The 102,865-nt window shown below is 37.4% G+C and overlaps 3 protein-coding genes and 1 long non-coding RNA gene across 7 annotated transcripts; 2 read left to right on the top strand and 2 right to left on the bottom strand.

Moving 5' to 3' along the window:
• Positions 1-36,675: 36,675 nt before the first annotated feature.
• On the top strand, positions 36,676-60,892 carry tmem63a (transmembrane protein 63A). 3 transcript variants are annotated; one of them, XM_026923140.3, is made up of 23 exons: positions 36,676-37,346; positions 42,031-42,197; positions 43,656-43,735; positions 45,450-45,525; positions 45,628-45,665; positions 45,872-46,014; positions 46,481-46,532; positions 48,556-48,664; positions 48,768-48,838; positions 49,222-49,302; positions 49,739-49,865; positions 50,180-50,313; positions 51,755-51,928; positions 52,025-52,178; positions 52,348-52,454; positions 52,538-52,624; positions 55,159-55,218; positions 55,366-55,528; positions 55,887-55,992; positions 58,297-58,464; positions 58,572-58,687; positions 59,391-59,444; positions 59,749-60,892. In XM_026923140.3, the coding sequence occupies exons 2-23, from the start codon at positions 42,039-42,041 to the stop codon at positions 59,872-59,874; spliced, it is 2,385 nt and encodes a 794-aa protein (XP_026778941.2). In that variant the 5' UTR covers positions 36,676-37,346; positions 42,031-42,038; the 3' UTR covers positions 59,875-60,892. The 3 variants fall into 3 exon arrangements, with proteins under 3 accessions (XP_026778941.2, XP_026778939.2, XP_026778940.2); XM_026923138.3 differs by having other exon boundaries at positions 48,553-48,664; XM_026923139.3 differs by having other exon boundaries at positions 36,676-37,351; positions 48,553-48,664.
• An 11,237-nt stretch (positions 60,893-72,129) lies between these two features.
• On the top strand, positions 72,130-88,018 carry rsph9 (radial spoke head component 9). Of its 2 annotated transcripts, none has more exons than XM_034313377.2 (5): positions 72,130-72,601; positions 74,034-74,202; positions 74,586-74,715; positions 75,018-75,164; positions 87,591-88,018. In XM_034313377.2, the coding sequence occupies exons 1-5, from the start codon at positions 72,375-72,377 to the stop codon at positions 87,599-87,601; spliced, it is 684 nt and encodes a 227-aa protein (XP_034169268.1). In that variant the 5' UTR covers positions 72,130-72,374; the 3' UTR covers positions 87,602-88,018. The 2 variants fall into 2 exon arrangements, with proteins under 2 accessions (XP_034169268.1, XP_026779592.3); XM_026923791.3 differs by lacking the exon at positions 87,591-88,018 and adding an exon at positions 80,577-80,847 and having other exon boundaries at positions 72,138-72,601.
• Positions 80,973-86,714, bottom strand: mrps18a (mitochondrial ribosomal protein S18A). The gene is made up of 6 exons (XM_026923794.3): positions 86,527-86,714; positions 85,988-86,019; positions 85,782-85,886; positions 84,289-84,412; positions 82,775-82,850; positions 80,973-81,470 (listed from the first exon to the last, which is right to left on the bottom strand). The coding sequence occupies exons 1-6, from the start codon at positions 86,669-86,671 to the stop codon at positions 81,326-81,328; spliced, it is 627 nt and encodes a 208-aa protein (XP_026779595.2). The 5' UTR covers positions 86,672-86,714; the 3' UTR covers positions 80,973-81,325.
• On the bottom strand, positions 87,846-88,355 carry LOC128321240 (uncharacterized). Its single transcript, XR_008304839.1, has 3 exons — positions 88,241-88,355; positions 88,063-88,149; positions 87,846-87,923 (listed from the first exon to the last, which is right to left on the bottom strand). It is a non-coding gene; the product is annotated as an uncharacterized LOC128321240 (long non-coding RNA).
• Positions 88,356-102,865: the final 14,510 nt, after the last annotated feature.

Raw genomic sequence — 102,865 nt, 5'->3', positions numbered from 1 at the left:
CTCACAAAAGCCTTGTTAAATGTGTAATCCCGGGACTCCTTTTCCCTTTGATAGTGTTGGCCAGCTGTAGGGGAATGGGCATTATTCTCATTATAAAAGATCTTTAGCTTAGTTCAGTGCAAACGGTTCCCACTGAGTACATCAACACTGGGGTCACACACACACACACACACACACACACACCTCCTCACAATGCTGTCTCCACCCCCCCACCCCCCCACACACAAGCAGGCCACCAACACAAATGTTCTGTACCATTTTGCCTTACAGCTCATCAGATCCAGTGCTCCAAACTCAATAGCTTTAAGTAGACAACTCTGTCCATTCTACAAATTATAACTTTACAGATCTGTGAATTCTTAGCTAACTGATGATTCCCTTACATTTCAAGCAGACCAAGGTGTTCTTCTCCTCTCACCCATGGAATAACGAATTTTTATTTTTAAATGTCCCATTCACTCTTACTCAGGCACTGGCACACCAACGAACACAGCAGCTATTAATCAGCCTGCTGGCAAAAATGATGTTTAATGAACATTACAGCTGTCTTTCCACATTTCTCTACTTGTATTATTATACTATAATGACTGCACCTCATAAAATCCATTGGTCTATTTTTTTTTCCTCCATATAGTAACACCAACACTTTTGAATTTGTCATAATTTGTGTGACCTGCGTTGTATAATAAGTTAAAAACTAAAAGGGTTGGGGTTGAGGCTAATGTTTTTGATTTGAAATCAAATGAAATCCAACCATGTCTTGCTTATTAGTCTGAAACATATACATACAGAGACATGGCCGCTTTTAAATGTACTGTATATTATGTGCTATGTAGATTTTTTCTTTGACTATAAACATCTTATGTATGCGCTGTATCCTGGTCTGGGTCGCAGAGAATGCAGATCCTATCCCGGGAACACTGGTCTTGGGGCGGGAATACACCCTGGATCGGACATCGGTCAATTGCAGGGCATCATGCATACACACATTCACATCTAGGGGCCACCTACTGACATGTTTTTAGGATGTAGGAGGAAACCGGAGAACCCGGAGGAAACCGCGGAGCTATGAGACAGCAATGCTACCTGCTGCACCACCAAACAAACTCCGTAAACTAAACAGGAATTAGACGTATTTTAAATGGGAATGTTGATATTTGTAGACATGCAGATGTTGTTCAGCTGGATACAGCATTTGTAAATAAATACCAAACTCCACTGCTCTGATGTGGTTTCAGTACAAATGGTTTAGCTACTGATCATCTGCTGTCTGTTTCAAAAAATCTGCAAACGCACATTTGATCAACATCTTTCTCTGCAGCTCCCGTTTAGTGCAGAATCAGAGCTGTTTGTACCACATGTAGGATTATATTGCTATCACAATAAAAAAATTTATACCACACTATGGTTGAATTCTCAAATCAGAAGGTGTAGATTAATTTCCTATAACAGCATTGCTTCGACAATAGTTCCAGTTAATATTAATGTGCTCATTCTAATATGTTATGATTTCTATAGTAACAACTTATACACAGGGATTGTATGACTCTATATAATCTAAAGCTAATCGTAAACAGATTTAAAAACAATGATTTTATTTATAAAAGAAAAACCTGTAATTGTTTACATGGTGAAGGAATCTCCAGTGTCAGCACTTTGAAACAGTGAGTGAGTTTTTCACCACTGGAAAGTCTTCAGGATAGAGGAGTTTGTGGTTTCCTGTTTCTCAATAACATGACAAGCTATGTGTGTGTGTGTGTGTGTGTGTGTGTGTGTGTTTTAATTATTATATTGAATAAAGTGAAAAAAAGAGATGTTGGTGCTGGATCAACTTTTTATAACTGTTAGGTGATAACAGAAACTAATTTGTTTTGTGGACGTTCCATAACATTAAATGTAACCATAAACAGTTAAAAAGCATGATGTGCTGTTCATTAATAAAAGAAATTGTAATCATTGGCAAATTGCTGTAGTATAAAAGGAACGACACACTTCTTGCTGTGCTATTATATGACACTAATTCACTTCGCTTTGCATCGGGTCATATCACAACACCATGGCATGGATTATTTTCCTATAACAGCATGCCCTATTGTGTGTTATTCCTTACATACAGAGGGGTCCAAAGGTCTGAGAGCACTAGTGAAAATGCTTCTGTTCCACATTCTTTTTTAATTTAACACAAGGTTTTTCACTACTAATGACATTATCTGCACCAACTTGAGTGAAATGTAGAATCTTCAGAGTTTGGTACATCCCCTTTTTGCTTTAATAACAGTGTGCACTCGAGCTGGTAAGGACGTCACAAGTTTGTGTAAAACCTTATGATCCATTTTAGATCAAATCCATCAGAGTGTCGTCTGAACACATGCTTCAATAGAAGAGATTAGACATGAGGAAAATCATGAGGTAAACATGCTCAATATCACACATTTGCTTACATTTAAATAAGGACTAGAAATAGTGCAGAATCTTGTATATTGAATAAAGTTTAAAAAACAATTGAAAAATTAAAAAAATTCTAAAACTTTCTGTTTATTTCCATTTTTGTGAAATGAAAAAAAAAAAAAACAACTGTATAGTTGCACTGAAAAGGAAAACACATCTCTACATCAACAGGGTAATCCCAGGGCTCTACTGCCTGCACAGGATGTCATAATTAGCAGCCTAATAAGGGTATTATTTACATAACTGGAGCTTAAGCAACTAGTTATTATGAAACTTGGAACTTGTCAAGGATTCAATTATAGCTAGTTGTTTCTCCCAAGCTAGGTGTTACAACACTGCTAAAATCATTTAATGACTGAGTGCATTTACAGCCTGGAAAATGAAGCTGTAGAAGACCCAATATAACCGAAAGGAATCAGCTTGAACTTTAGATTCTATTTGGAGTCTGTCAAAGATTAACACAATCATAAATATGGCAATTAGCATTGTTACTGGATGGACTGAATGAACTAACACTTTGCTATAACATTTAATCCAACATTTATGCTGTCAAATACCTTTTATAAGAGAGAATATTGCTCATAAACTAGTCAGGCCCAGCCTTACGAGCTGCTAATCAAAACAATTAGTGTCTCATCCTGGAAAGTTTTGCTTAATGAGTTGAAGACAGGTTTTGTTGTGTGAAAATAACAGCTAGTTGTGATTTCACATGAACAGTTTAGACATTTCCTCTCTTGATTCAATAACAGCTTCATTCATGGCATGGAAAAAAAAGAATTTACAGTATATCAAGAATGCTTGTAAATGCAAAATGTGTCACTAAGCACCTTGCATCTCTACCACTGGCTTAATGATTAAAAATTTAGCCATTTTTCAATGTCAATCCCTCCTGTTGGAGCATCTTACTATATAGGATCATGTTAAATGTTGACTGGTAAATGCATAGTCCCTCTTTCTACTCTTCAAGCTTGTCAGGTTGTCACCATTGCCAAGAAACTTTTTAGGGCAAACACTAAAATATGTCAGCATTTAGCCTTGCTAGTGTCACTTCTACTTACGCAGTGATATTGGAGGCCTTTTAGCTCTTTTATAGGCTCCTGGAATATTCAGAGCAGCGCAGAAGGTTAGTGCCATGAAAGTCTTAGCTGATCAATTTAGATGGGCCCCACCCATGATTAGACCTGGAGTAAATCTGGACAAATCGATGTGGATGGTTACACTATAGGTTAAAGCTGGAGTATATCAGTCCAAATCAATATAAATGGCTGAACTTCAGTTTAAAACGGCAGTATATCTGCCTAGTTCAGTGCTAATGGGCATGGTACAGGAGATAAAAGCTGGAGTAAATTGGTTTGTAGCACCGGCACTATGTTGGTTAACATAGTGAATCTAACTCAGGTCGGTGCAGAGAGCTATGGTATAAGAGAAGCGACTGCACACGAAACTGAGAGTTCAAGTCATAATGAAAGTGGAAGGAAATATGGAAAGATGAGGATTTATATATTTGGTAGTTTGGGTCATGAATGCATTTGTTTGTTTGTGTGTGTGTGTGTGAGAGAGAGAGAGAGAGAGAGAGAGAGAGAGTTCGAATGCTTTAAATGATCATGGGATATTTTTCCACTAACCAGAGAGAACAAGGATTATTAACTAAATAGTCATTTTTATTGCCCCCCATTGCCTCAATATCACAACCAATTAGTCAGAAATAAACATGCAGAGTAAAACCAGTTTAATAACACCAATAAACCAATATACTAATTATCTTATTTTCCTCCTTCTCTCCCTGTTCTTTTCTCTTTTCTTTTTCTCCTTGCACCATCTTTGTCTCAGTCTTTCACCTCCACCCTCTTTGTTGGACCAACAAACCCACTGAGTCCCCCATCTTTCTCTCTCTTAAGATCCACTCAAGCCTCACTAAAGCTTTCACCTCGTTTAGGTCACTTTCCCAAGAGCCCCTCTCCCCTGTCCGGAGGAGAAAAAAAAAAAGACAAGAAGTGGTTTAAGACAGGACACCATCTGTCCTCTAATCATAAAGGACCACGGGCATGGAGTGAATATGTATGCATGTGTGCAAGTGTTTCTGGGAATGTAAGAGAGAAAGAAAGAAAGAAAGCGAAGAGAGATGGAGAGGCTGTAGATGCCTGAAAAAATTTAGAGTAAGCCCGAAGCACTACATCATATGTTCGGTGTCCAGTTTATGTGTGTCCAGTCTTATCTATGTCTTCGTTTGTTTGTGAGAGAATGAGAATGTGTGTTTGTGTGTGAGAGATTAGCAAGACCCCCTTTGGTTCGCAATTCCTTACAAAGCTGCACCTTGCAGCTGCGACCTGCATGACCCCTTGGTTCCATGGCAACCGTGTGGGCCCCCAACCTGCCCTCAGTGCTGGTGTGTGTGTGTGTGTGTGTGTGTGTGTGTGTGTGCCTGAGAAAAGACCAACCAAAACTTAAAGAGCCATTCAGTCTTCACCATGCGAGCCCAAAGGAGAAGAGAGGAGAGTGCAGGGTTATCAGATTTACTGCAATTACACTGTTTCAACAAGTGCAAGACTCCATATAGATATAAAGCCTCTGAATTTTCACAATCATCAGGATAATATAAAAAGTAAACATTTTACCAAAACTAGGAAAACACAACCATATTAAGTGAAACGTCATTAAATGATATAATCATTTGATCTAAACTCTCTTTTGGCTATATCTAGATGGTGCATCTATGTTTCAATACTTTGTATTTCATTTTTAAATGAAAATTGACAAACAAGCTTTTTATTATTTTAATTTGCCACACACTTAAGGCAAGGTGCTTAACTAAATTAACGAGTTTTATGCTGGAACACTAAATTGTTTCTGCGATATGACCTCATATCCTGTTTGGCGTCTTCGCTGTCAAGTTTATTAGTGTATTATGGCCAAACTGTCCTACCGAAATTCTTTATAAATTTTTTGGCAGGATGGTCTGTAGATGCTACTTGCCAAATGTTGTAATCAAATGAATGGCCTAGGAGGACACTGAAGGTCTGTGTACATTGTGTTCATCTGTTTTTTGAAAAATGGGGAAAATGAGGAAACAAGGAAACTGCTTTTAATTTTATTTTTGCTTTTCTTGGCACACACTGAAATGGGGAATCAATTCATATTTACCTAAAAATATTTTTTAAAAATAAAATATTTACTCGTCTTTTACTCCTTTCCAATTGTTTTACTACATAAATTCTAGAAAATAAATTCTAGAAAACAAATATGAATCCAAATATGAAAAAACACCAAATGCAGAACAGTTCAGCATGAACAGCGTTGACCTGGACTAATCTACAGGTGATACTCTGGTTAAGATATGTTCTCTGAAAACTTATTCTGTTTTCATAAAAGATATGATTAAAAATTAAACCAACATATATCGAAATACATTTTTGGTAATTAAAATATTCCTGGAAAATTCTGCTGATTTTTTTTCAGCCGCCATATCGTCCTCCTTTACCATCTTGCTTTTTTTTTTTTTTTTTTTTTTTTTTCTTTTTTTAAAAGCTTAGCTCGTAGTGATCTATATTAGCAGTACATCAGGAATAATCTTCAATCTTCCCTTCTTGCTACAAGCGATGCAGTAATTACTGATACACATCTGGGTCATTCAAGATTCATTTTAACCCTAATGTGAACCTGAAATGATAAAAAACAGTAAAGGTCAAAAACTGCCTTGAACATCTTGTTTGCATATAATTTTTTAATGAAAAAGGAATAAATGCAGACTTTTCTAAGTTAGACAGTAAGTAATAAACTGAGATTTCTCAGAGCAGCAATGTCTTACTTTTCCTACAATTCAGTACAATCAGCGATCAGTGCAATCAGTGATTGAGACGTGGTTAGGGCAGTGAACAAGATACAGTATAATGGTAGAAGCAAATGATGTAATCATGTATTTCCTGAACTCTAGTATCAAGCAGAAGCATTTCATGATTGTAAATGTGTAGGAATTTGGTTGGGGGTCATATGCTTCATTTGCATGAAATTCAACAAAAATCATCACAATTCCTGTTAATTCTTGGGGTGAGATATCGGCATATGATACCGATTACAGCTGGTGTTGGAGTAAAAGGAAACTACACCAATCAAACCATAAATTCAGCAGAAGAGATAAACTTGATAATGACAGTCTTAAATAAGTCCATGTGTCTTACCACGTCACTGCTACGACTGCTTTCTCTGAGGAGTACAAAAGACACACACTGTCCTCACTGGGAATGTTTTATTCCGTGCCTGATCTTAAAACACATCATACAAGCAGGTGTGGAAAGTAACAAACTACATGTACTCACATTACAGTACTTGAGTAGCTACATAGTTCACTGTAACAGTACTTTTTTGAGTATAATTAAATCATAGTACTTCTACTTTTACTTGATTTTTTTAAAATAAAATATTTAACTCTGCGACATTTCTTTTTGATCGTCACTACAGAGAACAAATATATTAATTCATTGAACTCCAAAATACTGTAAGCCAATTAATAGACAGAATGTGCACATTTTATATAATTCAATTTCAAGACCCGATCAAAACAAAGCCTGTCGAAAGTCAGCACTTTAGGTGCAAAATGCTTAGCCAGCAGCAATGTCTGAGACTGTGGAGACAGATGAGATTTCCTGACCCAATTTATCAGATTTTTTCAGTTTTAAATATCTCAAAGTAAATAATGTGAAGTAAGGAAGTAAGCAAGTAACTCTGTAGAAACATGTACAGGTGAGCCATTAGCTAGTTAAGTGAGCTAGACTAGTTAGTGAGATTTTTTTTATCTCATTGTTTAGTTCATGAAAGTTCTGTATTAAACTTAAGATGTCACCTCGATGATTGATCCGATTGTGTTAAATATGATTGCCTGCTGTGTTAAATATATCTAAACAGCCTGTAGGTCACAGCCTATAACACTTAGGATAATGTGTAGGGGGCATCTATTGCTAGATAGCAAACTATGCAGATAGAAAAATGTCCAGTCCGCTAATGTGATTGCTCGAATGGCATTCCAAGAGTGCTTATATTTCCTATAACCACATGAGACATTTCACTGTGTACACCACGTATAATTCCACTTCCTAGTGCAAAACGGTTACTACAGTAGTGTTATCAACATCCTCAGAAGATGATACTTTTTTCATGAATATAATTTTTTGACTTAAAATATGAAAGCTCATCAGATGAAGCCAATTTCACCGGAAGCACCTTTAACGGGAATGTACAAATCAGTGTGAGCTAGCTAGCCAGCTAGCCGATGTGCTATAAAGTGAGGGTAGATTCTTTTGGATCAATTTCCACTATTTCCACCTTTGGGGTTGTGGGTTTGATTCCTGCCTCCATCCTGTGTGTGTGGAGTTTGCATGTTCTTCCTATGCATTGGGGGTTTCCCCTGGGTACTCTGGTTTGTTCCCCGAATCCAAAGACATGCGTTGTAGGCTGACTGGCATTTCCAAATTGTCTGTGGTGTGTGTGTGATTTTGCCTGTGATGGGGTGGCACCCTGTTCAGGGTGTCCCCTACCTTGTTCCCTGGGATAGGCTCTAGGCTCCCTGTGACCCTGTGTAGGATAAGTGGTATGGAAAATGGATGGATGAAATAATTATTACTACAGTAATAATTATTATTTAGTACTAAGAAGGGAAGCCAATTTCACTGGAACTTAGCACTTTTACTCAGGCCAGTGTGTTACAAACACTTGAGTGATATCAGATTGCCATGAGCTAGACTCAAAGACATCAAGCATAATGATCAGATGTACAACAAAACGGACAATATGAAAAATAATATATTAATAGTCTGACCAAGAGCTGGAGTAGGTCAGGTTTCCTCTGGTTCTGAGCTTCCTGCTGGATCTGGTGGATGAAAGTGGGATGATGTTTGAAGAACTGGTCCACAACCATAAGTCATAACAGCAGGCTAGCGTGATCCGCAACTCCTTGTATGACCAGCTCTGGAGCACAGTGATAAGAGCACATAGACTACAAGGGTGTGAAAAGAGACTATAGAACTATATAAATATCTGCTGCCCTCTCTGACATACATCAGTTATCGTCCTGTTTTGCTGTGCTTTGTGCATCTTGCTTCTGTGTCTTGAACTGAACTGAACACTGGTTAATGCTGAATAAATTTGAGCTTTCTGTGAGATCAAGTCTATTTCATGGTGTATACAACTGCACAATTATTATTTATTAAGCAAAACACAGAATCTGAAATACATGAGCTGATAAACAGAAGGAAATATGGACGTGTAAGGTTCAACGTTGCACACGACGTAACAAAGATCAACTGGAAGCATTTCCACTAGACATGATAATCAGCCTAATAGGTAACATACTAATAATCAACTTATACCACAGCACTGCTGAATTCTCAATTCTGATTGGTCAAAAGGTGCTGATTAATTGTCTATAACAATATATATATATATATATATATAATTTTAAAAAATTGTTGTTATTTAAAAAATAACATTTTCTATAGTGAATATATAGTTATCAAATTTATCAGTATCAATTATATAGTTTTTTGCAAATAGATGTTTCTTTAACACTTAAGGAAGGATGAGCTGTAACTGGAAAATTAATCAACTTTGGAGCATTACCACCCTGTCGTGGATTATTTTCCTATAACAACACGTCCTGTCATGTTTTCTTCCTTGATATTTAAAAATTCATTACTTAGTAATGTTGTATGTTACAATGTGCTTTTTTGCCTCACATAAATTTGGAAAAAAGGCTCAAAAAAAAAAAAAAAAAAAGGTAAGCTTGCATGTTGTACAATAAATAGCAGTAGCAGTGCTCACTTACTGTTTTTCATGTTCGGATACACCAAAGTCATTGTGAGGAACCTTGTGCTTTTGCGAGGAAATTGTGCTGTAGAAAATACAACTACTGCAGGATACAGTTCACTTTGGTAATTTGCAAGAATGCAGGAAAATGTAGTCCAGTCAAATTTCCTTTTTGTGCACATTACTCCGTTTTAGAATGATATATAAGATTTGTCTTGCTGGTGTCACTTTGTACCATCAAACTGTATAATATGACTCTTTTAACCAAAACATTTAATGTGTGTTGAAATGTGCATGCAGAGTGTGTAATGAAAACTTAATCACTATGCATTAACAGATGGGTTGCGTTTGTCACGCCACAGCGCAAATGGACTGATTACTGTTTCCTGTGTGCATGCACATGGGAAGCAGAGAGAGAGAGAGAGAGAGAGAGAGAGAGAGAGAGAGAGATACCATGATGTTAAAACAACCATAATATTTGGATTAAATATAGCTGCAGAAATAGTGTGATGTAGTTTCATGAAATATTACTCCACTGCAAAAAAATGACATCTTAGCAAGTGAAAATATCTTGAATATATTCAAATTTAGCCTGTATTTCCTATCATAAGATTACAATAAACCAAATATAAGAATATTAAACCTATTTCTAGTCATTTTTACTCATTTCAAGCTTGAAATATTTTGAGAATTTTAAGCATTTATTTCTTAAAAAAGAAGCAAATTGATCTTACAATAGAATAATAAAATGTAAAGCCTGAAATTAGGAAAAAGAAATAGAAATATACATTTTTTGAAGTGTAGCAAAAATTATGACTTCAATAATTGCTCTTCAAACTTTAGTGTGAACAAAAAAAAAATCTATGCCACAGTTATCAGTCCCAGCACTCTGGATAAAACAAACCCTATTAAATTTGGTTTGAAAACCTCTCTCAGTCTGTCTCTCTCTCCTTTATTCACTCGTTCTCACTGGGATAAATTACTCCAAAGCAGCAGCCACACACAAACACACACACAAAGACTCATACAATCCTAACAAGAGTGAAAAGAAAGTTAGCACTTATGGCTGCAAGGGGCTTCTCTTGCATCCTGACAAGAGATTTCGATTTCTGTGTTTGTGTGTGTGTGCGTGTGTGTGTGTGTGTGTGTGTGTGTGTGTGTGCAGCATCTTGAATGTGTCACAGTTGGTGACTTCTGGAACTGAGCACTCTGTAGCTTACTGAATGATATGTATGTTAGTGTGTGTATTATGATATGTGTCTGTGTTTTGCATGCCTATGAAGCAAGAGACCGGTTTCTGCTTTTTGGGGGTGGAACAGTTGTCAAGTGTGACCTCCTTAGAGGGACAAGCAGACACATGACCGTTGATTTGCTTAAATTTATGCTTGTAGGGGTGTGTGTGTGTGTGTGTGTGTTGGTTTGAATTTTTGTGCTGTGGTCCTTAAGAGAGGGAAAAAAGCCACTCTGCTGTTCTTATTGAACTTGACCTGCAGGCCAGATCAATGTGGCACAGCATGCGACGGAATGAGGGTGCTCACTTATTACCCTGGAGGGAGGAGGAGACAGAGAGCGAGAGAGAGAGAGAGAGAGAGAGAGAGAGAGAGTCATGATCACACAAGGCGAGAAATATACATTAAAGGAAAATATTTCATTCCTCCTCAGTTAATGGTTCCCGCAGTCAAAAAGACAAAATGCAAGCCTTTTCATTACATGGAAGCCAATTATTTGGCAAGTTTCATATATTATCAGCCTTCATGTTGTTAAAAATTAGTAAATACTTGTTACCAACATTGCAAGATTATTTAAAAATATTGTCCATAGCTCAGTCAAAATGGTTTCCTACTCCTAATCCTAATGTGCCTTGACATAATGGGATTTTTACATTTTACAGATATTTCTGTATAAAAATATCGAAAATTCTTAAAATTTAAAATAAATCTTAAAGCTAGAAACATGCCAGATCACTGAGTTTATATCTTCCAGTCTGTTGGCTAAAGCTGCATTTACAGGAGTCTATCTAGTCAATATACCAGGTAAGTGGGTACTTTAACCAAGGAGTACAGCATGTGACAGTTAATTTACTGACAAGTTACACAATGAAAAGGGTCCTGTTTCATTAAAATCCTCACTAACACAACAATCTTATTGAACATGTTTTATTAGAGAGTGTAAATTTCGGAGCTGTAGATTTCAACAACAAAAGACAAATGGGCCATCAGGATAAGCAGGTGATAAACAGGCTAGTGTTGCATTCGACTACAGGTCATAACCTGTAATTCCAGACTTCTGACCAGAAAAAAACAAAGAAAACACCCCTCAGCTCAGAATTCCTACTCGGGAAGTCTACTCCTCAACCCCTGAGATCAGCAAGTGATGAAAAATCAACATGGCTGCTCACAGCATGAACAGTAAACACAGTAGCACTTCTTACTTTAAATGAGTTATACCGTCCTGTGTATTTAAGTATTAAGTTTAGATCAATTAACATACAGACATATTTAATCTGTAACACTGACTATATAGTTGGCTGTTTTTGAGGAGGAAAATATACATCAGACATCACAGTTAGCTGGCTAGTTTGTTGCTAACAAAATGCAAACACGGATACGTCCAAGGTTTTTTCCCTACATTGTAGTGCGAATGCACAGAGGTTGAAAAATGACGTCATTCTGAGCACCAACTTCCCAGTTCTGAGGTACGTTGAATGCAGCGTAGACAAGATCATTTTGCCAGACCAGGCACACATTTCCTTCTAAAACACCCAGTAGATCAGCAATAGCCCTCTGTCTAAAATTCAATTTCATCAGTCTGAAGCAAAGACACTCCATATGAAAGAGTGTCTACCCAGTCTCTTAGCATTTCATAATCTTCTCTTTTGTATTCATTTCTTGTCTTCAACTTGTTTCTTTTTCTTCAAATGATTTTTGCACTGCCTTTGTGATGATCACTGTAGAATATTTTCAGGTAGAGACGGCACAATACCACATTTTCTTTTCTGATATTGATACTGATAGTGAAATGTTAAATATCAGCTGATACTGATACCTATCTGATATTTCTTTAAAAACTACTAAGATTTAAAATGTATTCTTGTTTTTACTGAAGCACTTCAGAGTTAAACTATTTCACACAAAAAAAAAATCACTTACCTGTGAATATAATAAAGTATAAAGTACAAATATAATAATCAATCTAACAAAAGAAAAAAAAGTCAAGTCTCTTTATGTGTTTTCCATTTCCAATTCCAAAAATATATTTCTTTTCCAAATGAAATTCCAATTCAGTATCCAATATCTGATATGTTTTCTCCGATATTTGATCCACCATTTTTTTGCTGGTATCGGCCTGATACTGATATTGGGTATCAGATCTAGTAGGACTATTGTTACACGCACCTCAGTGATTCATTCATTCATTCATTCATTCATTCAGTACTTTATCCTGGTCAGGGTTGTTGTGGATCTGGAAGCCTATTCTGGGAACAGTGGAGGTGAGGAGGAAATATACTCTGGGTGGGATGCAAGTTCATTCACACCTAGGGGCAATTTAGAGTAGTGAGTGATGCAATATGTGGTGAGATAGGTTCTGTTTTTTTTTTTGTTTTGTTTTTTGTTATTTTCCTTGTCTCTCATTCTTTAGAGTTGATATGATTATTAAGCCTGGAATATGCCACTCATCCTGTTACTCCAGGCAAATCTTTTATTGTGGATTAAATGAAAGTGCAAAAGATATCCTGACACTCCGTTTAGGTATTATTTTTTCCTTTATTTAACATATCCTTAATAAATGTGCTTACAGTCCATTACATACGGCTCATACTGTAATACTGTTCTCAGATTCACAACTCATGAATGCAGACTTTTTTAATATGCTGTTTGGTATTTTTATAGCTAACTATGACATGTAATGAGATGATGGAAAGCTGGCTACTAACACACAAGCAATCAGAGTAATGAAATTATTCCAATATTTTTATAGTTCACCTTGTTACTACTGGAGCCAACATTCCACCTAATTCACTGTTAAAGGAAGAGTAAATAAAAATATTCACTTATGCCAAAAATGTCGAAAGAGTGGAGACATAATGGTGTTCAACATCTGATTATTAAGGCAAATCTTTCATTGTGGATTAAACTATTTTTTCCTTTATTTAACATATCCTTAATAAATTGATAATGTGTTAATTAATAATGTGTTTACAGTACATTACAGCTCATACTGTAATACTGTTCTCAGATTCACAACTCAAGAATGCAGACTTATTTTAAAAAAATTATTAAACGGACTGTCTTTATCCCATATGGTAATTAAACCACATGGTCGCTTCAGAGATAAATAAGATAAATACAATAGTATCATGTTTTCTCTAGCAATGACACACTGTAACTTCTATGTGAACTCGTCGATTTCTAAGGACTTGTTTTTGAGTCGACGCATAAATTCTGCAGAGACAAGATTACAGGCTCATGCTAAGTAAAAAAAAACATAGAGCGGAGGATCAGAGAGGCCAAGCTGAGCAGGTATGTGAGATGGCTGAGAGGGAGAGGGTTTAGATTAGATGTGCATCAATATGCATGACCAGCCTCTGTGTCCCACTGGATCTTGTCAAGAATCTGTTTGTGTGTGTATGTGAAAAAAAAGATAGGAGAGAGTAAGAGAGAGACGAGGAGAGAGGAAAAAGATTCAGAGAGTGCAGCATGCACACACACGTTTGTCTTACCATCCTTGTGAGGACTTTTCGATAATAGAGCTAATTAATGCTATGCTACACCTAAATCTATCCAAAAGGAAAACCATTCACTCATTCAGAATCTTTTTTTTTTTTTTTAAAAAAGATACAGTTTTTGGTTTGATAGTGGAGACCAAGCAAATATCCCCAAACTGTCAGATTTTCCTATCCCTGTGAGGACGTTTGGTCCCTACCAAGTTACTAAAAACATGCCCACACACACACACTCTTATAGCTAAAGGTAGAGGTAAGTTTCTCTGGACCCTAGTGTAGATTTAGGTTATGGCCCCTATCAGAGGTTGCTGTTCAGAGTCATGTGACACGACCTCTATGTTACCTTCGATACAGTCTCAGCAGTCTTGGTTAGAGAGTGTGATTAATGAGGCTGGGGTATTTGACTGACAGCATCATGTGATACGGTGATTTCCCAGGTGAACTCTTGTTTCAGGACTGTGATAATCATCACACGATATCTAGCAACTATTTAACTATTTAAATGTATTTTTTCAAATACATATTATCCAGTAATAATTTGAACAGCAGTATGCGGCGTATTTTAGGTGGTTGTATTTCCAAATTCTCAACCATAGGGGCAATCAAATATCAATCAATCAAGAAAAATCTCATGGCCCACATGGTGCATTGATCAATATTTTTTATTGTTCATATCGTTGCAGCCTCGGGCACAGTAGTTCTTTCTCGCTCTTTGACCATGGCTGCTTTACAGGTTAGCTGCTGGGTTAGGATCAAAGTAACACTGTCACATTAGTCAGCTAACTAAAAAAAAATTTTTATCTTGCTGCTCTGAATTAACCAAATCTTATGCTTCAGGTCTTGTGCAAATCTTGTGAGCCAAAAACTTGTCTTGTTCCTAAACGTACTGAACTACTCTTATATCAACAAATCAATGAATTCCTTGCTGTGTGTTTTAATATGTTTTTGGCACTTTTACTAGTAACTATGACATGCAATGAGATGATGCTAAGCTGGCTACCAACACACAACCAATCAGAGTAATCAAATTATTCCAATATTGTAGTTCACCTTGTTACTACTGGAGCCAACATTCCACCTAATTCACCATTAAAGGAAGAGTAAATAAAAATATGCAAAAATGCCAAATGAGTGGAGACATAATGGTGTTCAACATCTTTTTTTTTTTTCTTGTAGCACAGCAGAATGGGACTTTATCTCCCAAAATCATTTTCATAAAAATTACAGACTCAATATCAGCCTCAACTAGATGCAGTTCTTAGGAAGTCACACAGAATTGTCAGTGTGGTTTGGGGTTCAGTATGATTGTATTGTAATCTGAAAATTGATCAAAAATCATTATGTAGCTGAGCACTGTAATGTTATTGTTCTTGGAGAACAGGAAATACTTTTTACCTGAATGAACTGTTTTTTCCACTTGGTATTTCCTACTGGAACTTGTAAATATGGACTGTCAGCACTATTTTGCAACGTTTTTCATTAAAAAATGAGATCATGTTGTTTAACATTGTCCTTTGAAGCACGTATAACGTGAGAGTGAGACAAACTTCCATTACTTGTGAGTTACATTAGCCTAATAGTGTCGGTACAGAACTAAAGAAGCAAACACTGGACACCAAACATGTCCATTTGGTACCAATTGGGAAATTGTACATTTGATTGTTCACCTCTTACTTTAATATCAGAGAAGAGGAAGATTAAAGAAGTAAACATAACCCAAGTTTATTAAAATATAACTATCTCAAATCACTTATTAAAGTATATGAATAGATTAAAAATGTAGCCGAGATAATGAAAGAGAGAGAGAGAGAGAGAGAGAGAGAGAAAGAAAGAAAGAAAGAAAGAAAGAAAAAGAGAGGAAAATTGACATCACTAAAAATGTCATGCTGGACCGTGATGCCTGCTGGGTAATTTCTGAATTGATTGCTCTCTGGCCAATAGCAATCAAAGTAGCTTTGAGGGTCAGGAGGATTTGACTCACCAAATCCCTCATATTCAATTTCCAATAAGGGAGCAGAAGAGAGGTGAGACACTCGATTTCTCATTCATTTTAGCCACGAGTACATGCGCACACACACACACACACACACACACACACACACGCACACACAAGAAGAGATGCCCAATGTCCCTTCAATTTCAAGGGCAGACCTCATTAAAGACCACTAGCCAACTGAATCCTAGGTGTCCTCTTTGTCCCACATAGTGTGTGTGTGTTCATGTAAGAAGTGTGTGGAAAATCAGTATTTGCTCTTAGACAGACCCCGTGGTAGTTTTGTCTATAACACAGAGCAAGAGTTTATAATTCTATGAAACTACAAACCTATAAAGGCTATAAAGTTTTTCACCAGAAAAACCACTGGCCATTATACAGTCTTAAAACTCCTACTCACCATTATGATATAGTATGACCTGACTCCAGGTCTGAGTCCACAGTGTTTTGGGGTGGGGAAACCTTTACTTGTCTCAATATGATGTGTCAAATAATGAAAATGAAATATCCATAACTCATACTATACCAACAAGTGATACAATTATGAGAGTACTTTTTAAGAATTATCTTTGGCATCTGCTTAGTATTCTCTGGTCTAACCTCTCTTCAGCTCCTTCTCTTTTCTTCAGCCATCTCATTCTCTTTTTCTTCTTTCACATCTCTGATCTCCTCCATAGTGTCAGGATAACAGAGTGGTCTTTTCATTTCACAGCCACTAGGACATGATATTCCATGAGCTGTGTAGTAGCTCAAAGAATGTACTATCTTCCAAAAAAACAAATACACTCAATTCAGTACATACTGTTCATTATACAACAGTTAGTTCCGGTCTACTGATTTGATTGGACAAGCAGCACTCCAGGAGTGCTAATATTTAGTAATAAAGGTAGAGCCAAAGAAAAGAGAGGAAGGTGGAGGGCCTAAGGAGAGGACAGAAAAGAAAGGTAGAAATGGCGGAAGAAAAGAGAGAGTACTCTTACACTTGCATTAGTTGTTGGTATATTAAGAGTTAAAAAAAGTTCTCTTGCTTGTGTGATATTGATTAATTACATTGGGATTATTTCACACAAGGGACACCAAACATAGAGTGTTAGGCTACATTAACTATACTAGGCTGAGTTTCCCAAAAGCATTGCATAAGGAAGATCATCTTAACAGGGAGAGAGAGTGTTCAATGTGATACTCGCTCTACCATTTAACGATGATCTTTTGTGCTGTGATGCTTTTGGGAAACTCAACCCTGATCAGTTCATTGCAACACCATATATAACACTTAAGCACCCAGTAGAAAAGTCCGGATTAGTATAAACAGTATAAATAATTAGACATATAGCATGTGGTTTCAGCATGTCTGTCTAAAATTGCATAAATGAAACCAGAAAAGAAAATCTCAAGTTAGACTAAATCGTTCCTAATTTTTGAGGTAATGCTGGGCAGGCAAAGTTAGCTAACTAGTTGTAACCTAGCTTTAGCCCCCAGTGATCTCTAGAAACTGTCTAATCTGCTCCCTCAATGTTAAATTTGATATGAAACGAAGTCTTTGAGAAAGTTAGCTGCCAAAAATGCCAAAAAAAAAAAAAAAACCATGCCCAGGGCAGGTGATGTCCCTGGCCAGCATAACTATATCTTCTAGAATCTAGGCATTAGTTCTTAGGACTGTCTTCCTTTTACATGCTATTGACATCCGACTGGGAAAAAACTAAAGAAAACACCCCCGCAAATCTGGATTCCTACTCGGGAACTTGGGATGGTCTCCTCAACCCTGAGTTCAGCAAGTGACGTCAAATCAACATGGCTGCTCACAGCATCAAGAGTAAACGAAGTACCTTTAAATGAGTTATACTGTATACAGGTATTTGCTTTAGATCAATCAATATGCAGATATACTAGCACTGACTATACAGTTTTGAGAAGGCAAATATACATCACTTCTCATAGTTAGCTGGCTAGCTTGTTGCTAACAAAAGATAAACATAGGGGCATCCATTTTTTCCCACTCAAACTCAAAAGTGAAGTTATTCCGAGCTCCGACTTCTGACTTCCTTCTTCCAAGGTACCTCAAATGCAGCATATGTTTACCTAAGCATGTCAGTTTTGTAGTCACATGCTGCTAATTATGAATCTCTGTACTGAAAGAAAAATAAAACATCTGTTTCCTTACAGCGTTGTTGGATTTGTCGCTTTAAGCTTGTAGAATCCAACAATATTCAGAAACCTCTCATTATAAAGCTATAACGATTAACCCTATGTTATTATTCAATTCTTTATCAGCATATTATTCAGTAAAATAAAATGAATTTTTATTGTAATGTGCTGCATATATTCATTCGTCACATTTGTCAGTTTATTTACACTTTATGATTGTCCCACTGCGTCTGTGTATATGGACGAGATGACAGAGAAATTAACTTGATTAATTTGTAGTGCTTGATCAGAATTAGAGCAGCTGGCTTCGACTCTAAAGGTTTAATATTACCTAAAGATTACTGTCACCATGTATAGCATCTGCCAGTACTCTCCATTAAAAGAGGCCTTCTACTACATATCATGACTTTATTTTTTTCATAGTCAAAATTGCATAATTTTTAGAATGTCAGAAAACTCCCATGGGTTAATTTGCAAAGAGTCCTGTTTGAAAACGAGCAACTTTTTCACTTGATGGCATGATTTGTTGCTCTCTACTTCATAAATAGGCTTCTTTTTAAGACATGAATATTTGAATGCCTTTTGTGTGAACAAAGAAAGAAATGCTTGTGTCCATAACACACACAAAACTTTATGCAGAATGTTGGAGATTAGCTGCTTTTCAAATGATTATAACTGTTATATACAGTATCATATGTATGTAATATGTGATGTCAAATACTGTGATAAGAGAATGTTAATTCTACTCAAAAACAATGTTGTGGTGCATCAAGTAAGACAGAGGCTACAATTGCCCCCAAATGAAATGTCTTCATTAAGAGAATTCATATCTCAATACGCTTTTCATATAACTGACATTGTCAAAAGTTCTAGAAGACAAACTGCCTGCATGTTTCATATAAAGATCGAGGCTGTTAACAATGAAAAATACTCTCTTACTGCACAGCAAGTAGCTGATTTGATGGTCAGGCGTTCTGTAAGGGAAATCTCACGTTTGTATTAATGTGCTTGTTCTACTACAGTATCATTCCTATAGTAACTACTAACGCATCAGGTGGATGCTCCTAATAGCTTATGCTACTAAACAGATCAAAATGTGTTGTTATTTGAACAAATAAAAATGTCTAGTTGTTGATTTGGTGAGGCATTCTGTGGAGAGACATTTATTTGACATTTATGGTAGTCTGCGGTGTCCATGCTGGGTTAACACTCAGTACGTTTTCCGCCATGGGAAAGTCTTCTGGACAGAGAACTTTGCACTTTCCAGTTAATCTTAATGTAATTTATTTAAGTGAGAGAGAAAAAAGAGAGACTGGTGAAAGACTGTTTATAGCTGCTATAATATAAGTGATAACAGGAACTAATTTGTCTCTTAATTTTAAAAGGGGAATGAAATTTTGGGATGTGTTGATATTAGAACGATAATCAACTTTTTCTTTAATTATTTTCCTATAAGAACACAACATATTGTGTTTTATTTCTCACATTACACCATCCTTTTCTTGAGTTCTGTTCATTGCTCATGCTTATCTGTATAAAATATTGCTAGTATATATATATATATATATTTCAAATATTACACTGTTAATATTGTCCATTCCATAACTTTGTCTACTTGTTGTCTAAACTCAGACCACATTCCAGCGCATTCTGGAATGTTTCCCCATAGCTAGGACCTCAGTGTACTCAGCTGATAAATAAATAATAAGGTTGAATAGAGAGAATAGAGAATTTTTTTTGAGAATCTTTCCATGCTGGAAAAAACACCCAAAATGCCTAAACAGGTTTCACCAGAAAACATTTTTTTTTTCTACAGAAAAAATAAAGAATCTCGAACGAATGCTGTCCAAATGCACATACTGTAAAAGACTCCTTACTCTTACAATCTGTTTCATTTTCAGGTCTACAGTTTGTGCACCTGTTTGTACAGTCAGACTGGCACGAGCTGTAGGTCATTTATCATGCCATCACATCCTTTTGCATGTAGATGCTTTTGTTCTTACCACCTCGGTAGTTCCACACACAGCCTGGCCATTCATCACTGAAACAAACAGTGTTCAGTGAATGATCAGCCCTGCATGCATTTCTCCACTGCACAGAGCCCAGTGTGCGTTTAGGAGCCTGAAGATGCAGGCAGGTGGGTGGATGGAGGGATGGGGGGAGTATAGGATGGTGGAATAAGAGAGGGTGAGGAGGGGAATGCTCAAATGCTCAGAGTCGCGTTGCCCCCGAACTCTAACCCGTGATGGATTGGCTGCTTTCACACCGTGACAGACGAGCGATTGATGGAAGGAGCGGAGGAGAGATGAAGGGAGAAAGTGTGTGTGCACAAGAGCAACAGAGGGGTGAAAGAGAGGCAGAAAGTAGGGAAAGGATAGAGGCGTGTTGCAGCAGGTGCTGGATTTGATAATGATGCAGAACACCTCAGTGCGCTTTCTTAACCCAGCTTCAGTATCAATGCAGAAACCTTTACTTTTCTCTGCCTGACGTCATGTCCACTTTGATGGTCCAACTTATTTTTGCATTATTTACTGAGAAAAAAACCCACATCTGTACACTTTGCTTGTAACCTTATTATCCTTCAGTCAACAAGAGCTGAACTTGAGTTCAAGCCAACGCACTTGTAAAACAGAATTGATTTTTTTTCTTTGCACTGAGGCTAAACATGGCTTATAAGTTCTATGGGCTGGATGGATGACACAAATGTCATTTGTTCACTGGCTGGCCAGCTTCCAAGATGTGCATCTGTAAAGAGTGGCAATCAGATAGCAATTGCAGCATCAGCCCAAGGCTTTTTCTCATCATGTGTATACGAAGTGCAGCTCTTTGAATAAAAGGTTGAAAATGCAACCGGAATAACTTAAGAATGTGATGCTGTGTGTTTGGCGATAATTGAAACTGGAAGTCATACAAAGCAGTAACTACATGTGTACAGAATTGTGTACATATGTACACATTCAGTGTTTTACTTAAAATTGTGCATCAGGATGTTGTTAATGGGTGAATTGATGTCCTCTGTGTGTGATGTATTTTCAGTATTTGCTGTTGAAGCTGGAGCTACAGATGGGTGACAAATTATAGGAAAAACCAATACAAGATGGCTGCCAGAACGGCTTCACTGTGCCTTGGCATCATTCCTACAAGTCTCAGGAACTTTACTGGAAGGATGAACACCATTCTTCCAAAAGATATTCCCTCAATTGGTGTTTTGTTGATGGTGAATCTCCCAAAATCTCTCAAGCCTGAAGATCCCAAGCCTGAAGGTGAATCTCCCAAAATCTCACAAAGATGTTCAACTAGTCTGACATCTGATGACTGTGAAGGCCATAGCATATGATCTTACATCCTTTTCAAACCAGTCAGTGAGCCCTTGTACCCTGTGGATGGGGTGGAGTCATCCTGGAAGAGACCACTCCCATCAGGATAGAACTGTTTCATCAGAGGATAACGTATCATCAGAGGTGATCAGTCAGAAGAACTTTGCATTGATTTGCAGTGACCTCTTCCTCAAAGTGGCACCCATGGTTTTTCCTTTAATTTGTCACCAACATGTATTTCTCAGTTTGATTTATAAAGGAAGGGTGAAAAGAAAGGATTAATAATAGAATGAACATCTGAGAATTTACGTATTTATGCTGCAAACCAGAAATTATACAAGATGTAGAGCAAATATATGGCGCATATTTGTGTTCACTTAAAATTGTGTGCACAGTTGTGTGTTTGCAGTATTTTCCGCTTCTCAGCTGCAGGCTCTGGCTTATTGAGAATCCAGTCACATCCCATGCCGGCAGTGCACGAGCTTCCCCCCTCCCATTTCCCCCGTCCAAGGTTTGCTGCAGCTGCTCTGTTCTACTGCCTAACCTCCTCTCCTTCACTCACCTCCTCCCCTCATCATTTTTTCCCCCTCGCTCCCTTCTTCTCTATCATTCCTCCCTCCTCCCCCCATGCCCGCTTTAAGCGCTGCTGATAAACCCTCTTACTGTTCTTCCAGGTCTGTCACCCTCAGCCCGCCTGCTCGCCTTAGCCAGACACTGATCTCTGGCAGCTTGTCAGTCAAACCCACTGACACAGAGAGGGAGAGAGGGGGGAGGGTGAGGAGAGGTGGATGGATAGAGCGCAGTGTAGTCAGGTTCACTTTGCTTGATTTCTCATCACGCCTCCTCTCGCTGTTTGTTTTGGCCTCCGTCTCATTTCTGCCTCGTGTGCTACAGTACACCTGTCCCAACTGAACAGTTTTGACACCATGGTGATTGACAAGCACCCTGAGAAGAAGAGTGCTATCAGAGGGAGCGTGTGTGTGTGTGTGTGTGTGTGTGTGTGTGTGTGTGAAAGAGTAAGAGAGAGCGAGAGCGAGAGAGTGAGAGAGAGAGAACAAGAGACAGAGAGAGAGAGATCGAAATGCCTTTTTTCATATCTTTTCACTTCAGAGTGTGTGCTCAGCTCATATCACTCCACAACAGCTATGGCACACACACACACACACATACACACACTTGCAGAGAGAGAGAGAGAGAGAGAGAGAGAGAGGGAGAGTGAAAGAGAGAGAGAGAGAGGGAGAGAGAGAGAAGGGCAACGTGAAGCTACTTATTGTGTGTTCCTTTGTATTACATTTGATTTGTGTGACACACAGAAAATGAAAAATCTGGCACATATGATGTGATAAGAAAAGGAACAAAAGAGAGATTTACGAAAAGCCATCCATAATCTTATTTTATACACACACTCACTCAGTGCAGCAAAAATAAAATGGCCCAAGACACAGCAGCATAAAAAATTTCAGAGCATACCAAGATAGACAGACAGACAGACAGACAGACAGACAGATAGATCGATAAATAGATAGATAGATCCACAAGTATCATGCTCTTCAAACCAATACCAAAGAAATATAATACGGTCATTTACACCAGAACACAAGAGTATCTGAGAGAGACGGAGAGACGAAGAGCAAAAGAACGAGATTTGACTGACAGTAAAGTGATTTAGTGAAGAATTTCTTTTTCCCTTTCCTCCACCGGCCTTCTGTTTCCCTCTATCCGTTCCTCAATCACTTTTCCTTCACCCCCACTCTGTCGCTCTCGCTAACCCCCCTCCCCTCTTCCATTCACCATCAACCTCTTCCTATCCCCACCTCTTCATCCTCTCATTTTCTCTCCCTCCCCCTCCTCTTCTTTTCCCTCTTCTTCTTCTTTTTCTTCTTCTTCTCCTCTTGATGAGATCTTCACTTGTCTCGATCAGTGTGAGTATGCCAAGAAGGAACATTCTCTGAACCCCAACGTGTTCAAATTTTTTTCCACTAATGTCTTTCTCATTATGCAAACCAAGAATGTCTTTCCACTGGATCTAGTCAAGAATCTGTTTAGTGTATGTGTGTGTGTGTGTATGTGTGTGTGAGAAAAAGAAAGAGAAAAAAAGATAGTACAGAGATTAACAGAGAGACAGGAAGACAGGAGAAAGATCTAGCATTGTCTATCTTTTTTACACACACATACACACACCCATGCATACACGTACCTAAGAGTGGTGATTACATACAGATCATATAACAGTATGATGTATGAAAAGCTACCCACCCATCATTTACCAACACACACACACACACACACACACAAACTTGTTCAAAATAATAATCTAATTGCTGTAAAGTAATTAAGGGCATGCGCCGCTGTCTCCACTGATTAGATTCTGTTGCAGATTTGTGCACGAGGCCCTGCTACGTGTGAGGCGTTAGCGTGTTAGCACATTACACATTCCGTCAAAACGGGTCGGTCCCATCATCAGCTCGTTAATGAGCAGGAACACTAATCATGTTTCACACTGAGGCAAACACAATTAAGGCATCTACGTTGTCCGTGACCTGCTCTTCTATACGTCTCTTTTGTTTACTCAACAGGCTAGCTAAGGGCAGCGCCATGTTGTGTGCCGTCCTATCGAATCCTGCCGAAAAAAGCACTTCATTTTCTTACAAAGCTGTGAAAAGGTCTTGCCTTCTGCTTCCTTACAGACAAAGCATTAAACATTTGGTTAGCAGTATTTACATTTAAGAAGATTAATAACTGTAGCCTGCAGTGGAAAATTGGGAAATGGCTCTGGTCCATTCTGTACCACCAGGGAAGGAGAGAGATGCTAATTGAAAGATGCAAATTAAAATCCACATTAATATTATGATACTCCACAGCATACTGCCATACTACTCCCAAATGACAAGAAATCCTCTCTCTCTCTCTCTCTCTCTCTCCTCTCTCTCTCTCTCTCTCTCTCTGTCTTCCTCATCCTAGCCATTGGGACTTACTGCTGTCCCTGTGATGGATTGGAGCACTTTAGGGAAAATTGCTGTTCACGACCACTCTCGAGCCTACGCTTAAATAAAACTCTCTTCAGTATTGAAATGGAGGAGAAAGAGAGAGAGAGAGAGAGACAGAGAAAGAGAGAGAGAGCGCGCACGAGAGAGAGAGAATAGCTGCAGTCAGTGTTCAGTGTTGATATTGAAATATACATATATATATATATATAGGACGTATACATGTAAACAAATGCTGAAAAAATAATGAAAATAAATGTTACTACATTAAAATAAAAATAGCAATAAACAGTAATAAACTAAACAAAGTCAATATCTGGCATGACAACACCTTTGCCTTTAAAATCCACACTTTGTGCAGCTTTATTCACATGCTTTTGCAGGTAAAACCTGACAGCCTTCATTATTATTCTGAAAAGTGGTCTGGTATGTAATGTTACTTTCTTTACTGACATAAAAAAAGTTTTTCTGTAATATTTAATTTTTTGTTGGAAAAGTAATTTTTGGAAATCTAAAATGTTTTCTACTGACTCAATAGCACAAAAGTTATAAGACAAACTCTGCATTTAAAAATTTAGGGTGTCTATGACATTTGCACGGTACTGTATACATAAATCTATAAATGCCAAGAGACATATAGAGTATATCAACATATACACTCACTGACCACTCTATTAGGAACACCTGTACGCCTGGGCATTCATACAATTATCCAGTCAGCCAATCATGTGGCAGCAGAAGCTTCACATCAAACGTCAGAATGGGGAAAAAATGTGACTTTAACTGGAGGGGTGGATTTGAGTATTTCAGAAACAGTCCCTAGGGTTTACACAGAACGATGTGAAAAACAAAAAACATGCAGTGAGCGGCAGTTCTGCAGGAGGAAACGCCTTGCTGATGTGAGAGGATGTGTAAAGGATATTGGCCAGAGTGGTTCAGAAAAGCTCACTGAAACTGGACATTTAAAGGTTGGAAAAATATTTCCTGGGGTCAGATTTTTTTCCCCATTCTGATGTTTGATGTGAACATTAACTAAAGCTCTTGACCTGTATCTGTATGATTTTACATATTTTGCTGCTGCCACATGATTGGCTGATTCGATATTTTTATGAATGAGCAGGTGTACAGGTGTTACTAATACAGTGGTCTTTGAGTGTATATAAACATATATATAAATCTTACTAAATACTGTTATTACCACAGAGCAAACAAAATGATATAGAATATCAATTCGGTGAGAAAACCTTCCGAAACCTTTATAGAAATAAGTGCTTTATTAAAAATAAGTGCACTTGGAGGTTATATCTATGAAACTAATAGAAAAGACATCCTGTATAGACAATAATAGTATTAAGTGTAAAACATAAATATGTGGTGTGTTACAAGTGCCTAATTAGAGTTCTAAACATTTTGGTCTTTTTTCCTGTTAGATTAAATCTAGAAGGTTTCAAATAAATTAAAATCACTTCTCAATTCACTAAACACACACACACACACACACACACACACACAGAATATAAAAAGCTTAGATCAGTTTCAAAAGCTTATTTTTAGAGGTTTCTTCAATTTTAGCCCAATATGTGACTTGCTTGGTGCTGGTTTTATCCATAAAGTATGGCGTATTCTATGTTCCCATGGAACCTTGGGATTTTTATAAGATTAGTAATTAAATAAACCCAAATACTACTACTATTACTACTACTACTACTACTACTACTACTACTACTAATAATAATAATGTATCAGTATGCAAATTAGCTTATACTTTACACCTGTGCAGTGACATTTTTAATACCATTAATAATTATTAAATTTGTACAATGTATATATACCTTCTCCATTGTTTTTAGACAAATTATATTGATCACTGATTGTCATTAATCCTACTGAACACAGTGATACCATGCTTTATGAAATGCATAATTTGACGACTTGTATAAACATCACGTCCAGTGTCGAGAAAAGAAGAAAAAAGACAGCAAGGGTGGAAAAAGGAGAATAAAAGCAGGACTTAATCTGACACTGCATCAGTAGAGATCATCAGCAGGCATGGTGTGGTAATGAGATGGTAATGATATGGTAATCTCATGGTAATCTGGTGGAGTTATTCTACACCAGAGAGCGAGGGAGGAGGGGAGGAGGTATCCGACAGAGGAACTGTCAAAGCGACACACGCTCTAAACAAAAACGCACACACACAAACGTAAACACCCACACCTACAGGAAGCAAACAAACAGACAGAAATACACCAAGCTGCAACAAAACACAAGCATGGTGCAGGCATGGGAGTGTTACTGATGGCAAGAATCTGTCCATGAAGAGACTCTCTCTCTATATAGGATCAACAGCTAATTAGTCTTGATTCACAATGAGACACCTCACACATACAACAATTCAGGAATATTGTAAATATTGATGATGTTATATCTATGAGGAAGAAATGACAAAGGTCAAAGACTGACAAAACTTTCCCCAACTGCTACAACAGCACTGATCTGGTCAAGATACTCACACCTCATCCAGGGTGGGTTCTCACCTTCCACCCAGTGTTCCTGGGATCCAGAGTAACCCTGACCAGGGTACAATTAAACTGAATGAACAGATATTCATGTCATTTCTACTTCCTTAGAAGTACATGTATGTTTTGAAAGCAACCACAAATAACCCAGCATCTGAGAGCTAAATAATTATCAGTCATATTTGCCATATATCATAAATAAACAGTATTATTAATATGTGCACATATGGGAGTTAAGATTCAATCCCACATTCCTGTTGCTGTTGTTGATGATGCCAAATGCTGTACTGCCCTCTAGCGGTCATAGTTTATAACAGAGACCACAAAATCTCTCACCTACTGTATGTACTGTATGTGTGCAGGCAAAATTAACATCAAATGAAATGATTATTTTTAACTTACATCATTAGTACTTATTAAATGTTTCTGAACTACTGCATAAAGACAGAGAGAAGTCACTGACAGCTCAAATGGTCCTTAAAGTCAAGTCAGCTTTACTGTTTTTTCCAGAATACAGAGTATATGAAAACAATGAAATGATTGTGCTACAACAACAACCTCCTACAGATAACATAAAATGCATACAACATAACTATAATTTTGGGAAAGCTCTTGCATGTATTATGAATAATTCGAGTTTTGCAGTACGATAAAGAACATACAATGTAGTGCAAGTAATAATGAGCATATACAACCATCAAAGTGTGCAAAAACATGCATTAAGTAGTATGTATAGTGTGCTGTAATGCTGTAACACTTTACTAGAGGGCCCACAATTAAGAAATACTGCATACTAAAACTTAACTAATGGTTTCATAATAATGAATTAATACATGCACTAATCCTTGGTGCATCAGGAAATAAGGAAGCATATACATTAACAGCCAATGAGTCATAATAACCATTGATAATGGTAATATTTAAGTATTAACATCCTGTCAACTCATTCTGTTAATTAATATAATGACTTACACAGTATTTATAAAGATCATTTACACTGGAAATAATGTAATGGAAATAATGGAAATAATGTACACAGTAGAGTATTTAAGTAACTTTCACAATGTAAAGATCACATGATCCAAATCAAATGACTTTACTGGAGAGATGTTATAAAAATGGGTATGATGATCTTGCAGGTGAATGAGCCATTCAAACATACAGTAAAGACTGTGGCATATATTAATAAAAGTAGTTGTTAAGGCCTTAGAGTCATGATTTTAGAAAGCTGTATTTTAAGCTGTATGCTTTTACCTTACACTTGAAAATTTTGTGGAAAAAAGGTGAACATTTTAACCATATGTTAGAGTTTGGGTTAGAATCGAGTATTCTGGAAGACAAATATTCAAAACAGTCTCAAATGAACTCAGATTGTTTCCAAACAGACTTTTGATACTGTAAATTATCTTTATTAATTGCATTAAAATTATTAATACTGCAAGTCATGGTTATTTAACAGAATGAGTTAACAAGATGTTAATACTTAATTTCTACCATTTTTACTGGCTATTCATATGTGACTCAGAGGCTGTTAATGTAGGCTATGCACTTCACTATTTCCTGATCTGCTAAGGATTAGTGCATGTATTATCATTTTATCACTAAATAAACCATGAGTTAAGTATTAATATATTGCAAAACATACAGGTATAGAAATAAAGAAGATGCTGTATGTACTGTAAACGAGTAGTGTAATGGCTCAGTGTAGTGAAGTAGGGAAAGCCAACATCAGTTAATGTCCGCTGTTAAGGATCCGTATGGCCTGAGGAAAGAAGCTGCCCTTGAGTCGGGGGTGCATGCAGTGAGTTATCATAGATGTTATAATAGAGGTAACTACTTTAACACACTAAAGTCAGCAGCTAGCATTTAAAAATAGTATCTAAAGTAGCATCAGCTAGAATGTTACTACTGCAGCCTGTATGCAATAGCCCATCTTCCAAGAACCTTACTCACATTGCTGAGTTGAAAATGAGTTATTAGGAACAGTAAAGTTCTTGTGTAATGTATTGGTCGAGTTTTACTTGAACGTAAACACAGAAAGAACGTAATGTAATGATATATCACCTGACTCTGAATGAACCTTATGTAAGAAATGTCATATGAAAGAATCTTCCCCAAACACCCTCTTAGACTGCTAAAGCCATACACAACTCACACATCTACATTATCTACCCTGGACTGGATTTTACTTAGCAGTATCACCTCTAGAACATCTGGGCTTTTTGATGACCCACCACATGGCACTCTCAATAAATTAGATATATACAGGCTTAACCATAAAGCCCCAATGATTCTGAGAATGTATTCTATAGGCTTCATTATCCCTGTACTGGTTTATTTTGTTCACAGAGAAACCACAAAACTGGTCTCCTTGGCATTTCAGTTAATCCATTTTATTGTATAAAATAAACATCAAAAACAAATATACAACTGAGAAAAATATGTTTTCAACAGAAAAGTCCCCATTTTCTCCCCAATTTGGTTTTGCCACTTTCCAAGCACTAGTTAACTCTCCGTTCACATCACACGAGAACTGCCAATCAGGGAGGGTGGGGCAAACATGTACTTCCTCTGAGACAAGTGAAGCCAACCTCTGTAAGATTTCAAACCACTGCTCATAAAAAAAGCCATTTTCATGTAACTTTTTAAAATAATATTTTCTCTCCTAATACAGTATATGTGGAATAACTACACTCTTAAGGAATAATACAAATAAACTCAAAAAATATCATCTATAATCTTTAATCAAAATTCTATTAAAAAGGGTATAAATATAAGGTTGCACACATGTAAAATCAGTCTGTCATCTATCACCATGGGAAAAGCAAAGTGCATTTAACATGAAAGAAACAGAGACAGAATGATTAACATAAAATATATAGGCAGTTTAAAATATCATTTTAAACTGAATATCATAACACAATCAGGACCCCTAACTCTAACCCAAACATACATTAAAGCAAACAGAAATTGTTAAAGAAACACAAAAATCAATGTTTTACAAATGTTTTACAATGTTAAAATGAATGAATTTTACTTCAGATTTGAATCTCAGGTCTGTAAATTCCATATGTGCAAACCTAACAATACTGTATAAAAGAGTTAGAAATGTTCTTCAGGGAGGAGTTCAAGATCCTACAAGTATCTCCATCCTTGCTAGACATAATCAGTGCTGTTATTCTCACCAGGAAAGGACTGAGTATCATATATAAATACTGGAATTCTTGGCTTGCGTCAGATTTATGAATTATCTAACTGATAACTGTCTGCATCATGTTGAGTGAAAATGTTCCCCAAGCAGCTGGGGAAAAATGTTGCAATAACATGCATGGAATAAAATGTGTATATAAAAGTAAATTGAAGTTGGTGCTACAACAACATAAATTACAAAATTCTCCTACAGCCCCTGGGAATGGGACATGTGGGAACGGGAAATGCAAAACCCCATCTGGTAGGTGTTGGTACTGAGTAGATTTACATTGTGGACTGTGGAGATTGTGGAGATGATATCTCACAATTCGTCTTATATTGCAATGCCCTTATTCCAGTAAGAACCAGTATAACTGCAATGTACCAGTGCACGATGTACATGGAGCTGCAATGTATTAAATATGGAAATATATGGCTAATTACTGTACAATATGTGTATTTCCAAAATTGGAAATATTTATGCTCTCCAAGTATTCCCTTCAGAAATGTTTGATCTTGACATTAATTAGGCTTGAATGCATGTTGGTAAGTAGGCTACTGTTAAAAGCCTGTTATAGACAATATCAGGTGATGACAAGTAAATACAAGATTATGGCAAGTGGGAAATATATGTTAATACATAAGCTCTAACCTTAAGTGTAAGTTTCATTTTGTAATCCTATGTGATTTCCTATTATTTTAGGTTTCTGAGTCCTATGGAATCAGCTCTGGTATTGATTTGTGAAAATGTATTTAAATACATTGTATAATTACATACATACACATAACTACATACTGTAATTAGTCATGTTTCCATATATAATACATGGTAGTAGCTACATGTAAAGTGGTGCTCATACTGGTTCTTACACTAGAAGGCCACTGTAATGTAAAATGTAACCAAATTTATTTTTCATGCTATCATGCTGTTTCTGCATGGATTAGTTGGTCTAACATAAATCCTGGCTGAAAGTAACAGTATTCAGATAAATGCGTGTGAAATAGAGAACCATCATTTGTCCAAATTAGCGTAGGCTTCAATTAGCTGCCTCACAAACTAAAAAGGAAATAGAGGCAGCTCCGTGTATAACAGTTTACAGAAGCAATTGAGGGTCTGGATGTGAATACAGAATATGTGTGTATGTTTATGCTCTAAAGCACATTGAGACTGTTCATTTGCCACTCATGGCTGCATTGATTAGAAGTGTGCTGTGCTGGTATTCCTTGGCTGCCACTTGAGCTGCGGGCTGATTGAAAAAGAAAAAAAATCCACACACACAAAGCAGAGCTGTGAAAGCCCAATCACTAGCAGCACCCTTGGCCTGTGCATCTCCCAGAGCATTGCGGCTGTAATCAGGCACTGATTAGCCGACTCGGGGCCTTTCTCCAGCCTGCTGCCGGGGTTAATTTGTTCGTCAGACAGTGTCGCACAAGGCTACCGAAAGACGAATCAGAACGTGCATGGGGCGATATTGCACAGATAAAGCAGACCTGTCAATCAGTCAAGATTCATTGGGAAGGGGCATCGTCACAGAGCACAGGTCTCCTTCTCTCTCTCTCTCTCTCTCTCTCTCTCTTTTGTCTCTCTATATTCAATCTGCCTGACATTCAATCTAAATATGGCAACTGGTTGCCAAAGGAAACCATATCTGAGCTGAATGGACCTAACTCTTACATTTTAATGTACTGAAATACTGAAAAGTACTTCACCTACATTTTGTCTTCTTTCCTTTATCTTTTGTCTAAAATGTTGTCTTTCTAATAAGTGGTCAACGTGTTAAAATACTCCACAAAAATGTCCCACTCAATTAATGAAGTAACAGCACATTTTACTTTCAATGTAAAAAAGTTAACACATTTTTATATCTGAAGAACAAAATAACAAATTAAAATAAATTAAAATATCAGAAATAATGGAGATTTTTCCATAATAAGTTCTTTTCATATAAATTTAATGAAGGTGAATAAAAGTCAGGTTTTATGTCACATGCATATGATGGAAATTGTCTTCATCCTTCAGTTTTCAAGTTACATATATTTATCACTTAAACCTCCAGGAATTCCTCTGGAGTGAATATTTGGTCTTCTGAATTGGTTAGATGATTTTTTTTTAAAGGTTTTGGTACAGTAATCTTTAAACCATCTTTGAATCAGTTTAAGAGGTTAAAGTATCCCTGAACATGTCATTTTAAACCATTTAAAATACTTCTAATGTAATCTAATATAATGTAGTTCTAATATTTCTAATGTCCCCGATACTGTTAAAAAACCAATCTTTGCAAATATTCTTTTTCATTACCAAAAAAACTTATTATTTAATTACTTAAAGATTTAGTATTTTCATTCAAATATTAATATAGATATAATTTTATAGCCATAGAGCAGACAATAGCGGTGTCTGTTTTAACATGGCATGAACCACAGAGGGTGAAAATTGTACCCTTTTTGATGAAGTAAATTCCTCAAACCCCTTATAAAAATAATTAATCTTTTCAAATTTTAGGCCCATTGCTAACATGTATATAATAATATTCTGGATATATACTAGACCCACAGAGCTTTTTCTTCCTAAACTATCCACAGACAGAACACACTGGCGTACTTATTTCTGAATAATTGAGGTTTGGATTAAACAAGTGACCAGGCTTATGTCTAAAAGAACTCTTTAATAAATATAATATATTTGATAATGGTGGGTTGTGATGTCCATCACTGTAACAAAATTTAACAAATCACAGACCCCCTGGCTATGTTTTATGGACCCCTAGGAGGCCTCAGACACCACTCTGAGGACCACTGCTTTACAGTATCAAAAATTCATAGCACTGCATATTACTGGCTAAATTAAAATGACTTGATCACAAAAAAAAAAAAAAAACTTCAGATTACAAGGTTAGCATTGTTAGAATATTTTAAAAGAAATGAATGTGCTGTTCATTGATTGTGCATGAAGAAGGTGACATTGGCATTAGAAGTCAGGAAGAAAAAAATACATGATCCACAAACTTTCAAACATGATTTTGTAATAATAATAATAATATGGCTCAAAAATGGTCAAAATGGTCTTATACTGTATATCTTAGATGCAGTTAGAAAACATATGCACCTGGTTTTCTAATTAGGAAAAACCTGGCAACCTCAGAGGTGTGACCTGCACACAGATAATTCCATTAATCTCTATGGACCTTCCAGAAAATGAAGTTAAACAACTCCAGAGCACAATCTAAATCTGGATCATTGTCCTCACATAACTACTGTATGTTTTGAACTTTAGTCAGCAACTCTGAATATGACCCTTACTTTATAAGACATTAACTTTATAAAGTCCCTCCTATAAAAAACTATCATATGGCTGGGTATCACTGGTGGCAAAGGGTTTTTTTCTGATTGGGAATAAGACACACACATATATATATATATATATATATATATATATATATATATATATATATATATATATATATATATACATATATGTCAGAAGACATCCCAAGAGCCCACTGATGGCTCATTAAGTATATTTAGCAGCATGTGATCATACAGCCTCTTAATAAACAGTTGTCTTGGTATCTTTTTCTCATGGTGCTACTGCAGGCACAGGCCTATACCAAGCATTTCTTAGACATAACATTAATCCTCTGAGACACCAAATCTGTTACAACACAGAAAAGGATTTGTATTTGTTCAGTTCTTACAAACCTGCTGCATTTTACTTTTTTAAGCACACTCCTTGTAATAAGCCAACCAAAATAGTTCTACATTATTCACTTATTCTGTGAAGTATGAATGAGCATTTTTAATGAGTATTTTAATGTGCTCTAAATGTTTTGGGGGAAAAAAAATCATTATTCATTTATAGGAAATGTGGACTTGGTGTCAGGCTGCACTGTGAGGAATACAATTACTGTGGCAAAAATGGTGCCCTAGTTACTATTGCCCACAAACATCAAACTGCACTATGCACCGATAGCACAGTTTTATGTTTTTTTTTTTTATTAAATTTTTTTTATGAAAATATGCACCCATAGCACAGTTTGATGGTTTTTTTTTATTTTATTTTATCTTTTTTATGAAACTATGTACCCATAGTGCAGTTCGATGTTTTATTTTTTATTTAATTTTATTTTATTTATGGATCTGTGCACCCATAGTGCAGTTTGATGTGGGTTTTTTTAATGAAACTATGTCCCCATCGTGTAGTTTGATTTTTTTAAATGAAATTATGTAGCCCTAGTGCAGTTTGATACTTTTTTTTTAATGAAACTATGTACCCATAGTGAACTTTGATGTTTTTTTTTTATGAAATTATGTACCCATAGTGCAGTTTGAGGTTTGTGGGCAATAGTCAACATGGCACCATTTCTGACACAGTCTATATCTATTTGTACATTTGAACACTAAGAAATTGTGTTGCATTGTGTCATTTCATCAGTGTGCCAGATATGCTGACTACAAGGCTTTGGGCTACCAATCAGAAGGACATGATTTCAAATCCCAGCACTGCCACTTTGGAATCCTTGAGCAAGACCCTTAAATCTCAACTGCTCAGTTGTATCCTGTCTTAAATGTAAGTCAGTCAAATGAGCAACTGTCAGTCAAATATAGTGAATAGGGTATGGCTTCATACATAAATGCAGCAGCTGAGGGCAAAATGTGTCCAGTGTTCTTGACTATCCAAGTGTGCACACCCTTTTATAATAGCACATGTGACTATGTTCTGAATGAACCAATCACACAATCAATGAAGTGATTCTGATTAATCTCAAATAAAGATCAGCTGTTTCTGTAGGATTTTCTTGACATCATCTTGGTTTCAACCAACTGCGGATGCCACGGTTCACAAATGGCTTACAAAGCATGTACAGGATCTCACTATTGAATGGTATCGATCAGGAGAGGGGTACAAAAGAATTTCCTAAACATCAGATGTACTATAGAACACTATAAAGGCCATCATCAACAAGTGGAGAAAATGGGGCACATTACCAAGAACTGGATGTCCTTCCAAAATTGACAAAAGGACAAGAAGAAAACTTATCAGGGAGGCTGCTGAGAGACCTACAGCAACATTAAAGGAGCTGCAGGAATATCTGACAAGTACTGCCTACTCCCTGCATGTGAGATTAACCTCTCATATTATTTACTCAGATTAATCAACAGCCAAGACTGCCTCAATCCCTCCAAACCATGTGGCAAAAAGTGCTATGGTCTGATGAGGCCAAGGTAGAACATTTTGGGCATAACTCTAGAGATATGTTTGGAGCAAAAAAATGATAGCTTATCACCCAAACAACACAATACTCTATGGTAGTGGTAGCATCATGCTATGGGGCTGCTTCTCTTCGGCTGGGAGTGGAGCTCTAGTCAAGATAAAGTGGAGTCATGAATAGCTCACTAGTACACTAAATAGTAGAGGTGAGACCAAGTCATTGTTTTGCAAGTCACAAGTAAGTCTCAAGTCTCAAGCATTCAACTCCCATGTCAGGACTGATAAGTCCAAGTCAAGTTACAAGTCCTTAACTTTAAGTTTCGAGTCCTAAACAAGTCATAATGTGCTCTTTACCAAATTAAGGCCAGAGTAATAATTAATGTAGTAAATTTACACAAACCATTTTTAAAATTGGTGTTCATTACTTTCTAGACAAACTTTATAACTCAACGTAAATACTGTATATGGGTATTTGAGAGATGCATAACTACGACTATAAAAACTGACTATTTCAGTTCAATGTCACCTGTGATGGAGTGTACACGGTTTTGCCTTGAGATTTGCTTTGTGATGCTTTAAATGCCAGACAAAAGTTGAAGCTGTTGCTTTCGCATCTGATATTCTTGAACCACAGGTTCTCCATCCTGCAGCCCTTATGTTGTTGCAAACTACATAATCTTTGTAGGCGAAGGCTACTATCTTCAAGAATGTGCATGTCGGAATGTGTGGTCTTTCAACTCTTTTCGTTTGTCCAGTTTGTTGGAAAAAGAATAACTGATTCACTGCACATTTTTAAATGTATAATATTTAAATTCTGGTTTTGTAAAAGTATCATCTTTTCAAGTCAAGAGTCAAGTGAAGTCACAAGTCACTGATGTGAAAGTCAAAGTCGAGTCGCAAGTCTCCTTTGACAATTGACAATTTATTTATATAGCATAATTAATTACAACTTCTGTTGACCAATGTGCTTTCCAGCAAGTCATCAGAAACAGAAAAACACACAACAAACAAACAGAAAGGTTATAAAAACATACAAATATCCCATCAGCCATACGCAAATTTGTGACTCGAGTCCAGAACACTGCTAAACAGTCTGACTGTGTTATAAGATTTCATGTGTTCAGTTCTTTATCAGGTCTTATTCTATGATCATAATAGAACAGTTGTTGATTATGTCTCTTTAGTCTCAGTACAGTTAGACTAACTGTATGTTTCTATGAATGTTTTATCTTAAAACACAAAATATTTTTTAATGTACACTATGACACAGGGCTACAGTAAATATTATAAAGCATGGGCAGTGAGCAAACCAAAGCTGACTGAAGTGCGAGTATACACGGGGTTTTACGGTAATCACCAGGCGTTTGGGGCGGAAAATCCGTTAAGTCGAAGACTCCAGAGAAATTTACATGCATACTTTCTTATTAATTATTATACATGTAACAGATTTTGTTTCTAGCATAGAATACTTATTTTGCATAAATCTGTTCATAAGTTTGTACTCTGTTTGTATGTTTCGCTTTAAGAAGCGCACTTCTTTTCCTGGTCTGATTCTATCTGATTTCTTGTTTGTTTGTTTGTTTAGTTTACTTTTGTTTAGCTTTTAATTACCTTACCGCTGAAAGGTTCTATTAAGCCGGATGGGCGTGTAATACAGGGACTCATAACTAGTATTTCATGTCTGGAAAAGATCTGTAATCTTTCCGAGTTGCGTTATTTTACCCACCCGTATTCATAAGTCCCCGCCTTCTACGCGAGGATTGGTCAGTAGTCGTGTACTGCATTTCGCAGCCAATCCTAGAGCAGGTCTTGAAATACTATTAGCAAATCCTGAAGCAGGAGGCGGAGTCTGACGTAATACGGGTGGGAAATGTAATAGCTCGAAAGTGAAACGTCTTTCACAGTGCAGGCGGCTCGTTAAAATGTCTGCGGTGACGACGGTGTGTGTGTTGTTAGCAGTTTACAGAAGAGAGCAAGATTGAGAACTACAGTCCGGAGTTAGGAGTTGAGAGAAACGGAGGAAGGTGAGGTTCGTTTTCTGTGTTTATTTCCTCATGTTTGTGTTCAGGCACTATCATAACAGCTCTACAAGTTTACAAAGCTTGTTTATTAGGAAAAGATGTCTCCTCATATAAAGCTAGAGAAACGACAGGTTTTTCCTTCATTTTACACATTTAGACATGTTTTACAGTTTGTGCATTAGTGTTGTGTAGTTTTAGTGTTGCTCTACAACAGCTGGTAGGAGTGGAACTTTATTTTTGACAGCTGGAGAATTTCAGTGCTGTTTAGGTTTAGACATTATTTACAGTAAAGACAGTAAGTATGAATACTTATTAATACATAAGTATTAATAAGTACTAATACTTCTCTGATCTGAAGAAAGGACATGAAGGGAAATGAGAGATTTGTCACTTGTTGCCATGTCATATGATATACTGTATGTTTTTCACATTTTCTTCCCTTTATATAGTTTAAGAGTTTACACTGCCCCTGCATTATACTGTATAAAGGGTTCCTATTTTATATTATTTAATGATTTTATACTGTTTAAAGGGTCCCTACTTTATATTATTTAATGATTTTATACTGTTTAAAGGGTCCCTACTTTATATTATTTAATGAGTTTACACTGTTCCTGCATTATATGATCGGATGATTTCACATTCCTCACTAGTTTTGGTTCACACCCTGCATCTTCACAGAGTTTCTGAACCTTGTGTGGTATGCTCTGCATGCTTACAGAAGATAGATGGATGCAAACTAATTAAGGGCTGTTGCTTAAGTTGTGCTAATTATCCTTGAGATGTTACATTTCATAACTATGTCACAACAACTCAAAACATTCATGATGCTCTCAGAATAGTGTGGTTAGAAATTAAATCTCAGTTCTCGAAATTCATGTGTTGGAAGCAGGAAAAATGGGTAAGCGTAAGGATCTGAGCGACTTTGACAAGGGCCAAATTGTGATGGCTAGATGGCTGGATCAGAGCATCTCCAAACTGCCGGTCTTGTGGGGTGTTCCCGGTATGCAATGGCTAGTACCTACCAAAAGTGGTGCAAGGAAGGACAACCAGTGAACCTGAGACAGGGTCATGGGTGCCCAAGGCTCAGTGATGCACGTGGGGAGCGAATGCTAGCCCGTCTGGTCCAATTCCACAGAAGAGCTACTGTAGCACAAATTGCTGAAAAGGTTAATGCTGGCTATGATAGAAAGATGTCAGAACACACAGTGCATCACAGCTTGCTGCATATGGGGCTGCGTAGCTGCAGACCGGTCAGAGTGCCCATGCTGACCCCTGTCCACCACCAAAAGCACCTATAATGAAAAAAACTAGACCATGGAGCAATGGAAGAAGGTGGCCTGGTCTGATGAATAACGGTTTCTTTTACATCATATGGAAGGCGGGCTGTGTGTGTGTGTGTGTCGCTTAGATAGGGAAGAGATGCATCGTGGGAAGAAGGCAAGCCGGCGGAGGTAGTGTGATGCTCTGGGCAATGTTCTGCTGGGAAACCTTGGGTCCTGGCATTCATGTGGATGTTACTTTGACACGTACCACCTACCTAATCATTGTGGCAGACCAAGTACACAACTTCACGGCAACGATACTTCCTAATGGCAGTGGCCTCTTTCAGCAGGATAATGCGCCCTGCCACACTGCAAAAACTGTTCAGAAATGGTTAGAGGAACATGACAAAGAATTCAAGGTGTTGACTTGGCCTCTAAATTCCCCAGATCTCAATCCAATCAAGCATCTGTGGGACGTGCTGGACAAACAAGTCTGATCCATGGAGGCCCCACCTCGCAACTTACAGGCCATCTGAATGGTTAGGGGCACTGTTTTATGCTCTGCTTGTTCTGTTGGTGGAGTTTGTTTAGAAAGGAGTGATTAGCTAAACTTACCAAGCTACTCTGAGTGTTAGCTAAGGTCATATAGTCAATAGTAAGTTGAAATTTAGCTACTGTTAGCTGCCTTGGTTTATACTATCACTTTGTTCACTCAGTATTGTTTATAATGTCAGTACAACATGCTAGCTTAGATATCAAGATGAGCAAATTACCGCGAAAAAAATGAGAACTCCCTGCTGAGGGTCTATTAGAGCAGTGTACAGCAGAACAAGACAAGTCTTTGCTACAGAACTTGTTGTGTTGGAAAGTGTGTGTATTCATAATGCTCAACTATCATGTCCAAAACTGTCAATCACCCAATCAACCATGCCCTTTTAATTATCATCAAATAACTCCTATAAAACACATTTATTGTAAGGAAAAATATTTTGGGAGATATCAAGGTCAGCTGAACTTGTAAAAATGACAGAATGCTATTCTTGAAAATTATTTGTGTTGATGTAACTTAAAATGCATGTTTGGGTCTTTTACCATTCACTAACATGGGAATGGGCAGGGTTTAAAATTGTACTGCAGCCAGCCACTAGAAAGCCTCATGGACATTTTGGCTTCACTTTTGAATCCGTGCTACGATGTCCACTCGTATATTCAGTCATTGGTCTATGCTTATAGTGATGACATGAGAAAATCTATCTAAACCACTGACTATTAAGCAGTCTGTTTTTTTTTCTTACATTGCCATCAGGGTGATTTAATGTAACATCAGTGGTTTGGGATGTAATTAAGTCTGCACATAAATCTTTTCCCAGTATTATTAAAAAGAACCCTTTTTGCTACCAGTGGTATCCAGCCATATTGTAGTTTACAGTAAGAATCATTTTCAGACTTAAATTCAAAAGACATGTCAGTAGTTGTGTGGGAACTATTATCTGTGTTCAGACTTGTGCTAAGGAGGTGTTTGATTTTCTGGGTGGTGCATAAAGATTATTGAAATTATGTTCATGTAGTTCACACCCCAAGGTTGCCAGATTTTTGTAGAGTAGAGCACTAGAACACTTTCTTTTAAAACAAGCACTTGTCTTTAATTGCCAAAGAAACTCTATTAATAAAATAGTGGACTCAAATCCTATAGTGATTAGACTGCTCCTATTATATAATAAGTAAGAGGATTTAAATAAAAATCTTGTAGTAACCTAATATATTAAAGTTGCTTTTCATGAGTAGTCTTAGTCATAAAGCAGCTTTTCTATGCTGCTTTCCCACCTGCGTAATGGGAAACTTTATGAAAGCTCCTTTGTGTGTCAGTGTTGCATGAATAACGGCACTGAAGCACCAGGACACAGACACATGGAAGACCTTAGGGATAATCACAGCCATGCTCTGAAAAGAACCAGGTGCCAGAAAGGAAAGTATACAAGTATGAGAGCGAATAGGCATCATTCATCATCTATCAAAAAATTGTGAAATATCGTGGTTAAAACAAATCATCAGACTGTGGCGCTGGACTTGATACAGCTCTTTGTAGGAGTATATATTGTGCAAGGAAAAATCAGACATCAGAGACACTCCTCTGTTTTGGGTAAACCATGTGTCACTCTTGCAACTTTAAGCCCATAAATAATAATGAATACAGTGTGCAGTTAGTTTACTATTCACATTTGACTACATGCCACACACTTAACGCTGAATACCATCCTAAGACACAAAAACGTTTTTTTTTTAATTTTTGAGATTCTCTTAACAATTACTTAATTAAACAACTATTAGATATATATAGTGAGGAGAAATTAGTATTTGGACATATTTGTTTTTGTTATGTACTATATTTCCAGTGCATATATCCACTTCAGATTTACACACATAATGTCTTTTGACTTTGTGCTTATAGATATGAACAAAAAGTATGTATGCATAAGTGTAAAAAGACATATTTGTTGTTTGTCTGTTGGTAATTACAGCTTTGAGACATTTACAGTAAGTAGTAATTAGGTTTTGCAGCATTCTTTTCAATTTTGGCCCATTCCGCTTAGCAAATCATCTTCAATTCCTCAAGGTTTCGGGGGTCCCTCTGATGGACTCGCATTTCAAAATCCTCCATAAATAAAGTCAAGAAATTAGCTAGGCCATTCAAGCACTAGTTTTGAGTTATTTTGGCTGTGTGTTTGGGGTCGTTGTCTTGTTGAAACGTCCATTTTCCAGTGCCGGTAGCAGAGAAGCAGCTCCATAACTCCATGCTTCACTGTGGGTATGGTGCTCATGGGATCATGAATGTATCTCTACTTTCTCCAAACATGACGAGCTGAAATATTACCGAAGAGTTCTATTTTTGTTTTGTCTTTTATTCTAAAAGAGGTCTGATTTGTCTAAAGGTGGTGCACCTGTCTGGGGACTCAAGGTCCATGAACTTTCTGCTTGCATATTATCGAAACAGTTGTACTGACAGGGAAAGTATTTGCTATGGCTCTGTAGCTTTTTCCAGTCGAATGTTGTTTAATAATGTTGTGCGTGAGAACTTTAGGAAACATGATTGCTACTTGTTGCATGAAGTCTTCCCAACCAATGGCAACATTTTCTTTTTATATTTATTAATACATAGAGTACAAAGTCAAAACACAATAGTGTCTGAATAGTTATTTCCCCCTCACTGTAAATATTTCAGCTGTTTTCCCTAACCAAATAATTCAACTAATTCTGCTACTGTATCTTACGTCATTGAATAGTATGTGCTGTGGTAAAAGTGATACTTTTGTAGAATTGTATAGTTATTATACCATTATACCATATATTTTTTCCCAATAGCATTCCTAGTGCATAACATTGACTTACTGCTAGCAATCTTAAAGCTTCATTCTTCTTTTCAGGAGTACATATGGCTTCACCGTGGTGGGAGCAGTTCACCTCGTTGGTGGAAAATGACACTGCGCGCTCGGACAACAGCTGCTTCAGTGCCACCCAGAACACGGTGCTGATGGGCGTGAGCTTTGGTGGAGTGCCTGTCGTTTTGCTGCTCGACTTCCTCGTCTTCATAGTGAGTTTCTAGTGTCTCTGTTTGAAAGTGTGATAATTTCCTGCTGGAGTTTTTTTTTCAAGCACATTGTCTCTGTTTAGTCCAGGGGTGTCAGACACAAGCCTTGCAGGGCTAGTAATTATAGAAATTGGTGCCACATTCATAAATCCACAGCATAATAATCTTTCACATGTATTGACATCCTAGAGTCTGTGTCAAACAGATTCCTTTGTGATAAAACCAAAACAGGCCTGTACTAAAAGTGTTTTATGTTTTTGGGTGGCTTACTTATACCAATTCCATACCATGTTTTATACAGTATCCTCCAGAATTATTGGCACCATTTGGAAAAATGAACAGAAATGATTGTATGAAAAGAGTACGATGGACAGTAATTCAAAACGTCCATTCAAACTCTAACAAAAACTACTAGTTTTTAAAATAACACTATTTTCTCATAAGAATATACTATGTGGCAGACATTTCACACCTGTTTACTTCATTAATAAATGCGAAAATGTTCATACTTTCAATAAAAAATCATTATCATTAAAAAAATGTTACTTACAATTTTTTTTTGTACCCCAGGGTATAAGTATGAAGTTGCACACATATAAAGTCTCTTTGTCATCCATCACCATAGGAAATGTAAAGAACTTTCACTGAAAAATTGTAGATGGTTGGACACAATTAAACACAACCACAGCTGTAATGAAAAAGTTTTAGACAGAAAATTGACACGGTATTGGACACGTAAGCATACTGTCTTCCCACTCAGTCAGGAGGATGGTGAGGAAATGAAAGAATAGTCCAGAGATCATAGTTTAAGAATGACACAGTTTAGTTGATTCCTAGGGCTTCAGAAATCAACGGTTGGACACCACCTCCAACACAAAAAGACAAAAATTGCAAAAAAGAATCCTAAGGACAATCTACAATTTCTAAGGACAATCTACAAAATGCATCATCTGAACTTCACTATGTGGTATTGGAAGTGCAACTTGAATCATGTGTTGTGGTTAGATAAGGCCAAACTGTTTGACCACGAACAGCATCTGCATGTTCGATGAAAAAAGAAGATGGAAAGGAAAAACACGTGATACCTCACTGTAAAATATGTTGGTGGATGATTCATGCTTTGTTTTGAGGCTAGTGGTTCAGGGACTTTTGTGAAGATTGACAGATTGTGTATTCCACTAAATACTGCAGTCTCTTGAACCGGATACAACCTGTGGCCTGAATTGAAGAAAACAGCCCATGTAAACATACAGCTTTGTGACCTTGTAACAATCTCTTGGCCAGGAACTTATGGGACTACCATAAATTATCAAAGAGTTTACGGCCATTGTACATAAGAGTTGTGTATTTAAGAGTTTGTGTATTCAAGGGTTGTGTATTTAAGAGTCACAAGGACATTATTATTATTCTTAGCGAAGTTAGAAGTTTTGTCTCATGGCTCTAAATTCTGCATTTCCACAGGTGCTGCTGCTGGTCTTCTCTTGTATCAGGAAGAAACTCTGGGATTATGGGAGAATAGCACTTGTAGCAGAGGCTGAAGGGTGTGTAATAACACTGTGTAAATATCATGGCTTTATAAAGTGCCACAAAAAAGTATTTGCCCCTCCCTGATTTACTCTGTTTTTGCATTTTCGTCACACTTAATTGTTTCAGATCTTCGAACAACACTTAATATAAGACTAAGATTATAAGACAACCTGAGTAAATATAAAACGCAGTTTTTATTTGATCATTATTTATTGAAAGAAAAAAGTTATCCAACACCAAAAAAAAAAAAAAAACAGTTGTCCCTTTAGTTACTCAATCATCCAATTAACCAAATTTAATTGATAATTGGGTTCAATTAGACTAGACACACCCAGGCTTGATTACTGCTAGTCCTGGTGAATCTAAACATCACTTAAATAGAATCAGTGGGAAATAGGCTAAAAGGTCTCAACATGCAATACATCAATGAAATTCCAGAAGAGATGAGGAAGAAAGTTATTGAATTCTATCAGTCTGGAAAGGTTTACAAAGCCATTTCAAATGCTCTGAGATTCCAGCAATCCACAGTGAGAGCTATTATCTCCAAACAGAGAAAACCTGGAAGAGTGGAATATTCTCAGAATTGGCCGAGCATCTAAAATTCCTCTAAGAGTTTATTGAGGAAGTCACAAAAGAACCCAGATGAACATCTAAGGAACTGCAGGCCTCGGTCACCTGCTATAAGGTCAGCGTTCATGATTCCACCATTAGAAAGCGACTGGGCAAAAATGGTTTCAGTGGGAGAGTTGCAAGGAGAAAACCACGGCTAACCAAGATAAAGGCTCATCTCACATTTCACAATAAAATATATAATGATAATGTTCTGTGGACTAATGAGTTGAAAGTGGAATTTTTTGGAAGACGTGAGTCTCGATACATCTGGTGTAAAACTAATTCAATATTCCACAATAGGAGCATCATACCAACAGACAAACATGTGGTGGTGGTATTGTGATGGTGTGGGGATGCTTTGCTACTTCAGGGCCTGGGTAGCTTGCCCTAACTGACAGAAACATGAATTCCGCTCTCTACTAGAAAATCCTGAAGAAGAACGTTCAGTCATCTGTCTGTGATCTCAAGCTCTGACTTGAACCGCATTGAGATGCTGTAGCAGGACCTTAAAAGGGTGGTTCATGCCTCGAAAGCCCTCCAGTGTTACTGGGTTGGTGGGCCAAAGTTCTTCCACAAAAAAATCTGATCAGCAGTTATCAGAAGCTTTTGGTTGCAGTTGCTTTTTCACATAGATCATATAGCTGTTGCATAACCTATTTCCTTCAATAAGTGAAATAATCATTTACAAACTGTGTTTTGTGTTTCCTCTTGTTCTTCTTATCTTATATTACACTTGGTGTGAGGATCTGAAGCCATTTAGTGTGACAAATATGCAAAAATATGGCACCATATATACAAACAGTATAGAGTGTTGTGGCTAGTCTGGACATTTAGTGAGTTTAGTCATTTAGTTACTGAGATCTGATTAAGATTGACACATATTTACAGTATTAATCTACTACTACTAAATATCTTGGTGTATACATTACACTGTATATATATATATATATATATATATATATATATATATATATATATATATATATAATATCACATATAGAATTTGTTGGAACAGTCATGTCACATTAGTGGGAAATAAATAAGGTTTAATGGTGCATTTAATTAACTCTTATGCTGCTTCAAATAAATCAAAGTAATGACCCTTTCCAATTGCAGTTTTAATGAGATTTCTAGACGTCGTTATGGTAGGATGACATCATTCATGTCCATTGAGGAGAGTGAGCATGAGAGGGTGAGTCTATCTATCTATCTAACTATCTATCTATCTAAACACACTGATCATCATCATCCTCATTAAATAAATTCTGTGTGATGTCATATTATTTTCTCATAGGGATTATGTTCTTGGCTGACCTTCATCATCAGAATGGAGTGAGTTTTTTTTTGGTCTAAACACACAAACTGCAATGTAGCACACAAATTGAAAGTTCCTCTGTGTGTTTTCATATCAGATCAAGCAATAAGTCTGCTTTTACAACATCAGCAAGTCATGAATCTAGTGTCATTTACATACTGTGTAAATCCAACCTGGTTGGGGAATTTTGGAGGGATATTTATGTGAGTGTGTGTGTCTGCAGTGAAACAATGGTAAAAGAGAGGTGCGGGATGGATGCTGTGCACTATCTGTCATTTCAGCGTCATCTTATTATTCTCCTGCTCATCATCTGTGTGCTGTCTGTTTCTGTCATCCTCCCAGTCAATCTGTCTGGAAACCTGCTGGGTGTGTAATACTCACATTTGTACATGCACACATTTTTGAGAGCAACAAGTCATACAAGATTCAACATCACACACAGTTGAATACATGTGTGAATAATTTCTCACATGTGATGTAAATATAGAGGATGTAAGTGGTTAGGTAATCTAGAGATCTCTACATTGCAACTTTATTTCCTGTTCCTTTATCAAGTACATAAGAAGCAGTTTCTTTCTTCCTTATATAAAAAAGTATGAAGTATGTTTCAGAATGTACAGATTTGTTAACAACTGAATGGTAATTGAAAAATACTTGTGATTTAATTAGTAAGAAAAAGCAAAAAGGAGAAACTTCTGCAAACACGGTCATCTGTGTGTGTGTGTGTGTGTATATGTGAGAGAGAGAGAGAGAGAGAGAGAGAGAGAGTATGTGTGTATGTGCCAGGCTGTGAACTGACAGCAATACATGACTGAAATCTGTTCTGTTACAGGGAAAGAGCCATATAATTTTGGCAGAACAACCATTGTAAATCTTGAGAATGGGTAAGTAGTCTTGTGTGTATGTGTGTGTTTGAGAAGGAGTGATTACATAATTACATTTCTTAAAGTGTAAAATCATTCTTCATACTGCTTGTAGTTAGTGAATTGGAAATGATGTATGTTTTTATGGTGTAAATATTTGTGGAGGCATTGCAACCTCACGCCTCCAGGGCCCTGGTTTTATTCTGAGCTCAGGGTACTGTTTGTATGGAGTTATATATATGTGTCCTTGTGGGTTTTGTCTTGGTCTTCTCGTTTCATCCCACTGTCCAAAAACATGTTGCTAGATGGATTGGTCATGCTATGCTAAGTTGCCCCTAGGTGTGAATGTGTGTGCAGCATAACCTGCAATGAACTGGTGCTCGATCCAGGGTGTATTCCCGTCTCACACACAGTGTTCTCGGGATAGGCTCCGGATCCTGTGTGACCCTGACCATGATAAAGTGCTTACTTAAGATGAATGAATGAATTGTTTATGGAAGTTCACTCTTCTAAAATTAGTAGGAGGAATGTTACTCTTACATATTCATTCATTCATTCATTCAATGTTAACATTTAGACTCTCTCACAGACACACAAAATGTTCTCAGAATAACCACTTTTACTTAACAAATTCGATATGCATTATATTGCATCACTTCAGAATAGCACGTAATTCTGTAGTTATGTCTGAGATCTGAATATGGATGTGTGCAATTTTGGTAATAAATCCTCTCTATATGCACTTATCTCAACTCTGAATACATCCCTAGGTGAATAGCAGTAGTGAATAGTATTTCTTTGAGGTTAAACAAATATGTATAGGGCCAACATACATAAATACTTGCTAAACCATTTGTAAATTACTCACGAAGAGCAGAACTATTCCACAGCCTGCCTTGGCTTGTTTATCATGGAACAAATCAATGCTTCATTCGACCTTGGAAGTAGGAAGCCAGGAACCCCAAATTATGTCATTTTTGACTTTTGTGTATTTAAGCTACAAAGTGGGGAAAAAACCACGGGCGCCTCCATGTTCGTCTTTTGTTAGCAACAAGCTAATCAGCTAACTGTAATGTTGAGTGATGTATAGTCAATGTTATAGCAAGCCAATGTGTTCGTATGTTGATTGATCTAAAGCAAATACTTGTATATACAGTATAACTCATTTAAAGTAAGAAGTGCTATTTTGTTTACTGTTCATACTGTGAGCAGCCATGTTGAACTCGCTGAACTAAGAGTTGAGACCATCCCAAGTTCCCATGGCGGGGGGGTGGTGTCTTTCATTTTTCCTAGATGGAGGTCAGAAATTACAAGTTATGACCTTTACTCGAATGCAGCATAAGGCAGTGTTGTGGCTCAGAAATGTATGGCTGTAACTGCAAACTGCCTTTGTTCACTGATGATAGTAATGCTGATAGAAGTTGCCTGCAACAGCTCACAGACCCAAAATGCACTGCCCTGAGAGCTGTTTTTAAAGCAAGAATTGCATATGCTGAAGTTGAGACGGAAACCTTAAGGCCATCAACCTCCAGACAGCACATCACCAGGAACAGTACACGCTGTTTTGTCATGTCTGTGAATGATATGCAATCAACCATCAAACATAATGTCCTTGTTAACCATTTTCAGATGAATGCTGTTAGCTGGAGGTTAACCCCTCTAAGTTTTAACTTATTCTAACAATTACTATTATTTCAAATTAAAAGTGCTATGAGCTTTTTAAATCCAAAAAAAGTCCAGACTCTGAAAAGTGATGTATCTACAAGAGAGGTAACAGAGAGGTAAATCTTATGATCTTATAACGGAATTCATAGGCTTGTCTCTAATTGTGTAAAGTAGTTGTACAAGAGCTACGTGTCTCTGGAAATAGTCTTTTGAAAGCTACGCATTATGTGCGTAGTGTCCTAAATTTGCGTTGATGCAGCAGATTGGACCACCACAGAGGGAAATATTATGGCTTGACTTAGATATAGAATAATTATATCCATATATATGTCCATTTACTGAAAACTGAAGTCTGTGTGTTTTTGCTATTCTAAAGCAGGAATAGCCTGCTTTGGTTGCACACAGTGTTTGCAGTTCTGTACCTCATCCTCACGGTGGCACTGCTGAGACATCACACCTCTCTAATGAAAGGCACCAGAAGAGAGACAGTGAGTGGACACACAGACACATACACACAAACAAACACAAACACACACACAAAGACATGGATTTAGTTAACTTTTTAGTTCTGCTTTTTTCTGGTTCACCCAGGCTAGAACAACGCTGTTTGTGTGCTCCATCCCTCCCACTGCCAGTGAAGACAGTTTAAGGATTCATTTTACGTAAGTGCAAAAACCTTTCAGCATCTGCCAGTAAATAGCTCTTTATCCCGAGGTAGCTTCATTTTTTTTTTCACCAGTCATTTCAAATAATGGCAATAAATACCACGAGGCTTATGAAAGCTTCAAAATGTTAGACCTGTTGAGATTCATACATTATACATTCATTATTATTATTATTATTATTATTATTATATACACAGCATAGTATGGTACCAAATGCATGTTTAACCATTTGTCTCCTGCCAGTCTTTTTTTTCTAAGAAGCCAAGTGATCAGTGTCATTGGTGTTATTATTAATAATTTCAAACATGTCTTAAGCTTTTTAAAAATGTGTTGTGATGTAACTCTCTTCCTTTTCCTCTTTTGTTCTGTTGTACACGCAGAGAGGCATACCCATCCTGCGAGGTGAAAGATGTTCGTTTATGCTACGATGTGGCTAACCTGATCTACCTGACAACTGAAAAGTAAAGAAAACTCTAGAATATCTTTTTTATGCAATACTCAGTGTCAGGCATCATTGTTTTGCTGCAAAAGATTAATACAAAATCAAGCTCTATTATGCTATGATTTTCTGTTATTTTCCACACAAGCACAGAGGAAGTATGTGTTTTATCACATCCTCATCCCAGTGACCTTTCACAACAGTAACTGTCACTGTTTTTCGTTTCTTTTTAAAAAATGACCCTTGCATGCACTCACATAGAAAAAAAAAAATGAATATGATACCCTGGCTTCAGTTCAGTAATGTGCTGGAATCTTTATGCTTTGCATTACAGTCTAAAATTATTAGCCAGATAAACTTGTAGTGTGTTCATATTCCATCTCACAAGAAAAAAGTTTTTTCAGGTGAGTTTAGGTTGAGTTCTTTTTAGATTTTTATTGTTGGATGATCTCACACAGGAAGCGAGCAGAGAAAAACTTGCTGTATTACCGCAAGGTCCTTGACTCCCAAGGGCAGAAGGAAGTCATCAACCCCCGGCCTTGTGGGCATCTCTGCATCTGCTGCACATGCCAAGGGTGTAAAGGGGTAATGTGGACTCGACTATTAGTGTATATTATGAAACTGTAACTTTACTGGACCAAATGTGAAAATCGTGCAATGTGAGGGGCCAAGACAGAATCCAGCGATAGGCTGCTGCTTAAAATTCTATATTACAATACAAAATGTTTATGTTTTTATTTTTTAATAGGTGTACAATATAAATTTATATAATGTATGGCACGATTGAAAACACTAACGTGTGAGTTTAAGGTTGGAGATAGGGATTTAACTTGATAACTTACAGAGAGTTGTGACTTGAACTAACATGGATGTGTGTTTGTGTGTGCATGCATGTACAGATTGATGCTATAGAATACTACAGTTCTCAGGTGGCACAATTTGAAGAAGAATTGGCAAAGCATAAAGACAGTCACAGGCAGCGTCCACTGGGAATGGCTTTTGTCACACTCCAGACTGAATCCATGGCAGCATAGTAAGTATTCATTTAACAGCGTTTATTGGTTCGCTGAGCGAATTAAGGCTGTATTTCTAAAAGTTGTATTCAGTGTAAATTTCTACACAATGTGCTTCAATGGGAAACATATGAAGGCGTTTTAGGGCCAGTGTTTAAAAAAAATAGATACATATCAGAGCAATGTTTGTGTGTTAAAATGAGGAACGTTGAGGGTTTGGTGAAGTTATCGTCTCTTTGGTTGAAGAAGAAATCACAGACAGTGGTCAGATACATCTGCATGCCATTAAACAGGGTATATAGTTGCACAGAAGCCAATGAGAATCAAAATTATTGATCTTGAAGGAATGGAACACCGGCACGTTCAGTGTCGAGTCCCCAATGCATTATGGCATGTGAATGATCAAACTAAGCCTTATGGCGAGTCCATATGCCATAACGCATTGTGTGCTCGATCGCTGTACTAAGTGCACCAGAGTTACAGCTGTTACACCGCAGATGTTATCATCAATACTGTAGTAATCCTTGTTAGCATCCTCCAAGTTCTTGTGGTTCTTTCTTCTAAATAAACACAATTTCTTGCACCATCGTTTCAAAGTTTTAATACTACTAATAATCTGGCGCCGATGTCCAAGAAAGGTGGGTTGGGTGTTGGTGGCTCGCACCTCCAGGGCTGGGGGCTCAAATCCTGCCCCGGGATTAGATAAGATTTCCTTTATTTATAAAACCAATACTGTGTCCCTCATTTTAACACAACAATGCTCTGATACCATTTTGTCATAGTATTATCACTCTATTCCTGAAATATTGCGACCTTTTCTCTGACTTTAGTCTGACTTTTTTTTTCTTGAAATTGTATTATGACTTTATTCTTCAAATATTGTGACTTATTTGTCATGATATCAGACATTACAACTTTGTTTCAGCTTATTTTCTTGCTATATTAGATATTACTTTTTTCTCAATATATTAGGACTTTAAGACTTTATTCTCAAAATCTATTTTTATTTTTTAAACAGTGGCCCTAAAATGCCGTTGGAGAAAAATGCTACAAAACCCAGCAATGCATAAAATGTTTGATGAAAGTACATTATATTCCTTTCCAAATTTAATGTTTCTCCTCTGATAGAACAGTCGTTTAAACATTTTTTAATTGGTGCCAAATTAAATGGTGCTGTAAAAAATCTACAATGCTTAAATATGCTTGACAGAAGTGTATTATTTTTGCAGACAGTCCCAAGAAGGAAACATAATGAAAGAGAAAAGATCAGAGAGAACGCATTGTGTGTTTTCTAACCACACTTAGTTCAAAAGCCTTACATTTTTGAACAAGTATTCTGACAACAGTGTGTGTTTATAAGTGTATTAAAATATTTATGAGCTGTGAGATCTCTGGGAAAGAATTTATGATTACAATATGTGTACCGTCTCCTCTCGCTCTTTCTCTCTTTTCCTCTCTCAGTATTCTAAAAGATTTCAATGCTCTTCAATGTGGAACTGGGTCTCAGGCAATGGCAAGAGTGAGAGAAATAACATGTGGCTGTAGCAGGGAGCCTCAGCCTTCATCCACTAGTGAACAGCTGAAAGTAAAAAAATGGAGAGTGAGCTATGCAACCCATCCAAATAACATCTACTGGTATAACTATTAACTGCCTTTCCTATACAATGTTGTACTTGAGTTTTTTCTTTATATGGCTTTTCTGTAATATCATGGTGTCGTTTTCTCTTTCAGGGAGAACCTGTCGATGCAGAGGTGGTTGTGGTGGTCTCGATGTATACTACTGAACATCTTTCTATTCATCCTGCTCTTCTTCCTCACCACTCCTTCGATAGTCATCTCTACCATTGACAAGTTCAATGTCACCAAACCCATCCACTACCTAAATGTGTGTGACTGCACAATTGCACATCGGCACAAACACCTTTCTAACAATAGTGTTACACTGTATGCTGTGTAGTAACGGCACGTATTATGTGCCACGTATGTTCTTACACTGTTGACTTGCATGGTGCCTTCTGTTACATATATTTCCTGATGTGTATCTGATCCACCAGAGTGCTGTTATCAGTCAGTTCTTCCCAACTCTGCTTCTGTGGAGCTTCTCTGCACTGTTGCCCACTATAGTCTACTATTCTACACTGCTGGAGGCCCACTGGACCAGGTGCATGCACACACACACACACACACACACACACATACACACACTTAGACATACAGAAATAAATCTGAAATCTTTGTGTGCAGGTTGAGTGAGAATATGAGTATGATGTACAAGCTGTACATCTTCCTGCTCTTTATGGTGCTCATCCTGCCATCGCTGGGCCTAACCAGGTTAGTCTTTATCTTCTGTTTCAGTTCTGTTACACTTATTACATACAGCATTCTATTCTATGCTATTGCTTTACTTCACAGCAGCATCTTGTTTGCATTCTTTTCTAGTCTATTACATTACAATAACCAGTCCAATCTTATTCTATTCTATTCTATTCTATTCTATTCTATTACATTACATTATAATAACAATTCTATTCTATTCTATTACATACCAATGAGCATTTTCTCTGTTCTATTACATCCCAAAATTACTCCTATCCTATTCTATTATATTCTATTGCAATAACCATTCTATTCTATTCTACTCTACTCTACTCTACGCTGTGATGAGCATTTGATTCTATTCTATTACATTGCCGTGTGCTTTCCATTCTATTCTCCTTTATTCATGAAAATTCAATAAACATTTTATTCTATTTAATTACATTATTTTGTATTATATTACATTATAGCAATCACTGTATTTTATTTGATTCTATTTGATTATCTTCTGTTACATTACAATGAGTATTTGGTTCTGTTCTATACTGTTACATCACATTACATTACAATGAACATTCAGTCCTATTTTATTTTATTCTTGTACATTACATTACATTCCAATAAGCATTTAGTTCTATTTTATTCTATTCTCTTACATGACATTATATTACAATGAGCATTCAGTTCTATTTTATTCTATTTTGTTACATTACATTACAATGAGCATTCTCCAGCTACTGGGGTTGCATGCAACAGTGCGCTCTCAGTGCTGGTCCTAAGCCCGGATAAAATTGGAGAGGGTTGTGCCGGGAAGGGCATCCGGCGTAAAAACTGTATCAAATCAAATACATGGACTAGTGATCTGCTGTGGCGACCCCTAACAGGAGCAGCCGAAAGAGGAACAACAACAGCATTACAATGAGCACTATGTTCTATTTTATTCTATTCTCTTACATTACATTATAATGAGCATTCAGTTCTATTTTATTCTATTTTGTTATATTACATTACAATGACTATTCAGTTCTATTTTATTTTATTACATTACATTACAATGACTATTCAGTTGCATTTTATTCTGTTCTCTTGCATTTCATTACAATACAATGAGCATTCTCTTCTCTTTCCTTCCCCTCCCTTCCCTCTCTCTCTCTCTCTAATAGAATAACCTTTTCATTTAGTAGTCAAATTAAATAATATGTAAGTGTTTCAACACCGTAACTATAAATATTGTAAGATAAATATTCAGTGAAATCAAGAGATCGTGCTGTCACATACACACTTGCGCGCACACACACACACACACACACATATATATATATATATATATATATATATATATATATATATATATATATATATATATATATATAAATGCTGTATTTATATATATATATATATATATATATATATATATATATATATATATATATATGTGTGTGTGTGCGCGCAAGTGTGTATGTGACAGCGCATTATCTGCTACCACTTACAGAATCCACTGTTAACTGTTAAATCTCTTGATTTCACTGAATATTTATCTTACAATGATAAATATAAGGGGTGGGATATATTAGACAGCAAGTGAACAGTCAGTTCTGAAAGTTGATGTGTTGGAAGCAGGAAAAATGGGCAAGCATAAGGATCTGAGTAACTTTGACAAGGGCCAAACTGTGATGGCTAGATGACTGGGTCAGAGCATCTCCAAAACAGCAGGTCTTGTGGGGTGTTCCCGGTATGCAGTGGTTAGTACCTACCAAAAGTGGTCAGAGGAAGGTTTTGGTGGCACAAGGGAAACACAATATAAGGCAGGTGGTTTTAATGTTATGGCCAATTGGCGTGTTTATATATCCAGCCATTCTCCATACCACTTATTCTACCCCGGATAACAGTGTAACCTTGAGCCTATCCCAGGGGACTCGGGGCACAAAGCGGAGGACACCCTGGATGGAGAGCCAACCCATTGCAGGGCGCAATCGTACACACCCATTCAGTTCACACACTACGGACAATTTGGAAATGTCAGTCACCCTACAACACATCTTAGGACAGGGGAGGAAACCCCCAAAGCATGGGGAGAATATGCCAACTCCTCACACACAGGGCAGAGGCGGGATTCGAACCCCCAGCCCCATAAATGCGAGGCAACAGTGCTAACCATTAAGTCACTGTGCCCCTCTTGTTTGTTTGTTTGTTTGTTTGTTTGTTTGTTTGGTTGGTTGGTTGGTTGGTTGGTTGATTTTGTGTGTGTATGCAAATGTATATGCATGTATGTATGTATGTATGTATGAAATGTATGTATGTATGTATGTACAAAAAAAAAAAAAAAAAATCACCTCCCCAACAGAGCTTTGGACTGATGGTATTCCTAGTTTGTGACCTAGCGAGTTAATATCAGAATGTATTTTTGATAGACTTCAAAGCACTATTGTAAGTCGCTCTGGATAAGGGCGTCTGCCAAATGCCATAAATGTAAATGTAAATATGTATGTATGTGTGTATGTATGTATTATTACATTACATTATTGCATATTGTTCCTTTCCACTCACAGTTTAGATGTGTTTTTCCGATGGGTCTTTGATTCTCAGTTAGACCGGAAGCTGAGGTTTGAGTAAGTTAAGCTTGGTGTTCTCTGGTATTTACATCATGTTACCTTTATGTGACATCACCTTGATATTATTTTTTGATGTATTCTTTGTGTTAGACTACTAATGCATGACACATAACAATAATTGATGATTCTTCGTCCTTGCAACAGGTGTGTGTTTTTGCCAGATCAGGGCGCATTCTTTGTGAATTATGTGATCGCTGCTGCACTGGTAGGTTCTGGGATGGAGTTGCTCAGATTGCCGAGTTTACTGCTCTACACTGTGCGCATGGCTCTTGCACGCTCTGCTGCAGAGAGGAAAAATGTTAAACAGGTAACTGTGTGACCCCTGACTTACGATGCACAACTTCTCTTAATCATTTTGGGAAATAACTAAATTATATGAAACATCAGAATAAGTCATGCATGCTTTGCATAAGATGTTAAAAATAAAGCATTATAATGACCTTACAATTAAATACTAAACTCCAACGTTGCCCTAGCAAGTACAAAAATAGATTATATCTTTATCTTTCTAGATTATTAAAAAAAAAGATATTGAGATATTCTCCATCTATTGTGAGCTTCAATGGTCTTCATGTATCACTGTATGATGTTTATTGCATAAAGTGTTTACTGTATTATATACTCCACCTTTCGTGACAAACATCATCTCTGTTTGTTCTGTGAAGAATCAGGCATACCAGTTTGAATATGGGGCAATGTATGGATGGACTCTGTGTGTCTTCACAGTCATTATGGCCTACAGTATCACCTGTCCTGTTATAGCACCATTCGGTAAGAGAAGTGCACACTTTACATAACAAATATTTTCTGAAACTAATACACTGCTGTCTGAATTTCTTATACCTTGTTAACAAGGGCCTTAGTATGTAAATGTGTTTTTTTTGTGTTTAGCTAATGTACAGTCGTTGAAGCACTATGAGATGAGTAATAAGGTTGGCTCAGACAATTCTAATTAATCACAATACTCTCCTATTTATCCTCCTCTTCAGCCCACTTTTTAGCATGTAGTTAGAGCTGTGCTTATATGGACAAAAACTGCAAGGGCCCTTTAGATGTGCACAGCTTTAATCATGTGTGGAAAAATAATAGTCGATAATTACAAGGATATTGCAACTGTAATTGTAATAATCAAACCAGTTGTAAGGATAATCAAGGGCAGCTGTAGGAGTGCACTTGTAAACAGATGTGGAATGATTATAAATTTACTTTTGCCCTGGACCATTACAGTTAGTTTGGCACCACCCATGTTATGGTCCAAAACATTTTATTGTCAGGCCTTACTTAAAATGCATGCATAAGTCATATATAGGTGTTGATGATTTATTATTTATACAGTCACTGGCAGTGTAGACTCAGGTAATTATGCGTAAGCATTTGTAGATGGCATTATGGTTTAATAAGTAGTACAGTAATAAATGTGTAACAAGTAATAAATGTGTAATGTACAGTCCTGGGGAAAAAAATGGGCCAAGCCCAAAGTTTTAATGATCTTAACAGCAAATCATTGTTCAGGAAATTAGCAAGAATTAAACAAATAGATGAAGTAACTTAGTATGGGAAGCTTTTCCCTTTTCTTTAAATGTTTAAGCTTTGTGGCCCTTGATGGGCTGCATCAGGTGCGGCAGAAAACCAAATAATCTTTTAATTAAAAAAAAAAATCCCAGAAGATATTTTTGGAAAATGTTGTACACCCAGACATGTGTTAGTTTGAATTTTACATCAAGCATTTTAATCATTATCGTGATTTTACCTTTGCGTACGGAAAGACTGTATAAGTGAGTTTCCCTGTTTCTAGCTTTTCCCCAAACAAACAGTTCACTGCAACAAAAGTAAACGAGCAAATGGTGGCACAGGAGCTCTCAGGAGTGCATTGTTTAATTGTTGATAATTTTCTGACCAATGATTTGTTGTTAAGATCATTAAAAGCTTAATAATTGGGATATTGTGCTTGGCCCATTTTTTTTTTGCCCAGGAGTGTATGTTTTTATTCATAAAAAGGGCTAAAGTTACATGCACACTGCACATGTGAGCTTGAGAAGTACGTCTGTTTGCAAATTAACCTGAAAGTGTGGATTTCAAACGTATTGCATCCAGTAAGGAAGTTGCTTCAATTTCATTGTAAAATGACAATAAAGCTATTCTATTCTATTCTATTCTATTCTATATATACATTATTTCCATTACCTGGCTACATGAGTTAGTGAGGTAAAACAATAGACAAGTTATTTTAATCCTTTACTATGGCAGTTCAGCCTCTTCTTGCTTTTATCTCACAATGGGAAACGAAACTGTGGATAAGCATCTGGCAGATGATATTTCTTTTATTTTTATCATTACAATTTTAAAGATTCCTACACAAGTCTGCATTACAGAGAAGCTGAGTAAATAACTGTTTGTGCATGAGTTTTTGGGAAGAATGTATGATGTACGGTAGGTACTATGTTTGCGGACCATCATTTGTGGCCAGACAGTCACGATGGGTCAGCATTACATGGCTGCCACTTGTAATTTAAGTTGAAATGGGCTCAATTTTTTCTGCCACGTAGCGAAAGTCCTACCTGCTCACAGTCCCACAATCCCTGGTGTATTTTTTGCAGCTCCCCTTTGAAAATGAATGGGCACAAAATTTAAGATAAAAGATTCCGGATGAATTCCCATTCAGTATGCTCTTACTGAAATGATAATAAAATCGCCGCTTACAGTGTTTTAAAGTGTGTGTGTGTGTGTGTGTGTGTGTGTGGGTGTGTGTGTTGTCAGCAAAGTTTGACAAGAAGTAATTCCTTCTTGTAGAAAACATAGCCTAATCATTGGCACAATGCACAAATGATGTCAACCAGGGCTTGGGCTTGAAAAGAATTTGATGTTTTCAGTCTAGGTCTTGATTCGGTCTTGCTTTCATTTGGACTTGATCTTGGCTTGGCTTCGACCTGCTTAAGATTTGGTCTTGACTGGATCTCTGCTAGTCTTGTAATTATCTTGGACTTGGCAGTATTACCTACAGCCCTACTCCCTACATCACACTAAACAAACAAATATGGCATATTTTATAAATACAGTGTCTTTGTGCATGTGCAGGTTTTCTGTATATAACCTTAAAGCATCTGGTGGACAAACACAATCTGTACTTTGCGTACCTGCCTGCCCGCCTTGACCGACAGGTGCACCTGGGAGCTGTCAATCAAGCCCTTGCCGCACCAATCATCTGTCTTTTCTGGCTCTACTTCTTCTCTGTCTTGAGAACAGGTAAAACCCATCCATCAACTAATTATTTTATTTTAATAAACCTATTGACAATTTAACCTTTAATTCTTTTAATTGTACTCCCTATATGTGTGTGTTTTTTTTTTCAGGATTCATGGCTGCCACTTCTCTCTTCACGTTGGTGGTTCTGTGTGTGACCATTTTCATTGCCATTAGTTACACCTGCTTTGGCCACTTCAAGTACCTCAGTCCTCATAACTACGCTGTAAGATTATTTTGTGTGCATAATTTTACTCCTTGTTTATTGTGACTAAGGAAAATGGACCCCCCCCCAAAAAAAAAAAAAAAATCCCCAAGGAAAAGTGTTTCTTCCAAAACAGTCAGTAATTTTTAAATCATTTTCTCTTCAGAATAGTTTATGACTAATTTTTTAGAGCTTCATTGTACAAATATGTGTGGTTTCCTGAGAAAACCTAACTGTTTTTCATCCTTACAATCTGGGCTAAGATCACATTGGGTAAGGACCCAGTTTTACAAATACGCTGGGAAAACCAGTCAGTCTGTCTAAATACTGTGTATCTTAAAGCTTGCTACTTAAGTGTGATTTCCTCATACAATGAATGTCATATGTTCCTGGAATTGGCTCTGATTAGACCGTGATCAGGATAAAGCTGTTACTGAAAACGAATGAAAACTTTACCGCTTGTTGATATACATGCAAAAGAGAAATACAGTTCAGTTCAGTGACACAGTACTTCAGATCTACTAGAGTTTTTTTTTTTTAAATGTTAGTGTGACTGCTTTTCCCAATCCACCGTACATTTATAACAAACAAAACACAAATAGCAAAACACAGCTATTTGCAATATATCCAGTGTTCCTGAATCCTGTGTGTTTGTGTGTGTGTTTGTGTGTGTGTGTGTGTGTGTGTGTGTGTGTGTGCACGCACACTTTCACATACGGAGTAGGTTAAGGAAGAAGATGAAGACTCTGATGCAACTTCAGAAAGTTCCACTGGTTCTGTGAGTTCCCACCGACATTAGTTCATTGATTCCATTGCTTGTTTACCTATTCTCTCTCTCTCTTTCTCTCTCTCTTTCTCTCTCTCTCTCTCTCGATCACACACATTGCTCTTTTTGCTGTGAAATGAGAAGCATTGTAAGGAAAGAATGCTGTTATTCTCAGTATCCTATGACAGATGGAATTTCCCTCTTACTAAAATAAATCTTCCCCAAGTGCTTTAATAAGATTCTTTGAGACAAGACCCAGAATTGTTTATTTTTGCCAAAATCATATATACTCCTAACCATAAGTTTGCTTTTGCAGGTGTACCTTCCCAAGGTTTTGTACCCTGAAGATGCCTCCATGTCTCCTGCGGAGGTCAGCCACCACCATTCATATGGCACTACAGACGCAAGCCCAGCTGTTCTCAGCACACAAGAAAAGCAGTGAGACTAGGACACTTGACATGGCTGTCAATTAACAGATTCAAGCAATTAAAAAGCCTAACTTTCACGGCTTTATGCACTTAATGTACAAGGCAAGCCTGATGGTGTAAGAAACTGGGATGACAGGGGTGTGAAGGTTTACAGAGTATACTGAGCAGAAACCTGAAATAGTCATAGTGTTAACATTTTGATGAAGATGATGTCACAAAAATGTTATTTCCAGATGTGGGGTGTCATTTATGATTTTTAAAGCAAGAAACATGAGTAAATTATTGATAAATTACTAAAGGATGAGCGCAATCCTGTCAACAACTAGTTTCTACCAGCACTCCAGAGTTTTGACATAATGATTTAATGTCACTGCACGTAAAGTAATTATTTAATGTCATCCACTCTACTAATGTGAAGTTGTAAGTAAATATAGTGATGTTTTGAAAAACATGACATCGGTTTGTTTGGTTTTCATACCCTTACACCCCAGTCAATAACAGCATTACAGCAAAATGGACACTTTGTAGGGCTAGAATAAATTCAGGGATGGTGGGATGGGACTGCTTGATTAAAAATATCACAGCCGCTGGACTATCTACTCTTGAGGTTTCTCAGTAACAAAGCCATTTCAGCAAAGACCTAAAACCTTCCTCATCAAGTATGGTTTACTCTATGCTCCACTGAAGGGCGTAACCCAAATGTTGCACAAGGTTTTGGAGCTTTTACCAAGGAGAAGAAGCCAAATGAATCATGGCTGTTTGTCTCTGGGTTAAAGGTTGCTTTAACCAAATGAGTTCACAGGCTCAGCAGCTGTGTTAGAAACAACTGATTACATTTTCTGTCAGTGTAATGAATGATCATAGAATTTTTTAGTACATAAATAAATCAAAATCAAAGGTATTGTTAGAAAATGTAAAATTATAGTCAAATACGTGTTGTGATTTGATATCCTGCTTTTGACATGGTTTGATATTGTACTTTGATGCTTCTAATATTTTAAAACCAGATTTCTGATAAATACACTGTTTGTATGTAGTGTGTGTGTGTGTGCGCTCATTGATACCTGTATCATTGTGTAGGATGATAAGTGCTGAAAGTGCTAATTTGAAATACACTGTAGAGGGCACTGTTTTCCTACAATGCCCTTTAGGGATAAGAACAGTTTTAAGGGGAATAGTTTTAATAATTATTGGAGCACTAATGAATGTGCAATGAGTCTATTGAACTTTCTTCATTTTGCAAGAATGGAAAAAAAAAAAAAAAAAACAGACAGACACAAGTGTGAATATCATAATAATGAACAGAGACTTGTAACTCCACAAAATCTTCCAGAACTGCAGACCCACAATTTGTCCAAATTGTTATTAACAACCATGCAGATACAGGTCAAAAGCTTCAGTTAATGTTCACATCAGACTTCAGAATGGGAATGTAATCTTTGTGACTTTAACCGTGGCTGGTTGTTGGTGCCAGATGGGCTGGTTTGAGTATTTCAGAAACTGCTGATCTCCTGGGAATTTCACACACAACAGTCACTAGAGTTTACACAGAATGGTGTGGAAAAACAATTATTATGGGCTATTATGGGCACAGACTCTCCAAAACTGGACATTTGAAGACTAGAAAAAGACCAGGTGATTTTTTTCCCCCTAATCTTCAACTGTACAGTTTGGGTGAACCTGTGCCCATGATAGTTTCAGATTCCTGTTCGTGGCTGACAGGAGTGGAACCTGATGTGGTTTTCTGCTGTGAAAATCCCAGGAGATCAGTAGTTTGTGAAATACTCAGATCAGCCCATCTGGTACTAATATCCATGCCACGATCAAAGTCACAGAGATCACACTTTTTCTTCATTTTGATGTTTGTTGTGAACATTAGCTGAAGCGCTTGACCTGTATCTGTGTGATTTTTTGCTTTGTGCTGCTGCTACATGATTGAATATTAGATAACTGCAGGTGTATAGGTGTTCCTAATAAAGTGGATGGTGAGTGTAGATAATGTACATACACAACCCAATTTGTGTATTCTACACAGTAATGAAGATACTGAAGGCATATTCTGATTCTGGCCATATCATACAGTATTTCAATGAATTGCTTTTGTGAGGATCTAAGTATTTTTCCACTAGGGCTGTTCAAAATCTATTTTGGCTAAAGTTATAATTTATGAGAAAAACAAGAATACAGGGGGGAAAAAAAGACACATTTTATTTTTTCCTTTGCGCCATACTTTATCAAAAAAAAAAAAAATCTTGGAGACATCAAAGCTATGACACCCTTCTTTTAATACCTAGACAGATGGAAGAGAGGAGGGAGTTGATAAGCAGAAAGAATTGCCTGGTCCCGGTGCCAATGCATTAGGAAAGATCATGGGAACCAGAGGCAATATCCAGAGAGTATTTCGGAGCAATAGTGGGAGTGATCTGACCTTGCTGTTCTTCTGGATCATGTCGACATTCTTTGTTTCCAAACCTTATCCTGAGCTGTGCCTTTCTACAGCACGATGTGCCATGGTTATGGTTTCAAACATGGCATGTGCTCTGTTGTAGACTTCAGTTCACCTTAATGGTTAGTGCACCCTTTAGATTATCCTGCTGCAGCTGGCTATGGACTACAACTGTTGAAATCCTGTAGCTGAGTAATTGTTTTTACAGTGTGGGTGTGTTGGTTGGACAGCATACAGTTTGCAGCGTGGGATATTTCAAAATGACCCAACACATTTTGACCATATGTTCAATTATGCTCTTCTCTCCCCAATTCCTTTCTGTAGCACACACACTAATATACCATTCATAGCTAGAATACTGTTATTTTTAGCATACAGTGTCTAGCAGTGATTGGAAATGTATTGGCATTTTTGCTAGTTTATGTTCTTTAGCCAAATCACTATGCAGAGAGCCTGAGGGAATTTAGTTTCATAATGACAGCATGTTTAGAGGGAAATATGTTGGAGGCTTGTGAATTTGCTTTTATTTTATTCAGACAAGCTTGATTTGCATGGAACGGGAGATGGACAGACCACAGTCCCACTCATTTGGCAGATATTTTTGTCCTTTAACAGATGCTCCAGGGCCCAATAGTGGCAATTCTCAATATTCATACCCATAGGCCAATTAGAAGAAAGCACACTTTGTAGTTGAGAGATGGTGACATTGAGTTCACCATCTAGCTGACATGAAACCATTTTAGTTTCCATCTGTTGCTGAAAATACTCTAAATCCCTTCATTTCATAACAAGACAAATCCATTTTCCTTCCATATCCATCTCTTTCTGTTCCGCTCTATCCTCTCATTTGTCTTTCTGGCCAAAATGCTCACAGTTCAATAGAATTCATGTAGAGCTGTATTTTGTGTAGTGTGCACAAAGATGTGTACTATTCTCTGAAAATTAGCATTTCCCCAAATTCACATGGATTCTCTCTCTCTCTCTCTCTCACTCTCTCTCACACACACACATGCGCATTTTCAAATTCAAAAAGCTTTTTTTCCCATGAATTGTAGTTAACAGCTGTGAAGAATAAGGGAATCAAAAAGTAATGAATGTATTTGACAAAAAGTAAAATAAAATGTAAATAAAATAAAAAAGTAAAATAAAAGTGCTATTATTGTGAAATGGAAGCATCTAGGAGCAACAACAGCTCAGCCACAAAGTGGCAGATCATGCAAACTCACAGAACACGGCCACCGAGTGCTGAAGAGTAGATCTATCCTCTGTTGTATAACTCACTTCAGAGTTCCAAACTGCCTCTGGAAGCAACATCAGTGCAAGAACTGTGCGTTGAGAGCTTCATGATATGGGCTTCCATGGCTGAGCAGCTGCACACAAGCCTAAGATCGCTCTGTCTGTAAAGCACACTGTCACTGAACTCTGGAGCAGTGGAAATGTGTTCTCTGGAGTGACGAATCACACTTCACTATTTGGCAGTGTAATGGATCTACATCTGGGTGGATGCCAGGAGAATGCTATCTATCAGAATGCACAGTGCCAACAGTAAAGTTTGGTGGAGAAGGGACAATGGTCTGGGACTGTTTTTCATGGTTAGCTCCAATGAAGGTTAAAGTTAATCCTATAGCATACAAAGACATTTTCGACAATTGTATGCTTCCAACATTGTGGCAACAGTTTGGGGAAGAACCTTTCCTGTTCCAGCATGACTGTGCCCCTGTGCATAAAGTGAGGTCCATGAACACATGGTGTGTTAAGGTTGGAGTGGAAGAACTCGAGTGGCCTGCACAGAGCCCTGACCTCAACTTCACTGAACAACTTTGGGATGAACGTTGACTGTGAGGCAGGCCTTCTCGTTCAGTATCAGTGCCTGACCTTACTAATGCTGTTTTGACTGAATGGGTGCAAATTCCCACAGACACACTCCAAAATGTTGCAAAAAGCCTTCCCTGAAAGCCGCAAAGGGGAGACAACTCCATATTAATATCCATGGTTTTGGAATGGGATGTCCAACAAGCTCAAATAGGTGTGATGGTCAGGTGTCCACATATTTTTGGCCATATAGTGTACATTCTATATACTATGCATAGTTTTGCACTGTTTGGTGATATATACAAGCATACATGTACCTCTGTACCACTACTTGCACTATACTGTATTACCTATCATACTACATAATTTGCGCTATTCATATTACATGCAATCTCACACTTGTGCAGCTGTCTCTTTTTGTATATTTTCTCTGTATGTTGTTATGTTGTATGCATTATATATGTTAGCTGAAGGAGAACTACTGTAGAACAAGAATGTCGTTGTTTTCATATACTCTTTATATGGTATGTATAAAACTGACTTGACATGACTGGTATGTCTCCTAGACATACATTTATTTTCTGTTACTTTGGTCTTCAAGTGAACGGATATCTATTTTACTGTATTGGGAAAAAATCTGGTGTCATTTTTCTTTTGTCCTGTAGAAAAGAAAAATGATGTTCTGTTTCTGTCTTGTGTATCTTTCCACTGTTTCTTATGGCACCCTTTTTTATCTCTAAGTTATGAGAAGTGAGTCTGCATATTGTTAAAGTGTGGTCTCTCTCTCGCTCTCACACTCACACTCACACACACACACACTTTATAGGAAGTTGTCTCCTCAAGCCTGTGTTTAATCATCCAGAGGCAACAGGCTACACAGCCTGGAAGTACACACAACTTACTGCTGCATGTATGAATGTGTCTGTCAGTCACTAACTAGAAAGTGTTTTTTGTGGCGTTACTGAAGAACGAATTTTGGTGTGCACTAATGTTTATTAGTAATCAGTTTGTTTGAACCAGTCAAAATTATAGTAATATAATTATATCTATTATATTATAGCTTTAAATCCCACAATATTACTTTTTCGCTAGACAAAATGAGTTTTTTTGTTTAGGTAAAAGAAGTACACATTTTTATGTTCAGAGATTCTAACCTCGTTCAGATACTGCCCTATAAGGAAATTACTTTAAATAGTCCTTCCTGTCATCTGACATTTTGGAATGGAACCTGATGCTGGCACGGACCTGTCACAAGTGACATATACCACTATATTAAAATAAATTATGTTGATCATAATGAAAAGGAATAAAAAGCATGTTATGGTTGTGGCCACATACTGTCTTACAGTCCAATAACTTATTCCTGACCTTTGATTTACCCAACATTTAATCTCAGTTCTTTGTAGTTTAGTCATGGCCTCACAGATCCAAGGTTCAGAGTTTGATCCTGAGCTCGGGTTACTGTCTGTGTGGAGTTTTCACATGTTCTCTCCATATCTGGTGTTACTCTACATTCTCTGGTTTCCTCCAATCTCCTAACGACATGACTGGCTACGCTAAATTGCTTCTAGCTGTGGATGTGTAGATAGAACATTGTGAAGGACTGGTGTTCTATCCTAGGTGTATTCCTGCTTTGTGTCAAGTGTTTTCAGGATCAACTGTGACCTTAGCTAGGATAAAGAGGTTACTGAAGATGAATGAATAAGTACTCGCAAATCGGAATTCATCACATATTCAGTACATATTGAAGTAAAGTTTGAAGTGAAGTAAAGTAAACTAGATCAACTGCATATTGATCTAGTTATGTTTCAGGTTATAAATGGTTTAGCATCTAATCAGGGAGGACATTTGGATTTACATTCAAAGGTTTATTTTGTGGTCTTGTGTGGTTGGAACTTCTGTGTCTTATTTTACTTCTTCCTGAAGTGTAGACTGAAATAAAGTCAGGAAAAAGTATGAATTTTTTATATTACTAATTGTTTAAAATAAATTAGTTTAAGCTGTATTGTTAGAAAACACCGGAACTGCAAACATCTGCATTATATCTGGTTTGCAGACCTCAGGCATTCATTATCTGATTTGACTAAACAGCACTAAGTCCAAAATTGTGTTACTTCATGTACTAACATATGGTTCCCTGAAATGGGAGGTCTATGCATAAATAGGTCAGTAATTCCCGTATCCTCAAATGTAGGCGTAATCCTCAAAGCTGACAGTCTGCACTTGAACCTCATACTTACTGGTTTAAATCCAGTGTACTGGTATCTAGAGCCAAAACAATAACCCATTTGGGGTGGGGCAGCATGCATCAAATCCAAGCCAGTCATTTTCCTCTAGAATTTCAAATAAACCACAGACACATGACGAGGCAAAATTTACTGCTTTCTTCTTCCGCATACATAGTGTGTGCAATCAATCAGTATTTGGCTCTCCTCATTTCCACTGAGAAAGTGTATTAAATCCAGATATCCATGCACATATAAAACATGAAATGAGGATAAGTTGTCTCAGATGGTGTAGAACCAATGGATTTGATCCAGAACGCAGGTGAAACAGGACTATTAAAAACTCACTGAACTTTACAGGGGCAGTAAAAAGGGTCAGCTTAATTTGATACTCCCCTGTGTGCTTTATAACATTTAGGTTCTCAGTTTTATTATAAGTTCTCAGATTAGCCTATTAACCAAATAATTTGCATTACTTAGTGAAGATAAGTTGAAATGTTTTTTACAGGTTTATGGTTCAGGTCAGTGGTGTACTGGACATTAGGGGCCCCACAGGACAGCATGATCTAATAATACTCTCCAAAGATTTGTACATCATTGAAAAGCAGGAACTTGTACCATAACTGCCAATATTGTAGCGGCACTTCTCAAGGCTGAGGCGTGGTAGAGGCATGGTTTTCCCAGCAGCTTTTGCAGGAAAAACTTAGTAAACTTTAATTAAATCCTGCAGAGTGGGTATTCTTAAATGTTTACATTCTAATATGTACTTTATTTCAAGAGACAATAGAAAGACTTACCACCATTGTGATTATGATGGTAGGGGTTGAGCTAGCTCACTGAAAGGTTTTCTAGGTTTTGCCAGACCACAAGTCTTTTTTAAAGGTTGGCATAAATGCATGTTCTCATCTATTTAGTAAGGAGTATTTTTCTGCACATAAGCAGGTTTCATTTGGGTTGTACTAGGTGTACAAATGTGACCTATCAATTAGTCAAGTCAAGTCAAGAGGCTTTTTATTGTCATTTCAACTATATATAGGTGACGCAGTACACAGTGAAATGAGACGTTTCTCCAGAACCTTGGTGCTACATAAAACAACATCGTCACCTCACACAACAATTAGTCAACATTTCAGGATTTGTTTGGTTTACAAGTTGGTGGAATTGCTTTTTAAACACACACTGGCTTGTAGTATGCAGACAATAGACGTCTGCGTTTCTGTGTCATACCCAACCTCCTCTATGATGACGGTATTCATGTGAAGGACTCCATCTAACGGCTTGTGCAGGGGTGTCACAGATTTGCAGTGATCAACTGGTAAGGGTTATGATTAAGAACTCTGTTTTTCTAATCTGGTTTAGTGCTTATTTTTGGCCCTGGGAGCATGAACTGAAGCAATTCTCCAAAGATTTGTACAGTTTACATATATCTAGATGAAAGATATTCAAGCTGATTTTTTCCACACATTTCATGTTACCATACATTTCTTTTGCCAAGTCAGTTAGGGCATCTACTTTGTTCACATCAGAGATCATTTTAAAACAGTTTTAAAACAATCAGTTGAGACAGATTTATTTCACCTTTACTTCACTCTGTCAGAATTTCACTGGGTTAAAAATTTACATGTACCAAGATGACTGTCTCTTTAAACAGTCTTGAAGATTCCAGAAATTGATGTACAGTCAGCCCTCCACATTCATGGGAGTTATGGGCGCAGGACCCCCACAAATGTGGAAAACCGCGAATATCTCAAGGCCTCGTATTTAACACACACAAAAAAAGTGTGTTAAAACACTAGAAGCGCTACACTTTGGACCTATGATTACAGTCGATATTTTATTGTACTTTAAAGATGCAAAAAGTTGAGAGAAAGGTGAGATACACTGCACACTGAAAGACAAAACAGGTGAGTGAGGCTGGCTAGTACTGAGACAAAGAGTGTGGCGTCTCCAACCAGAATGCGTAAACAGAGTCTGCAGTTTTTTAGCGCACTGAAACTTTTTACAAAATGTATCTTTTTGTAATAAATATGTGTATATATTTATGGTAGTAAATAAATAAATAATATATAGATAAATAGGTTAATAATATATATTTTATGCATTTATAGCTTACTAAACTTTGCAAAACTCCAAAAAAAATTCCCATTTAATTATTAACGGCAAACAACTGAATATTCAAATCTGCAAACGTTAAACCCACAAATGTGGAGGGTCACTTTTAGAGGCTTCTGATTGGCCAATTGTCATAATTAGGAGTAACCTGAGAATGCATCTGTGGCTGTAAATGGGCCTAGCTTTAGAGTCAGTGCCTTTTTGGCCTTGATACCATGAGAATATGCAAGCAACTCAGCCAAGACCGCAAGTCCACAAGTCTGGTTCCTCCTTAGGAGCAACAACTGAAGGTACCACAAGCATCTGTGCAAACAATTATATGCAAATATAAAAATCTTGGGACCACACAGACACTGCATCTTTCAGGAAAGAGGCACAAATTAACTCCCAGGGATGAATGAACACTGGCCTGAAAGGTTCAACTGAACCCTAAGACAATAACAAAGGAAGTGGTGAAGGAGTTGGAGGCATCAGGTACCAAAGTATGTACATCCACCATTAAGAGTGTCCTACATGGACCATGACCTGAAAAGTCATGAAACAAATGAAACAAAAAAATGTAACTGTTTGGCCATAATGATCTGCTCTATGTACAGAGGAAAAAAGGTGAGGCTTTTAATCTTAAGAGCATCATCCCAACTGTGAAGAATGGGGGCGGCAGCATCATGCTGTGGAGGTGTTTTGCTGGAAAAGGAACTGGTGCACTTCAGAAAATAGATAGTATCATGAGGAAGGAGGATTATCTAGAAATACTGAAGCAATACCTCAAGACATCAACCAGAAAGGTTAAACTTGGTCGCAACTGGGTCTTCTAGCAGGACAGTGATCCTAAGCATACCTCCAAAGCTTTAACCAAAATGGCTTAAAGACGACAAAGTGAAAGTACTTGAGTGGCCAACACAAAGCCCTGACCTGAATCCCATAGAAAATCTGTGGACTGAAAAAGTGTGTCTGAGCAAGGAGGCCCACAAACCTGACTGAGTTACACCAGTTCTGTCAGGAGGAATGAGCAAAAATAGACATATAGAAACAATGAGGAAAAAGTGTTGTGAGAAGTTTGTGGAAAGCTACTCCAAGTGTTTGATTCAAGTTAAGCAATTAAAAGGCAACGCCACCAAATACTAACACTAATACTAACTAACTAAGTGTATGTAAATTTTTGACCCACTGAAAATTTGATATAGGAAATAAAAGCTGAAATAAGTCTGTCATAGCTATTTTTTTTACAATGATCTCTTACGGAAATAAAGTAGATACACCAATTGACTTAACACAGGAAATGTATGGAAACATGAAATGTGTGGAGTTTGAAAAATTGAGTTTGATTGTCTTTAGATTAGGTGTATGTAAATTTTTGGCCTCAACTGTACTTGTAGGTTTATTTTGTTTATTTGTAAGGGTTAGTTTTAAGGCTTTATTATTCTTACTGACAAATTTGAAAACAATAAAGCATAAAAAAGAATTTTCAGCTTCAAGCTTCAAAGTTCTTTGGTAATATGAATGTTAAATAGCCAGAAATTGCACTTGGTTAGCTATCTAATCAGCTACACTACCATTAACATTCTCTATACGTAAAGGCAGTTTTAATACAGTGCCAGAACATGTTGTGGTATTATTCAGTAGTAGGCTGTGACATGTCAGATATTTTCTCATAATTGTCTTATGATACAACATTCTGATTGGGTCATCCAAGCATTTTAAGACATTGAAAGCAAGTCTTAGAGGAGTTCACATTTCAAGATTTTAGTCCAAATTTTTGGCACTGCCAGAAGTTCATGTCATGTTAAGAACACAGATTTTAACTCAGGACCAAGGATTTCTTTGAGTGTTTTTTTTTTTTTTTTTTTTGGAACAGCATTATTGCATTAAAAATTGTACAGTGTAAAGCAGCCTTAAGACAGTTATCATATGCTGAAACAAGAAGGTGCTATTTTGTTCTGCAGTCTCTATGTGTGTGTATGTGACTGTACTTATTTATGGAGGAGATTTTGTACCAGAGATAAAAGCAATCACACAGGTTTAATAACATGAAATGCACTACAAAGACTTTCATTTGTGATGTGTGGGCACCATACAACAACGAGAAGCCGAGAATGCAATTCCCTGCTCGTTGTTTTTCATTGAAGAGATCAAGCTCTTACGTCACTACGATCTCTTCAATGAAAAGCAAAGAGAGGAGGATTGCTTTTTAAGAATTAAATGCTGAATTTGCATCAGAAGTGAATGTGATCCAACGTTAAAAGCTATCTACACCACTGCACTGCATTTCACTGTGAGATTTTGTTTAAAATAGAAATGCAATCACAACAGTGACAGAACATGAATTGCAATACACAAATGGTACTGATTTTCATTAGTGACATAAAGAAAATGTTCCACATTAGACAGTAAAACCTGCACTGTCATGCCGTTACATCTCTTCAGTGAATAACAGAATAGAATAACAAAAGTACAGGCTAACTTCCTATCAGAAGTAAATGTAATTCTCAGTCACACTGCATTTCACTTTGATCAGTGTGTGGAAATTGTGCTGTGCTGAACTGCAGTCACTGTCCAGTCACAGCCCTGAGCCATACTGGGGGTTTGGCAGTAATTGGAGAGGGGAAAGGGCCTGCAAGTGTCATTTTCCAGGAGGCATTATTATCCACATAAAGGTATGCTCTTTTTTTCACTCATACTGCACTGACTGTTGAACCCTTAATCATCAAGCTTTTCAGGATGGAGTCAGATTTTACGAGTCTTTTTTGAATCTCCATCTTGTCTCCAGCTTTCTTGCTTTAATAAAACAAAATACCCAACGCATGATACATTTCTGAAATACTCACGGTGCTAAAAAATGTTTATATCATATGTTCTTTAAAAAAAAAAAAGCATGAAGCATGGCTTACCCTTTAAAGCCATTTTAATGACATGTTTGGGAATTTGGGACACATTTTCATTGGTTTAGGCCTTAGACTATACAACTGAAGACTGGAAAAATACCAGCTGATTTTTTTTTCTAACCTTCAGCTGTCCAGTTTGAGTGAGTCTGTGTGCATGATAGCTTCAGATTCCTGTTCTTGGCTGCCAGGAGTGAAACCCAGTGTGGTCTTCTGCGGTTGTAGTACATCCTCCTCAAGGTTCGATGTTTTGTGCATGCTGAAATGCTTTTCTGCTCACCACGGCTGTAAAGAGTTGTTGATCTTCAGAAACTGCTGTATTCTGATCAGGGTCTCGGTGTAATGACACTAAACATGTAAAGCAAATTTAACTAAAAGTGTTAAATCACAAATCTTCCTGGTAAAATCATGGGTTTTATTCTGTTCCTTTTTTTCTATTCTTTTTCCCCTCCTTTTCATTTAATATGGGTGTGATGGTCACGTGTCCACATACTTTAGCCCATATAGTGTATGTATATAGGTGTACATTCTGCCAAACTGTATATTTTATTGTGTAAGCCCTTAAAAGAATAGTTAGCATGCAGGAATACACGTGTTCTCGCGTGTCATGGCTGTTCCTTTTAACATGCACAGACATATTGCATATACACTGTATTCTAACTTCTCTGTTGCCTCATGAAATCTTTTAGATTAAAAAAAAGACATATTAATAAACAAGTTCTAACGTGCACTCAAGTCGTAACAGGAGAACGACTTGTGAGAGAAAATATCACGATATGACTCTAACTTCTCTCTTGTCAAATAAAGCTTTTAAATCGACAGTAAACAAAAAAATCCTACACAGCTGAAAACAAACTGCCGTTACTACAGGCGCGTTTACGTGTCTTGTTGCTACGGCAACTAGTATCCAGGAAGTTTGTTTACCCTAGCAACCTCGAAAACACTTCTTACGGCTAGCAGGCTCCAAACTAGCGTTATCTAGTTAACCGCCTCACATTATTATCATCATTAGCAGTAAGTCTGTGTGTCAGGTAGCAGAGATGGACTCCAGCACTTTGCTGTATTCGCTGGATTTGGTGTGTGGGAACGGGCTGACCCTGAGCACCGAGCACCGAGCAGCCCTGCACACCTCTCTGCTCATCCTGAAGACAAACTACAAATTCAACCGAGTCCTGTTTTGGGGAAAGATCCTAGGAATTAAAAATGATTATTTCATTGCCCAGGGGGTTGGAGAAGATGAAATGAGAGACAGAAAGTGTTTATACAGGTAAGAAATAGTCTCACCGGTCACTTTAATAGGAACACCTGCACACCTGCTCATTTCTGCAGTTATCCAATCAGCCAATCATGTAGCAGCACAATGCATAAATCACACATAAAGGTCAAGAGCTTCAGTTAATGTTCACATCAAACATCAGAATGAAGACAATGTGTGATCGTGGCATGGCTGGTACCAGATGGGCTGGTTTGAGTATTTCAGAAACTGTTGATCTCCTGGGATTTTCATATGCAACAAAAGTTGCCAAAGTTGGAGTGGAAGAACTCATGGCTGAATGATCACAAATCTCCACAGCCACTCTCCAAAATCTAGTGGAAAGCCTTCCCTGAAGATTGGAGCTTATTATAACAGCAAAGGATGATTAAACCTGGGATGTTCAACAAGCACATACTGTATGTGTATGATGGTTAAGTGTCTACAAACTTTTGGCCATATAGTGTATATATTACTGGATTAAAATAGAAATAGCTATATACAGTGCCTCCAGAAAGTATTCATCCCTTAGTGATTATTTCTCTTTTTGCTGTATTGTAACAACAAATTTAAGTATATTAGAATGAGATTTTTTTCTGCTCCTTTTGAACTGACTTTCTACAAAAATAAAATTAAATAAATTATTTAGATGTCCTCAGAATTGTTTTAAAATAAAATAATTAAAAAAAACCCCTAAAAATTCTGCTTCCAACACATCAGCTTCAAGCACTGACTGTTCACATGCTGTCTAATATATCCCACCCTTGACAGGTGCCATTGTAATGAGATAATCAATGTTATTCACTTCACCTGTCAGTTGGTTTAATGTTATGGCTGATGTACATGAAAATGCATGTTTGTCCACAACTCATTTACACATACAATACCGGTCAAAGGTTTGACACAAACCTACTCAATAGTAGTAGATTTTACTATTTTAGAATAGTAATCAAGACATTGGTACTATGAACTAACACCGCTTTTCCTATATTTCCTCAAATGGGCATTCCTTCTCCATCCATCCATCCATCCATCCATCCATTTTCTGTACCGCTTATCCTACACAGGGTCACGGGGTCATAGGGCCCTATCCTTCTCAATGAAAACTACTTGTTATGGGAAACAATTTAGTTCTGAGTAAAAGCTCCTTGTTATAAGTAAAACATACTTATACTTATTAATAATACTAATACTTATTTATTAATACTTATTAAATATACTTTTTGATTCAAAAATTGACATTAACTTCAGTATACACATATCTCTTAGAAACAAATGTCAATTATAAACCATGTCTTTAAGACAAGCAGAAATATACTGCATATTCAATCTACTGAGTCCAAACTTTTGACTGGTAGTGTATATCTAAAAACCCCTTCACATAAATATCTTGCTATAGAAGATATTTTAGAAGATTTGTTAAAGGTTAACTTTGCTTCTCGTCTAGTTTTAACTGCATGGATTGGCACTTGCTCCCTCTTGCCACTGAGGCCCTGATAGCAGAGGTGGCTGTAGCGGCTAAGGGACGTTTTATGGGTGATCCTTCACACCAATACGAGCACGCTGAGATACGGCACCAGGGAGAGGGAGATAACGCTGTGGAGGAGGAAGTCATGGTAAGCCAGAGGGACAGTTACTAGACAACATACTCACCCAGTAATAGCGTGGTCATGTCGACCTACAGAGGTCATTCAAAATGACATGGATGACCTTTTGACTTAATATTTTCACTGTTCCTTATTTACATAAGTCCTTTAAATTGCTGAATGGTTGTAGAAACTGGTTGGTTATGAAGTAGGAAACACAATTCTAAATGAATTGTTTAATCTGTAAATCTGGAATCTGTAAAGAAAATTCAGTCCAAGTAAACATAAATTTGTGATAAATGAGGTGTTTACATTGTAATGTTTAGACTCAGGACTGAAGTATCATCTACAAGGCACTGTTAAACCATTCATGGCTGTTAATATGCTGTGGTGATGCTGTTTCTCCTCTGTAGGTGAAGGTGAGTGAAGAGAAAAGGCTAGCTGTGACTGTGTTTACCATCGATAAAGAGGTGGCTGTTGTACCACGTGGCGCATACATTAAGAGCCCTCATGGCACTGTACAGACTAACCGCAGCTTTGAGGGTATGGTTACTGCATGACTTTATGTCTTGTGTGTGTGTGTGTGTGTGTCTCTGTTTACTTTTGGAGATAAGATGCAGCTGGCTGTGAGTATTAGAAAGGGCTATGATTCAGCTCAGTACCTCTCTCTTCATGGTTTAGTTTAAGTAAGCTTTCGATGAGAAATTCAACTGTTTCAAAGCTAGGAGTACTGTTGTGTTAAGTTCCTGATCAATAATAATTCATTTGTCATTATTATGTGTTAGTCGGCATTATGCAGGAATAATACCAGAAAGGTGAATAATCATTCATATAATTTTCTTTAGGCCTGAACCCCACAGAGGCAGCAAAGTTGAACAATTATTTACACTTCTCTGACCCCAAGAACCTGAAGAAGAAATCCATTTTGGAAATGGCTGATCTGAACCCTTCCATCGACTTCCTGGATCCTCTAAGTGATGACATTCCCAAAGGTGAAACTTTAACAAATGCAATATATACACTGATGAGCCAAAACAATATGACCACTCACAGATGAACTGAATAACGTTGATTATCTCTTAACAATGGCACATGTCAAGGTCTGGGAATTTATTGGATAGTGAATGGGGATTTATTGGTAAGTGAATAGTCGGCTCTCGTAGCACACCCCTTCATGGCAGTGGCCTCTTTAAGCAGGATAATGCACCCTGCCACACTACACACATTGGGTGTCATTTATCAAGCTGGATATGAACAAATGTATTCATATTTTGTTTGTACAAGCGTTTACACAAGAAATTTCATATTCGTAAAAATCGTAAAAAATTTGTAATTTGGAAAAACATTTGTATCCAACTCATGCTCCAGGGTATATGTAAATTTAAGCATAATAAGACTAACTAATGTAAATTTTGACTTGATTGACTTTTAGTCATCTAATTTGTGTGGATGGAATATATGGAATATACTGTTGGGTGTAAATTGCTTATTTTTATTACGTTTACAGCATTTAGCAGACGCCCTTATTTAGAAGAGTTATAGAAGAGCTTTGGAGTCTCTATCAAAAACACATCATCATGCTAGTTCACTAGGTCAGGGATTAAGAGTACCATTGAGAAAATTTTGGGAAAACCAGTCCTTTTAGATTTTTGGCATTAATTAAAGAATATAAAAAAGAAATAAAGAAATCGAGCCAACATAAACCCATAAACCTGCTTGCTTATCATTATTAATATTAAATATTTCTTGGCATAGAAGTGAGTCAAAATAAATTCCACTTCTGCCTTTCAGGCTTTACCCTGATCTTTCATTTTGTGCCCCCAGCTGTCTGTGCACTCGACCTTTTATGGAGGTTTATGGGCATCATTAATGCAAATGAGCTGTGTCGGGATCGTGTTTGCACTTATGGGTAATCAACATACAGTACGTACTGTATGTGAGTATAATGATAATCAGCGTTTGTGAAACTTTTCTAAAATACAGTTTAGAAAATTTTAGTCCAGTTTGGCTTAAGCAAATATTTACACACAACTTTACTAAAAGATTGATAAATGAGGCCCAATGTTCGAGAATCGTTTGAGGAACATGAAGAAGAGTTAAAGGTGTTGCTCTGGCCTCCAAACTCCCCAGACCTCAATCCATTTGAGCATCTGTGGGATGTGCTGGAACAACAAGTCCCATCCGCGGCAGCTCCACTTCTCAACTTACAGGACTTAAAGGATCTGCTGCTGACGTCCTGGTGTCAGATACCACAGGGTACCTTCAGAGTCCATGACTTCAGAGTCCATGACATTACTCAGTACTTAAGGCTAGATTCTAAATTAAGAGTCACAGTAATACAATATCTGAGAATTGAGCACATTCCCTACAACTTAAACAACTTGGTATCCAATACACATAACTTTGAAGAATGGGGTGAATGATGATCCTGCGTGCAATTCAGTCAATCGAGGAGATGATGCTGACAGTCAAATGGCGCTAATGGGCGAGAGAAATGTGATAATGGTGTAAATATGTCTATGATTAGTGCACATTTTTCATCTGTGTAGCTGGACCTCTCCCATCTATTGAGTGATGTAAATTGGTAACTGGCTGATCCGAGACACAACGGAGACATAGTACTGTGAACTGTGATTCCATTGTTCTCTATTCTTCCATGTTCATTTTTGTTTCCCATAAGAAATTACTCTTCTGGATGAGTGATATTCAATTGCTCTTTCCCACGTATTTTGGTACTTCTCCTGACACAAGCACGATTAAGGAGACAACCAAGAAAAAAAAAACCAATATTCTTGTTATTTAACTTTCACTGTGTCTGGCAAGGAAAACTACTAAAACTCATAGTCAGACTGGGTGGTACTTTTGCTGTGGAGAGCCCACATTCTCAGTAAGCAGTGGGAATGGGATCCAGTCTGAATGGCTTTCAACTTGTTGCTTGCATTTACTTATTTATTTCTTCTCATTCCATGGTGTGTTTTGCTCATATTCCTTAGCCCAATGGAATCTTAATAGTACAGTATGTCAGGGAAATCCCTGGATCTGCTTGGATGTTCTAAAGCCGTCCTTGGAATAGACAGAAGCATGGCTGCCATCCATGGTGGGAAATCTATATCTTAGTAATCTATACCTTGGGGTACTTAGAGATCTGTCACTCAATGTGACAGTGCTGCTTCTAGCCATTTATAATGAGTTCTGCACTGATGTCTAGGTACATTTTTACTTCAAAATCTCATCTGTTCCAGTCACCACCCATACAGTGAAAATGCCAAACCGACAACTCTGTGAACCAGTGCCATATTCTGAATGTCTTCCATTATGATATAGGATTACTTAAAAAGTAGGTAATAAATAAAATATTTAAGGAATTCCCTAAAGCAAGTCGTTGGGCTTCTCTAAAAAATAATGAACTCTGACACTGGATCATTGCACTGTATATAAACATTTGAAGAAGTGGCTCTGACACTTGGCCTGGTATTTCATTTGCTCAAACACTTAGAACACGCTTTCTCTTTTCCTCATCACTCAAAGCTGTTTCTGCACTAACTTCTTAAGAAGCCCAAACATTTCTTACATCTCCCATACAGACAAAAACATGTTCTTAAGATGAACGAGTTCATCTGGACGCTTTCCCATTTCCTTACACTGTCCAGGAGCAGCATGTTCCAGCCTAAAGTTCCCCTGGTTTTATGCCACATAAAAGAAGAATTAACATTTTTGTCAAGAGATTTTGACATTCGGTTGACCCGGGTACATGGGAAATATATACTCACTGTATACTATACTGCGTAGGGCCTCCTCTTTGCCACTGAAGAACATTAAACTCGTTGTCATGCCCATGAGACCAATTTGAGATGACTTTTGCTGAATATCATGCTGGAAGTAGCCGTTAGAAGATGGGTAAATTCTGGCCATGAAGGGGTGCACATGGTCAGCAACAATACTCAAATAGGCTGTGGCATTCAAGTGATAATTGGTATTAATGGACCCAACGTGTGGCAAGAAAATATTCCCCACATCGTTACACCACCTCCACCAAGCTGGACTGTTGACACAAGGCAGGTTGGGTCCATGGATTCCTACTGTGCCAAATTCTGACCCTACCATCTGTGTGCCTTAGCAGAAATCGAGAGTCATCAGACATTTCTCCTTTCTTTTATTTATTTACTTAAATGTTTAATTTTCTTTTATTAAATAGGTCTTCACTACACTCATAATCCTATAAGCTATCGGGCATTTATTTACTTTTTTGTTTGTTTGTTTATTTATTCTTTTATCAGAACACATGGATTTATGGTATGTAACTCCAGTTACACAGGATGTGAACAAATTCCATGTAACAAATTCCATACACAGTGGATTTGTTGGTATTTATGGTTCAAATATTTGAGCTTATTTATCATGTGTCTTTTCACCCTTTACCTGAAATTCACTGCTGGAGATCGGATTGTAAATAACCACATCCTGTACATACAATGGATATAGAAAATCTACACACCTCTGTTTAAAACGGCAGGTTTTTGTGAAGTAAAAGAATGACACTAAGATAAATCATTTCAGATCTTTTCTCACCGTTAATGTGCAGTTGCAAAGTATACAAATAAAGTGAAAAACAATAAGAAACTTTTATAGGGGAAAAATAAAAATAAAAATCTTAGTAACCTAGTTACGCAATAACCTAGTTGCATAAGTATGCACACCCCTAAACTAATATTTTGTTGAAGCACCTTTTGATTTTATTACACCACTCAGTCTTTTTGGGTAAGACTCTATCAGCATGGCACATCTTGACTTGGCAATTTTTTCCCACTCTTTCTTGCAAAAACATTCTAGATCCACCAAATTGTAAGGGAATCTCCTGTGCACAGCCTGATTCAGGTCACCCCACAGATTTCTAGTTGGATTCAGGTCTGGGCTCTGGCTAGTGCATTCAGAAACATTGATCTTCTTTTGGTTAAGTCATTCCTTTGTTGATTTGGATGTATGCTTTGGGTCATTGTCATGCTGAAAGGTGAAATTCCTTTTCATCTTCAGCTTACTAGTAGACAACTGAAGGTTTTGCACTAAAATCGAATGGAATTTGTAGCTATTCATGATTCCCTCCACCTTGATAAAAGTCCCAGTTCTGGATGAAGAAAGGCAGCCCTAAAGCATGATGCTGCCACCACCATGCTGCACCATGGGTATGGTGTTCTTTTGGTCATATGCTTTTTATTTGTGCCAAACATACCTTTTGGAATTATTATTATCACCTTTTAAGAATTGGTCTCATCAGACCATAACACATTTTGACACATGGTTTGGGGTGATTTATTTGGGATGTTTCTGGTGAAAAAGGGCTTCCATGTAGCCACCCTACACCCAAAGCTCAGACATGTGAAGAATACGAGAGATTGTTGTCACATGCAGAGAGTAATCAGTACTTGTCAGATATTCCTGCAGCTCCTTTAATGTTGCCGGAGGTCTCTTGGCAGCTTCCCTGATAGGAGAGACATCCTGTTCTTGGCAACGTCATTGTGGTGATCCATTTTTTCTATTTGTTGTTGATGGTCTTTATGGTGTTCCATGGTACATCTAATGTTTTGGGAATTCTTTTATACCCCTCTCCTGATCAACACCTTATAACAAGTGAGATACCATGCATGCTTTATAAGCTCTTTGCGGACTGGCTTCAGGAATTGGATGAAACCAAGAAGATGTGAAGAAAATCCTATGAAAACAGCTGAAACAGCTTAATCAGAATAATTTCTTTGATGATGACTGTATGATAATTACTTTTGAACATGAGATTGAATGTGATTGGACCATTCTGAACACAGCCACATCCCCAATTATAAAAGAGTGTGCACACTTATGCAACAAGGTTTTCCCTAAAATGTTTGATTGTTTTTCACTTATTTTTTATACATTGTAATTTCACATTGAAGGTGGAAAAAGTTCGGACATGATTTTTCTTGGTTTCATTTTTTTTTTACATCACAAAAACCTGCCATTTTAACAGACTTTTTATATCCATTGTACATATTTGACCAAGAATTTTGATCTTGGCATGGTCCTTCATTTCTGAATCTTCAATCTGCTTTTACTTTAGACTTTTCCTCCTGTAGTTGCATCACTGTGCTATTGCTTTAAAACATCTGTTCCAAAGGATATTGGTGCATTATGGGATAACTGGTCATCAAGAAGTGCATGATCCTTATTTCCTGATAATGCATTGGTTTCTGCTTGCATTTTCCAGCAATTGTGGTAGGTCTTCTTTCACTCAACTGCCACATTAGTGTTCTCTGGCTTTCGATTTTGGTTTGCCGTTCCATCCCATTTAATTACTGGTAAATTTAAAAGTTAAAATATCTGTGTGAAATGGGAACAGATTCGAAAGCGGCACTCATTCTGTGTTCTGTGCACAGGATCGTGGAGTTTGCAGTTGGAGCATGGAAGCAGAGTTTGCGTGATCCGGAGTCTGCTGTGGCTTGGTCTGACCTTCTTCCACGTGCCTGTAACCTCCCAACATGGTTACATCTACATGGGAGATGGCCTCAAGAACTTGGACCTGCCTTTCATGATGTAGAGAGATTAAAGTGACACCCTAATCCGTCCCTGTAAATACCTTATTCTTGTCATGAACTTTCTTGTAATTGTATTGAAAACAGGTAAATATTCTTCGACCTGAAGAAAAGTGTTAAAGCGGTCTTTGTCAGTTGAACTTCCCACACCACACATATGTACACCAATACACCCACTCACTCACACACCCACTTACACACCCACACATTCACTCACACACACCCACACAGCTGTTTCAGTGCGGTACATAAAACCGATTTTTATTTGGAGCATTTGTAGTTCGGGAAGCTAGGGCCAGCTTCCTACAGACACAGAATCTGTAACAGTAACTGAGGTGACTATGAGGACATATTAAAGACAAAAAAAAAGTGTGTTGTGTATGATGCACTCTTTTCCAGTGAAGTCTTATGTCAAATTCAGTTCTCAAGGTTTAAAGAAATTCTGTTACGTCTCTGTGTGAACAAGCAGCCTGTGCAGCATCAAAAGCAGCATGTCGTGGCCATGAAAAACAATAATTATCACTTTGCAGATCTCTGTACGTTCCAGCTGTCCTGATTACACTGACGCCTTCATTGTTGTGTCTGGAAATGCGTCAATGCTTTGTGTAGAGTGGCTTAGGGCTGTATCTGATGTTGTCCTTGAGGGCTGGATGTCCCACAGGCATACGATTCTTACACCACTTCATTCCTTTCCTATAGATGGGCTTCACTGATTTCACAGAGTAACGAGTCAGGTACCTTCAAAAAAATCAATATCAGATTTAAATCAACACTAGGTTCATCACTGCTCTGCCTCCATCATCATGAACCTCATGCATGGGGGATTGTAGGTATATCTTTTTAAAAAAAAAAAAAAAAAAAAAAAAAAAAAAAATATATATATATATATATATATATATATATATATATATATATATATATATATATATATATATATTACAGTTGCATCCTTAGTATAAGTTTTTAAACATTTAACTTGCCTGTTCTGGTAAAACTTAACTTTATAAACCATAACCTATTCAGAATGTAGCTGCTATGGTTCCCAAACAGTATGTATGGCTCACATACAGAAGCACTTATGAATTCACTGTCAGTTATACCAGCATCCTGTGCCATTCCAAGTATGAACTACTATACTATATATGGCCCAAAGTATGTGGACACCTGACCATCACAGCCATATGTAGTTCTTCCCCAAACTGTTGCCACAGATGTGGAAGCACACAATTGAATAGGATGTGTTTTTATGCATAAGACCTCCTCACCCGACATCAGTGCCTGATCTCAATAATGATCTTGTGGATGATCACAATTCCTTACAGCCACACTCCAAAATCTAGTGGAAAGCCTTCCCAGAAGAGTGGAGGTTATTATAACAGCAAAGGGGGACTAAATCTGGAATGGGATGTCTACTGGTGGTCCCAAAGACTGGACATGCAATTAGCTGTCTTTCTGCAGGAGGAACCTGGACTGATGTAGTTTGTGGAACTTTTTTTAGCTTCTGCTATGGAACTCACAAGACTTCAGACTTTTCCCACTGGAGATACATTGCTGTGCTATTGCTTTAAAAAAAAAACAGCTATTTTTGGATATCAGTGCATCACTGGCTAACTAGTTTTCCAAAAGCATGATCCTTTTTTTCCTGAAAAATGTATTACCATCGGCTTACATTTCCCAAGAACTGTGCTAGGTCTTGTTCTACTCAACTGACACGTCAGTGTTCTCTGGAATTCAACACTGTCTTGTGTTCACACTTAACTTATTAACATTATTAACTCTACTTGGTTAAATGCAAGCTTCGCAGCATGTTTCCAAAATGATTTTGTTTTTATGCAAGTGTCAAGTCAAAAACAACACATGAATGTGTATGTTAAAGGCTTCTAGTGGCACGCTGTTCAGTAACAAATTTAGGCAGAGTGCAGGAGAAATGGGGAGGGCAGAGTAGATACTACAAACTGTGTAAAGTTTTGTTGCTCTGAAAATTCATTTACCCAGAGGAACAAGCAATGAAGTCTTTAGGGTGCTGGATGGAACGTACATACCTGTTGAGTGGGGGGTTGGGTTTGGGCTTTGGTACGTGGCCTTCAGGAAGATGCGGTCTGTGGTCTGGGAGGAGACCTGGAGCAATAAGAAAGAAGTAATAGAGTAGAGTAGGTTCTTTTTTTTCCCCTCATAATACATTGGTCTGATATAGCATTATATAGATATCCCCAAGGATTTTTGATATTGTTCTTCATACATTCATTACAATATATACAGAGTAACACATGACAGACCATGTGATTATATGAAAATAATCCATGCCTGGGTGGTGTGATGCAGCAAGACGTGAAGCGGGGTGCCGTTACCACCGCTAAGTGCATTATTTTCGTATGACTACATGGTCTGGAGTGTGTTATTCTGCTTATATCACAACGATTTGCCAATGATTACAATGTTTATTTTACTCATGAATGACACACTGCACATTTTAACGGTTTATAATAAGATTTAATGTTGTGGAGCATCAGAGAAAAGTTAGGTCCTGTTATCGTGTTAACGTTATATCGCCGTTAATGTTTTAGCAATAATAAACAGTTGTTCCCTCACCAGCATCATCTTCTCTCTCCCTCTCTCTGGCTTGTAATTATACAGAGAAGCCTGGAAGCGCAAACTCCTCTGTCCTAAAGACTTTCCCATGCTGGGTAACTTTGCAAAGCACCGTGATTGTTACAAAGCAATGACATCCCAGACTCCTATAAATGTTAATGTCTCCTAACAAAAAACTTCACCACATCAACAATTATATTTTTCTTTGTTAAACAAAATTACGTTGTTTAAATCCGTTTATTATTATTCTTAGATTATGTGTATTGTCTGCCATACAAGTCCCTGTGAATGAGCTGTTACTATATTAATAATAACATATTAGAACAAGCGCATTAATATTAACCTATCATTCATGTTAGTCAGAATTACTGACCGATCAGACTTCTGACCAATCAGATTCAAGAATTTAACCTCCTATTTAAGTTGTTTTATATCACAGCACTGATGAATTCTTGATTCTGATTGGTCAGAAGGTGTTGAATAATTTTCTATAACAGTGTGGGTTATATTAATGTGTTCATTGTAATATGCTATCACGTCTACAATAACAGCTCATTTACAGGGACTTGTATGGTGGACGCTCCACAAAATCTAAGCCTAATAAGCGAATTACAAACATGCTTTTTAATAAGGAAAAAGGTATTATGAAACTCTCTTTTAGGAGACATTTAATTTATATTAAATATTCATGAAAGGAGTCTTGAGTGCCAGCGCTTTGTAACAGTCAGTAAGGTTTCTGCCACGCGAAAGCCTTCAGGCCTGAGGACTTGTTATACCTTTGTATGTCACAAAACTGACTGGAATTTAATGACAAGTCAAATGCATTTAATTGTGATATTGTGTGTGTGTGACAAACGTCCCTGATCCCGAACTCTCCTTTTACAATAGTCTGCACAAAACATGTATTTACAGACGCTGTGTAGCCACACACCATCGTTCACTACCTAAAGCCAGTAAGGTTACAGACCTGCTCGATGGGCCATCTGCACACATATGGCAATCTTGCGGTGTTCTTGAGCACAGAGGCCAGTGATGCGTCTTGGCAACATCCCTCCATCTGAACGAATGAACTGACTCAGTAATAAAACATCCTGTGAATTTAGAAATTGTAGAAGAGAAGAGCTCATTAATCATAAGAAAAAGCAGAAGGCAAGTGATGTGATTGTGTGATGTGTGTGCAACATTTCAAAAGCTACAGAATAATGGATAAAAGTATAGAGTACAAAATCAGAAATATGACAAAAATATACAACTCTGACAGCAGTATACAAACTACCATTACATTTTGTACAGTTTAGTAGAAAGTACTGTCTTGAGAAAGATTAGAAATGTTTATTAACATAGAAAATATGGCTAATTGATTCTTATTTTGTTTTGCTGAGAAATTTGATTATTATTGCATATCATATCAAGTTCACTCCCTATTGGCATCCGGTACCGCACAGGAAAATCGGTTACAAATGTTATTATTATATTACACAATTTTTTTCTCCATTTATAGAATCTCCTCGATCTCTATAACCATACAATAGATGTGGCTAGCTTGTTTCAGGCTGCTAATTCCATATTTCAGCTACTAAATGAATGAATGAATGAACAAACAAACAAACTCCAAGTTAGAATGGAGCTGCTCAGGTCCTGTTTCTCATAAAAGCCAACATGTGAGGTATACTTACTGGGGTGCTTGTGGGAAGGAGAAGGCTTGTCACTGTTTTCATGGCAATTGCAATTCATCCAGAGAGCTGACTGACTAAATACAGACTGTTCCTTTAATACAAATTAAAAATGTTTGTATATTCATATTCCCTAGACCTCTTCTACTACTTCTGCCTACAGATGGCTACAAAAGATCTATACAAAAAGAAAAAAACAGTGTTTTCTGGGTTCACTGCTTGAGCAATAACACAGAGCTGAATGGCTTACATAGGAAATTGAGACACATTTGGCTGAAGTGAGCAAAACAAAAAAAATGGACTAAGCTACTCACAGCAAAGCCTCTACAGTGGCACACAAACCTTGAAAGAAATGTGCAGTTTAATATTTGTCCTAGTAGAAATATTAACTGACAGAAAATCTTCAGGAACTATAGTTTTAGGGACCCAATGCCGTGTACAGGTTCAAGATTTTCCTGCTGTAAGAAACTTGATCTATCCCATGAAAGGTTTGGTGAGTTGGATGAGGAAAAAGTTACCGTGAGTAGGTAACTGGTTCTCAAGACCGAACTTCATTTGACACGACATTACACTGTCAGCCCCATTAAAAGTCAGCTCTTCTATTTAATTCATTACACTGTACACCTAAACTCTTTCAGAGGCCAAGAGTCTTAACATGTTTAACAATTTACAAAAAGGCTGTGAATGGAAATAAGTTCAAAAGCATATCTACAGAGTGTCTCCTGGAGAGTGTGGATACTTTGAATCTCCTGAATTTGTTTTAAATCACTCAACTCATAAAACTTACTGTGTATGTGTACTTGTTCTGAAGGTTCCATCGGTAAATTGGGCACTTAGCATTTGGGTTAGGAGGTTGCGGGCTCTCGGGTGCCGCCACTGTTAGACCCTCAATCTACAAGAAAAACAAAGCGTTGAAAATCCACTGCCGAAAAACCAATATGAAATAACAGTTAATAAATAAAACAACAAAAAAATGCATTTGTGTACACTTACCACTGTAGTTTTCCCCTCCTGCTTCTCCACCACTGAAGGAAAAACAAAACAAAACAAAACATTAACCAAATAAGTTTAGTGTCCACTCTTGAATCATAAATCAACACAAGACAAGTGAATTTCCGACAGTTTTCTTTAAAACAGGTCCTGGTGGATCTGGAGCTTATCCTGAAACACTAGGCGTGAGCGCTGGGACCAGGAACACACCCTGGATGAGATTCATATGTGTATATGTGTAATAATAACAGATTTGATGGTGAATTTCCATGCAGCAGGCATTGAGGAATTCTGTATGAACATTCAATTATACAGCATTCATCATTTAATCAAACAACGTTTAGATTTGACATGTAAACAGCACATTCTCTAGATAATCTGCATGCCAATACACCTCTGCTCTTTACAGCAGTGCACAGACAGGATAGAAACTAACACATGTTGTGCAGTTTGAGATTCAGTCTGACATTTATCGTTTGGACCATGCACATGTGTCTAACTAAACAGGCTAACAGGATAAATAAACAGCTCATAAAATGTACCTTGCCGGATACCACGAACCGACGTGCAGCCAAAAAACGACAGCTGGGGTCCACTTAATATCCTCGGTGTTAAACTGTTGTTAATAGCACAATGAACGGCACCGAGCGCTGTCCTTACAGACTTCATCACACAGAGCGCCGCCATGTTTGTCACGACCTTCACTTCCTGGTTATTGCGCAATTCCGTTTCCTCAAAGGGGCGTGTCGTTAGCGTTCATTCCCCGCCCATTGGCTCAAAACACTCCCCGACTTGATTGACACGTTTTAATTTAAGTTTTTTTTTCTTGCGCTGTTATAATTTATAAAATTCACTTCTGTTTTTCTTAGACTTGGTTTTATGTATATAACTAGATGTCACTGCGAGCTGTTCAAGTACCCATAATGCAACGCGTTTGTAACTACATGGCCATTTTAATTCCCTAGCTAAATACCTGATGAATTCGGTACTGTCATGCAGAAAGGCCTTCTTATCTGAAATTCTAAATATTACATTTACTTTCTTTAAAATAATCTTTCCAATTTGTTAAAGCACAACATGAAATACTCCTAAAAATGTCTTACATTCAAAGTATTCACCTCAAGTAACAATTTACCTACATGTACTTTAGCAACAAGATGGGATTTGAGATCTCGCCTCAAAGATCTTTGCTGTTTTACAATATTGTTGGGAATTTTTTTAAATTAAAATTGTCTAATTAAGTTGTACATCTCATATCAAAGTTTGATCAAGCCACCATATCTATGGAGTTGTTAGGATGAATGAGTTGAACAGTGCATAACGTTTCATTTTCATAACGTTTCACAGTGAACTGTAAGCTGTTAGTGAGGTAATGTCATCAAGGGTCGGTAGTTTGGAATTCAGTACATAAATTCATACTGATAACATCTTACTTTGGCATGAGAGTAAAAAACAAATATTCAAAGAGCAGAATATTTTGATCAGACAATTGTTGATCCAACTTTGGATTGTTTGATCAGACGATTGTTTGATTCACAACTCCTTGGTTGTGATATCCTTACGATTAATGTCAGACTTTCATATATTACTTTTTTTTTTTTTCCAGATAATATATGAGACTTGGAGCCCTGATTCGTAATAACTTTTGGAAGCTTGAAGAAGCCTGGCTTGGTTTGTCCACCTCATATTTAATACACAGTGTGGCAGTCTTTGCACAGAGATGCAGCATTTGTGTGAGGAATCAAATTAGTGAACAGCAAAGTACACACATTTAGGTGACATCACATGAAATTAAAGAATAGGCTAGACAAATACTAAATGTAGCTAATAACAGATATTTGTAGCAAAAGATGTTATTTACCTCTGTGTTTCTGAGGATTGAGGGAGAACTCGAACACAAAGAGAATTATTTCTCTTCTTATTAGTGTCAAGCACAGTCCTTGCATAAACATACAAAGAGCCAATTAAATGTATAATGTCCAAATTTATAAATAACTACCCATTGTTGTTGTTGTCGTCATCACATCCAGTAGAATTTTGCTTGAAGCTGTCTTGCAAAAAAAAAAAAATAAAGTCACCTTATAGAGGTCATAGTGTTTGTAGTTTGTTTTGTAGTGAGTAAAAAGTAGGGGTCTTTCTTGTGAAATGAGTAACAGTCAAAAGTCCTAAGTGAAGAAAAATGTAAGTATAAATACTTTTAAAAATGCTCAAGTTTGGTAACAAAGTAAATTTGCTTTTTTTTTTTTTACTTCTCACCTCTGCAGCTGTACCATTGATCTAGCCTAAGCCTTTTGATTATACAGCAACAAAGTTTTCACATTTTTTTATACAATAGTTATAGAGGCAGGGTTTGTCACTGTCTCTATCCCTTTACATGTTTGGGACCCTTCTGATTATACTGACGAGTATAAATAAGACAGGTGATAGGGATTAAAACACCTTTATGTTTCATCTTTACAAAGACCAATCACCTACTCCTAAGTACAAATGACTATAATCTCAGTCGTATAAGTTAAAGAATTTTCACATTCATTAGGAAGTTTGACCAGAAGTTTTTTTTTTTTTAAGTTTTTTTTAAAGCATTCTTCCATGTAAAAAAAAAAAAGATAATTTAAATCTGTGAGGCACTTATATCAACTGTGAGTGACAAAGAAAAGTCTTACAAAGAAAAATAGTTTTGGTCAACCATATGCTTTCTGTTCTCAGAATGCAAAATAGAGGCTGGGCCAAAAGACATGAAAAGGGTTTATAGTAACTTTTCTGTGGACAATTCAGACTACAGAACTTTATAGCTGGTTTAGTGAGGACTGCTGTTATTTGCACAGTCTTTTACCTCTTTTGTATCCTTTCACTGTTTAGAAGCTCTGTAAACTTCAGTGCTCCTTGTTTGGTGGAAACAAATGTGGTGGTAACTTCCAACCACTTGTTGTGATGGGCATAGACCTCTGGGAACTAACAACAAATTCGGGTTAAACCATCTGCCCTGACAGTGTATGTGGATAGACCATTGTCTATTTTTGAGTGAGCATACTATTTTTCATTGCCAAGTTTAAAGTCAGTAGCAGAACATACAGAAGAAGTCACAATAAGTAGTCTAAATAGATGGGTAGTCATGGCCTCAAAGCACAGTTTTACAAACATTTGTAGGAATTTACATGAGCCAACTTATATGAAAGGTTATACAGTGGCATGAAAAAGTATTTGCCCTATTCTTGATAAGGTCTATTATTGCTTATTTGGTGTGCTGAATATTTTCAGATTTTCAGACAAAATTTTATATTGCAAAATGTAATCTGAGGTCAAAAAAAATATTTTTTTATTTAATTTGTTCCTTCTGTGAAAATAGTTAACAAACACCTACTATATCACCCTTGTGAAAAACTAAGTGCCCCCTTAAACCAAATACCTGGTTGGACCTGGACCACTCTTAGTGGCAACAACTGTAACTAAACTCTTCCTATGATTTGATAAATTTTTTCTGTCTTCAAGTATGAACTGGTCTTTTCAGGTTCTCCCACAGCATCTCTATTGAGTTACGTCAGGACATTGACTAGGCCACTCCAAAACTTAAATTTTACTCCTTCTTAGCCATTCAGATGTGGACTCGCTTCTGTGTTTTGAATAATTTTCTTGCTGATTTACATCAGACAATTACTCTTCAGCTTCAGCTAGCGCATACAAGGTCAGACATTCTCCTTAATAATTTTCTCATACAGCAGCAAAACATTCTCATACTATCACACTGCCACCACCATGTTTCATTGTAGGTATGACATCCTTACAGCTGAATGCCGTAATTGCTTTATGTCAGATATAGCAAGACCTGCACCCTCCAAAAAGTTGCACTTTTAATGCATGAACTCTGCTGCTTGTGTAGACTTTGTGGTGACTACTTGTCTCTGATGATAAGTCTCAGTATACTGTATAAGCCATTTAACTCAATCATGGCTCTGTTCAAACACCTGAATCTAATTAACAACTAAAATTTAGTTGATTTCTTTGTTTCAATACGAGGATAATCACTTTTTCACAGGGGCAAAATGGGAAATTGGTGATGTTTTCTATTAAATAAATGAAAGAATTGTTTAAAAACAGGTTTCCCTTCCCTAACATTACATTTTATTTGAGGATCTGAAACTATTCAGTGAGATAAATGTGTGATAAAAGAGGAAGTCCTTTGGGGAAGTCCTTTTCTAATGACACTGTAAATGATTAAGGGACTGATTAATGCATTATAGTACAGGTCACTCCCTGCGTCCATGCCTGACAGTATCACCCCAAACTATGTGGCAAAGCTTGTTATGTCTGATAAGACCAAGATAGAACTTTTTGGGCACAATTCTAAAATATATGTTTGGCACAAAAACAACACAGCTTATCACCCAAAGAACACAGTAATCATGGTGAAGCACGGTAGTGGGAGCATGCTATGGGGCTGCTTCTCTCAGCTGGCACTGGGGCTATTTCAGAAATTATTCAGTGAAAGAAATATATGATAAAAGAGGAACACAGGATGGGTGCAAGTACATTTTCATGCGACTGTAGACAAGACTGATTGGGGCTGTAGTAGCTTAGTGGTTAAGCTGCTGGCCCCCTGATAGGAAAGTTGAGAGTTCAAATCCCAGCACTGCCAAGCTACCACTGCTGGGTCCTTCAGCAAGGCCCTTAACTCTCTTTAGATGAGATGAATGTAAGTTGCTCTGGATAAGGGCAAATGCAGTAAATGATTAATAGACAAGGACCTGAGTTAGCATTTAGAGATTCTCTTCAAATCTATAGGCTCTTTAGAGTATTCAAAGGCAGTATATATATATATATATAGTAATCATTGTTGTTACTGGGTTACAACAATGATTACTATATATATATATATATATATATATATATATATATATATATATATATATATATATATATATAGTAATCATATAGTTGTCATATAGTAAACAACAATGTTTACAAATATGTTGTCATATAGTAAACAACAATGATTACTATATATATATATATATATATATATATATATATATATATATATATATATATATAGTAATCATTGTTGTAACCCATAATAATATTTATCTCATTATGGATATGCAGAAATAAAAACGTTTAATAATTACACTAGTTCACTAACCAAACTGACTTATTCCTGTAGAAATCCATTTTGTTAGATAAAAGTTTAGCTTCTTCCTTGATACAAGAAACTTCACCTTCATTTGTCTTGTACAGCACACAATAATCATTTAGAAATGTGCTATCTTACCTGGTGTTTTTGTATGTGTTTGTTTTTTAAGAACATGAGGCATGGAAATAATTTATGTGACAAAACAGCTATTGTATTATAACAGCTATATGTATATAAATTATGGTATTATATATGGTATTAGAACCAAGACATAAATAAAGTTGATCCATATCTTGCTTATTTTATTTGTGCTGTGGTTTGTTTGGAACTAGACTAACTTGACAGAATAGAGGACCTAGAATTATATCGTATCTGTTCATAAGCACTCAAAAATGATGTGTAAGGCAATCAAATTATTTGAATTTTACTTCTGTTATGGTTCATTTTGATACCTGTGAACCTCTAAGCATAAAGGAAGCTAGTCTTTGTACACCATTAACCTAAACCTGTGATGTCTGTTGAAAGTGTTTGCAACACAAAAACTATTTGGAATGCAACATTTTCAGTGTTTGGGGTTTTATATGTTTAACCTGTTCACCGATTGTAAGAGAGAAAGTAAATTCTTATTATTTATCTATGCCTTTTGTTGTCCACATGGTTCTGCTTTCTTTAATCAGTGTGGAGAGGGTGTGATCCTATTTCATATAAAAAACAAAAAAATAAAACAGTAGTATTATACATAAAAATAATCAAATTAATTGAATATTTTAAAAAATTCACTGAGATAGATGACTAGATTTGTAAAAGAGTTTGCAACTTCATTATTTTATGCAAAAGCAGGCTAGATAACAAGATGACTATAGATTCTGCGTAAGCTTACTGTTAGATTGTGAACACAGTTAGCAACACTGAATTACAATATCTACAAACAAGGTGCTGGTAGGAATTTTGGGGCCCCATGACAGGTTAATCCCCTGGGCCCCTTGTCCCTGACAACTTTCATTCTCCAGGACAATATTTGTTCACTAAAGACCCTCTTTGCCTGTCCCATGGCCCTTAATCCCCATTACTCCAACCCCTACCCCCATCCCTCTTTTTTGTAGACCTCCAGGTTACAAAACTTGTCATTGGTTAAATCTTATTGATAACGTTCCCCCTTCTTGATTTTGGGAAATGGTTTAGTGCACTTTTCTTTACAAAAAAATCCCCAGCCCAATGCTAAATTACCACTTTCAGTGTCGAATTACCACCTAGACTAGGTTATATAACACTAGGTAAATACAAATGAACACTGAGAAGGGATTTTATTAGGTTGTTTCATCGAACAAGGAGTGATGTGATTCAAATATAGTGCTAACAAAATGTGCTTGAGATCTGTATGATTTTGAACCAAAATATATTTATTAAGTTTTACATGTTGATACTTAGCGCTTTAAGTGAAATATGACCTCTTAAGATGTTTCCCAGAAGACTTTTAGGCAACCTCTCATTAATATTTACACAGTTGCGATGATTTGTAGACTACAATCTAGACCTCTAGGCAACGTGTACACTACAGTGCTGTTTCACTGGAGCCAGAGTAGTAATTCTGCAGCCAAACATTCACCAGATTCTTATTATCTAATCTGTAAAGTGAGAGCAGACATTCAGCATCATTCTAATGAATGTTTATTTAGTGAGGAAGTCAGTATATGTATATGCTACATGGTAGGCATTATGTTGCTGTACTGTATCCACTATTCACAAACACGTAAGCCGTCACATTCCCAGATGAAAAACAACCCAAGAAAATCTCATTTTTAATGTGTGCCTTCTCAGGGTGTTTTGATATGCAAAATACTAAACTCAGAGCTGCGCGCAAGTTAAAGGAGAATAAATCAGATCAGCATCGCAGGCAATAAAAAGAGCATGTGCATGGCAAGTTTAGCTCTTCCAGAGGCATAAGGACGGAAGCAGGTGGAATGGGAATTGCCAATGTAGTTGAAAGCAGCTTTTATATTGCACAATGCTACTAAATTTATTGAAAGTTACTGCAGTTGAATTTTGTATTGCACCACAAAGATATATAAAGTCTACACACTCCTGTTAAAATTGCAGGTTTTTGTGATGAAAAAAGGGAAAATCAAATAGAAGAAAAAAGAAAAAGAAAAAACTTACAATAACCTGGTTGCATAACCACCTTTTTTAATGGGGCATGTGACTGTGACATGTGAATTAACCAATCATATTCAAACTGATGTTCAGAAGGAATTGTCATAAATCTGTCATTATTGACGTGATTGTGATTAACGCCAAATAAAGACTAGCTGTTTCTGTAGGATTATCTTAACGTCTTCTTGGTTTCATCTGACTGCTGAAGCCATGGTTCCCAAAGAGCTTACAAAGTATGTACAGGATCTCATTGTTGAAAGCTATTGATCAGGAGAGGGGTACAAACGAATTTCCAAAACATTAGATGTACCATGGAACATAGTGAAGGCATCATCAACAAGTGGAGAAAATGGGAGCACTACAGTCACATTACTAAAGGCAGGATGTCCCTCCAAAATTTGACAAAAAGACAAGAAGAAAACTTATCAGGGAGGCTTCTGAGAGACCTACAGCAGCAATGAAAGGACAGAAATATCTGACAAGTACTGATTACTCTCTGCATGTGACAACAATTTCTCGTATTCTTCACATGTCTGGGCTATGCGGTAGGGTGGCTAGACAGAAGCCCTTTGTCACAAAAAGCATCCAAGCCCAACTAAATCACCCCAAACCATGTGGCAAAATGTGCTATAGTCTGATGAACCTAATGTAGAACTTTTTGGACATAATTCTAAAAGATATGTTTGGTGCAAAAACAAGATATGTTATCACCCAAAGAACACCATACTCACAGTGAAACATGGTGGTGGCAGCATCATGCTAAGGGGCCAAAAGAGCAACAACAACAACCTCACTAGACTAGACTCAACTCGACTTTCTTGTCTAGAGCTCCAGTCTAGTCTAGTCAGGTTGTTGTTGCTCTTTCGGCTGCTCCCATTAGGGGTTGCCACAGTGGATCATTGGTCTGCTTTTTTGATTTGGCGCAGTTTTTATGCCGGATGCCCTTCCTGACGCAACCCTCCGCAATTTTATCTGGACTTGAGACCAGCACTGAGAGCGCACTGTTGCATGCAACTCCAGTGGCAGGGGTTGGTTCCCTGGCCGGGAATCAAACCCAGGCCACAGTGGTGAGAGTGCTGTGGCCTAACCACTAGTCCTTGAGGGACCCGGTCTAGTCAGGTTATTGTAGGTTTTTTTCTTTTTTTTCTTAAATCATTTCTATTTGTTTTTCACTTGAATTTTTTTGATTGCTGTAATAATGTTAAAGGTGGAAAAAAGGTCTGATATGATTTATCTTGGTTTCATTTTTGTATCAGGAACACTGGGTTCAAGGCAGGGAATACACCCTGGATGGGACACCAGTCCCTCGCAGGACATGATGCGCACACACATTCGTGCATTCATTCACACCTAGGGGTAATTTAGTATAACAAATTGACATACCAGCATGTTTTTGGGAGAATTCCCATGCGGACATGAGCAGAACATGCACAGAAACACTACATAGACAGCATCCCAAACATAGGACTGAACTGGAAACTCTGGAGCTGTGATGTGCCAATGCTACCCACTGTTCCACCTTAAAGTTATGTTTTATGCACAGGCCTTATACGTCATTTTTTGGTCACTGTGGCACACATTAAGAATTACAGGTAGTTGAAAAGAACAGGGATTCTATCATGGAGATTTTAAATTTCCTATCAGTGACTGACACAATATTTTGTCCCTGAGTGCAATGGAGTAAATGTGATGATGCAATGCCTCTCAACAGTTTCAGTGGTAACATGGTAAGGGTAATCTTTGGAAATTGCAATTAACGGTTTCATATCTTATAAACTGTGGATGCAAGGAAATCAACTGAATGTCTGGCAGAAAGGATTCAAGTTAGATGTGCTGAGAAAAAAATCTTTTTCATCCCATATGTCTGAATTTAGGTTTTTCAGCTGGGCCATTTCTGAATCCAGACTTTCATAGTATCTTCTGTGTGTATTCACTGTGATCAGAAATCTGGGAAATGTCAGCGTGCCAGCGACGGAAAATTTTCGCCCATCAGAGCACCAACAAAGACCTCTCTTTCATCCTTTCTATTTCCCTTCCTCGTGCCTTTCTTTGCTCCTTCCCTCCTATTCTCTCCATCTCTCATTCCCTTTTTTCTTCTCTCACACTCTGAGGCCAGGCGGCTGGAGAGGATTCGGGTGTACGTGCAGAGTGGCAGAGTCTCTTCTGAAAGAATCAATGTGCTTTGAGAGGTCTCTGGAGAGTCAGGCCTCTCTCTGTCTTTCAATGTCTTATTCTCTATCGTTCTCTCTCCCCTAGACTCTGCCTTCCTGCAAGACGTCTGCCAGCCCCATTAGAGTTAATGCTATGCAGGATGCAGCATGGGCAGGACAATGATAGAATCCTGTGATCTTACATTTTTGTGATTGAAAGTATTCCCCTTTCCTGTTTTGCTTGCTTTGTGTGAATGGATTGTTTCTGTTGAGTGTTTACACACTTCTGAGATCTTCACAATACTTCACTTACTGCCTTTCTTTTTTTTTTTTTTTTGTGGCAGTGCTGTATCGATTCACAGTTCAGAAGTAAGTGACAGGCAGAAAAGGCTTTCCCATTTTATTCTGCTAAAGTCTGGCCCATTATATATGTGATGTCAGCAGCAGCCTGTACAACTCATTTTTCATTCAAAAGTATAACAAACAAAGGTATTTCTTTTCATTTTTTTAAAAAAAGTAAGTCATAAGAAACAGTGCTCTTTGTATTATTTTGATTTAACATAGTGTGGGTGTCTGGGGCTAAAGACCTGAGTGACTTGGAAAAGATCACAGATAAACCACTGTTAGACATATGAAGGGTTACAAGATGTTCAGTTGCACCAACTAAATCAAGAGGCTCATTTTACTAGTTTGCAAGTTTCAAAATGGGTTTTGAGTGATGATGTCAGGAGTAAAGAGCCACTGCTGTGTTTCCCACCACGACCCCACACACTCTCTCAGGGCGTTTCCATGGTGCCCAGAGAAGCACTTCCAAAAAAATCAGATGACCATAGCAGAGTCAGACATGAATATATATGCAAACTCTCTCTCTCTCTCTCTCTCTCTCTCTCTCTCAGACAGAGTAAGTGCTTCTTCACTAATGCTTTTATTGAAACCATAACACTTACATAACTAGAACATTAAAGTGAAAGGTAAAGTCAGACACTGCAAAACTTCAAAACTGACTCAAGACTGAAAATTGGGAATTAGCAATGAAAATTGCATCATAATCGCTTGTCCACATAAAGCCCTTTTGACTCCATGAATTACTATCGCCACCCAAATATAATCCATGGATGTACCTGACCCAGAATGTTTTATTTTCGCAATTTTAACTATTTCAAAATCCATAAAAATGCAGAGAATAGTTGAGTCATGCTCTTTTAAAAAGGAGCCAATAGGGGGTGGTATGGTGACTGAGGTGAGGTTTTCTGAAGCAATTTGGGATTTCCTTATCTCTACCAGGAGTCTTTATAAATCGTTCCAACTTTTCTTGGGCAATCCTGTATTTTGAGAGGTTCACACACCATGACGCCATTGTGCAGCATCTCCCACTAGTTGTGTTTAACTTCAAAACAATTTACTGACCATCTAATCTTGTAAGAGTGTGTTATATGGCCACAGATTATTTGACAGGTTGGTAGATAACATTAAATTTTATCTGCAGATAGCAAACAGACTCAACACCTGAGACATGCTTTATCTTATATGGACTGTGGTGGACAATTATAAGTGGTAAATGAGAAGTGGTATATAGTGGTATAGACGTGGTATGTTTCCACCACACCACTAGCACAATTCTTAAAAATACGGTACATATAAAGATGTAAGTGCCATGGAAACACACCAGCTGAGATACAGTAATAGATTAACATTATATTATTTAAAAAGACATTTACGATCCCTGTATTTCTCATTTCACATGCAACATAATGAAAAAAAGAGCCTACACTTTGTCAAACTGAAGGACACTCAAATGTACTTGGGGATGTACTGTGGATTTCAAAGGCCAAGTTCTGTGAAAAAGCTCTTTGGAGAGTGTAGCAGTGTTTCAGCCTGGTGATCTTTGTCCTCTGCCCCCTTTTCTTTCTCAGCTGGGGGTCATTCGTTGCAGCAACTTGAGACTGTTCCTCTGTCTGTCCTTAACCTCCATGTGCAATGCGCATTCTGTGACCGGGACGTCAAGGCCTGATATCTTGTGTTGTTATTTGAGGGCTGCAAGGAGGTGTTGAGAAATGACTGTACAGAGGAAAGCAGTCGATCAAGTGCTTCTTCAGGCTGAAGCATCTGGCTAATTAGGAGACATACTATTGCAAAAAGGTAAAAGACAAAAGGAAACGAGCAGAAAAAAGAGGATAAAATACTGGACTACCTGTTTAAAATGGGAATGTACAACTTTCATCAGTGCTAGAAACTCACAGATATGAAAATGTTTGAAACTACATAAGATACCTTTACTATACTATTTTTTCAATTTCAGTTTGTCTTAGTACAGTTTTATGTGCCTGGTAGAACCAAGATATAAAGGTAAATCACTAATCCTAACGTAAGATCAACATCAATACTGCCTCATGACAACAGACAACAATCCCCTTTGTAGTGTTAAAAATATTATTAGTGGTGCTTGCTATGCAATGCAACGTCACTATTATAATTGTATGTTTCTTCTTCTTCTTCTTCTTCTTCGAGTTTCTGGACAAATTTGGTGTGTAACTAGTCCCTCAGTTTTTGCCCCACAGTCAAGAAACATACCTCAAAACGTGCGGCCCCATTGGGACACGTGTGCCATTACTTTTCTCAGTGGTCCCAAATGCACTTTTCATGCATGTGTCCAAAAACTGCGGTTTGAGGCCCATAGAGAATGAATGGGGAATAAAACATGGGTGTCACAGCTCCGATGTCATTCAGCTGCCTATGTTCCTATCACATATCCTCTTGTATGTCTTAGGGAGTAGACCTGGAATATATACATTGTGTTTTTGCCAGGAAATGTCTGGAAAATGGCATTGTTCCAGCCCCGTACACAATAATGGGAAATTTTGGACCCATCCATTTCTCGCCATTCCCAAGTACGTGTCATGTGAAATTCCTGATCAAATTTCCCCCATACGCACTCAGTGAGAAATTAGTAGCAGGACCCAACAGGCCATAAACTGAGTGTAATCACCAAACTACTGCTTTCATGTCATATATCAAAACAATCAGCTCACTGAGGAGAAATGCGTTATGGGGGATGACAATACCTTCAACTCAATGTGCAGACTTGCGTTATGGGTCACATGGCATCACGTGCACAAAACTGACTGCAACGCCACAAAACTGACTGCAACAACAAAACTACTGGTACATGGATTTAAGACATATCAAAACGCTTGGCTGACTGAGGAGAATTGCGTTATGGGTATTTTAGTCATGTCACATGCACACGAACGGACTGCAGTAAAGCCTATTATATTATAAAAACTCCAGTTAAATATAATCATTACGGCTACCAGTATAGTTCAAATTAGTTTTGTGTCAACAAATGCGTACACATATGTAGCTCCCCCTACTGACTGGCACGTGCAGCTGCATGTCAGTGTCAGATTTTGCATGGGAAAGCACCACCCATTTTCTTCAGGAAATGTAAATTCTAGTAATATAATTAAAATGTTTATGTTCAGTGTTCATGCATGTTTTGTGACCTAATGATGGCCAAATTTATATTTGATTACATGTACTAAAAAGTTTCATCTAGCATAAAGTTGTTGCACTCTACAGCAGAGGATTGTCATTTCAGAAACAATCCACTTTATGAATCTAGAATCCTTAACCATCCAACCTTTTTCCATGAGAGTCTACAGCAGTAGTAATAACAGCTGACTGCAACAGATTGAAGCTGAATTTACACCTTTGGAACAGCAATCGTAGGAAAAGAAAAGAAACCAATTTCTTTGGTTCATTTATGAATTAAACTATTGAGGTTCAAAGCAGAGATTTTAAATACTAGGGGCCAGAGTTTATGTATGCCAGCTGTTTCATGTTTTTCCTATTTATTGTTTGCAAGAATATCTAACCATTTCTTGTCCCAGATAAGGCCTCCTGCCTCTATCAGCATCCATTTACTATGTGGTCTTCTGCCAGGCCCTTAGGTACATCTGGATTGGTGTTAGTCATGTATTTACAACATTTTCTTCCTGCTTTGTTTTATTTTGTTAATGGTTTGTTTGAAGTGCCGAAGGGAAACCTGACATTGAAATGAACCCCATAGCCTTGGACTGTAGGGTTTATTTAACAAGCACTGGTTTTGAGGAAAGGTCATGTTAGTTTTACCATTTTAGCATGTTGCTTTCCCCTAGGTAAGACATTTTAAAGTAAAGCCATTCAGAATGGTTTGTCTTTTCAAAAAGGGACTGGGTGTGACCATGTTACTTAAGCTTCATGCTGTGGCAAGCATATCGCTTGTGTATTCACTTTGACAGGTGGGAGCTAACACTTGTCTTGCACTCCCAGGAGACCCGACTATGGAAGATCTTCTTGGCTGCGTTTCTTGTCCAGACGCCTGGAAGCAATAGTTTAAATTCATTTTTCTTGGATGAGGATCAATACCCAACATATGGTTCTGAGGCAAGGTTACCCTTAATCCTGGTTTAAATGTGAGAAATGACTGCCTGCAAATTGAATGCATACGGAGTTGATTAAACATGCTGTTACCTAACAAATAACTTTAGTGATTAAAATGTTTTATTTAATGACCCTGTGCACCTGGCTCCAATTTTGCAATCTAATTACTGCTATTACAATAGCTTAAGGCTAAGTCAATTAGAGTGTCATATAGAAGACATACATCATGTATTAATCATTAAAAATTCTATACACAGCAGTCAAAAGACTGGGAGTAGAAAACCGTTAAATTAATGACAGTTACATTTATAACACAGTAATATTTAAAAAAAAAAGTTTGTTAATTGTTAATTTTATCAATTATTATTGTAATAAAACATAAATGTTATAATAAGTAAACCTTCAGAAAAAAAAAGATAATTACTGTTATTTCACCTGAAGGTCTTAATGCTAGTTCCATAATGTAACTGTGGTTTTATGAACATCAGATAAATGCCGGGGGCAGTGTTTAATAACTGGATACCTGGATTCATGTGCGTGTCATGTCATGTCACCACAAAGTCATGTGGTGACCATATGATGCAGTATTTACTATAAAATGTCATCATCAGTGCCTACTCAGAACTGTTTGTCATACTCTTCTCACTGGGAGCTCCGATGCTAACCTTTTAATCACCAGGCCCCTGCAAAAAGGTCTATCACTTTAGTCACTGAGCAGTACACTGGATTGAATTAACATGTTGCACACCATTTTTGGAACAGTTTCCACTAGAGAGCATACAAGGTCCTCATGCTATTGTGCAATCATTTCCTGAACTGTTATGACAGTCCTCAATCTACCCACCATTCCAAGGGGCCAACCCCACTGGGCACAGAGCCTGGCTGGGGGTGCCACACTTCCCTGTCCATCTGTGATAATGTGTCCGCATGAGGAGGAGGTTCCCAGGGCATTCCAACCACTAGCAGGAACAGCAATGTGAATTAAGTTCTCTCTGGCCATTTCTGGATACTTGAATAGAATTATGTGTTTTGATTGCCAAATGCTGTGTAGCATCCAAAAAGGCAGAATCCAAAAAGGAGGTGGGAAAATATACAGTAGGCGAGTGAGGAACAGTCTGACATTACTGCGTCTTCTGCCACAGGGTTGTTCGGCTCCACTAAGGAGACCCGCACTTGACAGTGAACTGACTGTCAGCAAAAAGGTCCATCTGCTTGGCTGAATTTCCCAGATCTGTGGCACCATTTCTTGGTGCAAATGCTACTCTCCTGGGTGTTCGCGCTGCCTCACCAGTGCATCTGCTGCACCATTGCACTGCCACAGTAAGTAAGTTGCTCTCAGTGAGGCAAACAGTCAATCAGCCCACTTACAGAGCTCCTGAGTAAGGCATCTTGTGCCATCTATATGATGGTTACCTTGATCAGGATGTGACATTGTCCCGCAACCAGCTTTGTATAACTTAGAACCACTGGCATTTTGAGGGTGGCTGTTCAGGACTGTTTGGTTCACTTCTGGACAGTGATGAAGCCAAAGCTGAACATTGCGGTTCAACTTTTGGTTCACTGTGAGCTAGGAAATGTCTCAATGACTACAGAAATAGTGTGCTGTTAGAGGGACAGCAGGATAATTGGTGCCACTGCAATTAATGCAGAGGTCATCCTCGGGTTGATGTGAAAGACGAATGAATCACTGAGAGAGTAAAATGGCTCAGCAGAGAAAACAAGATTAGTGCGCTGCTCAAAAACAGTCTGTTTTTAGCAATCTGCCTAACAACGTAAGCTAGCTATAAGCAGCCGAACACAATGAAGTCACAGACCTGCTAGTCTTCAGATGTGAAAAACTGACTTAATTGTAGAGAGAATAGAAATGGCTTGGAAGAGAAAGCAAAGGACTAACAAAAGTAAACACAGCTTCAATCCCCGTCTGTTTTTTTTTTTTTGGAAATATCCTAGTTCATACTCCATACCACTAGGTGGTGGTAGTGTATCACTCTGTTGTCCAATATGTGCCAATGTTAATGAACGTAGCCTATCTTTGTCCCTTGTGACAGCCCACTTCTTCCAGACCAGTTTGACCTGACAGGAAGGTTACGGTAAGTCAAATAACAACTCTTTACAACTGTGGTGAGCTGAAAAGGATTTCAGAAGGCACAAAACATTGAACCTTGAGGCAGATGGCCTACAACAGCAGAATAGCACAAAGGGTTCCACTTCTGTCAGCCAAGAACAGGAATCTGAGGCTGCAGTGGGCACAGACTAACCCAAACTCGAGACTAGGCTATGCTTTTCCAATCAGTGTCAGTGAAACTGTTGCCTGATTGCATGAATAAGTAGGAGTACAGTTGTTCCTATTAAAGTGGCTAGTGAGTGTATATTGCCATTAATATAGAGGCAAGTTGTTATCTGAATGATTTGCAGAGTATTATCAATGGTACTAATTTTAATACTATAAACCGTTTCTTTGGAATACAGTGAAAACATCAAAGTTAACAGAATTACAGATTTTTTAAACAGCACGTTACTGAAGTACTTTTGCCTAATTTATTATTAAAATCACATTTCTTTACCATTCAAAGAGTTTTTAAAAGCTGTAATTACTAGATTACAAAAACGAGAACATTTTTCAATTAATTAATTGATTAATTAATCTACAGCTGCTGAAGAGTTGATGAAGGAATACTAATGTATGAAAGCATTATTTTGAATGAACAAGAGGTAGAGTGAAGTTATGTTGATCATCAATCCACATAGAATTGAATGCAGAAAAAGTCAGCTCCCTAGGGCAAGCAAATGTCATCCTCATATGTTTTTATAACTTGTGGTAAGTTCTAAGTGGGAGCTGTTTGCACTTCTGATACTTGATCATGGGACTAGGGGGGTGGGGGAGGTGTTGGGTGGGAATTCAAATAAATGAGAAAGATGAGGCCCATTTCTTACAACTTGCATCTGGATCCCATTAGTGGTTCACCCTTAGATTGTAACAGGAAACGCTAAGCAGAAACAAAGGAGACAGCTATTTTGAGCTGTCAGAAG

This window comes from Pangasianodon hypophthalmus, chromosome 18, assembly GCF_027358585.1.
Source record: "Pangasianodon hypophthalmus isolate fPanHyp1 chromosome 18, fPanHyp1.pri, whole genome shotgun sequence".
Taxonomy (NCBI): domain Eukaryota; kingdom Metazoa; phylum Chordata; class Actinopteri; order Siluriformes; family Pangasiidae; genus Pangasianodon; species Pangasianodon hypophthalmus.
This window is presented reverse-complemented; position numbering and strand designations above follow the sequence as displayed.

What these genes read in the sequence shown, in the direction of transcription:
- tmem63a (XM_026923138.3), top strand. Translation starts at nt 42,039, where the DNA reads ATGGCTTCACCGTGGTGGGAGCAGTTCACCTCGTTGGTGGAAAATGAC. An exon ending in AACCCATCCACTACCTAAAT is followed by an intron (nt 52,179 to 52,347) that starts GTGTGTGACTGC and finishes CTGATCCACCAG; the next exon opens with AGTGCTGTTATCAGTCAGTT. An exon ending in CTTCTCTGTCTTGAGAACAG is followed by an intron (nt 58,465 to 58,571) that starts GTAAAACCCATC and finishes TTTTTTTTTCAG; the next exon opens with GATTCATGGCTGCCACTTCT.
- rsph9 (XM_026923791.3), top strand. Translation starts at nt 72,375, where the DNA reads ATGGACTCCAGCACTTTGCTGTATTCGCTGGATTTGGTGTGTGGGAAC. An exon ending in GACTAACCGCAGCTTTGAGG is followed by an intron (nt 74,716 to 75,017) that starts GTATGGTTACTG and finishes AATTTTCTTTAG; the next exon opens with GCCTGAACCCCACAGAGGCA. An exon ending in AAGTGATGACATTCCCAAAG is followed by an intron (nt 75,165 to 80,576) that starts GTGAAACTTTAA and finishes TTCTGTGCACAG; the next exon opens with GATCGTGGAGTTTGCAGTTG.
- mrps18a (XM_026923794.3), bottom strand. Translation starts at nt 86,671, where the DNA reads ATGGCGGCGCTCTGTGTGATGAAGTCTGTAAGGACAGCGCTCGGTGCC. An exon ending in GGTTCGTGGTATCCGGCAAG is followed by an intron (nt 86,020 to 86,526) that starts GTACATTTTATG and finishes TTTTTCCTTCAG; the next exon opens with TGGTGGAGAAGCAGGAGGGG. An exon ending in CCCAACCCCCCACTCAACAG is followed by an intron (nt 81,471 to 82,774) that starts GTATGTACGTTC and finishes ATTTTTTTGAAG; the next exon opens with GTACCTGACTCGTTACTCTG.